This window comes from Ixodes scapularis, unplaced genomic scaffold, assembly GCF_016920785.2.
Source record: "Ixodes scapularis isolate PalLabHiFi unplaced genomic scaffold, ASM1692078v2 PGA_scaffold1__304_contigs__length_218370807, whole genome shotgun sequence".
Lineage (NCBI taxonomy): Eukaryota > Metazoa > Arthropoda > Arachnida > Ixodida > Ixodidae > Ixodes > Ixodes scapularis.
Window position 1 is genome coordinate 122323028 of NW_024609846.1, and position 144179 is coordinate 122467206.

Here is a 144179-nt window from a genome sequence, read left to right on the forward strand (position 1 = left end):
GGTATACTACACATATTTATAATACGTCGTGCGTAACATGTGCTGTCAAAGCTTCTTGCTGGTCATTCTGTAAATGATGATAGCAACAATGTTTATTTAGATATATCTGCTAGGACAAAGTCAGGACGAGCGGGTTGGTTATGGTTAGGTTAGGTTAGGAAACTCGGTCAGTCTGTCGGTCCGTTTATGTTCTCTCCATAAAAGTACGGATCCACAAAGGCGGCTGAAAAAATGCCTTACTTTTTTTTTGTAATCATAAAATAGATCAACTACATTGCCGAACTGCAGGTTTAAAGTCTAATGTTTTTGCGTACGTCTGTGTAATTTCGCGGTCGGTGAAAAAGTAGTCCGTGAAAAGGGCGAGTCACGCGTCACGAACAACCAGCTGTAATTGAGTTCTTAGTTGCCGAGAAAGAAGCCACGAAGAACATTGGCCAACATGTGTGTGCACTGTTTGTGGAAAACGCGCAGTAGATAGGACTAATGAATGCCATGGGCTGAAAGAGTTATAAGGCGTTAAAAAAAGTGGAGAAACGGCGCTCTGCGTGATTGACCGCGGTCAGGGCGTCCATGCCACCGTCACTCTAATTACCAACAGCTTAAAAAACGTATGCCATGGCGAGTTCCTGGCATCTCGATATGGCTCTGAAACCAATGAGAGAGCGGAACCAGCCAATAAGAACACATTGAAATCCAAAGTTACGCGGAAAAGTCCCTTTTCACGGGTACAGGCGCCGTGCTCCGACGAATACGGCGCTGGTTGTTGGCGCTTGTTCTTTCCGTTCTCATTTCGGCGACCACATTGCACTTGATTTATAAATTTCCAGGAAATATATCGTTCGAGGTATTTAGAAAAGGTGCCAGGCAACACGGCACACAAAAATACACTTTCGAGTATACTCTTGCCCCGATGAATTGCAGTTTCGTGAACAAGTGCGCACGTCCGTGCATCGTTTTGGGGTCCGCTGATGCAAATTATCACAAAGATTTTACTGCAGTACGCACACGAATTCCGCCTGCAGGCGTCACAAGTCGGGGTTATGGCATCGAGGCCCCAGTGTCCATTGAATGCTAGCTAATTTACAGTTTAACGCTTATAACGGACTGTGAACCTGATATGTATAAGAAGGTCGTCTACTTAAAAAAAGAAAGTTAATTGCCGGAAATTTAGTACTTATAAAAGAAATACTCTGGGTGCCTAGTTTATACTTCTGAAGAATCGGCGAAATTGTGAACGCTTAGAAACAAGCCCTCCTCCCCCCCTCCCCCCCTTCCCCCCCCCCCCCCCCCCCCAAAAAAAAAATAAAGTAGCTGGGATACCATGGTTCTATGATCTAATGGCAACGGAAGTGAAAACCAAACCAGTTCGTGTGAGCGGTATGAGTGCTTTTTTTCTTTATGTGGACATTGTTTTGCTCGTGTTTATGTTTGTTTGTGTTCATAAGCTAACTACATCAGGCGCTGGATTCAAAAGTGTTTTTGGGTCTTTATTGCACACATTTTGTGCATCCATGCGACGACGGACTTCAGAGAAATGGATTATATATGACCTAGCTCATGCAAAAGCAAAAAAACAAACAAAAAGAAAAAAAAAAAAACCAGAAAACCATGAGCACAGTTGGCTAGTGGCTGGTTAGTGCGGCTAACAACTTTAAGCTCAAGCATGCTACAGCGCGCCTGTCACTTGATTCGTGCAGATCGGCCGGTCAGAAGTGAATAGGAATGACACAAACTATTTCGACGCGCAAATCAAAACTGTACAGAAATCAAGCAGCGTTACCGGCGTGTGCGGCCGAACAGGAATTCAGGATACATTTGGATCCAATACGAGAATGTTCGCCCCCCCCCCTCCCCCCCCACACACACACGTTTCAAAACCCATGAGACAGTTAACAAGCTTGTTCGGACGATACTCCTCCACCCCCTCCCCCCCCCCCCCCCCTCCTCTTAGTCCTGATTAGGATTTTCAGTGTTTTGTTCCGCTGAAAGACGTACTGCGTTCAACAAGGTTTCAAAAATGACGAGAAGATGCTTTGCGAAGTAAGGACATAGATACGTTAACAGGAAACGAGGCAGTAGAAAAAACGGCATTCATGCATTCGTTTCGAACTGATGTCAAATAAAAGAATAAGTAGGTGGATAAGTAATAAAAGTCAGAGGTGTATACAACAAACATACTGCACTACTCTGTGTGAACTTCGTGCATTTTAAATAAACGCAGCTTCCGAAAGAAGAAGAATGTGGGACATCTTAGCCACGTTTATATATTAGAACTGTCGTCCGCTTATATATTCTCGGTCCGCCTCACCCGCATTCTTTGTCGGTCCTTCCGATTGTGGATCTCCTCTGTAGCTGCCCCACTAAATGAGTTTCGTCGACTTAAATCTTTCAACTAAACAAATAAAAAAGAAAGAAAAAAAAAAAAAACTCGGAGGAAAAACAAACGCAGCTAAGCGACCGGCTTTGAATATTTTGTGAAGGTATACCGGGGCGGGACGAACGAAGAGGGAGGAAAATCCAATTATCGCGGCATGGCCGAGCGACTGAGTTGAGAGTTGGGCAAGCAGAAGAACCGGGCGATCAATGAGTTCGCTAACAAGGACAGTGCCGGGTTCAGCGCATGTCTTCGCGCGCATGCGCCGGTGGAGCGCATCTGCTGCGTGTGATCATGCTCAGAAAAAAGCCGCTTTGAGGGAGAGCGCACTATAATGAAGTCCTTCGGGTTGCTTTGGAAGCAGGCCGCCTCCCTCGTTCATTTTTTTTTCTTCTCGTAGAAGACAATGAATGTCTGGAGGGTATCTCAACGGGAGGATAGAAATCCAGACCAATAACCTATGAGAGGTTATATACTCCGCTATGCGATGTGACAATGTACATACACGACACTTATTGCAAACCAGTTGTGACCTCGAGCGAAATTTTCGTAAATCGTACGAGGAGTGATCAGAAAGTGTTGCAACTCAGTTAGAAACAAAAGTCTGACAATGATCACTTTACACCCTTTGGCTAGCTCATGTCTCTAGCCAAACATATGTTCGATATCAAGCCTTCCGCTTTCTCCCCTCGTCGGCATCAGTCAGTTAAACATGGCGTTCTCCCACTGTTTGAAACTTCAGTACCGGAGCAAGATAAAGTTTTTATGCAAAGAAGGAAGCTATGCCAAAGAAATTTACGATATAATGATGAATGTGTATGGCAGTGAATTCCATTTATATTCAGAACTAACTCGTTGGTTCGACGAGTTTAAACGCGGCCGAGTGGATGTGCAAAACGACCAATGGTCAGGGCGGCCCAGCACTTCGATCGATTTGAATCGTTCAGCCCGAGTCCAGAACCTTATCATCCGAAGTCGACAGTCTAAGGTGTCCGAAGTTGCCACAGAATTGAATAGGTTGTATGGCAGTGCTTTGGCAATCAGCCATGACATTTTGACTATGTCAAAAGTCTCGGCACGATGGGTGCCAAGAAAACTCTCTCGTCCGCCGTTTGGTTGGGGATTAAGACGTGGCTTCACCAGTGGGACCTATAAAAAAAAAGTCTATGCAGTAAAGAAATTTGAGGCTCCCCCCCCCCCCCCCCCCCCCTTCGTCCCCCTAAAAAGAAAAGAACAAAAGAAAACATTCAAGACGCAACGTTTGGGGAGTAAAGTCATGGCGACAGTTATTTAGGACACAAAGAGAATGGATCCTGTTGATTGATTAGCTAAAAACAGCAGGACAATTGTAAAACAGGCGAATATTTTACCGACGTTCTCCGCAAACTGTGCAAGGCCATTGTATAAAAACGACGAAGATCGGTGACAAGAGGCGACCTCCTCCAGCACTACAACGCTCGCGTTCACGAGTCTCGTGTTGCCCAGGCTGTCATTCGAGTGTCTACTTTCGAAGAGCTACAATCCCGATCCTGTCCCTATTGACATTCTTTTAATTCCTTAATCTAAAAAACAAAACACCTCAAGGGAACAAGGTTCGATGACTTGAATGCACTAAAAACTACCGCAAAGCGGTGGCTTGACGAACAGGGCATAGTTTTTTTTTTCCTTTTTCTTGCGAGGAATTAGTAGCAGTTAACGCAAATGGCAGAAGTGCATTAGTTTACCGGGGGGATTACGTAGAAAAAGAAAACTTTGTTCAAGGCCCTGGTATAGTTTTCTTCATAAGCGAGTTGCAAAACATTCTGATCACCCCTCGTACTTGGACATGATGACTAGAATACTGCGTCTTCGTATTAAACACTCGGTGTACAGCTGCTCACATACTTGTTAAAAATTGCATTTTTCCGAAAATATGGAAGTTGATAATTCATTAAATTCAAGTTTTGTTTACAGGATTATCATCGACTTGTTCGACCTCTTTTAATGTCTATAATTATTGTTCCCTGTTTGCGGCGCGACAAAAATACAAGTCGTTACAGATACGCCTCGCTAATTGGAACACTTTCATTCCTCATCAAAAATTGTCCGTAAGTCCTTCATATTAACAAATCAGGGTCAAGATCACATATAGTCATCTCTTGTTTCTACGGTACCCGCTATAAACACTGACTTTCGGGACCGATCCGTTCCTGTACAATTCTGCCTTGTTAATTTCCCGCAGTCCATATAAATGATTCTTGACTGCCGCTTCCCCTATTAAAGAGGCATAATTGTATAAAAAAACTGGTTGGTATCCGAATTTTTGTATCTTTTATATATCGGGGTAAGCGCCCCAAATATTATGGCATTAATTTAAACAACCGATCTATTCGCTACAGAGCATGTTCGTTTTCACGGGCCTGGTGCGCACAATACACAAGAAAGTCCAATAAATCTAAACACATAGCACCTGGTTTGAGGAAGTTTTGGAATTTTCTTGCGTTATTTGTGAAAATATTTGTCTACCTGTTTTGGAGTTGTGCAAGAGGCACGAAAACCCCGTGTGCGTTGTGATATCCATTTGTCACGCCTGTTGAGTTAACTGCTGAAAGACGTGCAGTATGAGCGTGAAAAAATCTTTAGCAGTATTTCAATCGTGTATGCACTATCTGTGGCACAGTACTCCGAGACAGAGTGTCTCACAGTACTATGGACCATAGATAAAGGTACAAGAGGAAACTCATTGCCTTTGACAGTAGAAAGACTTAGAATAGGGGTCCCCTACGCTTTGGATAACCCAAGCAGCTGTGGGCGTCTCAGTGCGCATGCGTGGAAGGTCTGCGCTTGCGCGGTGTGTGACTCCACAAGCTGCTTGTGTGACTCCAAACATAAGGCCCCCCCCCCCCCCCCCCCCCCCATTCTAAAGCTCTCTATCCGGAGGACAAGTTCGTCTGCTTCTTTGCAGGGGTTGCGATGATGTCAGAACACCAAGCTCTTATTGGTTAATTGAAAAAAAATAGTGGGTAGATCTCAAAGCGTCTAGCATTGAAGTCTACCCTCTGTCCTTTCAATCAAAGCCAATCAGAGCTCCGCCTCGTTCGGACGTCGCCGAAGTTACTGCGCTAGAAGCAGACGACTTTCTCTCCGCATCATCTTGACTGCAGGAACACTTGAGCGCATGGAGCATTCGCTCCCTGCGCGGGCATGTGGATAAAGATATATGAAAGGAGGCAATTCTATGTGTGATATCGTTGGGTGAAATCAGCTTCGAAAGCTAAGAGTTTCAAGATATATAGATTGTTATTTTACAAAAACCAAAAAATGTAAGCGGCTTTTTTCTTTTTTTTTTCTCCGACTTTTTTGTTAGTAATACCAACCCTCGTTTAAAGAGCCCTAAAATCCCCTAAAAATATATATATTTTTTTTAATAATCTGGTTGGGACAGGCGCGTCAAAAAATTAATATTACCTGAAAAAAATTTTTTTAGAGCAATATTGACGGCGCGAGACACGGTTTAGTCGGCAGTCACCTCCTCTCCACTTTTTTTTTCTCTCGGCATTTCGGGGCGCGTGGAAGAGAGGTGGATCGGCTTGGCCTTCACGACCGAAATGGTCATTCCGGAATGACCCGTGACGTCATGGACTTCGCGCGCAGATTTTCAAATAAATCTCTCGCCGTCAATGTTGCTCTAAAAATGATTTCTTTCGCGTAAAAATTATTTCTCAAAAAGCGTGTCCCATCCAGACTGTTAAAGGAATTTTGTTTTTCCTTTTTTAAGAGAGTTCTTATTATGACATCCATATCACTAGTGTGGATGCATGGTTTTAGCCCATTGTATAATATCTGGAATTTTAGTTTTCCATCAACATTACGTCCAGTCCTGTTTGGGCTAAAATATTGGCCTGCAGTATCCTGTAAATAAGAATAAGTCGGCGCACAAGAAATTTACACTTCAACGCTTCGTTCTTTACAAAAAGAAATGAGTGATAAAAGAAAAAAAAGGTTCGTTTCCACATTTCTATGGATTGCAGGTGTCGTCATCACACGATGCAGGTGGCTTAGGTGACGTCATCACACGATGCTGGTGGTTTAGGTGACGTCATCACACGATGCTGGCGGTTTGGTCATTCGTACTTGTTTTTGCGAAGAAAACCTAATCCGGGGGTGTAAAACATATTCAGCAGAAGGTGCGCTCACAGCAGCGAGGCCATTCCTATGGCCGCTCATGTGACACCAGAGGCAAGCATGTATTGAGTGCGGCATTCGAGCTCGATAATAAGTGATCTGTCGTCGGATCAAGACCGCTTAGGCCAGCTAATAAAATATAAAATGCAATATATCTGGCTGCAGGTGCTGGAGGACTTCATCAACTCGACGTTCACGGAGCGCTTCGGCGAGCCGGCGTCCGAGGCCACCGTGACGCTGGTGTTCAGCGTGTTCGTGGCCGTGTTCTGTGTGGGCGGCATGATGGGCGGCCTGCTCACCGCCTGCGTGGCCGACCGCTTCGGGCGCCGGGGAGGCCTGCTTCTCAACAGCGGGCTCGTGTTCGCCGCCGCGCTTCTCATGACCCTCTCCAAGGGAGCCGCCTCCTACGAGCTCCTCGTTCTCGGAAGGCTCATCGCGGGCATCAACGCCGGTATGAGCGCGGCGCACGCCAATACCACCTCTACTCGGTGTCACACCAAAGGACGTTTCACTCATTATTCATGTGATGCGCGAAGTAGTTCTTGCAAGATTTGGTTGTTGAAGAAAAAGGCGATGGGTTTTGGCTTTTGAAACGAGTACGACTTGACAAAATAACACAAAGCTAATTTAATTCGACCCAGGAAGTGGGGAAATTGGTAGCGTTCCGTGAAAAGCCGAACGTTTGCTTTCTTTACTACGATTGTTGAAACGAATACGATCATAGATTCTGACAAAGCATGCTTTATACCTGCACCATGGCAAAAAATATAATGCCATTTTCATTGAACAAAAATGAGGGGTCGACGAATCAGCTTCCGATTCTGGCTACGAGCGTCGCGCACGCATCGCGCTACGCCGGAGGTGGCGCATGCTGAGTGGCCGATCAGACAATGTCGGTCGATAGAAATGACAATATATTTTATCATGGGGTAGGGGTATTACTGTACCCGATGATATCCCGCTAATGGTGGGATAACGGGTAGGATGAGTGTTGACTCGCTCCCCCACTAACATTTGTTGTTACAGTTGAGTGGTTGTCGCGGCCATGTATAGGCAGCGATATCCAGACAGCTTATGTGACGTTTGGTGGTGAGGACAAGAAATATCGTAAAGCCGAATTCACATGGTGTGATTCTGGCTACAAGTTTCATTTGCGACGTCTTACGTACGGCAAAACAATATGTGCGGACGTAAGCTCCGGTGGTCGACGTCGCAGCTGACAGTCGCAAGCAATAACGCATCATGTAAATCAGGCGCTACTGCGAATATATTAATATTTATAAAAAAAAGAAGAATGCCCGCAGTTACGCCCTCCTCGAAACTCAGACTGGCCACTCTAGGCACTATCATCATCTGAGTGTCTGTGTCGTACTATAATGGCAGCGGAAACTGATGAAAGCTGTTCCCAAGCGGAGGATGCAAGGCTTTCCAGATGTTAGTACGTACGAATTAGAAACAATTAGTTCTGCGTCAGCGTTCATTTTGGACTCGGGTCCAATTAATTTTTTTGGCAAACATCTAAAATCCCTGGATGACCGAAGTTTTATTAGGAGTCTATCGGTCGGCGCGTCGTACGTACGCATTACGTCTTTCGTTGACACATTTGAAACTGAAAGAAATCAGCATTGAAAAATGAGGCGAGAGAGCCCATTCTCGTCCGCCGTTGGCAGGTGAAAGTTACGATGACGGAGAAAATACAAAAAATACAAAACTAAACCATTCGTTAAGCCAGCAGATGGTCCTGAATTTTGAAAATAATTTAATATAAACATTTGGTAAGATGCCGGATTATCCTTTTGATATATCGACACTGCAGTGTGTTTAACGCGGTAGAGGGGCAATTAAGTGAGACAAACATGACTCTCCTAGTCTAGGGTTTGACCGCTTTTGTCGGGGAAATTACTATAGCCTTTTCCTACTTGTGCAAACAGGAACTTTCAGCATCACCAAAAAATTCATCTGTAATGGCTTTCTCAGGACAGAGCCCTTACTAATACCAATTATATGTCAATATCCTTGCTGTTCCTTGGTGTCCTTACGTCAAAACCCGAGAAAGCGAAGTATTATTATATATGGCATCTCACGCTCTAACCTGATGGAGCTGGTCTACTGAAGTCGAGGCTCTTCGTGCGTGCCTCGCACTCATCCTCAACATTTTGGCACATGCACGGCCAGAAATTTGCGACAGGCGCTCCTAGCTCACTCATCTGTCCCCACGTGGCGTATTCACCTTTAACTTTTACGCCGTGTGCAAATTCCAGCCATATCGGAGCGTGTGCCGAGTGCAAAAACAAACCAACAGTAACTCAAAATATAAAAATAAAATAGGATGAGGTAATCATTGTCTTGCGGTTGCCACGTACTGACAACTTTATCATTCTCCCTTAAAAAAAAATTGGGTTGTGTGTGTGTTTATACAGCCTAGAACTTGGTCTGCCTCACAGGGGCGACGAGTCTCCCAGCTGTAGATGAGAAATTTAGCCAGTGCGGTGCAACCGCTAGCCTGGGGACTTTAACGTGCATCACGCAGTAGTGATCACGACCGCACGCCGGTACGATGCTCATCCAGATCAAAACGGGCAGGGGTGGGGCTCGAACCCAGGATCCCTGGGTTCTGCAGCGCGAGCTTTCGCTCCACGTGCTCCGAGCTCGTGTGCGCTAGACCACTCGGCCACCGATCTTTTTTTTTTTTTTTTTTTATTTATTACATGGGATTTGGTCAGAAAACACAAGGCACTTGAAATCACGGTACACGAAGGTTGGCGTTAGGTGTCATGTACAGGCGTCGACATACATTTCGTTCATCTAAAGTCACACCATCGTGGGGGTTTAATTCCCCACATAGGTTCGAGTGCGGTTTCACAACTCGACAAAGTATTCTGTATTGAAGAATACGTCTACAAATCCGGAAGATGAATGCATCGATTTAAAGGGGCGATGCAACGATTTTTGTATTTTACGCAAATACCGCTTAGAACGGATCCCTGATGTTAATGACCTGTGAAATACCTTTCCGTTTTTCACCACACGCAATTGAAGTCGCAGAAAAAAATTAAGAAAAACGAGCTGAGTTCACCCCCTCAATTCGCAGCCAGAACAAGCGGCCACGTGATCGGGAGCCGATTATATGGCGCCAATGTTGATCATAGCCTCGCTCTGGGGTTGACAAGGCACAGGACACGCGCTGAGTTCTAGACATTGTTATTTTTCGGTTGTTGTCGTTATTGCAGCGATTCGACACAGGACACTACCCCAATGCTTCTCGAGCTGTCGATTATCACGAGCCCAAATCGAGTGTCCACGCCATGCTCGGGTCCAATCTACGAGCCGCATTCAAATATCGTCACTGGGCGGTACTGCTACCTTAAAGCTACGTCATCAGGTTTTGCGAAGGAGAGATTGAATGAAAACACTCGGTTTTGTCCTCGAAATTATAGCGCAACAAAGAAGTTTCTTGGCCAGTGGCGTTGCGTACGAGTATCTTTGAGTGCCACTACTGCCAGTAAGCTCGTGTAAAGTGAAAAATATTCCAGTTGAATATCGTTGCACCGCCCCTTTAAAAGAGCATACCAGTCTGGGCGTTCACCGAGATGGTCAAATGCATTTCGTACATGCGATACAGTTTCTATAAAATTCGACTTTGTTGTCCGGGGAACATCAGCGTTTCTGTCAATCATTCTCGTTTTCCAGAGACTATGCAAACCCATCAGTGTAAACATATCATAAGGGAAGCTGTCATTCGGGTTTAAAGGTAGAAAACGGATTGTGGTAGGCACTTATATTTAAATCTTTTTTCACAGTTCTTTGTAACACATCTCAGAAGAGGTAAGCATCAGTGCAGAAAATAAAACAATGTTCTATAGTTTCCGGTTGGTTACAGAGGCGGCAGTTCACTGACCACGGAACGAAAATGCTTTTTTCTTGAAGCCAAGGCCTGACAGGTAGCGTGGAAGTGTGAAGTTTAAAAAAAAAGGTTTTTGCAGAAGGTCACACTCGCATTTTCTTCACACGTTTAAAAACAAACAAAACAACAACAAAACATCTTGTTCCGAACCGTTACCAAGTACACTTCGATACAAAGGTACAGGAAAAATAACGTCTATCAGATCAGCATAAATTGTTTTTCGGGGAATTTTAAATAAATACTCCAGAGAAAACCGGGTTTTTAAAAACTCAATCGCGCTAACTACCTCTCCAAGGAAACCGAAAGGACGCAATGTGCGTACAGGCACAGATGAGACTACCAAGTATGGTAAAGCTTCTGAAAGTTCTGTCGGCACGTAAGTGCGCAGGAAATGATGGGATACAGTTCGGAAGAAAATAAAACGAGCAACCACCTGTTTTAAGAATAGGTGAATCAGCCCAAGACCCCCTGTATCAATGGAGCGAAAAAGGTTGTCTCGTTGCATGGGTTCCCAAGTGGAATCCCAGACAAAAGTCGCGAAAACTCTATGGAATTTTTTTAATTTGGCCTCTCGCACAACAAATCACCTGGAGCACGTACCAGAGTTTCGCTACAAGGAAAATGTTACAGGCTTTTGCGCGTACAAAGATTGACCACCGATTTGATTTCATTATATTGGCTTAGCGTTTGATCTTTGCCGCACGCTCAGACCAGTAATGGCCACTGTTTCGAATGCAGTTCAACGGTACTCCTAAATACTGAGGAGCTACACAGCTCCACGAAATACCAGCATACCTTGAAGGTGTTGTGGCCCACTGGCCGCACGAGAAGCCAACGCATTTTGAGTTATTTACCAACGCTCCCGATGCTTCACAAAATGTCTGGGTTAAGGTAAAGACATTATCGACACTTTTCTTATCAGCACATAAAAACGCGATATCGTCAGCGTAGGCCAACACTTTTACTTCCGCGGAATAAAAGTGATAACCGTCCACTGTAGGGTTGGAAAGTACACTCAAGCAAAGAGGTTCCAAGTAAAGAGCAAACAAAAGAAGGGATAAAGGACACCCTTGTTTAACAGACGATTCTAAATTTATAGGAGTCGAGAGTGAACCATTAACAATGAGACGGGTAGCACAGCTTCGGTAGCATAGTTCGATTCCTTTCAACAACGTTCGTCCCGGGTTTATGTGTCTAAGAATGGCGAAAAGGAAGTCATGAGATACGCGGTCGAAGGCTTTCGCCAAGTCTACTTGGACTATGCCGACCTGGTTGTTATGCCGAGTACAGCTCTCTATGACCGAACGTGCGACGTGTATATTGGTCTGTATGCTTCGCCCCTTAATTCCACATGTCTGATGGTCGCCAACAACACTAGAAGCGACGAACTGAAGCCGTTTTGTCAGAATCTTAGCGAATATCTCATAGTCCACATTGCAGAGAGTAATAGGGCGGTGTCCTTCTACGCGTATAAGTTTATCTGCACCCTTACTTTTGGGGATTAATACTGTATGGCTGCTATAAAAAGATGGTGGTAAGCGTTCACTATCGTAAGCTTCAAGAAATACCTTGTGTAAGAAAGGGCACAGTAGCTCCTTATACTCCTTGTAAAACTCAGCTGGGAGTCCATCCGGTCCTGGCGTTTTAGAGTTAGGCAACTCATCTATCGCACTCCGAATGTCCTCCAGCGTTACTGGTCCACTATGTAGTTCGCGTTGAATCTCACTTACTTTAGGCAACATAGAAACTAAAGTTTCTGCCATTTGACTGTTGGAAGATGGCGTTTTCTGGAATAGGTTTTTGTAGTGGGATTCGAATGTGCGCATTATATCAACATCGTTGGTTGAGAGGGTTCCGTTGCAGTCCAAAAGTTTGATTTTTTTGGAAAACCGATGGCGTCTTTCATCATCAATGGCACGCCGCGAGGGTGTCTCAGATGACAAGAAACGCCTACACCTAGAACGTACCAGTGCACCATTATAGCGATTTTGCTCATAGCGCTGCAGCTGACTTTTGATAAGAATGATTTCTTCCTGAAACTTACGAGATCTTTCACATTCCAATTCGTGAAGGCTATTTAGGTTTCGCAAAAGGGCAGTTTCGTCTTTCTTTGCGTGAAAGGACGCAATGCAAGCAAATTTAATCGCTTCATTTTTGACCTCTTGTTTAAATGAGTCCCATTGGGCGAAAATGCCGAATTTTTCATTCGTGGACATATTGTTAAAACATTCACGAACACGTTTTTAAAAATCATCACTGCCAAGAAGCCTTGTGTTCAATTTCCATATTTCCCATTTTGGACGTGACTTATTACATACGTGTGCCCCAATACGAACCTTTACAGAATCAGAAAAGGACATGGGTTTTACTTCATAAGTAGCCACATGCGAAAAAAGTTGGCTTGAAACATAAACTCGGTTAAGCCTCGCGTTACATGAAGCATCAATGTGAGTGAATCGACTAGCAGTAACCTGAGAAGCACCGACATCAAATAGGTGGAAGTCGTATGTGAGGTTGTTTAGTATGTCAGCACTGCTGTCAGGTCTTGTAGGAGGCACTGATCTATCACTGATATTACAGACACAATTGAAATCACCAAACAGAACAACTTGCCTGTCGGTGTCAAGAAAAGGGGCGAGATTTAAAAAAAAACATCTTTGTCGAACATCATTGTAGGCCTAAATGGAAATTAAACGCCAGAAAAAATCACAGCATATGAACCTGCCCTTATCATCCACAGCATGTGAAAATGACGAGTATTCTAGTCTCTTCTTTAACAATAAAAGGCACCCTCCTGACAAGCCATCCGCGTGGCTCACACATACCTCATAACTTGAGAGGAAAGGGTCCAATGCACGAGCTGTGTCCTCCTCGGACGATATCTTTGTCTCCTGGACGGCAACAAAGTCAATCTGTTCCTTTGAGAGGACCCTATACAATTGGGACTGACGTGCACGTGAACACAGTCCTCTTACGTTGATGGTAGCGAAGCTGAGGGGAGGAAATGCCAGGGAGGTGTTAGCTAAGGAGGTAGTTCATCACCGTCCTTCACTGCGTCAGCAGGCCGTGTGGCCTTACTGTAATGGTGCTCACACACCTCAGCTGGCCTGCGTTTTGCGTCGCCTCTCTTGTCGCGGTTGTGGCCGATAGCGACATCCGTGGTAGACGACACAGACAATTTTTCCGATGTTGGGGCGGGTCGTTTGACAGATGTTCCACTGGACGTGGTCGAGCGCTCACGTCGATGTAATGAATCCTGTTAAGCAACCGTTGACGTCGTACTTAAAGGAGGGAATTCGCTGTCTTGCAAAAACGGTTCAGGCTTTTCAGATTCAGGAGTGATCGTCGCCGACTCAGGGTTGACGTCAGATGGTGGGTGCAGTGGGGCCGTCAGCTGTACCCCTGAAGTGGTGCTGGAAGGGATGACTTCTCCTGTTGCATCGAGCACTTCGCTTATGTCCATTACGTGTTCTAAAACGACATCTTCAGCTGGGCTTCTTGCTTGTCGGAGCTTGTCCGCATAGGTGGTGACGCACTCACTTGTTGCATGACCATAACGTCGGCATTCACCGCATCTTGGGGTCCTACACTCGCGACGAATGTGACCGATTCGGTAGCATCGTAGACACAGTGGAAGGCGGCCAGGCACGAGCACCAAGCTTCGACAGCCGAACACTGAGCTGGTGCGGTATCTGGCTCGCGTTCATTCCCTCGTGAAGGGTCAACGTCACTTCTTTGTTTAGCGTCTCCATCTGCTCCATTCCGGCGCAGCGCCATTTTTCTCTAACAATCGAACGCACCTTGCCAAAAGGCGCCAGTGCTTCTTCGATATGCTGGTTGTCCATGTGAACTGGTAGCCAAAGAAGATTCAGTTTGACGTCTCTGGTGTCCGGGTCAATGATTAGGCATCGGCGCCCCTTTACACGGAGCTCTGCTTTGGTCACAAGTTTGGCCTTGGCCAAAGCGCTTGCACAGGTCACCATCCAGACGTGACTCATCTGGAATTGGCCGATTCCGATGATATCCTGGCTGTCAACCACGTCCCGCAAAGCGTCTCGGACGTCTGTTGCTCGGTATGGCCGCGCGGCGAGATCTCCGTCTAGAAAGACAGAATTAACACTCAAATTACCTGTCGGTAGACGGGGAGGCAGGGCCGTACCCAGAAAAAAATTTCGGGGGGTGTTTTCGGGGACAACGGCGGCCATTTTGAAAGTGTCTATTGTCTTATTTTCGCCTATGAATCATGTGCATTGGTGGCATATAATGGAGAGTTACAGCAAACCGGAGATCCGGTCCCGGTTTGGTACCCGGTAGCCGACCGGCGCCACTGCGCGTGCGCAGAGGTGGAGATTAAAATCGGCTGGCTGCCAGTGCACCGACCAGGGCCGTACACAGAAAAAAATTTGGGGGGGGGGGGGGTCAGAACCCCCTATCCCCCCCCCCCCCCCCCCCCCTGGTTACGGCCCTGCGGGGAGGTACGGTCCGGTACTCTTCAGTCGTCATTTCGGTGGTACTAGCCGAAGCCTCAGCAGTTCCCCGGCCTGTGGCCGGTGTGTTTTCGCTGGAGAGCATTGAAAACACGACCATTTCGAACGGCGTCTTCTTCTTTCTCCCGGCCACCGATCCCCCTTCTCCCTTACCATTTCGTGGCGATAGTGCGATCGAAGGAAGAACGTCGGAATTTTTAAACAAAAAGGATAAACAGCGCGAATTGAAACACGGACGAAATGAGAAATATACACGACAGGGATGGGCGCAATTTAAAAAGGAACTGAAGAGGTTTTGGACTTGAGAAAGACCAATTCAATCGTCTTCAATAGGCGTCCAGGATCACGAATATAAGTTATATTTCGGATTGATGCTCCAAGTAGCCACAACAGCGCTTGAAAAATAGTGCTAAGCCCCTTTTTCCTGGCGTTTCCAGTGGGAGGAGGGATTTGGGAAGTATTACAAAAAAGATCTCAGCATCTTCGCGCTTTCCGCAAGCCGCCCCCGAACAATCAAAAACGATGCACTCGTCCCTTCACAAGCGGCACTCTCAACTCAGATGAAACCTCTGGGCATGACGTCAGACCCAGCAATTGTTTTTTTCCGTTCTATCTCGCGTCTATTGATGTGCTCGGGTAAAATGTTTGTGATATTGAAATTTACGGGACAGAAATACGCTAGGATTCAGCTCTAACTCGTTTCTTTCAAGATGCTCTTCAGCTTCCCTTTAACCTTTTAAATGGAATAAACCAACTAGACCCAACCAAAGTTTAAAAAAAATATCGCAAAAGTCATCGCACGCATTTGTATAGTTCTTATCTTGGAGTGCGATATAGTTAGGTACCGTCAAAGATAAGTTTTACTATGTTACAATGTGAATTATTATAGGCCATAAAACGTATACTATTGGGGACTTTTAGCTAACCGCTACCGTGTTCCGCGTATCGTACTACCGGAGCCTTTGAAGCAGGCTTTCAAGCGTGCGCCCCGCGGTCACGGTATCAATCACCCAGGCGCGCGCTTAAAAGCATGCTTCAAAGGCTCCGGTCACGGTTTGCTCAAATTTCCTATTATTAGTAACTGATTCCGCACAGGACGTATCTCAGGATGGATTGTCAGCTTGCGTATTGTAGGCACATAATGTTTTACGCGTTGATTTATACCCCCATTCCTCCTTGTGCAATGTTGTCACCAGTAAAACAAGCAGATACACTTAGAAGGGAAAAGAAACGACAATGTGTTGAACTTCTGACTAAAAACTTAAAAGGAAGGGTGACACGCATCTTGCGCCGGCGACGGAAAGGTGATTGACCCGAAGCAGCGCGTCATCGCTACTTCCATACAGCGACGCCGGCACGTTCAGAAATGTTCTGAACAAGAACACCCGGTGACAGGCAAGAATGGGCTGGGATTTCTTAGAAGAGTACAACAAAATGAGAAGGGTACAAAATTAATAAAATAAGTGTCCGGGCCGAGCGGGACTCAAACCCCATTCCCCTGCGTGACAGCCGCTTGCGTTGCCAACTTCGCCACGCACGCGACAATATCGCTTGTACTCCTAGCATCCTCGATGCTCCGCACCGGTGTGCACCAAGGCACCGAGGTGCGCTCCTTCGTCTTCGATCAAGTGCACTGGTGCGCACCGGGCGCCCTCGCTTAACGGAGCGCACCCTGCCGGGTGCGGCTTTTCGTTGCCCCACCGCGCACCGAGAAAACTGACGGTGTACTGGGGTGCAGCCCCGTCAGGCATTGCGGCCAGGAGCGGGAATCGAGGAGATGGCGGGAATAGCAGACGCGCAGTCCGTCGAGACGGCGACCTTGCGAAAGTGGACCTGCCACGCAACAGCACTCAATAGGGAGTTTTCGTAGATCGTTTTCGCCGTAACGGAACGCTCTCCGCAACCCTCTACGATACCCGGAACTCTAGAGCCAAGGCTATCGGCGCGCAGGCGCAGTAGCGGCTTCTTCGTTTCGCAGGGCTTAGCGGAGAGGGGAAGCCGGTCTACGAAAACTCCCTAATGAATTTCCCAGCTCTTCCGACAGCGAAAACGACGAGCTTCTTACCATTGCCACGATTACCGGTGATTGCTGCGTTGGCAAGGAGCGCCCGAAAGTTATGAACTTGGTGGAAAGCGTTGTGAGGCGTTTCGACGACATCTAAGGTACGGCTATTATCTGGCAAAACTCTTCCTTGAACCAACAACGATGGGCAAAATATACATTTGGAAATGTCACCCGCTTCGGTGACCCCATCAACAATCGCGTCCACGATGATCGTTAGTGTGTGACCGCTAAACCTGTAAGTAAAAAAAAAAAAAAAAAAAAAAAAAAAAAACGGGAGAAATTGTTAGCAGACGGGCACCGCGCGCGGACGTATGCAAGAAAGACCGACCAAAACGTGAGGTGACACATGGTGGCGGTCGCCGCGGTGCCCCGGCGCGGCGCAGCTTGTCCTGGACGTTGCACTGACTTCGCACTGGACGACCGAGGAGCGCTGCGCACTCTCCTGGTTCCAGGGCGGTTCCGGTGCATCGAAGATGCTATTCCTTTCAGTTTAAGTTCAGACGCAGCCGACGACACGAGCTTATGGGACCAATCAGACAGGGTCAAAAGCGCGCCATCGTGGTGCTGGTAATGTTTTTGTATGTGTTCTATTATCTCTAAGTGATTCATAAACAGAAGAGGCCCAAATGACTCGAACTTTCGGGGCTGCTAGATCGGTCCTATTAGCTCATAAGAGTTTGCTGCGTCTGCTGGACTTAAACTGAAACGAAGTATAGAAACTACCGCTTATGCGGCGTTTATACTACGTTCAAATGTACTACAATATTAAATTCATTACACTTATATTATAAATGGGGGGTGCCTATTTTAGGCTTTACAGATCGATTTTAAAGTCTAATGAAGTATAATCACTTAAGTTATACAGCCAGGAGGAGTGGGATATTATATAAGTAAAAAGAAACATATGGTTGAAATTAGAAACTTGCTGAGTGTCATCGAAAACCGCTAGATCGGTAAATTTTAGAAAGAATTCCATAACATGGGAAACGCGGTGGTGCCCTAAAGTTACCATTTGAGAAAAAGGCTCAAGGCTGGCGGTGTGAGAACGCGGATGATAGTTTTATCACCCGCATCCATCATGCCAAATCATCACAAATCAACGCATGCCGAGTAGCATCGGCTGAAATTTGGAATTGTTTGGCTGTTTTTACGCATTCGTTCATCTTCTGAAATTCGGGCGCCCGCACCTTGATAGGGAATTTCTCGAGGACAACTCGGTCCCTAACTGAAGGCAGAATATAAAATTTAGGGCCCTCGAGCACATCCTGGTATTATGCGAAACACTTCAAAATGGGTCCTTTTGCAGAAATCCTGTCTCAAAGTGGGGATGGTTCGTCCGTCTTTACGCATTCGTTCATCTTTTGCAATTAGGGTATTCGCGACTCGCTATGGAACCTTTAAAGTACAATTCAGTCTCCAACTAAAGGCGGAATATAACATGGGTGACCTCGAGCACGTTCTGGTACTATGGCAAATACTTCAAAATATGGTAACCACATTTCAATTAGGAGAAATACACCTGCATTTTCAAAACGTAACGCACCTCAGGCTACACAGATCTCTTCTATAAACCTTATCGCCCATTTAATCATTTATGGTGTGGAACCACCGTCATATATCTGGACACAGTACTTATGTCTCGTGGATTATCTGGTACGCAGCTGTTAAAATTCAAACCTGAGATTTTTTATGGTTACATATAGATATGTTTGTATAATTTTTAAAGAAGTCAGATAAGAATTTACTTGAGTTACGGTTCGCAAAAACACTGCATTTGGCATACAGCCAATAAAACTCTTACTCATGTGATGGTAGGCGTTTTAAAGAATGCTAATTTACATTCGTTGTCTTCTAGAACCGAAAATGCATAAAATTTTGAGGCTCCTTTTGTGCATCTAGATTGGGCAACAAATCTGGTACCTGCCGATCCGTTTAAGCGCTTTGGTTGTCTTTTATCTACACTCCTCAAAGTCGTCATCGGGGGGAGCCTTTCTAGAAAGGAGTTGCGCAGACATCCTCTTGCCTTGAGGATGTGCCCGAGATTATGTCCGCTTCCCGACAGCCGGTGTCAAAATCTGGGCGTCGTTATCAGTCATATACTCAGGTCTGAGCGTTCTGCCGGATTCCTTCTAGGCGCTTTTTCGACCTCCGGCATGTTGTAAAAGAAGCTGATCGGAGTGCTTTTCAATAAGCGTAGGGTGCGCCTAACTGATTTAGATATCTTGCAAATGCTCGCTAATTAAAGAAACGATAATATTTGGTGACCCGAGGAAGCTCCATCAGCGCTGCCTTTTCCCAAAAGCGTTTTCTTTTTTTTTTCTTTGTCTGGCATCGGTGGTTGATTATTAAGCTTCTGTTTGTAAATAAGTAGATACACTAAACTTTTTTGCTGCGTTCTTTTACTTTGGGTTATACGCATAGCATCGCTAATGACGCTAATGACGTTTTGTTTCGCCTTAAGCTAGGACGCAGCCGATGGTACGAGCTGGTGGGGCCAATCAGACAGTGTCAAAAATTAACCATCATTGTGTTTGTGATGTTTCTGTGCGTGATATATCATGGGTGAACCAATCATGAACTAAGAAGGCCTAGCGACTTGCGCTTATGACGCTGCTTGATTAGTCTCTACCTCATAGCGTCGTCCGCGACTGGACTTAAGCTGAAACAAACTGTAAGCAGTCCATTATCTCGTTTTGTTTGCTTAATATTTTTTGTTACGATTGGTGGGAACCGGGATCTCGGGATAACGTCAAACAAGCGCGACTATTGCGCCTACATTATAAGAATGAGGAAAAACAAGTTTTAGTGTCTCTACTCCCTTAATGTTGCGAAAAAAAAGTGATAGGCATGTACTTTTGTTGAGCGCGATGGTGGTGAAGTTAAACATTAGAAATAATAAAACATGAACTACGGACAAAACAACACATCTAGAATAGGCATGCTTGAGGGCTTTTTTAAGTCAAGATTATTGAAAAACTTTAATGCGGGCGTACACTGAAATAAAGCGATTTTTGTAGCTATTCATGCACTCCTGTATCCCCTTTTTCGCTGTAAGTATTGGTGTCATGAAGCAGATTAGTAAAAGCACTGGATAGGAGCGGCTGCCAAATAGGTTCTAGACATTTCACTACAGCCATGTTAAAAATTATGTTGACGAAAATACAAAAATAGGTAGCTGTGACCTGTTTAATTCAAAGGCTACATGATCGGGAATTGATGCGTGATTACGCGGTTTTTATTTTTGAGCTTAAAAATACCACACATTTAATTTCTGATTCTCTTCAGTATAGATTTTCTACAACAAAATCCTGGCAGTATAGGTTTTATTATAGAGGGTATCCGCTGGACGCCATATTTGACGGCGATGTTAAGAGCGCATGATCAGAACGAGCTTACGTTAATAGGCTGCTAAGGCCGGCAATCTTAATGGTGCGGAATGCAAGCTGCAAAAAGAACTGTGAAAGCTAGCTGTCAATACGCGCTTTACAGTTGCGCACACAGTTGCGCACACAGTTGCGCATACACTGTGAACACAGTTGCGCATACACTGTGAACACTCACTATAGGATAGTCGCAGGTTGTAACCTGAAGCAGATAATTTCTCGCCAAGTTCTTAGAAATAATTACCGTACTTTCTTGGTAGTGTTGCACAACAGGGCTTAGGAAATTCCTCAAAATCCTCGGGTAATTACATTTTGCCAGATGATGAAAGTTAATACGTCTGTGAAACTTTTAGAAATGAGCCTTCCTCAATGCTGCTTGTATCAAAAACACGGTGAGCGCCGTAGTAGAGGTATTGAGCTACTTTTAACACCAAAATAGAATGTCCAAAAAATTACAAACCTACTAAACAGGCTCGACAAGTTCGGAACCGGGCCGATTTGCTCTAGAAGAACCACTAGATGAAACCTGCCGTACGCGGCATTGATTTCACGTATTGAGCATCAGAGGAAGACATGTCGTGGTTCTTGCCACAGGTCTGACGGCAGGTCTGGCCCCGCTCTACCTGTGCGAGATCTCGCCCATCCGATACCGGGGGGCCACGGGTACCATCTACCAGCTGGTCCTGACCGTGTCCATCCTGTTCGCCCAGCTGGTCGGCATCCCGCAGCTGCTGGGCAACGACGACAACTGGCCTTATCTCTTCGGTAAGTGGCAGTTGGAGTGCGGGTCAGGATATTTCTGCCAGATCTCACCAAAACTGGTAACTATTCCTTGACGACAGATCAAAAGACAAGCAGACTGGTTGATATTGCATAATGCATATTAAGATCCGAAAGAAACGACTGAAAACATAAACAAAACAAAGACACGCGTCACTTTCTATTTTAATATATTCCGTTCACTTTGACAATCTGGTGGAGGCTACGTGCTTGTTGTTCTAGTGATACGTCTATCCTTCGCCACGCGATCTCGCTCCCGCCTATACGCACGCGCAGAGAGCAAGGTGAGATGATGAAACGGATGTTGTTGATTGATCAGGCAAGCGCGTAGCACCAGTCCCGCTCTCAACATGGCGTAAATATATTCTGAGAACCACACAAATTGACCAGTACTCAATGCTCCGTCTTTTCATCTTATAGTCTTTCCGTCTTGCTCCGTCTCTCTAAACCATTTGTATTTCTCCCTCCGTAGTTTACACCGACCCGCTGACTTCGCTAGAAATGCTCGTATCACTGAAGCGTGCTCTCAATTCACTTTTCCTTGAACTGAAGAACCAAATTATCTTTGTCTCGACCAACGTTATTGCAATACTTTTATGCTGGTTTCCTAGCCACGTCGGCATTCTTGTAAATGAGGCTGCCAACCCGGCATCAAGTTCTGTTAGTGACAGAATGAGTGCACAAAATACCTTACAAAATCAACCGCACGTTCATGAGGTGTGGCATTTGAGCCAAGTAGTAACTCAAGTGGAACAAAAAAGATGCAAGAAAATACAAAGGATATTTTCTAAGCAAATGAGAGTGTTTCCGGTATCCGGAACGCTCCTGTAAGGCGGTACTGTGCTAATTACGAATCGGCCATACGTGCCTTACTCGTCGGCACCTTTTACAGGGGACCGTGCTGCAGTATATGCGAGCCCTTCAACATACTGTTAATCATCTTACACGACCAAGAATGTTACAAATATGTTTGACAATATTATACAGAGCATACATTATTATATTTAAATGTTTTGAGTAGTGTTTAACCGCTGATTTCATAGAACTCTGTTTTCAGATTTCTTGAGAATGTCAGACTTCTACACCAAATATGATTTTAATTATTACTCCGAAATTAATGTCCGCGACTTATAAATTGATGCACATTTGATGTTCATTGTTTCATCATATTATCAGCTACTATAACTCTCCTTCTCCTTAACCCTTATTCGCAATACTTGTGGTACTTGGTGAATGATAGCCTTAGTTTTTGTGAAATTAAACCCCAATGAAGCAATCGACCAATTATTGGACGAAAAAGTGAGTGGCGCTAAAGAAATATTATAAAAAATCACGGTTGCTTTCGGGGGAAAGAAAGAAGAAAAAACAGTGAAAAGAATGAAAATTGAAAAGGACCCCGGCGAAAGACTGAAGTTTGATTCGGACCGTGTAGGTTCGAATTGTGTACCTCTTTTAGAGAAAAGTTACACCACAGGCACAACAGACACTACTGGATCATTAGATTCCCGGAGCCTTGCACAAAACAAGAGATGCCCCGAGTAAAATAAAAAAAAAAAATATCGTTTTATTTTGTTACGATGTATAAACGGAGTTGTTAATAACAATGTGATTTAAAATATTGAATTATAAATTTGGTGACTCAAATTGTTTTATATCCGTTGTTTTATTTAGCTTAATATTAAAACGTTGTCCCAGCAGAAACATTAGAGGTCTCCGATCATTCTTCGTTTGAAAATGTGTGGCGAATAGTCCTGCAATTGTGTTACTACGTGAAACGTTCTTGGTTTAGCGCTAGTAACCTCCAGGCATTTCTTCTCGAGATGTACCTTTAGGTCTCTCCACTCCTCTCTACCCCAGTGACTCCACCCACCCCTCACCACACCATTGACACATTGACCCCTCTGATTTTCTTCGTCGAGTTGGTCTGTGTCCATGGCATAGGGTATGGGGAATGGCGGGTAGCGGGTAAACTGAATTTATGTGTAGGTCACGTGACGTCGATTTCCGTCAATCAATTTTTCCGCTAAATTTAGCGGGGAAACTGAATTTTTGTATAGGTGACGTGACACGAAGTCACGCGACATCATCTTCCCCGCTAAATTTAACGGACAAACTGAATTGGTGTTGAGGTGGGTGACGTAAATTTCCCGCTAAATCTGGCGGGGACACTTAATTTGCGTACAGGTCACGGGACCATGTCATGTGACGTTAAGATTTCCGATAATTTTAGCGGGGAAACTGCTCTTAAGTATATGCCACGTGACATGAAGCCATGTGACGTCATTTTCTCCGCTAAGTTCAGCGGGAAAATTCGCGGTTACGCTTTTTGGAGGCTTCGCATCCCCTGAAAACCTAGCCTATAAACGTTTCAAGTTAATAATGCAGCGGTTGGTATGCGTTGGTATATCATAAATAAAACGGGTAACCATATCGTTTCAAAGGACCCCAACCCCAAGCCTGCATAAAGTACTTATTTAATGCTACGCCCACAACTTTTACGACAGAGTTTAACACTCAATCTTGTGTCTGGAGTCATAAAATACTTCCGAACATCCCGCTATCTCACGGAGGCTTTTGCGGAGTCTGGGGCCGTAAAACTGCGACTCTGCCAAATCTCAGTGCTTTATTGGGACAGAGGTTATGGTCGAGCGTTAAGACGTCCAAGATGGTTTGAAATAATCCTTAGATTTTCCCTGGAACCTCCCAGATCTTTGTTACTTTGTTACGTAAACCCTACATTGTCTCAAACTACTAGGTACGTCGTAAACGAGTTCAGGCCAGGCCCCCGGACAAAATGCTGTATGAGGGGGAGGGGGGAAAGGAGGTCCCAACAAAATGGAAGATTTCGGGGGGGGGGGGGAGGGCCCCCCCCTCCCCCTGGCTATGTGCCTGGTTTAGGCACTATAATTTACGAGGAAAGATACACAAAAATAGTACGTGCCAAGTCAACACCACCTAAAAATATCAAAGCCAGTGCATTAGCTTTCTAACGCAATCCCAGTGAAATTGATCGCAGACCCAGAATGAACACCAGTACTCCGTGTGCACTCGGCTGGGTTCGTATCTAAACAATGCGCCGCAGCAAGCTCGGCGTCGGGCCCCAGGCCACAGAATTGCTGAGTTGGTTCCGCCGCTATTCCAGTGTGGTATCGTTACGTGGAGGTAGAGCAGGCTGAACACAGTCTGAGTTTTCTGGGTGGCGTTGGTCGAGCGCACGGAGCCTACGTTTTAGCACAATGGTTCATTATCTCCCATAGGGATTTTATCGTAACGCGAACATACTCCCTTGCGCAGGATTGGCGGGGTCTAGGATGTCCGGGCTCATTGTTCATTAAGCACTTCAGATTTTTTTTTTCTTCGTTGCAGACATAGGGTCTTTATCTTTAGGGGAGATAAAGGGCCACTTGACACTACGTGTGTGTGCCGCATGGTGGAAAGAACGTGAGCGAGTGCATGGCTTCAGGAAACGTGTCCAAGTGCTCACGCAAAAAAAAAAAAAAAAGAAAGAAAGAAAGAAGAAAGAAGAAGCTTGTTTTCGAGGAATACGTTTACGTACCTAGGTGATGTCTATGTCGTTTCATCGTACAGCCCAGCGTAGATTTGAAGTCCAGCACGTGTGTGCTTGTTGCATCGGAATGTAAGCAAGGCACACGCCATTCGCAAGGACTCTTTTAAGATGGAGCTTGCCAGTTCTTTAGTGTAACGGGTTATACACCAACAAGCGGCCATGACTTTATGCCGCTGTGGTGACGAGGAGATTTGCAGGGTGCAAGCGCGGGCGCTCCACTTCACGCAAATGTGGTTTCTGCGCTTGCGCAGTATTCACACCTCGTGTGTGAACTGTGCGCGTGCCCACACCTCTTGTGGGCTTGTTCGTGAAACAGCGCGTTCGTCCATGGATGTGGTGATATGGGAAAGTGTCCTGAACAAGTCCAGAGATCTATGAGAAATGGTAAAAAAAATAAATTCCCCGTATTTATTGGTGCATCGGTGGCTGTTTGTGCCCCTTCCCTGCAAAAAGTGCTCATGTTCGAACGAAAAATCCAACTCCAGAGCAGAGGCATGGCTCCCCTTCTCCCTGTCGTTCCTCAAATACCTTATACAATCTTGTGCGCAGCAAGGACGAGGACAAAAGAAGAAAACGGGACACAACTCATCCAAAGAATCACTCTTCCTCAAATACGGCAAGGCTCTCTCTCGCTTGCTCCTCCCTTCCCCTCTGTAAATTGCCGCTGTTCTTGCTCCGGTGATGCCCTCCCTTCCTCTCCCCGCCCCTTCCGGCAGCTGCCCTTGCGAATTACTCGAGTGCATGGTTGAGCTGTGCGGCCACGCTCCCTCGCCTCCCCACCGCCGTCGCCCAGTTTCCGTTTTCGCGTACTCTTCTCCCACCTCCAGACCAGCTGGCGTACGTACTTTCACTCCTTGCACCGCAGGCAAAATCACGGGCGTCCCCGTTCTAAAAAAAAACGTCTCAGCAAAAAAGGAGGAAAAAAAAAAGAAGAAAACATACTCAGGTTTTTTTCCCCAACACATGCAATATCTCGCCCAATCATTCCACCAGAGCACACATCTCCTCTCAAATGTCTGCTACATCAGCGCCACTGAAAGAAAAGAACCCTTCGCGAACATCGTACAGAAGACTTGCTGAAGGCAAATCTCTTTCAACATTCCTTTCCACAACGCAGCAGCTACCACTTTCAATCGCAGCACACTTCGTGTGGTTTAGCCTCAATGTCCTTTTTAGGGTGATGCCACCCTTTGTAGTACCCGATGCCGACAGCACGCGCTCACGGGCAAAATACAAAGAAATCGACGAAAACAAAATGTCGCCATAGCACAGTCAGCGCCACAAGCGCGTGCAGGGACACGCTCTTTCACGAGCTTCTCAACTAAAAATAAAAATAAACGTGTGTGACAAAATGGCGAGATGCCACCACCCTAAGCAAAGCGCGCATGAAGGCACCCTAGTGTGGTTGTTTGTAATTTTTTATTTAAGTAATGTCAAATTCCAAAATTTTAGCATTATCACCACAGCCAGCGGAGTCACATTCGATTCGCACCGAGTTTCAGCTTTTTGCGAGGCGCAGTTTATTTTTGCGGGCCAAAAAAGAGTTTCATTTCAGCAATCGGACTCTACATTATAGTTAAGGTAGCCTGTACAGGTATTAAAAGACAAAACAGAAATAAAGCTTCAGTTGGTACAGTGCGTTTTTGCAAAAGCAAATTTGTGCTTTTCAGTGCTGCGTGACCTACACTTTGGTCAATTTTCTAAATCGCGAAAATATAATAACGCGAATATTAAGAACGGTTTAAATTACCATCCCGGCTCCTGACTCTCGCTATTTAAATTATGTTTTTCATTTGCGCTTCATAGCTTCGGCAGTGCAAGCCTTGGAGCACCAAATGCTTCCCACCCGTACACCCGTAACACAGTTTGTAAACATGACAGACCAGCTATACGGCGAGCAAGCGCTCCAAATATGCGTCTCTGGCGCATTAAAACTCACTCAAAGGGCAGTCGAGAAAACGCGGAAGCAACGCACGATCCCGAGGTAGCCAAGCGCGCTCCGTCACTGGGGAATGTCGAGAAGGAAACAAAGGTACCTGACCTCTTTTGGCATGTAAGGAAACGCACGAGGTCCGCAAGAAGCAGACGAACTTGCGCGGCGTATTATACGCTAAGTCAACACCATCTGAAATAATCAAATCCCGTGTCGGTGCTTAGTCTTGCTGGGATGACGCCAAAGTGCGAGTCCAAGGGCCTTAATTTATTTGAGGTAGTGCTGGCTGAACACCATTATCAAAACTCTATCTTATAACGTCAAGCGTACCAAATCTCAGGCCCAAAGGTTTAAAGGGCGAGGCATGTCTGAAAGTGAACGGCGTCAATTTTACTTTCAGGTGGCCTTTCAGCTTGTTGCACTAAATAACTTGGAGTGTGCACCGGAAGCGTAATCTTGTGCCCCGCCCCTTCCAGAGCGCGAGCGAGCGGTTTTGAGGGTGGATCGTGGTATTTCTGAAAATGGCCGAGCGGCCGCTGAGCAGCTCCAGCGGCTCCATCAAGCATGGAGGAGCGTGGAGAACGTGCATGGGCTGAGTCTGGCACGCAGACGCCAGTAGACAACCACAGCGTTGGGAGCATTCCCATCTTGGCGTTCGAATCCTAGCAGCTGGGCGGAAACGTTTGTCCCGCCAAGGGGTAAAATAAGACTTCTCAATGTCTGTCTTACCTCGAAGTAAGACAGCATCACCGAGCACATTTCCGATGATGAACACTTCTTACTGCCGGACACTCCAAGCGCGTAGCGTAAAGGCCCGTTCACACACTTTCGACTCCTTAGGACCAAGTGCCTTGAAACCTCCTAAAATCTTTTGCAACGAAAAAACACACTGGCACGCGGGCGCCATCTATGCGGTGACCCTGGAAAGGTATTTTCACTAGAGCGAAGGTTCTGTGGTATTTTTGCGAGGTCAAATGCATGTACTACCTAAGATATACGTTTATAACATTTGCAAAAGTTCTTCAAACCAAAAAAAAAAAAAAGAAATGATGCGCGAAAAAACAAAAAAAAAAACAAAACAAGAACAACAAAATATATAAAAACTGCAAGTGTTCCAGGGCCACCCGATAGGTCGGACAGTGTCTTCTCTTGTCGTTAGATATTTTAAGAGGTTTCAACGCACACGGTCCTAAAAAGTCGCAAGCACTTGCCAGGCCTTAAGTGCCATAGTTTGGCACTTTCATGGACTTTCAGGGACTTAACGAATGGAATAGTCTTCAAAACCATGCGGGAAATGTCCTGGATCTTGGTATATATAACTTTAAAATCGACAGCCTAGTGTGTGTCCTTAACCCATTGGTATCACCCGATAATTGGCACGTCCCATTTCTTGTCTCCCTTAAGCTTTTCGTGGGGAACGTGAAGCAAAAAACAAATCCTGACTCGTTCTCCTTTTCAAGAGGCGATTACTTTGGTCTTTTTCAATATTTAGATAACGTAAACTGGGCACACATATACAACATGACTGATGTAAACTGTGCGGTAGCAGCGTTTACTAAACATATCGTATCTGCACTTGAGCGCTTCGTTCCTAAGAAACGTCCCCAAACAACTCGGTATCCTCCCTGGTATTCTTTCGAGCTGAGATCAGCTTTAAGATCGAAATTGCATTATCATAGGAAATATAAGGCTTGTGACTCAGCGTTCTGGTACGCCAAATTTTCCGAATCACGTGCGCGGGCAAAGTCGTTGTTGCAGAGCGATAAGAGAGTGCACCATGAGTCAGCAGAGCGCAGTTTATATCGTGACCCATTGCAGTTATGGAGGTATGTACGTCAAGAACCGTACAGCCACAACTTCATCGACGACAAACATCGCTGACTCATCTGGAATTCCGATTAGTGAACCCGAAGATGTAGCGAACGTTTTTGCGAGCTATTTTGCCTCTGTAAATTATTGCAGCCGGTATGGTTTATCTGCGCCTGACGTTGCATGGTGACAGTGGTAGCGATTGCCTATCGATTCCATTATTTGAAAACGATGACATTAAACTTGCAATTCAAAATCTAAAACCTAAGTTATCGGTCGCATTTGACGGTATCCCAAGTTTTATTGCCAAAGGGTGCTCTTCCATTTTCAGACCCATTCTAACCCACATTTTTAACCTTTCATTGTTGACTTACACTTTTCCTTTGATTTGGAAAAACGCGATAACCGTGCCGATACATAAGAAAGGAAGAACAGATGATCCAAAAAACAATAGACCCATTTCATTATTATGTCCATTTGCAAAGGTTTACCGAATGGTACTTTCGGAACATATTTCGAGCTTTTTTAAACATATGATCCTGCCCTCACAACATTGTTCTTAATTTCGTTTCGCCTATTGTGTGTCAGCGGGGTCAGGTTGACACTGTATATTTTGATATGTCTAAGGCATTTGATTTGGTTGACCACTCGCTACTTTTACAAAAGCTGAAATCGCACGGTATGAGTACTGCACTATGCACATTGCTTCACAGTTATTTGTCCGGTAGACAGAACTTTGTACGTATCCTTGGTCATCTCTCCCGGCCTTTTGTCACCCTGTCTGTTGTTCCCCAGGGGTCCATTCTTGGGCCGATTCTTTTTAATGTTTTCATAAACGACCTTCTCTCATGTGTTCTACATTCAGAAATCCTGCAATACGCCGATGACATAAAGTTATTTAGGCCGATAGTATGTGTAGAGGACTGTGTGAAACTAATGATGACGTAAAATCAGTGAGTAATTGGTGTAGTCTCAACAGGCTGACACTTAATCCCCTCTAAGACTGTTGTTATGTCATTTGCCAAGAAGCTAAGGCCTTTTCATTTCTTTTACCAACTATGCAATGCCCCATTGCAAAGGGTGGATTGCACTCGTGATCTTGGAGTTTATATAGACTCATCTCTGTCATTTAACACAGATGTCAATAACATTGTCAACGAGTCTTTTCGTACGTTAGGTGTCATATCCAGAATTACACGTGAGTTTTCCATGTCGGCCTGTATTATGCAGTTATAGTTTTCATTAATTAGGTCTAAGCTACAGTTTTTCTCAGTTGTGTGGAATTATATTGGGCGTACGCAGCAAGAGTCGATTGAAAATGTCCAGAAACGTTTTTTTTTCATTTTTTTTACGACCGCTATGTTGGTTGCACTGTTTACTTTGAATATAAAATACTTTTAGAGCGATACAATTGTTCTACTTTGAGTGCCAGACGACGCGACAGAGATCTTATATTTTTGTTCAAATGCCTTCACGGAGTCATTGATTGCCCTGACCTAACTTCATCATAAATATTCATGTTCCGAAAATATTTTTGCAAATTTCTCTTTCATTTTATGTTAATGAATTCTTCCGAAACTCCCACATGACACGTATTCACACCTTGTATAATACTTTTAATAATTCTTGCATTGACATTTTTAACCCATCTTTTGCAGCGTTCAAGTTTTCACTTACATATCTATAACCATATTTTGTAGCGTTAAAGTTTTCTATTGTCAATTTGCAGAGTTCTTCTTTTTGCTGTATGTTAATTGTGCATCACTAATAAAGCTTCAAGCTGTTCATTAGCACAAAAAATAAACAAATGAATGAATGAATGAATGAATAGTTAAAAAAAGGCACTGTACATTCGTCTTTTTTGAGAGATGCCCGCTCACATCGAAATTTAATCACAAACACTGCAGTTTACTTTGAAAAACGCCGATATTTTATTAAGTTTATTTTACGGGTATAAAATGCTCAAGGTATGATTTAAGATGATAAGTTTAAGCAAAATAAAACTATATCTTATACCCGGGTATAACTTTCGGTGCTGTTCTGGAAGCGAGCCTGTCGTGTTGCGGCGTAGATACACACATCGAAGTTCGGATGATCTCACTCTGAGGTGATCGGAAAAAAGAAAATCACGTAGATTGAGTAAGTATTCTAGTTAGGGGAGCAATCACATTGACGCAGAACGATGTCTCCGAAAAATATAATATAATCACTTGGAACGCCCGTTTCTTTAACAATGTTTGTTTAGTCGCTCGAATAGTGCGTCTATAGACTTTGAATCTTACTCGGAATGTGTATGGGTGGAAATTAAGGCAAGTGACGGTTTTAATTATCTTTTGGGTACGTATTATTTTCCGCCTCTTTCTGACCAGACAGTTTTTATTGAGCAGTTTGAGGCAATCAGAAAACAAATTAATTTCGATAAGTATCGTGTGCAAATATATGGAGACTTTAATTTACCAGGTGTTGACTGGGCACTTCAAAATGTGAATAGCAACAGCATCACAACTAACAAAGCATCTTCGTTATTATCTTTTATAAACTTCTGCGGGCTCGAACAGCACAATACGATAAAAAATAGCGTAGGAAATATTCTTGATCTTGCTCTTTCGAATATACCGATTTTAAACTTGAGTCCTGCCTTCGATCCCCTTGTACAGATCGATGTTTTTCATCCACCTTTTATTGTCCAGTTTTATCTTCCCTTCAGGTCACGAGTATCGTGTATGCCATCAAATTATTGCTTTTCGAAAGGTGATTATATGAGTGTTTATAGATCTATCGAGAATTTTGACTGGAGCAATGTTCTTGCTATGTCGGATGTCGATCGCGTTAGCGAGACGCTTACCTCAGTTACTAAAGATGCTATCGATAGCTTTGTGCCTAAAAACATAAACAAAATTTCCATCTATCCTAACTGGTTTTCGCAAGAACTTAAAGTATACCTGCGCAAAAAAGAACATTTTCACAGACTCTTCAAAAATACTGGTTATACACTTTGGTACACCAAATTTAGCATATATCGTGCTTTAGCAAAAAAATTGTTCAAGCGTGATAAACGTTTTCACCTCGATAGCGTTGAGAATAGCTTGATTCGTCGACCAAAAGAGTTCTGGCAGTTTGTAAAACACCACACGCGCGATGCAAGTCGAGGCATCTGTTTACGTGATGATGTAGTGCAAACACCGGCCTATCATTCGTCGCCTGATGACGTTGCAAATATTTTTGCCGATTATTTTAGCAAATGTTACACTAGCTGCCACGGGTCTTTCCAGCCTGGTGACGATAAGATAAGCTGTCATGACTTCTTGCATTCCGTACAAGTGGATCATGTCGAAATTGCGGAAGCGATAAGAAAATTAAAACCAAAGTTTTCAAGTGGTGTTGATGGTATACCGAGTTTTATAATCAAAGGATGCGGTGATTTGTTTATTCCCATTTTAAAGCACATATTTAATCTTTCGCTCAGTTCTGGGGTCTTTCCATCTCTTTGGAAGAAATCAGTTATTGTTCCGATTTTAAAGAGTGGTGATGCCTCGGTTGTTACGAATTATCGTCCTGTTTCTCTGCTCTGTGGGTTTTCTAAGGTTTTCGAGATTGTTGTACATACCCGGATGCTCTTTTATTTCCGTCAAAAATTAACACCTTTGCAGCATGGGTTCCTGAGTGGTAGGTCTGTCCAGACTAATTTGTGTACTTTTCTTGATTTTTGCGCTCCATTTGTTACAAATAGGGGGCAGGTAGACACAATATACTTTGATATGACTAAAGCTTTTGATAAGGTCAGTCACAAATTACTCTTGCATAAATTATTTTTATATGGTCTATCCCCAGAGTTATGTCAGTGGTTCCAGAGTTACCTGTCACTCCGCTCGAACTCTGTTCGCGTTGTTGATAGTCATTCCCATAGTTACTTTTCAACGTCAGGTGTTCCACAGGGGTCAATTCTGGGCCCTCTCTTGTTTTTAATATTTATAAATGATATAGTATCTTGTGTCCAGAGTTCCCAGTTGTTACTTTTTGCTGATGATATCAAGTTGTTTAGAATGATTCACTCTCCTGTGGACTGCGAGATCCTACAGCGTGATGTGTCCCTCATTTTTCAGTGGTGTGAACAAAATCTATTATTGCTTAATCCTGCAAAAACAAAGGTCCTATCCTTGTGCCGACGCCATGTGCCTTTCAGTTTTACTTATCATCTTGATATCATGCCAATTGAACGTGTACTGTGTGTGAAGGATCTTGGCGTGTACGTTGATAGTGCCTTGTCTTTTAGAAATCATGTATCTTTTGTGGTAGGAAGTTCTATGAGAGTTCTGGGAATCATATCACGTTTGTCGAAGAATTTCAGGAGGCCTCATTGTTTGTTACATCTTTACAAATCTTTAGTTAGGTCACGTTTGGAATTTGCCTCGGTAATATGGAACTCAATATCTAGGGCACAGGCCTTGACCATCGAAAATGTTCAAAAAAGATTGATTCGTATTGTTTACGATAGGTACTTTGAAAGGCGCTGTTATTATGACTATGAATACATACTTAGGTCATTTTCGCTTACACTCTTGTCTGAAAGGCGAACGATTCATGATTTTGTATTTTTGCATAAGGTTGTGAATAGTGTAATTGATTCGCCATCAATGCTCAGCAAAGTTAATTTTCATGTTAACTTACGCCATACTAGACATCCTGTATGCTTTGATGTACGTTCACCTTGTTGTACTTCACCGCTTTCTCGGATTCAGACATTATACAACAGCATTGCTCCTAAGCACCTCGATTTCTGTACATCCATTTCATTGTACCGCCATCAGTTGAATAACCTTGTAATTTACTGATAACATTTTGTTTGTTTATTTGTTTTTGGGTGATGGTAATATACCAACGTGTCTCTAGGATTGAACAGGTGCACCAAAGTGAAGACCGCTGTGGTTGTTTTTGGGCACTGAAAATAAAGTCATTATTATTATTATTATTATTATAGTCTCTCTGTGCTGAGGTCACCGAGAGCGTCATTTAGACACGCAGAACCTCAAGAGGCTGATGCGCGTGAAAAAGGAGATAGAGCCAGTCTGCTGTTTGGAGTGTCAACAAGACCTGAGAAGGGTTTTAGACCCAGATTACAGCTAAAAGCTCCTAGCAACTTTTATATCTGGAAGAGAAGGTGGGAGCAAAGTGCCAGGGCAATAATACACAGTAGAGCGCTTGTTGGGATGGACAGCTTGTTGTACCTTAACGAGGATACTTTAATGCAAACGAAACGTATGTAAAACAATGAATTGCAGCTGTGAATTTGACGGTAAACTGCTGATTTATTCGGTTGTACGTTTGCCAGGCAGCTGCGTTTGACATTTCATTCAGAATATACAGGGATTCCACAAAATGCAGGACAAAATTTGCCCCCGTAAACTAGGCGCTTGATAGGATTGATGTCGTATTGCTGACTGTCAAGAAGATAAAAAAGATTAAAAAGCGGTTTATCGTTTTGTATAATTAACTTCCTAATTAGTGAAGGTAAGGGTACAGGTTTCAATCATATATGCCGACGCATTGTTGGTAGACTATGGTGCGGTGACTTGATATCTTGGACAATTCATGTTCAGAGAACTAAATAAGAAAAAAGCACGGGCCGAATGCGCGCTGTTTGCTCGTTAAACGCCGGAAAAGCACTACCGCCACGGAGTGACATCAAATATATGAGTTTACTCAAATATGCTAAGAATAATCATTAAATGTTATTTACAGAAAGCGCACATTTTTTCAATTCTTTCCAAAAACGAAAACTGCGTATATGAACGAACGTCTATGTTTAGATATATTTGCTGATTCGAGAAAGATTCTCTAAAATGCGCTTCCGAGGTTTCAGTTTACTTTTGGACGTCGACCTTCTGAAGCAGCCCTAGAATGTCGGACCTTCGAGGGTGCGGTCAAATTAAGTTGGTTGATTTTGGAGTATGGTGAATCACTGCACTCGTCTATAGCTCAAAATAAGTAGTTTACATTCAGTGGTTATAGACACTATTTATGAAGCGTCTATTTTAAGCTATTCTTGTTCTTGCTAAATAAAATTTACTCTTTACTGCACAACCTTTAATTTTGAAATAATTTTATTCCAGCTCTAGACAAAGGTGGATATCCTCGTACTGGCAGAGAAAATTAGTTTCAATCTTTGATAAAAAGTTAAATCAGGAAAATATAGGTGTGTTGCATATTTGCGACAAGATTGAAATAATGCAGCATTTATAGTTAAATACTAGAAATGTGTCAACCAGATTACAATTGTTATTTACAAGGGTCTATGAAGGTTCCGTGTTCACTTGTTATTGCACAAGAGAAAGCGGTTGCTCCTGTTCGTTGTACCAAGATGAATATCGCACTTAGAACAATAGAAAATGCAAATGCCGTTGCATCCAGGAAACTTGCAACGCTGTCGCTTCTGACTCTAAAGCACTTTCTGATCAACCTGAACATAGGAATGAGAAATAGTGCGAATTGTAACATTCCTCGATCCCTCAAAAATAATACCTGATCTGTCCTGACATTCCGAGTTGGACACGATTCTGTAGGGCCTCTTGCTCTCTTCAGCTGGATGGATGCCTTGCACCACTGACTCATTGCTGGGTCTTCCCCTTCGGTGTATTTTTGCCTCATTTTCCCAAATTAACCACACGATTTTATCAACGTTATAACCTCTTTACAGTAGGTCTTTTTGTTTAAGGCAAAGGTTCCATCATCGACCGTTTTACTCTGCAGTGTGTAGCATTGACAGAAGTTTAGCTTTCACTTGCAAATTACAAATTAAATATTTTGAGTGGTACATATAAGCTGACAATTTCAAATAGTCAAATTTCGGGCATAATTCGTCCTTGGGAAAAAACCCCAAGAAAAAGAGACAGTTACAGAGACATTTCTACATTTTCAAAGTGAAAGCTAAAATGAATAAAAATAAAATTTGTCTCTCTACCTGCACCATTGAAACAGACAGACACGCAAGACAGAAACCGAGAGAAAGAGAGAGAAAGAAATAAGAAAATAGATTATGTTGCGGAGAGGTTTGAATGAGAGCGGGATCGTTGCACTTTTGACCGCCGAACGGTGGTTAGGTTAGCAATAGAATAAAAGTATACTAAGTTTGGGCTTCTATAGAACAGTTAAAAATATATTTGAAAGGTTATATTTCGTTTACTGATAGAATATTCAACACATAATAAAAGAACACTTCGCAAATTATATTTGAAGTTTATTGTCATTTCGTTAACTCCTAGGGTTAGCCTCGTTTTGCACATTTAGTTTCAGGAAGAAGTTACGCTACATCAAGTCTTTTTTCTTTTCTTGACTGGTGCCAACTGCGGCTCTATCGTCGATTGAAGCACCCCCAACCTGACTGCCTGCCTCACTTGGTTATGTGTGTAGCTGATTACAAATATTCAAGAGTATCGAGGTCATTACCTACGGTAAAATCACGAGGCAAAATAAACTACAAGATTACGACTTGTATGAATATTTCAGCGTGCTTCGCGCAGGCGCCAAAATATTTTGCAGTGTATCTCACTAATGTTTATGTCACCCTCTATTTTTCACTTATTATGAAGAAAAAGAAAAAAAGAAAAAGAAAAAAAGAAAAAAGAAAAAGCGAAATAGCATTGTACGTAAACGTGTACAATGCTATTTCGCTTTTTCTTTTTTGTGCCTGTAACCACCGTGTTGGTTACCGCGATGCCTGTAACCGCGGTTCTGGATTGTGCGCTAAAATTTCTATAAAAAAAACAAAAAAACAACAACACATTAGTTACTATAAAGATCAATTCCTCACTACGTCACTGCTACAATTCCCACCTATGCGACGAAAAAACTGAGAGGAAGGAGGAGACATGAGCGCGATCAGCGATGTTTGCAACCTCCCCCAAAGCTCGTACTGTTCGTACGCGGACCACGTGACCCTGATGGAGCAATTGCAAAACGTTTTGTAATATTGGCTCTCTAGCATGACACGCCGGATTCTATGACGTAATCTGTTGCTACTTGGGGATCAGTTTCGATGCGTGGGCGACTCGAACAGCCGAGTTAAGGACGCGTTCGAGGCCCCGTATCAGTATTATTAGTTCGTATAAGCACGTCCTTTTGTTTTAGGTTGATCACGCTCAAGTCTAAGAAAGGTTTCCAACGATCTGTTCACGAGTTTTTTCGTAATGCATCTCTTTAATATGGTTTTTAATGGAAATCAATAAGAAAACTTTCTTTATATATATATTTTTTGTTATTATATATACTTTTTTCTTTTTTGCTCGAGAAGAGGTTTACATTGTCACCATCTTGTTTTTGACGCCAGTGCAACACAGCAGGCAGCGAGGTTAAACAATTTTTTTTTTATGAACAGGGGAAAGAACAGTTATAAATTGGCAAAAAATCTGTGCAGGTTTCAGAAGGAGGACCTTATACTCATAAGGGAAATGAAGCAGATGTGGGTTGTTGGACAGCTTAGAAATTGCTTTCACGAGGACTATTGAAAATATGCTGCAAAGCGGTGGAGACTTCCCGCGTTCCAAGTAGTGCTGGGGGTTGATTCAAAGTTTGAACCCGAGTTATCACCAACATTTGATCGGCTAAGAATTCGATTAATCCGTCTCGTTTATTTCTATGCATAATATTAAAATTTTTTCCCTGTGTTGATTTTGTGATAAACGGCGAAATATACATCTTGGATTATGAATCAATCTCGATGCCTATTTAAGAACAGTTCAAAGACACTCACACTCACAAATTATTACCTCAACTGCATGAAGAAAAAGAGGTTCATTGATATTTTCCGGCAAGAGCCAGCTTCTCTGATTGTTCGCAATAGTCTCCGCTCCGCTAAACAGACACTCGAACGACGTTGAATTGGCCGGGACCCGTGTAACATTCTGCACTTGTCTGGGGTTACAAATGTCGCCCCTACAATTCCCTTTATTGCGAAATGTGATCTAAATTTTCCCTTCATACGGGTGTACTCGTCTTCGTCCGCGTGGTGAAAGCGTTTAATTTTTTCTTTTGGTTCGTCAAAATTTTACCAATTAACCGGTTAAAAAATTTAATCGCGTTCAAAGCATTAATATATTAGTTGGTGGGTTAATCGATCAATTGCCGTTTCCTAGTTCCAAGTAATCGAACTGTTGTGTATTTTTGGCTATGACGGAAAAATAGGGACCCGGGTAGGTTTTAAAACAATTCACCTCGTGATATGAAGTCGTAAGGGTACGATTGACGAGAAAGCGACAGATGTGCAATAAACAATTTTCCAAATGGAAGCGAATGTGCACAAAAATTAAGCCCGATCTGTTAAAAGAGAGAGGTTGCTAGACTGTTCGTATGACTGACGGCCCAGTAAACTTCAAAACATATAAAACCTAAATCGCAAGTAGAAAAATAAATATAATTTCTGTGTCTATCCGCAGCACTTGCGGTGATCCCATCGGTGCTGATGCTGATGTCCCTGCCCTTCTGCCCGGAGTCCCCCAAGTATCTGCTCATGGTGCGGTGCCAACCAAAACAAGCCGAAGCTGGTAAATCCTTCGACGACCTTTGGAGACCTCTCATACAACCAAAGGACACTAAATAAGATCCTCCTAAATAAAGTAGTTATATATGATTGTGAACTGTAATATGCCTCAGACGTAGTGAACGGTGTGAGTTTTTTTATTCGTAGAAAACATCGAAACAAGCTTGTTGTCTTTGTATTTGGACCGATTCAGGTTTTTTCGTTCAAGTCATTAGAAATCCGCTTGTTTTTTCAGTAAAATTACAAATAACATTCTAAGATTAGGCATAACTGTTTCAACAGTGTGGCACCTCATTTGTTAATTAACATTTTAGTTATTGTTTCAGTAAATTAGTTTGTTAGGTAACAGGTAATTGTTCTAATGACTTTAAACTAAATTATTTGTTCAATATTACATTTATTTGTTTGAGTGAAACCACATCTAATTGTTTCGGTAGTAATCCAATGCTTGTTTTAGTAACATTACAATTGAAATATTAGCAAAAAGCCGATAGCTGATTCAAAACGATATTTAAGGCTCAGACTCGACATTCTTATCCCAGAATAGTGGGGAAATAGAGGGACAGGACAACACGAATTTTCAGACTCGATCGGGGTTCATCACATTTTCAATTCAATTCAATTCAATTCAATTCAAGTCATTTTATTTACTCCCATAACACAGAATGGGCGATGGAGGCAGGAGAAAAAGCTGCAGAAACTCAGCTTCTGCACAAGACGTCCTATTTAAAATTGTTCGTTGGTCATTGCGTATGCCACTTCACGACGCGGATGCAGTCGTGACACAGAGAAAAGTTGCGCCTATCAGTGAGAAACAGTTAATAACTTGGGTTTCGTGTATAAAAAATGTACCCGACTGTTTGTGACGGATTTGTTTGCTTCCTCGCATGTTGTATAGCGTTGATACGTCTACGTGGCACGCGGGATGTGCTCTTCGAGATGGACGTCATGAAGAGCGAGGCCGAGGCAGCGGAGTTTGTTCCCAAGGTGAGGTTACGAGACCCTCTCCATATTGTATACATGATGCTCGTACACAACATCATTATAACGCGTGAAATAAAGTCCTTGCGTTGAACATTTTCTTAGCTGACCCAAGCTGAATCATATCATGCTCTACTGAGTATAGAGTTGAATTCTATGGGCATTTGAATTTAAATTATGTCAGGCAAAAAAAATTCTAGTAAATATAATTTACGAAATGGAAACTTATAATCATGGTTGCTTTTGAGAGGTTTCACTCTTTTTTGCATTTGGCAATACGGGACCAAGCAATATGTACATGTGCTAGGTTTAAAAAAAAAAGAAGAATCTTATTGAAAGTACACAAAATTAACGCTTACCTTTTTGTCAGATTTATTCAACAAATATAAAATTTAAATAAAAGTTTACTTATTATAGGTGTGTCTCCAGCTTTCTCTTAAACGTTGCAGAACCATTAAAAGCAGTTTCGATGCAATTAGGTGTGTAAAAAAAATGTATAGGAAAATTAATTTCTGCTACACTTACTTGTGCCCTAAAGTACAAGTAATCGCAACAGTTCTTGTGATATACTGCACTTCTCAGTACCTTTTTTTTTAAAAACTTGGGCAGCGTGATTTTTTTTTTTAAATATTAGTGAACACGTTAATTGGCTTAATTCATTGAGACACCAATACATAAGCCACGTAAGAAAAAGGCTGAATATCTTATAAAACAGCATCCACCTTACCTAAGCCTGGATATAAAAGGTGTCTCACAAACGTTTACAGTCAGTAGCGCACTCTCATGTTCGAATGCGGCCTCTCAAGGAAGCCAGAATAGGTCAATGCCCGATGCCGGCCAGTCAAAAGGATACTACCCTACATTGCGCGCCAATCGAACACTAGAATATAACAAACTAATGAGGTTACTGCTTTAAAGAGGCGGAGGTCGCCGGTGTATTTTACCTGTTTATAATACTGGAAAGTAGGTTAGAGTAACACACTGCTCTTTTATCAGCGTTTGAACTGCAGTACTGATGTCGCAGCTCTCGATGATGTTGAGCTACGCAGAGCAAAAAGCGAAGTGAAACAGGAAGCTCTCAAGTCCGATTTGCTTTTATCTTAGCCCTCCCCCCCCCCCCCCCCCCCCAAAACTAACTTTCTTACTTGAGTATTATTGTGCATTTCTTAAGTAAAGGTTTTAATCAAAGGTGTGTAACGATAATTAAGACGAACGCATCATTTACTTAAAGTATCTCAGTATGAAATCTGCTTCGTGATTTCTTTCTACACCAATGGTTTGATGTAAAACGGGAAGGAAAAATAAACATGATTTAAATCGTAATTTAAATAATGATTTATATTCTGGTTTAAGACGTCGGTTTTACTATGATAATTTAAATGCAATCTTTCCAGCAGAGTAAACCCGAAAATAAATTTGTATTTACCATTTGTCTATTATTTGATGCTCTCTATCGGGTTTTGTTTTCTATTTAAATCAAACAATCATCGATCAAGAAAGATCTACAGCATACTGAACGAGAACAAAAAAGTGTCGCTCTTCTGAACAAATCCCAGGGAGCTTCCTTTCTACCTTCCATTTGATTCGTCAGTTATGCAACGTTCCGATACAAGAAAGTCAGAATGTGGAAACAAAAATTAAAAGTAAGATCATTGCACAATCAAATTAGTACGCGAAAACAAAGTCAATAAAGCTTTTTCACTAACTAAAAAAAGTCAACGTGAGCTTTTATGTCGGGGTTTATAACGTACAGTAATGACACGTGAGGAAGTAAGCTGTATATAAAAAGTATAAATTTGCAATAATTCTTTCTTTCTCATTGTGTTCAATGGTGGGACAGATTTATCAACCAATCTTTCATGCTTTGAAATACATCTATTCTCGGGGACAAGTTTTCTTGGCATTTCCGAGGAGAGGAGGAGCGCGCGCGCACAGCCTTAGCCAGAGCTCGAATAGGGTGAGAGAACGGGTACCTTGCCCAAGAAAAGTTGTCCCCGAATATAGCAATAAATAATATTTTTTCTCTAGCTTCAGCGGTTTAAATCCTATTTATCTGATTTATATAAAATAAATCTGATTTGAATAAACTACACCTGATCTATTTTAGATTTTTTTTAAAAAAACGTACAGATTTTTTGAACCTTGCCATGTGATTTACGTCAAACGTTTAATCTTGGTATATATCGTGCTTAAGTTACCATGATTTATTTTTCCGCACTTCTATGTACGGCTTTCAGATCTACCTTAATTAATTTGTATAGTGATGAAAAATTCGAGTAAACAAACATGGCGAGTATTTTATGCTCTTTGAATAGGGGTGACGGCGCGATTCCATATCTGTTCATTAATAAAATTGGCCTTCACAAAAATTTAGAAGTTGAAGTTGTATCACAACGGGAACTCCAAATCTGTCTTATGTTTAACTGCTGGCTTGAATCGCAGTTGTGCGATTCAATCTTGGAACACTCTTATTCCTAGCAGTCGATCACCTGTTTTCTGTATTACTGCAAAACATTAATTAAAATTATTTAAACATGTCTGCACGCTCTTGATGGGGGCCAGACATAACCGACACGTGTAACGGGCTGGCACGTTGCAAAAAAAAAAAAAACCTCCTATGGGGTGGAAAAGGTTTAATAGGCAGTTATAGTCTAGTGTTACCTGTAGGGAGTGGCACTGTTGCCGGCGTTGGCGCTTCGAAGCATTCTCTTCAGCACGCTTCAGGAGCCGTAATATAGCTGCGGTAGCCAGGGGTACACCTTTGCTAAAATGCCCTAATAAAAGCCCCCTAAATGCATCACTTCCACCATTCTGTCCCGCTTTCTATCAGGTGACGCTTCAGGAGATGCTGCGCAACCTGGCTCTTCGTGCCCCGCTCATCATATCACTCATGGTGATGCTGGCGCAGCAGCTCTCAGGCATCAACGCGGTACGTAGAGCTGCAAAACACTAGGCAACGCGTGATATCTCTGACATGCGGCGCAATCGGTATGTGGCATGTGTCCGAAAGCCAAACTTGCGCGCAGTAGTTACCACCTCATTACATGGTTCATCGTTTGCATTCAAGCAACTGTGTTTATTTGTTTAAAATTATGACATCTTACTAAACGCCAAAACCGTTAAAGAAAATTGCGGCAGAACGATAATGAATCCGAACGAGAGACAGGATTCTCGTTTTGCTAAAATAGTAATGCCCATTTTTGTTCTGTGTAGCTGCTATGCCAAGTGTGTTAACTTTCTTTATTATGGCTGCCAAAATCAGGTTGGAGATTGTAGGCCCACTTTAATACTTAGTCAATACACCTGAATGTTAGACATCACTCGCCCAGCTGTTCAGTTAATTCGATTTCTTTTTACACGCTTCTCATTCGCGAGAAATAACTTCGATGCCTGTTATTAAAGACTTTGCAGAAATTCGCATTTAGTTAATAAGAAGAGGGTCGGCCCGTCTTACGTAAAATTGTTTTGGAGATTATGCCACAGTGAAGATATACGTCTCGGAGGAATTGATGTTTGTAGGACTAACTGGCAAAGCTTAGAGAAATATCCCAATGCAGAGATACCAATGTCACTAAGGGCTGTCTACGAATCAGAAATCTTTACAGTTCCACTAAACGCCTGGGAACCCAAACTTCTACTACACGTGTGGGTACGTCAAATATCACATAAGCCTTCCAAATAAACTAATTGTTGCCAACCGCAGAGGTAATGCGGTGGACCGCAGAAGGCGAAACTTGTGACCTGCGCAAAGTCCCACTCAATTTTCGTACTTTCCTTGTCCGTCAAGGTAATTCCGGAGGGATTTCTTCTCGAGAACTCGTGCACTCCATGTAATCTGTGAAAGTGAACTTTCTGAATCCAGTGCCGGGTCGCTCCCCCCAGAAAATCCCAACTAAAGACTTTTTGTCCGACAATTAAAGCGCCCACAAACCATGACGCCCCCCCTCAAAGAAAAAAAAAGAAGAAAAAAATCATTTAGTTGGTTGCGGGGGCGGCTCTGATCTTAAGTCGGCATCTGCTGCACTGGCGTTGACGACATGAACATTCGAAATAAACAAGGAACCAAAAGAAAAAAGAGGCTATTTTCACTGGCGCCTAAGGAAAGGTCCCATACAGTAAAGTACCGCAGACGATGCAGTTCGACCAGAGGCCTCTTGTGGCATTTTTATGCGAGAACGTATAGTGGTATGAACGAAGTGCTGTATGCAATTCTGGAGGAAATGTTTTCTAGTGCTTATGTGTTTGGGTTACATAAAATGAACAAATTTTGATGCAGTGCATTAAAATATATATACTAGAGTGAGCGCGTGGTTTCATTTAGGTTCTCATTTTTATTGCTAGATCAAGCACCGCGACCTCTCAAGCAGCTTCGACAGCGTTGCACGTGATGTCGTTATATAGAACACAGAGTGCACACGTTTTCAAAAATTATATACTGGAATGAGCATGTGGTTTCACTTAGCTTCTCATTTTAATTGCTAGATCAAACCCCGCGCTCTCGTAGGCAACTTTGACAGCATTGTACGTAGTTACATAGAACACCGAGCGCACACAGTTCCCAAAACAACTCGGTTTTATGGGATCACCTGATTGCACCTCTAAAAAGCCATCTTTTTAGAATATTTTCTTTATTAGGGAGTTTTCATATTCAGCTAAAAATGTTTCTTTCGTTGCGCTTAACAATACGCCGTGGAGATCCCGATAAGACTGTTTTCAATATTTAAGATCTATCAAAATTGCGAATAAATCATATATTGTATGCAGAATAGAGACGATATTTTTTTAGGTTCCAGCAGAAACTATTTGAAAAGGTTCTGATACCTCCGATCCTTTTGAGGATATATTGGTATTTGTCGTTCGTGCTTCAGAAATATGCTTCCAACGTTGTTCTATCCTTATCCAAGATTTCCATGCATCGTTTTCAGCGTTACGGACGCGAGCGCAACGCTTTGCCGAGTGTCCCCCCCCCCCCCCCGCTTTTTAACGTGTGAATTAAGCCTAGGATAGCTCTACAAGCAACTTGTTTGATGAGATTTTGCAGCGAAGAAATATTTGATTCGCCAATACATCAGCTGAGGTTTGCAAAAATCTTGACATTTTTTATATTTGCAGAATGCTTGACCTCTAAATACGGTTCGATGAAATATTCACTGTTTTTCTTGTCATTTTTTGTGACAAAACTCAGATGTCACAAGCATTGTCATATACCCCTTCAAAAATTACGCCCTCTTACTGCCGATTTAAAAATACCGCAAAGTGGCGTGCACAGAAAAAAAAAAAAAACACCCTGAAAATGACAAGTCTATTCATTGCATACAGTCTCTTGGAAATGAATATTGTATCGGTTATTAGTTTTCCATCTTGGTGTTCTTTGCTCACGCCACTTCGCAGTATTTTTAGATCGACCTTAAGAGTACGTCATTTTTTAAGGGCTCTATTGTGTATGACAAATGAAACATCAGAGCTTGTGGCTGAAGAGCCACTTTGACAATCGTAAAACTAAAATAGCACGTGTAATTCTTAATTTATTGGCACCGGCACAAGCTGGGAGGAGAATCGCAGGGTTCTCTCTCTTTAATATTCATACTCCAACACGCGCTCGTTGTTTTCTGTCGTGCATCGGTTGCACTCTCGAAGTTCACAAAACGCAAAAGTATTAAAGAACTTCTGGCGCTAGAGGCAAACCTAACTGAAAGGCATCCCTGACGTTCTTTTCCTTTGACTAAAAACATTTCCTCTTTAATAGAAATACTGCGGAGGCCGTGAAAATAATGAACTCGACGATTGGTCGGAGGTTAGTTGCGTATTTTTTCTTAAGAGAAAAAAAAAACGATCAATGTCTGTAACATATATATATATTGTGTTCGCGCAGCTTCAGTATGGGCCATTCCTGCCAATACAACCTAGAAGACAAATCTTGCGCCTTCCGCCGTCAAACGTCATCACTAGTGGATCCACCCAGTGCCGCCTAGATGGCGTCAGCGTTGCCGTTAGCGCATCTTGCAGTGCTTCACAACAGGCTCGGCGCTAACAAGCGGCGACGTCAGGCGAACGCGTCTGCTGCATTGTGGCGTCTCTAGTGCAGCTTCGGCGTTTTTGCCGCTTGAGGCGGGTCGGGGATTCATTGAGGAAAACGTCATACGCAAGTGTCGTGTTAAATTAATAGTAAAATAATGATCTTTATTTCCAGTTAAAGAAATGGTGGAGCAAAAGGGAAAAAGCTCCAACAAGTGGTATTGCTTAGACTAGGTGGCATTCTTTATACTCTGTTTCATACTTAGCGTGCAACGCTGTCAAACCTACTGGCGCGAGCGTGGAGCTTGATCTCGTTGATCATTTGCACGCGTTTTCGCGCAAATAAAACCATAGATGAAGCCACACGCTCGCACCAGTAGCTTTGACAGCGTTGCACGCTAAGTATGAAACAGAGTATAGACTCGAGCAAGCTCTTAGAAAATCGAGGTAGGACTATCTGATACGACCCTAATAACTTCTTTTTTTTGTCGTGTTTTTTTCGGCAGGCCATCTTTTTCTCGACAGACATCTTCATGACGGCCGGCTTGGACGCCGAGGGCGCCATGCAGGCAACCCTGGGCATGGGCGTTGTCAACGTCCTCATGACACTTGTTTCCATGGTGGTGGTCGAGCGCGCGGGAAGGCGAACGCTGCTGCTCGCCGGCATGGCCGGCATGGCGCTGTCCACCGTCGTGCTAACGGTCACCCTCGCCTTCAAGGTAAGCCACAACCAAAGGTTTCCGCAAGTAACGCCGGAAGAACAACCATAGATTTGGCAATTTCTTCGTGAGTGAGCTGTTTTTTTTATCAGCCGATGCCTGGTAAAAGTGGTGAGCCCTACGCCTGAAATGGTCCTCTATCCTATGAATGCCATCTTCCTTGGGCCAGTTAAGGACCAGGCAGATGCCGCGTGCCCGCTTGGCGGCCGACATAAAAAACAGCTCAATGGGCGTCGTTTCGACGGACGAGTAAAAACATTGTTTTTACTCGTCCGTCGAAAAAGTTCCAATGTTCGAGTTGCCAGAACGTTTGCCAAACAATGACCGGGCATTGTGCGATGTAGTAACCAACGTGTGGACTGTTCTAGAGCTACCAAATTAGATATTCGTTGGTTGGATTGGCTTGTGTTAGGAGAAAATCCTCATGGTAAAGGATGGAGGCGGACTGGGTCCAATAACATAAGCCTGTTCTTCTATTCTCTTTTACACGACCGTATGTTTTATTCTACGATCCCATAGGCTGTATTGCAATCGTAATGTAAAGATGTCGCGATTTTCGTCGCACCTCAAGTTTGGCGTCGAAATGCAGAAATCGACTGGTTTCTCAGTCGTTTTATTTTTCGAAAACTGGGAAGCAGTTTGAGTTCATTGGCAGTTTGCACGACAGAATACAACGTAGTTCAAATGCTATAAATTGATTCTGTATTAGGTTTGATTTTAAATGCAATAGCATTTCACCTACACTGATGGCGATCGTCGGAACATTTAGGCATCAATGAACGCCTAAGCAAAACTTACTAAGTTTGCAACAATACTTAAAAAACAAGCGAGCTGGCGGTGATTCATGGTAATAAAAACCCGAAGCTCAGGAACACAAAAGGGGACGAACGTGTTGTGTTCGTCCCCTTCTGTGTTCCTGAGTCTCGAGTTTTTATTACCATAAATTTCTAAGGTTCTTTTCTTTCGGTTGCTAAACATGATACTTACAGAAAAAAAAAGACAGCCTACGGGTTCATTCCCTGACCGTTCTTTACGAACGTTTAATCCGTCTATCATTTGTTTTGCCGTGCCCCAGCTCTGTCGTGCCCGAGCTCGCATTACATGAATCTCGTCATGCATTACTTGACTCATCATGCATTTATTTAACCTTTTCATTCACCTATTTTGTGTATGTGTGTGTGTGTGTGTGTGTGCTGCACTTTTCAACAAACGAGTCTTTCTCACTGCTGTTACAAATTATAGTGAAGTTGTTTCATTGGATGGCACATCAGCAAGTTAGGCGTGCATGTTGGTAAGAGTTGTTAATTGATAAGAAAGGTTTTCCTGACTTCGCAAATTTTGAGCTGTTTTTTTTTTCATTTTTAGCTTGCAATCTGCATTACAACAACAGTAACGTTGTTGAAAGGTTCTTGGACACCCAGGACCTCATTCAGCTCGTGAAAAACGATTTCACCTCAAGCATTATCGCCCCCTGGCGCATTAGGAAAATAGCTGGATGATGAAGAACTCTTTCGCATAAAGAAAGGAGCTTAGGAGTACCCCTAATAGGTTTTTCACGAAGAACCCTTTTAGAGTATGCTTAAAATAACTTTTAGACTGCAAAATATGGATAAACCGAAGAACGCTTAAGAGTTCTTTTACGACCAGATTTTTTAGAGTGCGAGTGCTGTGCACCCTGATTTTATTTTGCAAATTTGGGTATCTTCTCTCTCATCACAAGAAAGACATAAACAAAGGCATCTAATCATGCGAAAAAGTTGGTTATAACTTGCTTGCCTAGTAAAACATACCAATCACGTAAACAGATTCAATTGTGTGCTCTCTGGCCTCCCTCATAAATATACTTATTTACATGATTGCAATATATTACATGACTACGTGGTCGCCCCCTTTTTTATGATTACCAGTACGTGAAAACCCCGAATCTACAAAACCCGGTCGTTTTGTATGCATACTCGAATAATCTTATGGCTCCAACGTTTTTTTCATCGTTTTATGTATCAAAGACAAAGATTACAGTACAGCTTTGCATAGATTAAGATTTTCGTATTTTCACGAAGCATCACATGATAATCAAAAGCGTATGCATGGCAGGCGCCACCATGTTGTAATTATATTTACCAGTTCAGTTTATTCAACTGCAGACACCTAGTTTATATTAATTGATGGCAGAAAGATTCCAGCAGTGTTAACATTAATCAAAGTATGGAACACGCATTTGGAGAACTAAAAAGGTGGAGAATGTATGGGTTTTTATTGTCAACTCTTAACACGTTAGAAACCTTCGGACTTTATCGCTCCGTAGTACGTGCCTGCATCATTAAAAAAATAATGTAAAATAATACGTTTGAGACCAGAGATGTTTCCTAAATTGCAAATGGAATATTCATATGAAATTAATAATTAAATGTTTAGTTTAGAGTAATCATGATTTTTGTTGAACCCAGAAGCCATATTTGTTTCGCTTGGAGTTCGGAGCTGATCATTGCTACAGAAGTAAAGGTTTAATTAATTTGCGCCTTCGCTTAACGTTAAAAGGACCACAAAATGATTTTTCAACTTCTTCCTCCTAGGATTTATTTCTCAACTCAAAGATGAAATAAAAAATTACGTGGTCGTGACGACCAGAGGTGATGACTCCAAGCTTCCACCGTGCTTTTTATGCACACGATGAAACTTGCCAATTTCAAGTGATGATGATTGTCGTCACGGCTCTCATTGTCTACAAATGGGAATTGAAATATTCGTCGACGGATTGATTGCTGACTAGCGCATACGCCCGAGTGACGCAGTGCTCGTGTGAAATGCGTGAGCTGTGTTCGGCTTATGTGCTTGGGCACTGCGGATGCATCACAGTGAAAAGGCGGAGAGCTTTTAAAGGAAAAGAGGTATAAAATAGTCGGCTATATTTTCGAATTTTCCTAGCGAAAAGCAGGCTTTAGGCTTTCTACGTTCGTGTACTAGCTTTATCTTGGAGCTTTAAATGAAATTCAATTAGTAAAATACCGATTTATCCTAGCCGAAAATTCATTTCATGGCCCTTTTAATGAAGCGATAACGTCTTCAGAGCATCTTGGCTTCTCGTACTTTTTTCTTGAGCATAACAGGCGTAGCTCTAAATCCCGTTGCTTTATTCCCGACAGAAGTATAGTGGGACGAAACTTTTACTACCAGCCAGGAAAGTGTAAACGATCCCGGTCCCGGACGCCATAAAAACCAGGGACAAAGCGAACAGGACAAACATTTCCATACGGTCTGCGATCCTTTTTTTTTTATAGTTTCCGGGGTGCTTTTTTTATGGCGTTAGATATTTTGGGGTCCCCAGTATATATATAAGCTTCGGAGGCCAAGTTACACGCACCATCCCAAAAATTTGAGTTTATTTACGCTACCGCGTAACGTGATTCACGGCGACAGCAATTCGGCGCTCTCGTATTAGTTAACATTGTGGTGCCCTTGTTATCTCCGCGCCGGCTCTTCAACAGGACTCTGAGAATTTTCAGCCCATTTACGCTTCCGCTCTTGATTTCGCTCCCGTGTCTCATCCGTATTTTTACGGCGAGCCTCCTCGGCGCGCCGTAACTGAAATTCGCGTTCTTCGAACCCGCAACGGACTTTCTGAGGTCCAGTCATAGAGGATGCAAGTTCGTCTGCTAGGATGGTCGTGTGCTTGGGCCGGCACAACGATGTGTCGCCTGCAGCCTTTCCTTCGAACGCCTCGCCTCCGGCACGCACTTGCTGGCTTTCGCCGTGCTCCTGCGTCGCGTTCACTCTCGAGTCCCACAAGTCGCCCAAGCGTTATCGAAGGTAAAAGGAAATGGAATGAACACCCCATTTAATTCACAGAAATTTGTCCTGGCGATAGCTCTTTCTCGAACTACTAAATGAGCTACGTTAGAGCATCAGCACTCTGTTCCCTGATATTGTTGTGGGTGCCGCCGTCTTGATGCTTGTGCAGAGCGAACGCAACTGCCGATTGTCATGATTCAAAAGTGCGACTTCCTAAGCATTATATTCGATGTCCAGAGGCCCATATATTATTGCTTTTCTATGTCGCGAACGGTTTAAACTATTGTGCAGGATTTAAAAAAAAAAAACACTTCCTGTGATTTCAGATAAAGCTTTAGATAACTGGCAACTACGATTTAAAGCTAAAACATGGGTAAGTGTCGTTACTCTGAAGCGTAGCTTATTTAGTGGCACTAGCTCATTCCATGAATAGGTGGACTATTTATCGATAGGGTTGCTGGTCTGAACCCGGCTCGACAAACATAACTTTTTGTTTTCTTATAAACTCTGTGGCGGCGGCGGCGCGCGCTCAGCAGGGAATCCAAACTGCGGTTTCAAATCAGTTTTTCACAAAATTCATATCAATTGCAACTTTTGTCACATCCAAGAATTACCTTGAGCTCAGGGAGTTTCTGGACCTCCTAACTTTTTATCGTTTTTTCATATCCAACTGCGCATCAAAGCATGTGACCTCTGACTGATGTGTCAAAGGTGTTAATTTCTTGGAATGTGTACCGGCCAGTCACTCTTTCAGCAGCTTATAGGTGCATCTCATCTACACTACTCTGCTCGTTCATCTCCACCATAATCTGCCTGTCAGCGTCATGGTAGACGCCTCTAACGTGGCTGTTGGCGCATCCCTGCAGCGACTGCCTCCCAACATGTGGCAGCTCATCACCCTCTACTCCTGTGCGCTGACACAAGCCAAGTTCCGCCACAGCACGTTCGGTAGAGTGCCCTTAGCGACCAACCAGGTCGTCGAACATTTTCGTAATTTTCGGTATGGTCAGAGTTTCTTGTACTTATCGGTCCTAAGACTCTAATTTACGGTTTCAAGTCAGGTGACAAATTCGCTTCTCCCGAAGTCCGTCAGATGTCATACATATCTGAGTTTGCCGCAGATATCGGAAACATCAAAGGCAAAGACAACGCGGCTGCTGATGCGCTCTCGCGGGACGTCATCCCGCCCTGATACAACATTATACACAAGGCAGTTGATTTCAAGGTCATAGGCCCTGCTCAACGAGAAGGCACTGAATTTCAACAACTTCGTTCCACGTAGTGCAGCCTGAATGTATGCGTGGTCAATTTGTCGATTTTCAATACGTCTCTCATCCGTGACAACACCATAAAAGCGTCGCGCTGTTTCATCGCTGTTTTCTTTGTTTTTTACGCCAAGCTTTCGACTCTGTACTCTTCCTGACGAACACCTCATACTTTAATAGCAGCCATCGATGCAAACATGGATACGCATAATAGTATACTTGTTTTTAATGAAGATTACCACCTTCCGAAAATGATTAGAGATGTTCTTTTTATTTGTAATTTTTATTGCGATATTTGATTGAGCTTGTTTCGAGAAACGTGTGAAATCGTCTGTGAGAAATGTAAACAAGTGCTTTAAGGGGTTATTTTTTTTCACCTCTGAAGACTTCTTCTTGCCCGCTGGACGAGAGCTTGCTGACCTTCCATTTTAACGTTGAATTAACAGTGTAGTACTTTTCGGTCCAAATGGTTTACATGGAATTAACGAAACGTAAACTTAATTCAAGGTATGAAGTTATGAACCTGCGAAAATTATAAAAAAATAATCAGCGTCATTTTTTTTTTAAGCTTGTCGCCTGGAGCGGCGTTATTGTTCACATAAATATAATTGAAAGTTTTTTTTTTTTTTTCTTGCGATGTTACGCGTGTAAGTGCACGAATACCTCAATTCCCATTGGCTGCGACGCGTCATGTGGCTTCATAGCAACGGCGTCATCGTTGCTAAGAAGCCTGCCGAACTGATGGCAGCGCAGCGCAAAGAATAAAAACATGTCAAAATACTCGTATTGACGTCAAATTTCTCAGGGAGGTTCCTGTAAACAAATTATATGAATGAAATTGAAAATGAAATTTCGCACATTTCGGTCTGGGGGGCAACCGAACCTGTGCCTCCTGGGTGCAAGACGAGCACTCTTCCCCGACGCCACGGCGGCTCCGCGGTTCCGGCTGACTAAAGCTGTGCCTAGTGCGTGCTTTATGCTTTCGCATTCCAACACGTAAACAGTCTTAAGTGTCTCTGCCGAATTTTTCACTCAGGGTATTGGGTATTACTTTTACAAGAGACAAACTAAACCTAGTTACTGGTAAGTGTATCAAATGAAGCATAAAGAGCGTCACACAGTGAGGAACAAAACGGTAATTTTATGGCTGTTTTTTTTACCAAGGGCTCTCTATTTACGCCAGCCTTTTCTAATCTTGCAGGACCACGCGGTGTGGGTGTCCTACGTCAGCATCGGTGGACTCTTAGCCTTTGTCATCACGTTTGCCATAGGACCGGGTAAGTGATCCTTGGTATAAGCTATATATATATATGCGTGTCTTACCATAGGCGTAGACTACGGGCGGGGGGGGGGGGGGGGGGCATCGGGGCTCGTGCCCCCCCCCCCCCCCTTGGTGAGATCCGGGGCGGGGGGTTGGGCCCCCCTCCCCCCCACGTCGGGCTATAATCGTTACTGAGACGCTGTTTCCGTGCCATGTAACGAGCTTTTAGTAGCGGCATGTACACAAAATAACGCACACAGCGACGGACACATGGCGATATTCATACGCTGTAAAATGTACCCCTAAATAAACTACTGTTAATTACCGGTGTAAGAAACATTGCGCGGAAAAGCACCCCCGCCCGGAGAACCTCTCAGCCTACCCCCACCGGGAAAATGGAAAGTCTACGCCGCTCCGTTTTACAAATAAGCACCAGCTCGACTGGTGAACACGCAGTAGCTTAATTGATTAAAAAAAAGTCCGTTGCATGGTTCGAATATCTAGCTTCTTGCCACTTGTTCGTAAATGATAGGGACGCGGGAATCTGTAAAGCTTGTAATGTTTCCAAAATATCTGTAAAGCCTGTTTCACATGCAGCGATTTTGGCCCTAAAGCGGCGCGATTTCTGCCGTCGCGGCGCTCGTGCCGCAGAATTGCTGGTGCTGGCCAGAGCGCCGCGACGGCAGAAATCGCGCCGCTCTAGGGCCAAAACCGCTGCATGTGAACTAGGCTTAAGGCGTGAAAAATCTTCCACACATGCAGGCACGAAATGGGAACATTCAGGATGGCGACAGTCAGACTCCTGATTAGAACTGAGCTGAAATTAATGGGTTGTGCGCATTGTTGTGAGAGGCACGGGCGCATGTGTTTATTTATGAAGTACTTTCGCTGAACGCATGTTACACCAAGCAAAGCATTTTGATACGGCATGCTTACGCGCGTGGGTCTTGAGTAGCGTATCACTCCACGTTTTTGATGGGGAATACACACTAAATATCGGGCCCTCTGTGATGTCGCTTACAGGCAAGAAAAATTTAATCGAAGTTCGGGTTATAAGCAGCCCTCAATTCGGCTCCATTTTAACTGTGTAATGATCCTACACTCTGTATACGCTATACCAAGTATGCTAGAAATAGTACATTGTTAATGTCTGAATTACTAACTGGCTGCTTATGGCCAGAACGGATATATTGCTATTTATCCTTACCATAAGCGAGCTTCTCACACCTTAGGTCGCAACGCACACTTTTATGTTATTAGATTGCTTTGTCAAGGTCAGATCAAAACTCCCGGAGCTTGTAATATTATTCGAAGAAAAAGCAGAGATATAAAATATGTCACAAAAGTTTTAATTATACGTCATTCGCCAGTCTGAAAGGTTAGTGGCAAGAATCAATGATGTCAAACTTTTTGCGTTGTTGGGACCATAGAGTTATTATAATGTACGCTAGAGGTTCAAGTGGCGCTAGTGTGCTGACGTCAATTGAAGCAGACAGCAACCAGTCGAAAATTGACTTCCGGTGATGCATTTCTATGGGAAAATGTGAGTGCATCATCTCCGTGTGCTCGATCATAAGAGCAATTATCCCGAATAATTCGTACGTACTAGCTAGCTTGGAACATTTCTCAGTAAGGCTGACAAAGTAATTGGTCAGTTACGGCGTTTTTCTTTGAAATTCATTGCAATAAAAACGGTGCAAACACGTTTCGTACGTGTATTTATGTGCACTGTCGGACACTGTAAGCGTGAACACGACGTTGGTGCTTTTCAGCATGAGGGATATACGTCCCAAACGAACGAAGGACATCTGGAAATTAAGGGAGACGGCAAGAACTACGCAGTTACACTGAATCAGTAACTACCCGTGCATGTACAATCAAAATGAACTGAAGGCGACGTAATATATTCCGATTTTAAATAAGTACCGTTTTATTCTTTCTGCTCTGTGCGAAGATACTTGTCAGTGGCGTCAGAACTATTTTTCCCCTGGGGGAGCAAAAAAAAAAAAATACTACCATAAAGATCATCATCATTTATTTTCTTTGAGGGCTCATTCAGGCACTATACTGGGGTCGTGCATATGATTACATGAATTAATAAACACAGTTGACACACCGTCATAAGACCATGATATAAACACGCTACAAGTGAGCGCACTAACTGTGACAGATAATTAAAAAGCTAGAACCAAAAATGTATCCTTTGTGTGACGTTTTCTCAAGTTTTTGTTACCGATATTCTATTTGACCACACTGACTGTTTATGTACATGCATTATTTGACACGACAACGTTTCTCCCGTGTTCATAAATGATTAACGTAATTATGGAGAAACCAAATACCAGAGAGGAGTCTTTATTTAGAAGGAATAGGGCAATACATGCGATATATGAAAGATACATGCGTATTGACGGCGCAAGTTAACTCTAATTCAAAGCAGTCCCAGTTGCTTTGAAAACCTAGGAAAGGAATTTCAGGAAGAACTAGTGGTCGAGTTAAACGTAACAGAGGTAACATTGAGAAATCTATAAATCGATGACACGGTAGCCCTGTCGCTGAGGCAGCCTTGGAAGCCACACCAAAATTATAAAAGCTACACACGTACACACAAGCCAGCCCACGTGTCCCGGTATATATGTAGATAGAAAAAAGGAAGGTTGGTCAGCAGTACCACAGATTTTCACTAATCACATAATATGAACTCCAGACATACAATAGGATATTATGAAACATAAAAAAAGATTCGGCGTGAGATACCGTCAGCTGAGAGGAACAAACAAGCAAATGTTGTAAACGTGCTCCAGGAAAAATTACAACATGCGCATATTTGTATCGTATACCTAAAGTAACATTGCAATAGTAATGTGCCTTTACATCGTCAGCGAGAAAATGATGTCAACGCAATTATAAACATAATTTACATATCTTGTGCATACTTTATAAACAAAGAAAAATAAACGAACAATATTGGCCGTAAAAACGAACAGAAGCGTCGCTACAGTTTCCACCGTGACGTCATGAGGAGAACAGAGATTTTTCTCGTGAGATTATGATCGCACGAATCAAAATACAATCACGCTATCGAAAAATAAAGCAAAAAGGATCTTTTCAGTTATCAGCAGCCGATACCCAACTGTTCGCAAGTTCACTCGGCTGAAATATTGTCTCCTTGACTCACTCTGGCAGGCCGCCAAAAGAAGCCACTGAAACTTCTCGGTGCTAATAACAATAACTTGTAATAAATATAGAGTTTAAATATACCCTCCTGAGTGATGTTAGAACTGGTCAAAATTCGCACAAACACACTTAGGCATTTTTACATTTCACAGTCATGCTGTGCCAAACGTGGACTTCTTTTCCGCGGTTCGTGCGACAAAGGTTTGAATTACGGAATCTAAGCTCAAAGTGGCCGTCAGCGCCCCGTGCACGTGCAATAGGAGTAGATGAGGCAACCTTTCCTACTATGACATTGTGCTTCGAAAGCAAGTTTTCATACGTCGCAGGGCACTGAAGGAGCGTTCGGATGATGCCGACGACGCGGGGACCGTGAGAATGAGAAGCACAAGTTTGAAAACGTTCTCAAAAATTAGTTTCACGTTTGGAGCTTGATCCTTCAGCAATGCACGAACATCTTGGATGGTGTCGCACTTGTTGCTTCCAAGTGACGGCGCAAGCCGGGAGACGTCGAAATCAAAAGTGCAGAGCCCCAGTTCCTCTTCCAAGACTGCGGCAGAGGGAGGCTTCCTCTTGGCGGCATCAGTCACAATTCCTTCTAGACGAACAAGCTCGTCGAGTCCAGGCTGCGTGAATCTCCTGTGAATTTCCGTCGTCAGATTATCGACCAGCTCAAAAAAAAAAAAAAATCTATTCTCAGGGCATCGTGGCAAACTTTCGAGGAGGCCGAGGGCTGGTCAAGCCGTTTAAACACGGCTTTTTTTTCTCGGCCTCCGCCATTTTTTTTAAATGGAAAATAAAGTATTATTATTATTATTATCATATTGTGCATGGGGACTCTAGTTCTTATAAAATTACAGTAATGATTGCTACTGTGGTGTAAAAAGCTGACGTTGTGACCAGTACTACTGTTTTGCATCCAGAAATTGTCGGGAAAATCAAGAAAATTGCTAATAATATAAATACATCAAACAATAAAACTGAGGGCTTACCAGTAGGGGTGTCGAGAACGCTGAGACTGCTGCTCGTGGATCGTCGCAGAACGAGGAGCTTGTTGACCATGAGGGCTTTGCTCAAAAACTTTGAAAAATTGAGGCCATATGGAGGCGAGAGTTCAGCTGGGGCAGGGGATTAAATAGTTGAAAAAGACTCCAGAAATATTCGAGACAGGCGAAGCTCTATATGTTTACTTCTCCACAGTCGCGTCATGACAGAGAGGACAGACTCCCCAGCAGCAGTATGCTGTTTATAAAGGATGTTGGCAGTAGCATTTTAGTTTTTCCTCTGCTCCGCCCCCTCTTCCTCTACCGCACCAGCCAACAAAAGGACGTCGCTGCTTCGAACCCGTCTAAGCCAAGCAAGGCTGCCTGACCTTGTCAGGATCCTTAAAGTAATCCCCCGTCGCACAGACCTTTCGGCTTATCCCCAAGCTTCCGAAGAATCATCTACCGGCCAAAGGAAAGCTAGTCGCCTTCTTCTTGCTTCCTAGTCTCAGCTCTTCCATTCGCCGACACCGCGGCACTGGACCTTTTTGAAGTAGCACTTCCAGGAGAGAGGGGATTGGCAGGTCGAGAGATGCTTCCGGCTAGTTCAGAAAGTCACTCACAGGAATAGTGCGGCTAACGCTAGAAGCCCCCAAGGGCGCTAGACTGGCTCCCGAAACTCTTTGGAGGCGAAACAAACAGAAGACGCGCTCTTCACAAATTATCTTGGCACTTCCCCTAGGCATTGAGATTTTTTAAGCTTCTGAAGGTCGCGCACTTGTGGCAGGCGGCCAGGTCGAGTGGTGTCTATTTTTTTTTTTTTTATCTATGTACAGTCTGAAGGTCATTCACGGAAATAGTAAGTTTACCGACAATCGCAAGCTCTGGACCCAACTGCCCCCCCCCCCCTCCCCCCTCACTTAGTGAATTGGAAGGGCATTTTAAGTTAATTCAAGCTCCCGAAGACTTCTTTTGACAGTGAAACGGCTTCCAGCTTTTTGAAGATCCCGAAGGCCGCGTACTTGCGACGGGAGGCCAGCTTGACGAATTCTTCCTACGAGGGTCATTTACAACAATTTATCTGTTGAAGACGGCGAACGTCAAAATCGCTATTTTTCCAGGGTCTTTTTCTCCACGGCCAGGTTTACGCCGGAGGCTTATCCTTCGGGCTAGGCCCCAAATGATCGGCTTTTGTGGCGATAGCTCGAAAATCTGACTGAACAAAAACGGAGAGGCAGCCACAAAACAGCAGGCGCGAAATGCTCTGTAAAAACCAAAATCAATAAGCGGGAAAAAAAAATAACTTTGACCGAGGTAGATTGGGGGAGCCGTGCTACCTCATTTGTAAATAAGGGGCAGCCGTTGCTCCCCCTGCACCCCCTGTTCCGGCGCCCCTGATACTTGTTCTACATTTAAAATATCTCCCGCACGCTCAAAATCTTTGAGAACAAGTGCCCGATAATAGCTGCACGGCAAAGAAAACAATAGAAAGGGACACCTTTTATAGCCCATGTGTTTTATCCTTTGCGTTTTGAATGCTTTTATCCGCTCATGCACGACGGGGTCATTTTCACATAGTGATAGGCTGGCATATTATCAATGTTTAAGCGTCACCGGAATGCTGGCGAGCCTTGAACCCACTCTATATTCCTTTCGATTGTAATTTTGCTTTAAATCGTCGCTTGTTCTTACACACCTGCAGCGGAACACACGTTTGGGACTGAAAAGTGCCGAAGTTAAACATTGTTCACCGATGAAGAATAATGCACTAACTAAAGCAATTATATTTTTGCAATGTTAATCAAGGTACATACTGTTCGGTACGACCAAAATAACCAAAGTGCCCCGTGTTATTTTCCGGCGAAGAGACAAAATTCACGCACGTTTTTCCATAGGAATGCACAGGAGCATTGCAAGAGTAGACTGGTTGCTGTCCGCTTCGATTTGCGTCACAGAAGTCGCATAGACACTGGCGCCAGTTGAACCTCTGGCGTACAGTACATTATAATAACTGCATGGCTGGGACAGCCCTACGTCCGATTTTGTTATTTGTGCTTTATTTGGGTTAAACAGGGACACTAAGAATTCATTTTTTGCGTGTTTCATCGTGATGTGGATATTTTGGTATTGAATGAGCAAAGTGGGTCTGTTTTTTTTTTTTGTTTCCCATGTGAAAAACAACGAAAATTTAAATGCGCGAATTATTGTTTATATGATCTTAGCTTGGGGGGGGGGGGGGGGGGGGGGCACTCGTGTATGAGGTGACTAAGAATAATCATGAACCGGGTTTCTTCATTTTACCAATGCAGTTTCAATCTAGAATGAGGCTAGTGGCCTTCCTTGTGACCTGATGCTTGTTATATGGGGCCTACATGGGCTAGACACAGGAAAAGCTGGCTTAAATTACCTTGAATTTCTTAAAGTAAGCATGGCTATAGGGTCCATAGGAACGTCCAAGAAGAATTTGCTCGTGTCTTACCAAATGGAACCGGAACAATAAGCCCGGGCAGCTCAAGCACCCTTTATACATTCACATGGGGCCTGCGCTGTGCACTTCTGCGGCTTAAAAGTATTCGTAACCAGCGTTGTCTAGAAGTACCAGACATTCCGATAAATACGATGCTTTGAAGAGGTTGTCGATAAACATTATAGACAAATCAGACTGATATGTTAGTGTAGACCTCCTTGAACATATCTCCTTAATTCTGGAAACATAAAATATAGCAGTAAATTAGCATGGAACTGGAGGATATATAATCTGGAGTTGAATTCAGTCACTCTTGCTTATGAGTTTGTTAGATTTTAGCGCCCCTAAAAAGTGAGCTTCTTTACTTTCTCGCCGTGCACACGTAGGGAGAGACAATTTCTTTGTTTGCTTGTACGTCACTAAGCGAGCTTTTCCCACGGTGACTGCGTGCAGGTTCCATCCCGTGGTTCCTGGTGACGGAGCTGTTCGGCCAGGGGGCCAGGCCCATCGCCAGCAGCCTCGCAGTTGGCGTCAACTGGGCGGCAAACTTCGTCGTCGGCATCGCCTTCCTGCCGCTCATGGTAGGCCTAGCCCTGTTCACTCCTGGACAACGGTACTAGAACAACCCTGTTGGGGAACTGCCATATGAACCTGCTTTGAAGAAGTGGCTCCAACCCATACTTTAGAAACGAACTAGGTTTGTTCACACCGCCGCCGTTTCCATTGCAGAGCCCACTCAGGGAATTATATATATACCAGAACGGAGAACAATAAAATCTTACCTGTGTCTGCAAAGTGAGCTTTTGCGAACCGCCTAGTCTCAAAACGGATTATTTACCACCATCTAACCATTAAACGAATGAAACTAACTGACTGCCATGAAGCGGCGTTGTAATCGAATCTGGGTTCCGGTGTCTCATTTCGGCTGGGCGCAAGGGGTCTGCGATCCTCGGATGGGTTTTCTAACTGAGTTGTTCTAGTAATGTTGTATTTGGCTCAGCAAAAAATGATAACGAATAACATAGTCCTATTCATTGCAGATTATTTTTATGAATGTGCGAGTTGAGCAGAGGCAGTCACTTATTCTGAAGACATACCTGCCTTACACTCCAAATAAAAGGCCGGTTTTTCGCGTTAACTTTCCCCCGTCTACAAGTGACCTAACATCGAAAATGCTCAACCGTCTCTATCTGGCCTTTTTCTACCGGGGGCAAAGGTGCCGACAAGGTAGCTTAAAGCCGGGAGGAGAAAGTTAAGGCCAGATAACCGTCATTTTATTTGCAGTGTAGAAAAGTTCATTATTGTTGGCGCAGTTTTCTTTGGAATTAAAAAACAAGTTTCACTGCGGTAGAAAGTAAAAAAAGAAGCATGCTTTTGCAAGTTGATTTCTTTCTATTTTAGGCATACTAACATATTAGTGTATTGTAGAAATTCGAACAGCTGCATTGTGCTAGATACATCCGAGTACAAATAAACATAGGATACTTACATATATAGGCATAGACAAAATAATCAACAGATTCTATAAGAGCTTCGTGCTGCACTAGCATGCTAATTTCAAGTATTGGTTAAGTTTATTAAATTGGCTGGGGTGCCAGAACCGCAGAGGCATATCACACAAGCATAACACCTGCTAAAACTGACTCTTTATATTTAAAGACGTAATTTAGTGCAAACATTGTATGCCTTGCAAAAATAGGAGGACCGTTAGCATACTAACACTTATCTTCCAGTTGTATTATTTTTGAGTATAGATAAAAAATAAAACGTAAAGTTTATTATAAAAATATATTCTCGAGCACCTCAACCAAAAATTCTCGCAACCTTTATTCTGTCTAGTCTTGAAAAATACTCAATTTTAAAGCGCAGACTGGGATATAACAGTGTTACATAATAAATACTCAAACATATCCTTTTCTTTTATTTCGCAGGAGGTGGTTCAGCATTACACCTTCCTCATTTTCACCCTGGTGCTGGTGTTCTTCTGGGTGTTCATCTATAAGAAACTTCCAGAAACAAAGAACAAGAGCATCGAAGAGATCACAAATATGTTCCGCGTTCGTGCCTACAAGGATGACACGCCCATGACAAAACTGAATGCCAACAGCAAGGCATGACTCCAATCAGCGTAAATTGAACGTTCGTCGGTATGGAACTCTAGAAAATCAGGAAGCACGCCGTTCCCTTTTCTCCAAGACTAGACGAATGCTGAAGCAATCGTCGCGAAGAGTGGAGGAGTGCTGTGTTCATCGTTTTGCGTTCCGCTTTGTGACACCATCGCCAAGTATCGCCGGGAATTGTTTGTAGTAACGTGAGAGAGCCATGGAGGTAGACAGATCAATTTCCTTGATATGCAAATTATGAAGAGACACCCAGGCAGGTAAGATATGACGTGTGGCAAAGATTCCTGCCTTTACACATTCCGATAAGCGTTGTAAATATTCATATCAAACGAGAACGCAAAATCTTTTCTACGATGTGCATCGAAGTGACATCAATCAGGCTAAAAAAATCTACTACTTTCGCTCTAAAATTGAAAGAGGTTGGGGAAATATGGGGTAGACGTGGTGGTTTGGTGCTTGTTATACCCACCCCTAGAATACGCTTCTCAAATCAAAGCGAAGATTGCAGTATTGAGGTGTACATATCATCGGGATGATTTTACAAGGTGAGAAATGTCTGGTGCATTTGTATATATTGGTGGTACCAAGTGTGATGATTTCAATGGAATGCAAGTTGTGGTGCGTTTGTAATTGAATGCTGCTCGCTAGTGGTGGTTCATTGTGACCGAGGCGTTTTGCCGGCGATAGTTTACTCTTGAAGAACACAGACAGCCCTACTACGCAGGCATAAGAATTTGTGCTAGATTTTTCTTGACTTCCTAAAATAACCCTAGTTCTTTACTAGGCGTGCCAAAAGGTATTTGGGTTGGTCTGGGGCTGTGTAATTGGGGACGAAACGGAGGCCAAATTTAACTGTTTAACTCTTTAACTCTCTCGAAGTTTGACGACATTTTTAGGGAACCAGTTCTGCATAGGCTTGCTACCTCCTTATATATACCTGATTCGTTTGGAATCTAGACCTATAAAATTTATGTTTCTAGCGGTTATGAAAATTGTGTTTAAACACATGTCTGAATATTTTTGTCGCAATCATATTGAGAAAAGTTAAATAAGGTCAACTGGGACTCTATCCCCATGCCATTAACTGAAAGACGGACGGTGCTTTTAATCAAATAGGATATTTTAATAAAAGAAATGCAAGAGAACTTTTTTAGTAACACATGCACACTTTGCATTCCCTAGTGTTTTTTTTTTTTGAGTGCGGTGAAAAACACAATACGACGCACTTGGCTGTAAAATGTAACAACATGTGTAATATCGAAAATTTACCTCACCGATCCAAATTACGTTTGCTAGCCAATATATAACTTTGCGGTAATATGACATGATTGCACTATCAGTTGAGCGCTTTTATTGATAAGACTAGGGCGTAAGATTGAGACTACAAGTGAGTGTCGGCGTGGCTTCGTGGACAGGCGTGAAAACTTTTCATTTCGGATAATATTTACTGAAGGGTTTACTGTATATTTCTTACTTAGCTTCACAGTGTATTGCAATTTATGGCTCAAAAACGAAAATTCTGTGTTGCGCAGTTCATGTCGAAGTTACAAAACACGAAAACACGCAAGAAGATTTTATAACGTTAAGGTCAATCAAAGACGTCACATTTAATGGCTGTACTTGAACTCTTAGTAACAACCAAACAAATTGGAAGTCCTGCCAGGATAGTAAGTCCGTTTTTGCTTGACGTTAATTGGCTTAATTCTATGCAGTATATTTCTAGGTAGTCAACGCTACTGTTTGGTAGCATGTCAACTGGGTTAATCTCTTTTAAGGACGTAGGCATGAGCCAGAAATTCTCCCTATCAGCCAAACAACCCGCAGTGAAACCTAATTCCTGCACTTGTTTCGAAATTTAGACCCAAAGTTGCCAGGTGAAAACCGAGCAACCAGAAATGAAGCCTTGATTTAGCATTTCCTAAGAAACTGAGGCCCGAAGAAGCCAGTTGACAACCGAATAACTAGGCAGTGAAGCCTAACTCTCGCTCTTGTTTGGCGATTTAGAGCCAAAATAGTCCGACTCAGTCAAAATAATACCGAGTTCGGTTATACCTTGGTTTCTTCGGGTCTTCTGTGTCCTGAACTGCCAGAAAAAAAAAATTGTGGCTTAAACAACAGTGCTACCTGGAAATTTCGCCAAGAGACCTTCATGGTCGGCGGCAAACCAGTTCGCAGTCCTCCGGGCGTGGTATGTGCTCGCGACCCAAGAGTGAGGGCTGATTCAACCCTCGGCAAGGAACGTATGTTAAAGGAAATGAAAATGCTAACCGTGTGAATGGCGTTTTATAAAAAGAAAGCAACACGTTTACTACTCATTCGTTGTCATTGCAATACACTAAATGCTGCTGATGAGCTACGTACTCTCTCAGATTAATATTTTTTATTTAATTGTGGGGGTCAAACTTGACAGTCTTTTAATATCTGGGCGTTCGCAAAGGCGAAACTTAGTCTCGTCGAAATTCTAATATTTTATGTCCCTGCTCTAGAGAAGCACCTTGTCCAGAGGGAGTTCAAGGTCGCCCAAGGCTGCGCTGCATCAACTAGCACTCCTTCTTTTAAAGTTACTTTTCCCCCATTTTTGCATCCGCCATGCAACCGACTATACTTTGCGTCGATAAACCTGACGAGTCCTCAGTGACCTCAGACTTCGTCTCACAATCTTGTCTTACACGTGACGTTGTTTATGTTCGCACACAGGCAGCTTCCCAGTCTTTCTCTTGCGAACCTTTTTCCGGTCGAATCATTCTGTATCACGAAGCGAGATCAACGAATCAAAATTTTTGGTTGGAGTGCACAAATCGTATAAAGTTTTTTTTTTTTGATAGCGGATATGTTTTCGTCTCTCAAGAGAACGTTTAAACTTCCTAAGCTTTCCATCAGCCGTGAAACAGAAACGGACCACACGCGCACCAAGCGTTCGCTATTGAAAGATTGTGGCTCCATAGCGAGGAAACAGGATATTCACTCATCCGGATTGCTCGCGAGGCGTTGGATGAAATACGATCTACCTCTACTATGAAGTCACGTGACCCTACAACTGTTCACGTGCTGAGTGCCCCTGCGTTTCTGCTCCGCAGTTGAGGACGATGTTTTCGGGCTGCGTATCCACGGGCACCGCGGCGTCGCATAGCATTCGCCCTCTAAACCGAAAGTACAAAGAACCAGTCTGGTATTTTTACAGAGTGTCAATATTTTTATACAAAAATAAAATAAATAATCCTCTCTTACGTTGGTTCGACTAAGTTATTTATACTGAGTACTAGATTACACCTTTTGATACAGCTGGATGGCCAACGAGAGTTAGTACCGTCACATTGAAGCATGCCTTAAGTCAACTCCACCTTTATGCAAGTCCTTCGTATTTCTTCCCCTCCTCAGCAGCAAATGTCACACTCTAGGGACTGGCATTTTACTCTCAGTTACTATAGTGTCCTACATGGCATGCCATTGCCAAGACCGTACCTGTAACCCGCTCCTAAAGGAGGCTGTCGTGTTGTATAAAAACAGGGACAAACAAGCTTCACAAACAAGCAAAAAAGTCGAGGCACACATAATAAAAAATAGATGGACAAAGTCAGGTCTGTTTTAATAATGGGAGAGCGAGGTCGAATTCCTAATTTAGGGGGATGACGGATTGGTCGTGTATAACTGATGGCTTCGAGTAATTTGTTGCGCAGGCACAATCCCATCTGAGTAGAGAGTCGTGTATGTATGTATGTTTTTGTTTGTTCTAGAAAAATAATACCATAAGCCACTCTCGGCGTTTCTTAAGCTATCATTGATTATTGCTGTTCGGTCACCTCAGTCTACTCGTCCCGCCAACAGAATCGCGCGAATATGGAAATATATTATAAGGTGTAATACGCCAAAACAACACGGACGAAAATGAAGGGAGAACCGGACAGGACGCGGTGTAACATTCAACCGAACTGTTTATTCGATGACATACTTTTAAAAATATTCAAACAGGCCACACTTGGCAGGACACAAAAATATAGTTAGGGTTCGGAGTTTTCGGTTTCAACCGATAAAAACCGATAAAAGTACGCCGAATTCATTTTTGGAAATTCGGTTTTAACCGAAAAAGGTCAGTTTTTAGGTTCGGCATTTTCGATTTAAACCGATAAAAACCGATAAACATTCGTCGAGTCCATTTTCTAAAATTCAGTTTTAATGGGAAAAGATCACTTTGACCTTCCAGTCGTACAACAGAGCCTTGGCGAAAAAGTGGAACGACAGAGTCTATCGAAACGTGCCCGAATGTATGGGATACACGAATGCAATTACGACGTTTTGGTTTAGTGTGCGCATCATCGATCGGAACGTGAAGTCCGAAGTGCGCCATGACTTTGCCATGTACGAGCGTGCTTTCAAGCTCGTTGTAAGGAAGACTGACGTGATGCAAGCTCTGCATGTTGTGTTGTGCTTTAAAACGTCGCACCGTGCCTTTTTCGGCGGTCACAATTGGTTGATTGGCCGGTGTTTGCTCAGGCAGCGCTTCATCTCCTTAGCTTGCAGTGTCCAGTGTTGTTAGCGTTGAGAGGGCATTCTCGAAGCTCAGGGTCATATTAACAGAAAAGAAAGAGTGCGCATTAAGGAGAACCTTGGCAAGTACATGTGTGTGTACTATAATGGAGATCGCGTAATCCTGATGTACAGAAAGTGAAGTTCCATGTTTATTGGGCAGAGGCTTCATATCTGACTTGTTCGGACTTCTATGTTGTTTTTTTCTTGTTTCTTTTACAGTTGCACACATTTGCCAAATGAAGTGTCCATTTCTTTTTCAATGTATCTGCGCCGTTATTCTTTGAGTGATCACAAATATCAGAGCTACGTACAAGGATCATCTGATCCGGTGTCCGTTGGTGTTTATTTTATATTCACCGAAAAAAGCCGATAAACTTTTGTGGGCATAAATATCCGCCGAAAAAAACCGTAAATTGTATTTTAAATTAAACACCGGTAAAAGTTCGCCGAATTTTGAAAAAATAGAAACCGAAAACGCGGAACCCTCAATATAGTCTCACCCCCCCCCCCCCCCTTTTACTGAAATGCCATGATAGGGTCAAAGAGCATGCGTTGGCGATGAGGCAGTCCCCGTCTGACAGCCTAGCGGTCCACTGTGACCATTGCGAATACGGGCCCAACTCGGGGAAGTCCAGCACCATCTTTGGTGAGACCTGTGTCATGAGCCATTACAAAACAAAAACGGCCGGAGAAATTCACGAAGCTGTCCTGATTAAGTCCCAGCAGGAGAACTCTTGTGTAAGGCGCCCTATTTGTCCTTGTCCAATAAGGAATTCTACTATCTGAAGAACCAATGACGCTGGTATTTGAGTGTTTTTAGACCATATCTTTGTGTTCTGCCAAGTGTGCCTGTTTTTATATTTTTAAAAGTATGTAATTGAAATGAACCACTTAGTTGAAAGTTACGCCGCGTCCTGTTCAGTTCTCCCTTCGTTTTCGTCCGGGTTATTTTGGCGAATTACACCATGATGCAAGAGCAACTAGCCCAACTAGCCATCCTTATGAAAATATATGTGAAATAGGAAGCATATCAACTGCTGTCGTACCTGTCAATGTACGATTAGCGTGGTCTCATGGATGAGAACAGTGTTAACTTTAATGCGTTAAAATCAAAGGCATTGCCGGTATTGCGCTACTTTTTCGTTAACGTAGTAACGTATACTCGTTACTTTTTTTAGAACAGTAACAGGTAACATAGTAGTTACATTACTCGTTACCTCTTCCCGGGACCTAAAAATGACACTTTACTTTTTTCGTGTTTTTAGGATCAAAGCCATGTAAATTGTTTAGTTTTTTGCGTTTTTCTTTGGGTTTTTCTTTCGTTAGTATTTAGGTAAAACCATAAAAAAATTAAGTAATTATGTTCAGTTTCTGTATGAACATAATGTTTCTTGAAATAATGCGCTTATGCATACCTGTGCCATCAAAAGAGTATTCCGACATAATTCATCATTAAAAAAGTAACGCAAAAGTAACCTGCGGTACGTTTTATCGGTAACGGTGATGGTAACACTTTTATTTTATTTTGAGGTAACGTAGGTTGGTAGCGCGTTCCTTTTGTTTGCAAGTAACGAGTAGCGTATTTCATTACTTGTTTTCGGTAACGCCTACAACACTAGATAAGAGTGAGCAAGGTCTGTCAGTATATGGAGTATTCACTGGCGAACATAGCTTTGTGCGCGACTGCCGAGCGCGTGCTGACAGCGAACTTCCACAGTTATTTTGCAACGTGCTTTCCACACCATCAAGATTGCCGGCCTTATAGCAACCTATTAATGTGAGCTCGTTCTGAGCATGCGCTCTAAAAAGCGCCCTCAAACATGGCGTCCATTGAATACCTCCTTTTGGCGGCGAGATGTTTTGGTGGCGCGCTCCTATGGCTCCCTCTCCTGACGTCACAACTTGCGAATAACAAGATGAATGGTGTTTGTAATGAGCGTAGTGGAAACTTGAAATCATTGCGCTTTCAAAGCAACACTGCCACCACCGTCTAAGTTGAAGTTCTTACATTACTCTTATTTCCATCAATGAGAAATCCTTTACTGACGTCAAAATCATCATTCCCCAATCCTGGCAGGCCGACCACTGCGACGCTTTCGATCACCCATGTCGCCAATAGGCGGTGCTCATTAAGTTCACGTCCACAAGGCCGCACTTGTTACTCTGTTCTTATACGCTGTTTTTAAAAACCTAGCTATGGAGCTTGCATAAGGTAGGTATTATAATGTGCTACGTTCTTTTGTTTCAGTACGTAAGAACGAGAGCGTTTGATTATACTTCGTCTCACCCACGGTGGAAGGAACACATTTTGGTGATGACTCTGGCCGCTTTTCCCGCGGGGAACGAGCGACCAGATCGTGTTCGGAGCTTGCCTCGCACTAGGAGTAGTAAGTTCCGCGCCGCCGCGGTGGGCGCTGAGGTATGAGGTCCCTCCTCGGCGGCCACGGTGTCGGTGGCGTAGTGTGCTCGCCTTTTTCGTCGTATGGTGGTGTGGTGGTGGTGTGCGGCCAGTGGCTAGACTTGTGTTTTGCTTTGGTGCTGTGTCAATCACAGCTTACAGGTGCCACCATCGTGCACGAAGGTGAGTCTTAACAGCAACAACCACTACCACAAGAAGAAGAAGAAGATAGAGAAGCTGGAGAAGGAGGAGGAAAAGCCGGAAGGGAACACAGATTTGCGGACTCTGGCGACTACGTGGCGGCGTGGCGGCGGTGAGGTACAACAAGGAGCGGTGAGGGAGGGAAGGCGGAACCACCGCTGTCAAAACAACCGAAGCGGTCGTTTGGAAGGGTTCCTATACTTGCGCGCCATCTAAAGGGCTCGGTGCGCCGAACATAATGTGGTCGCCGTGTCGGACAGAGAGTCATCACCTAAATGTTTCTTCAACCGTGGTTTCACCTTAGCATAAACTAATGTTAGCCACGCATGCTAAAAACGCGAGATATTTTGCTTTGGATAAAGCCTTGGCGGCTGCTCGAGCGCTCTTGCAGCGAGTGCTCCCGTCAAGGCAGTCAAGGCTAGCAGCTGGCGCTTGCACAGCCTTTGCAGTTAGTCCATGCTAAGGAGAGATGAAGTATAGTTAATTATCTGAGCAACGAAAGAATGAACAAAGCAAAATGTTCAAAAGCTGTATCAGTAAAGGAAGCACAAATGGTTGACATATAGCGAAATAGCGCTCGTTAAGGCTGCGGTCCCACGGCAGCCATCTTGAACAAGGCGTTAGTTCAACCAATAGATGGCGACACGCACCCGAGGGGTGACCGAAATATTGGTTCATACTGTCTATGTTCTATAGAAATAGACATAGATATAGACATAATGTTCTATGGACATAATAATGCCCATAGAACCCGGAGCAGGAATCCGTTTCTGTTTTATTGCCTCCAGTTTTGCGCATAAAAAACGATAAAAACTCCAATTTGCTTTTTTCCTCTGCTCAACCGAACTCGGCCACCAACTTATGAAACCACTTGTTCGTGACTAAAGTAGGCCTTTCTACCGGAAACGGAAGTTCTCCCAGCCAAGCGAGGAAGCCGCGTTGGACACGAGCGCTGCGTCACAGGGACGTATGCGGTCGACAACAATCGATCCGTCGACGAATATTTGAATTCGAGCTCGTGGCCAATGAGTGCCGTGACGGCACTTATCATAAAGCGGGAATGACAAGTTCCATGGTGTGCTTAAAGAGATACTATCAACCCCCCCCCCCCCCAAATCTTTTTTTTTCCTTTTTTGTCAGGCGATTCATTATGGGGTGGGAATACTACCCAATTAATATCTTGCTACAGAGTCACGTATTTTTTTTAATTAAAAAAAAAAAAAAGCGCAACTGCTTGAAACCGAAACCGAAACTCCCTCAGCCCACGGAGAAGTGGAGAGGATAGAGTGAAGTGGCGGAGGTCACGTGGCTAAACCCAACCAACCCAACCGTGCGAGTTTTTTTTTTTCTCCGGACGTAGCAGACGAACTGCGTTCGTTCGCCGTGCGGTTCCTTTGCAATTACGTTTGTTCCGCTCGCTGTTCTGTACTTCAATATTAGTTGTTTTGTACATTTAAGTGTTGGCAATTAGTAGTGAGTGCCCGTGGTGAATTCCCGTGATCGGCACCAAAAAGAATACTCCCAAGATGTTACGTGAAGAACTGCTTCACATGTCCTGCATCTGAAAGTGGCATTGTGCGGCGGAGTGCACCATGCCACTTGCTGCATTTCCTGTACAACAGTTACGCGAAGCTCGGAAAGTGGACGTTACCCGAATTATATGCTCCTTGCATTTTGTGGAAAGCAGGGGGGGGGGAGGGGGGGGGTGAAAGTGCCGCCGCTTCCCACGCAACCTCCTCAGAATTTACGGCGCTCCGTGGGGGCCGCCATATTAAAACTTGATACCAGTGTCGCTGCATCTGTAGGTCATCTTTAACTTAGAGCTGACGGAGAAAATCTGGCCACGGCGCAACGCCGATGTACGCTGGAAGCTAGAGCCGGTGTGCTGCCGTTGTTTTTGTTTGGTCGGAGAAAATCTAGCAACAACGCACGTTCAACATGGCGGCGGTATTATTCTGGTTTGACGCGGTTTTCGAGCACATGTGGCGAAGACGTAACTTTAGAAGTGCCCCTGTGGTGTTCTCGGAAGACGGAAAGTATTATTCGTAATCGTCGTGTGTGCTTCGAAAGCGAAGGGAGTTACAGGGTCCACGAGTGCGCAACCACAAGCCAAGGTTCACGACAGCGCTGCGTTGACTTCGGCGATCTCGTTCTGTTTGGTGCAACGTGACGATGCGACAAAGAGCTGAAGTGTTCGTGGTGTGTGGTACGGTGCTTGGAGGTAGAAGCCCATACTAACACAAAGCGCAAATTGCTTATTGTGGGGTTGAAGTTCAACGGGTTCAGTCCCGTCGTCGTCAGCTGATCCGATCCTGCTGGTCCGGGAGGACGCAGCGAACGTCTTTAAAAGTAAATCTTCCTTTGTTCCGTTTCAAAATGTGGCAGATTCTCGACGCATACCGTGAGTAAAAAGCTGCGGGCGTTTTCACCGAAATTACGTCGTTTTAATTGAACAATAGACTCTTGATTGTTGTCCTAGATCTGCCGTTTTTTATGCTTTGAGTTGTTGGACTGCGTTTGCACAGCGACGCACACCGCCCGAGTAGATGATTCGGTCCTGCAAACGACCGGTTATACAGAATTTCAGGGAAATTTAAGTTACCACCGATATTTTCCTGTAAATCTCTTGTGAGTTTGTTGCGCTCATCATGCGTACAGATGCATGATGCTGATCATGCCTACAGATGCATGAACTGAGACCATTTTTTACGTAGTGAACATAGTGATTCTTTATTTTGGGAAGAGGTGTTGGTGAATTTATTATGGTACAATCACTTGAGAGTTGAGAAATTGGGGAGAGCTAGCAAACTTTCCCAACTTTGTCTCTTTTCTCTTTGGCACTGCCCCTAGTTTCAAGTCGCAGTTCCAGCACACATACCTACTAGCAGGTACAAACGGCTCTAAAGCAAGTAAAAGACTGGTAAGTCAGGACGGTGTGGACTCCGTGTTTCGCGCTTTTCGCAAGGTGACTGGGTAAGTGCTTTTGCGAGGTATGCGGAATATGCAAACGATTTTGTTATGCCCGTCGTTTGGGTCTCTCCAGCAATACGAATAAGATTATCTACAAAGGCGCAATCACGAGCCAAGATTTACGATAACAGGGCGTTTGATTCGGTGGTCCGTGCAGTTGTATTTTACCCTGCTCTCTGCAACACCGTGTCACGAAGAGCTGGAACGTTCACGGTTTGTGCTGGGCTACCGGTTGACAGAAGCCCGCATCGCCCGCATCGGCACTCAGTGCACTTGGGCTGTTGTACTAGGCCAGTATCTCAAACTCATTCAAGTGTGGGGCCAAAGAGCCCACACCGGAAAGGTCGCGATCCAATGTATGACGGGGGAGGGGGGGGGGGGGGGGGGGGGGGGCGGGGGAAGAAACTTTTATAGAGAAGAGACCTCGCTCTCCATGCTTTTTGTAAAATCATAGTTTTGCCAGTGAGGTTTTTCGCTTTCATGTGTTTTATGACTACTCTGGGCCCTGCCGTGATGTGACAACAAGAATTAAAATGACACCGTCCGCCACCCTGCTGCAATTTTTAATAGAAAAGGGGAAGTACACTGTCATTCCCGAGCTTAAACATATTTCCGAAAAAAAAAAAAGCAATCGTTTACGTTGGCAGTTCTTGCATTCCTTACAATTTTCATTACAACACTCTGAGCAAATACTTGTCTTTTAATTGTGACATTTCTTGAGGGCGAGGATCCCGAGCTCGTAGCTTTATTTTTGGCTGTTCCTCCGGCTGATCGAAAGTTCGCGCAGCCGAGATGCACCCTTCAACGAAACGCTCGCGCTTCCGACCTGGTAGCGGAACAGTTGTACATTACAAAAAAGCCGGGAAGCAAGAAATAAAGCGAAACATAGGGCAAATAAACACAGATAAGTATAAGCTATGTGAATGCATTAAAAGAGCAGAGCTATACTCTTCGAGGGAAAATGAATCGGCGAGAAGAGATCACGAGGCCGCATGCTTTTTCTAGCGCTCAAGACATGGGAACCGCGACTCGTAGCGGGTTGCCTGCGGGCCGCGTCCCAGCGAATCACGGGCCACATGTAGCCCGCGGGCCGCGTCTTTGAGACCCCTGCTCCAGGCTGTTGATGATCAAGCCTTTCATTCGCGGCTTGCCGCCAGCTAATCCGGCTGCTCGACGGTGAGGATGCGGCGAAAGTGACCTCTGAAGTAAATGTAAATCCTTGTTCATCCAGTTATCCAGTGTCAAAGTGTGGAAGGTGTCCAACGTGTACTGAGGGCGGGAACTACGAGCGATTTGCCTTGGTTTTGTAACCGAAACCAGAGCAGCGAGATTACTGCCTTGCGTACTCCAAAATGAAGGAAGCAATAAGTCGTCAAAAACCCGTTTTTAGCGTTTCAAACCAAGTAAACAAGACAAATATAATTAAACTTGGTTGTCTCTATGCAGGAGGACTTAAGTAACACAACATTACATTCTCTTACCAAAATTAAAAAGAAAGTAAAACTCAGTCCGCCGTATATGGCAGCAACTTCTTCGCTGCAAAACCTATGCTGGCAACGTAAGCGGTCTTAATATGGCCGCCCCACTTTGCGCCGCAAAGTGAAGTAGAGAGGGGTAGTGAGTCCAGTTGCTGGCCGGAGAGGTTACTCTTTGTGTGGATGCTAGAGTGCCTTCATACACACGCGCGCTTTTGCTTGAGTGGTGACATCTCAGCCATTTTCCCGCCCAATCGTTTTTTCATGCATCTTGAAGTGCGCGCAATCCGGTGTCATTGAGCTCGAGCGCGTAGCTTTGGCTAATGCATAGACGCCATTTTACCGCCCAAGTCACGCACCGAGTACGCGAGAGCGTCACGCGCTGGCACATCAAGAGCAACAATGGATGTCTTCACCCTGGGACAGACAGACATGTAGGCACCCTAGTGGATGCTAGTAAAGGGCGCCACCGCCGCCTTCGCTTGAAGTTCTCTGGCTCCTCCGCCTCTGCTCCGTTGACTCATGCAAAGCTCTGTGCGATAACCGCCGTTTTAGTTATATTTTATAAAAATAATATTTCAGAAATCATGTTTGAAGAGTATCATAAAACTGCCTATTATTCCCGTCTTTTACTGCTACTTGTCGTTCTCTAATTGGACAAGTAGTGCGGTAGCACCTTCGGCCCTTACAAGCGCACTCACTCAGTCGATCCAAAGCAGCGCGTTTAGGCCGATCCGCTGTACTTCGGTGCTTTGGTGAGCAAGTGGCTCTCAACACACGAATTGCGCTAAGCCCGTGCTGACGGGAGCGTTCACCAGCTTTGTATTGCACCGTCAAAACTGGTGCTCATGGCAGACGATAAATAGCTAATGCCACGTGAACAGCGCAGCAACAGCGCTTAGCTGTTGCATCGCTGTTGTAGCAGCGCTGTGTGTTTGGTAAGGTTTGGTATGTGAGAACCGACCTTTGAGCTGAGACTTGAAGCTCCGCCTTCAGTGCGAGCTTCCCGCCCTTGCTAACACAAGTGTAAACGCGCTGGCACGCGCAACCAAAGCACTGCGGAAGCCAGGGACCTCGCGCTGTTTCGCTAAATCAGACTTGCTATTAATATTTATTGCAGTTCACCTTGAAGACAGTTCAAGGGTTTTAGCAACCAGATACCAGCCCGAACTTCGAAAATGACCAAATTAAGTTCCAGAATGTTCCTCACTCTGTTAAATAAGGACATTTCCGAGAAAGGGCTCCTGGTGGTTGGTTCCATTTTTAATTTTCCCGTCTACCCATATCAAGCAGAATACTGGTAATGCGAGTACACGCGCGCGCTCTCATCTGAATAAAATATTTGAAGTACGCAGATAACCAAAATAAGGCGTTAAAAAACCTGCGTGCAAAGTTTTCCTTCTTTTTGTTTTGCTCTGAAAAGTTATTTTGCAAACGCTAGCACGCGCACACTTCTTGGCACTTGGGTAATTTAGGAAACGGTCTATAGTATGTCACTGTCTATACAGTAATAGAGTTCCTTTACGTCTATATACCCATGATGCAAGCGTTTTTATGAAGAGGAAAAAGACCAGTCTCGAGTAGCTTCTACGAGATTCAAAAGGCACGATTCTATTCCACAAAAACATACCCCCCAGACAATTACATATAAAAACTGCAAGAATTAACCTTATACTATGAGCTATTTTATTCAATTACCACTAGGATAGAAAGTACGGAGTGTGGCCTTGGACTTCTGTTTTACAAAATCTTCGCGGTGAAGGAAGACCTGTATTAATTTCTAAGCGGAAGTTATTTCATGGTGGCCAAGATCATACACACTTCCCGTTTTGCTACCAGAATATCTCCCTGCCCCTTTTTAAAAAAAAACTATTTTAAACAGCAATTAATTAGTTTTTTTTATTAAGTTTTGTACCCTTCGGGACCGCTAACAATAACCCAGTCTAGTCGGTCTGGAGCACGGAAAGACAATGGCTTGTCTTTCCGTTTCCCTTTCAACGATGACACCGATATGATATATCCCCTCTGGAGAGACGAATCCCTCAGATCACTCAGTCTGTCTAAATAATCATGAAGAAAAGGGGCTCGAGCTTCTGGTTGATCAAAACAGACGCGTTTGCGTTGCGGAAAATGCCTTGACAAACATATTGAACCGTGTATTTATCTGTACGTCCCGCTTTACGGGAGGCATACTCGTTGGTATTAATGGGTAGAGGAGTTTATTTTACGTTTATCCGTTCCTCTTCATTGCCCTAACTTCTCTTCATTGCCGTAACTTCTGGTTTGTTGTTAAGCGGATTGTTTTAAGTAGAACGTTACGGGGGTTCTGTCAAAAGTAGGAATATAGCTGTTATTCTTGGGGGGTGGTTCCTTGTCGTGAGTTTGCGTGCCTTTTTTCTGTCTCAGTGGGGTGGTGAACCTTGAAGAAGCTTAGCCAGCCGGACTATAGTGCCCGTAAACGCACTAAGCTTAGGCACGTGTTCTTTTCCCCCTATTTCTTGCTTGAATCGTATCAAATCGCGTTTTCTGGTCAATAAACCCTCAGCTGCGTTCGCGATTCGTTGCCTCGTCTATTTTTATTTTGCTTGAACATCTCAGGCTTCATAATTGTGTATATGCAAAATGTTCGCTGCTTCATAAAGCGGATGTTCCTTAGATTAAATGAAAGGCCGCGAACTCGGAGCGACCGCAACACGCTGAACGTTCACGGCCGGTGAGATTTTTCAGGGAAAGTCGACTACAGCGCCACCGCTATCCTCTGCTTTTTTCCACGTTTTCGTGTCCCTCGCCAAGACCGTCTTTGCAGCCGAGTTGACCAGCTACCGCTCTCTAGGCAACTGTAGCGCCGCGTTCCCTTTCCCTCCTTCCCGCCCCCTGGTAGAAAGCGATTACATTGAGTTCGCAGGTGTCAAAAATGGAATCCCATACCATTTAGTTCAGGAACGTATCGTCCACAACAATTGAATATTTTTTTCAGTGATAATTGTAAAAAAAAAGAAGAACTGTAAACATCGCAAAATGCTTGACAAAAAAAGAAAATAAATAAAAAGATACACCCAAACCAGGGATCGAACCCGTGTCCACTGCGTGCAAAGCAAATGTCGTTCCACTGAGCTACTGAAGGAACTCGTTCACACGCAGTAATGAAGCAGGTCAAGTGTTCCAAGCTAACACCCTTGCCGGATAGAGGACGGATCAGAAATACGCTTAGTTACTTGTTTGTTAATTACAAGACCAGTCATGCTGTCACTATAGGCCATCTTCACCCCATCAAAAGTAATTTCGCCCAGGTCAATATGGTTTAGAATGCAAAAACGGAACATGATGGGACACTCGATCAAGAGCTTTTTCATGATCGACTTGCAACAAAGCAACTTTCCGGAAATCCTCAGCACATAGTTTCAATACGCTACGCGCTACATTATTCTTACTCATAAAAGTACGCCCCTTGTTACCGCACGTTTTTTGTTCTACAACCACATCCCCAATTACTGATTGCATTCTGCTCGCAAGGATTTTCATTAGAATCTTATAATCCATATTAGCTAGTGTGAGTGGCCAGTAATTTGCCACATTACGAAGCTTATAAGGGTTTCACTTTTGGAGATAAGGGCCGTGTCGGTAAACAAAAACGAAGGCGGCAAAGCTAAAACTTTTTATATTTTTTATAAAAAAACATTACCCAAACCATCAGGGCCCTGTGATTTTCCGCTTTTCAAATCATGGATCTTCCTACTTCGGACATACCTTTCGGCTGTTTTAACGCTTCTTTTATTTCACTACTTAATGTTGGCAGAAGGGGAAAAAACTATCTGTGAAACCATCTTCGTTTTGGGCTTTGTTACTCAGTAAGTTTTCGCAGAATTTGAAAAATGTACGCTCAAACATGCTAGGGTCACGCGTCGTGGTATCCTCATAATCAGTTTCAGTCATTTTGTTGGCGCGTGCGTATTTCCTTTCTGTGGCTAACGCACGTTTTGTTGGAGCTTCACCCGCGGGAAACTTTTCTCCCCGGGCACGTATAACCCTAACTCTGCAGTGCGCAGTATCTATAAGCTGTAGCTTGTTTTTTTTTATTAATATCATCTATAATCACCCTGGGGATTAGCACTCTTCCAAAACAAGCTGCTTCAAATCGAGCGTAGCTGCTTTTCCTCTCTTCCTTTTTCGTACTTTGGAGTAATCGATCTTTCTATGGTGTCCATTTTAACTGCCCCTTTAAATCTTCTCATTCTCCGGTCATCTCACTCCCGCAGAGGTTCCCTAAATTTTCAATTCGCGTATTTATTTTGTCGTTAAACACCTTGTCGTCAAGTAGCTTGTGGTTCATTTTCCAGTTGTGCCAATTAAATCGGTGTCGGTCTTTTTTTTTTAATCCTTACCCGAATGTCACCAGGCAGTGGTCTCTAAAGCACACCTGCTCGACATTGTTGTTTTCACAGAGCGGAAAAAGCTCAACTGATACATATGCTCTGTCTAGCCATGCGTGGCTGCTTTCTTGAAAATGGGTGAACGGCACGCCCTTCGGGCCCCATCCCCAGCCTTCCTGGACACGGTCTCCTTGAGCCCTCTCTTGGCTATTCTCAGCAAAACGCAGTAAAATGATAATTTAAGCCAAACTACTGCAGAAATCCTTAAGTTCTCCCGGATATCTATAGAGGGCACTAATATACTCTTATTTAATACCTACTTGAACCTCAGGATGGTATACTTTTTATTTCTGGACCCGATATAACATTGTTGCATTGGGTCCTATCGGCCAGTTTGACAAAATTTTAAATTTTTTCTCACTGAAACGAATAATCGTAAAGTTCCCGAGGAATATAATAGCTGCCAATTCATAGCACACACTGCAGCTAAAATTTCGGTATTTTAATTAATGCTTTTTATTCCTCGAGACTTTCAAATTCGGCCGGCCTTTTTTCCCTGTAAAGTTAGCACTCCGCCGTGCACCATGAAGCTTGCGGCAAAGCTACCTTTACATTGGGGGTTGTGTGTGTGTTTATACAGCCTAGAACTTGGTCTGCCTTACAGGGGCGACGAGTCTCCCAGCTGTAGATGAGAAATTTAGCCAGTGCGGTACAACCGCTAGCCTGGGGTCTTTAACGTGCACCACGCAGTAGTGATACACGACCGCACGCCGGTACGATGCTCATTCAGATCGAAACGGGCAGGGGTGGGGCTCGAACCCAGGATCCCTGGGTTCTTCAGCGCGAGCGTTCGCTCCACGTGCTCCGAGCTGGTGTGCGTTTGTGACGTGCATTCCGCACCCTCAAGATTGCCGGTCTTAGCAGCCTATTAATGTGGGCTCGTTCAGAGCATGCGCTCTAGACATCACCCACAAATATGGCGCCCAGTGAATACTCCTTATAATAAGAGGCTATGGCCGAAGCTTTTGGCGTCTGTGCAGTCGCGCAGCTTGAGCACGACTCAAATCGGTACACGTGCACTCTTCATTTTTCTGAAATGACGTAGAAAGCAAGCTGGATTGGAGCACTATAGCCACTCTGCTTTGATAGCTCGCTGCCGTTGTTCGCTGCATTGGGTTTGAAGGCGAAATGGAGGTGCGCGGCGTTAAGACATTGCGCGTTGTCACGTCATCACTACTATCACTACGTCGCCTCCTTATCTCAGACAAGCCTGTGAACACCTTCTTCTTCTTCAACGGTACGCCATCACACTAACGCCAGAGGCACAGGCGCCTGGGCACATTGATACTTTATACCCATGTTGTTGTAAAAAAAAACTATCTCCAAACTCCGGCCTAAAAACATGCTTTTCGTGCATGGCTCGTCAAATTATGAGGCGCTGGAGAAATGCAGCATTCTGCGTTAAGTCCTTATTTCGAACTCTTTTTGTTCGCCTTCCGCCCATTGAAAAGCATGCGGGAAGGGCCTTAGAACGCACCTGGTATCGCTGCACCGCAGCGTTCTTCCGCAACATAAAGTTCGTCTGCTTTCCTATTATCACCATGGCAACGAACGCCGAATGAATAGAAGCACACACGGTACCGCCGCGTGAAGCTACCAACAGCTGACGCCATTTTACGGACGCCGTCTGCTAGCTAAAGCCGAACGCGGTGTGTCAGATCAACTGCCTCCGCCGGTGCGTCGCTAGCAAAGACGTGTAAGCTGAGACACACCGACGGCGATCGAGCAAGACACAACACCGCGGGACGACTGCAACGGCGGCATTTATTCGGATCAAAGGCCGCCTTCGCCGGTGCGGTGCTAGCAAAGACGACGAAGCTGAGGCACGCCGACGGCGAATGGGCGAGCAACAGCACCGCGGGACGACTGCAAGTGCGGCATTTATTCGGATCAAAGGCGGGAAATAAGCAAGAGATAGAGGAAATATTAAAAAACTGTAGAAAACTAAAAGGAACTAAGCTCTGTATCAGTAGTGACTACGCAAAAGAAACAGTGCAAGTAAGAAAACTGTTATGGGGAAGCGCGGCATCGAACAGAGCAAAGGGCGATAAGGTATCACTTGTACATGACAAGCTGAAGATTAAAGGGATACGGAATCGAAACTTGAAACATAGAGAAAACATCAAGAAATGAGCTCAATATCATCAGCTAAGCCTGTAATGAATAATCGCACGGTCGTATTTTGAGCAGATGGCTATATTTTATGCTCTAAATGCCGCGATTTTGGCGAGCGCTTCAAAATCAGCCATGGAGGAGCGCGATGCATCTCGGGAGATTCGGCAGACGTCTTGACGTCATCATGCCTCGGACGACCAAGCGTACTGTAGTGACGAGTTTTGCCACTTGGAGGCGTCAACGCGTTACAATCTCGCTTTGTCGAAGTACCCAAGGGCTGTAGAGATCGCGGGGCCAGCACGCGCACCAAACCTGAGAACAACCGAAGCACGCGTTTGCACGTCGCGCGAGAGCTGAAACCAAGGTGGCTCACTTCGTTTTGGCTCTCTCCACCAAGACGCCTCGGTATTGCGTTCAGGCCTAGGCAATCTATACCAGTGAGCGGACATACCGCTGCGGCGCTGCTTTCATAGGTATGTTGTCGTCACGACATTCCATTGAAGCTTCATAACCAACTACCAGGTGGTTTTTGATTATCGTTTAATTCACTTTAAAATATGTTTTCTTGCGTTTTCTAGCGCAATATTTATGTTTCTGTGGTTGTGCTGCTACCTGCGTCGTGTTGAAACAAAGAAATGAGCTCCAGAATTTGGTTTCCGTACCCCTTTAATGGTGAAACATTTGTGTGGGATCTTAATCCAAACCAGCGACGTCGTGTTCAACCCAGTGGGGCAGCGTACAACTGACGCGATGCAAGGGCAGCTGAAAACGATCTACCTGAATTGAGAGTTATTAGCCTAAACGCCCGAAGTGTGGTTAATAAAATTGAAGCTCTAGAAATTTTGTTTCTTGCCCACAGTCCCCATGTGGTAGCTATTACAGAAACATGGCTAAACTCCAATATAGAAAGCGATTGTATTGTTCCCCCCAATTATAAATTAGTTAGGTGTGATAGAACTACCAGAGGCGGCGGTGTGGCAATTTGTTTAAGAAATGACATTGATTGTGTGGTGCTTGAATGCGACTGTGATGAAACTGTTTGGTGCCGAATTTCTTATTACAGTCGAACGTTCCTTTTCGGAGTGGTTTATAGAACGCCAAACGCACCAGTAGAATTTTTGGAGGGCTTGAATGAGTTTTTGTGCAAATATGTAAATGATACAACCAAGGTAATCATGACTGGAGATTTTAATTTGCCCCATGTAAATTGGGCTCTTTTGACAGCTGGTGGCATTGATATCCTTAACGAAGAAAAAATAATTGACATAACGTTTAATCACAACCTTACCCAAATAGTCAAGGAATACACTAGAATCACCGACCAGTCTCAGTCAACATTAGACCTTGTCTTTATTACAGAAAACATATCGGATTACGAGATTTCAATTGTAGAAGGAATTTCAGACCATAAAATGATTTTGTTTACGATTCCACTACCACGACAGGGTCATTGCAGGGTTGCTAGGCCCCTAATTGTTAAAGACTTTACTCGCGCAGACGATACAAGTATTATAGATTACTTAGAGACATCCTTAGAAACATTAGACCAACTAAGCATTACAAGTACAGTAGATGATCTGTGGAATTTTTTAAAACTACTACTTCCTTTTGCATTAATTCCTTTGTTCCCAATAAAACTAAAAAGACATATCGCAGAAATCCCTGGATAACGCGTGAAGTTATCCACCTAAAACGTCAAATCAAAAGGCACAGAAAAGGTTTTAAAGAACATATCAATGCTCTAAAAATTAAATTAAAAACATCACTCAAACAAGCCAAAGAGAGATTCTTTTCAGTGACTCTTCACAACTTTTTCTGCCCCTCAGAAATTTTGGCGTTTCTTAGGAGGAAAGAGGGAAATGATCGAGCAGATTGTTGAAAACGATGTGGTCATTACTGACAGTGCAGAAATGGCAGATCGGTTTAACGTGTTTTTCAAATCAGTCTTTTCAGCCCACGAGGTACAAAATCACGATGAGGCCTTTAATTCTGATATTGAAACGAGTACGCCAGAAATAGAGATAAGCCAGTCCGGAATATTTGCTCAGCTATGGTCACTGGATACAAAAAAATCAACAGGCCCGGATAAAATACCGAATGAATTCTTAAAGCGATATGCAGAGTGGCTATCTTTTTATTTAAAAATTATCTTTGACAAATCATAACAAACGGAGTCACTCCCGCAAGATTGGTTATCCGCACGTGTCGTCCCTGTGTTTAAAGGAGGAAGCCGTTTTACGATAGAAAACTACCGGCCTATTTCATTGACCAGCGTTTGCTGTAAAGTGATGGAGCACGTCATTTCAAAATATATATTTACTTTTTTAGAGGAGCGAAAGACGTTATACTCTCATCAGCATGGCTTTCGAAATGGTTTGTCAACCGTAACGCGCTTGTTGAAACGTTTCATGATTTTTCTTTATCTGTAAATAATAAGGAACAGATCGATGTAATTTGTATAGACTTTTCAAAAGCATTCGACCGCATACCTCACAAAAAATTATTATTCAAATTAAAAAAGATAGGGTTGTGTGATAAAATCGTTAACTGGATAGAAGCATACCTGTCAAATCGGAGTCAAAAAGTTGAGATGAATGGAAACATATCTCCACCTCTATCTGTAACCTCAGGAGTCCCGCAGGGCTCAGTCTTAGGACCATTATTGTTTTTGATATATATAAATGATATAGCTACGCATATTGCAGAACCAGTAAAATTAAAACTTTTTGCAGATGATTGCCTTCTTTACTCTATCATAAACAACACTAATGATCAATTAGCTCTTAATAGGAACCTGGAAAATCTAAGGCAATGGTGTGAGGACTGGCAAATGCAAATAAATTTTCGTAAGTCGACATATATCCATATAACGAACAAAAAAAGCGTTTTGAAATTTTGTTATAATATAGGCAATGTTAATTTGAGTGTTGTAAACAGTTTTAAGTACCTTGGTGTGGTGATCTCACACGATTTGCAATGGCGCACCCATATAGATAATGTCTACTCCTCCGCCTATCGAAGTTTGTGCTTTCTTAAACGAAAGTTAAAACCTGCAACTAGTAATGCCAAAATCACAGCTTATAAGACAATGATCCGTCCTATTTTAGAGTACGCCAGCATTGTATGGAGTCCAAACAAAAAAGTAGACATCAATAGACTAGAAAAAATTCAAAGGCAGGCTGCACGTTTCATTCTTAATAAATACAAACGAACAGACTCTGTGACTGAAATGCTTAGCCAGTGTGGACTTCAATCATTAGAAATTAGACGGAGAATAGCGCGGCTAAACTTCTTATTTGCGTTGTATAACAATTACTTAAACATTGAACCTGAACTATATTGAAATGAAACACATAAACGATCGCGCAGATTAAATCACAATAAAACAATCCAACCGTATAATAGTAGTATAGACGTTTTTAAATATTCATTCTTTGTGCAAACAATTGAAGACTGGAACCAACTTCCAGATTATGTCATTAATTCTGCAAATATGTCCCAATTCGAGTCTTCTTTAGAAAAGATATTTACCCAGCAATAAATAAAAAGGGCGTTTGTCTTTTTTTTATTTCACTTCTTTTTACAAAGTGTGGCGATATGGTTCACGTTGTCTTCAATTAAAAATTGTATAACAGTCTTCTTCTATTACGTACATATGTATAGAGTTCAAATTTTTGATATGACTGTATATATATTGTTGTTACCTCTTCTGTAATAGCCTTCAAGTGAAGGCTGACAGTATTCTTAAATAAAATAATAAAAAATGACAATTTTTATTTGAATCATAACACCCGATATCCAAGTTGGGGACCACATACCTTTGCTGGGTCTTTCCTGTGAACTTTTTTACAGAGACACGGGGTGCCGCATTCAAAACATAGCTCCGTTTGCAAAATATGGGGGCCCTGAAAAGGCCCCCGATAAGGGTTGTGGCACCCTGTAGAGTAAAAAAAAAAGAATAAAAAAGGAATATTCCGAGCAGCCAGACCAGCACGGCTGCTCTGGCCGCTCTGGCCAGAGCAGCTCCTCTCATCAAAGAAGACGCCGTCCGAAACTCCAGCTGCTCCCTCCTTATTTTTTTTTTCTTTTTATTCACTTTGTTACTTCATTTTGTTATTGGGTTCGACTGCTCCCTTCTCTGTGACGATGCCGTCTGTGGACATACGTTTGGCAAGGGTTTGGCGTTTGTTTTGTCACGCGATGGTGTGGTCCGACCGATCAACCAATGAGTTTGTTAGAATTGTGTCACGAGGTATAAAATGGCGGATGAAATAAAAATAATAAATGCAAAGAAGTGCGCAGTTACCCCTCGGCGCTTTATTCTTCCAGAGGCGAGCATCGCAGTGCCATGGCGTTCAACTTGTGCCGTCTTCATGGCGCCATGAAAGACCCTCTTGAAGCAATTAATTTGCTTTAGCGCGTTGGCCTGCTCCTGGCTCCTGGGTTTTCGTGCGTGTCCAGCGCTGTGTATGTGGCTCTTTCTTTTGTGTGCATGAAAGCTTACCGCCGAATTCATAGATGTCACTCCGAGTCATGCCAAGAGAAGGGCGACCCTTCACTTACAGAAGGGCGGTTGAAGGGGCACTTCCACTTGAAGTGAGGTTTACCATTCTGAAATGGCACTTCGCTTTCACTCGAGCAAGTGAAGGGAGCCCTTCTACGGGATGCGTCCGGGAGCGAGAGTAGAAAAGAAATTTATATTTATACTTTGCGTAAGACCACAAAAGTAAGTTAATTCTTAGTGTGTTTACATAATTTGTGTTTATAAAGAAATATTAGCACATAACAAACATGTTGCGATTTCAGAAACGAACGTAGCTCGTGCATCTTCTTTCAAACTAAATTGGCCAGCAATATAGCCATCAATATCCATGCTGAATACATTCCAAGTCCTTCCGATATCCTTGTTCCAACGCCACCACCGCCGTTGCCTTTTCGTGTTTACTTGCCCTGCTGGTTTGTTCTTTTAAAGTTTTCATTTCCGTAGCGTGTAATGGATAAGGCCAAGGCACCCGCTGCGCGGTTCACAGAGATCGAAAAGGCAATACTGATGGAACTTGTAATGACGTACAAAAAAATCATCGAATGTAAAAAGACCGACGAATCGTCGTTAAACAAAAAAAAGGCAACTTGGATTCGACTCTGCAACGAGTATAACTGCAACCACGGTGTATATCGACGGGACGTGAAACAGCTAAAAAAATGGTGGGAAAATGTGAAGGCCAAAGCGAAGAAGGACCATTCCAAAGAAAAAAACAAGGTCCACAAAACAGGCAAGTCTCTCGTTCAGGTTTCTCATCGCGCTGAAAGTGCCTCGGAATGAGCGATGGGTCACATTTGTAGCCCGAACTGTCGGTCACAAATTCGCCCTTGTTTCGAACTGTTGTTTCTGGAATACCTGTCATGGGGGATGGAGCGTGAACGTGCGCAGACAAGTCGGTTATGCAACCTAATGCTGTCAGTTGAATACCGTAGTAACCTGACAATGGAGCAGCATGAACGGAACCGCAGCACGATATAATACTACCGTTAAATCAGTAATTCTACTTGCAGTTTTTGCGGCGGACATGTACAGTAGATCACAACTGACAACACCCAGATGCTCAATATTTCATTTCATTACGCATGGGGCAGAGGGGATGAACATTCCCTATCAGCAAATGCATGCCTATAAATCGGGGTATATTTAAAAAGGAAAACAGATCTTAGATAACATTAGAACTTGGAGTGCCTAGATTGACTACTGTTTGCTCCTTTAGGAGGGGGGCCACCTGGCAAGCCAATGAGCGCCACCTCCGTGCTGGTTGGGGCGGTGGCCTCACACGTGTTCAACAGACAGGAAAATATGGAGGACAGCGATGGGGCACCCTATCTGCCCCCGGTCTGCAGCCTCCCAGTTCTCCGACTACTGCAGCCGATGCTGGACGGCGAGGAGGACCCTCTTGATGCCGACTTGGGTAGAATGCTTGAACCGTTTCCATGTCTTGACCTGTACACTCTAAGCCCGGTCCCACTTAGTAAGAGGGACATTTCTTCGATTTTTTCCCACTTAACTTTAAGAGGGGCGACAGACCTCTTAATATTACATGGAGATGCTCCCTCTTACTTAAGTGAGACACCACCCCTCTTAAAGTAAGCGAGGCGGCGTCTCCCTTAAATTTGAGGTCAGAGTCCCTTAATTAAGAGGGACAGTTTTTAGATATTTTCTTTCTTAAATTCGGAGGGACGGTGGCCCGCTTAAAATGCAGGGGCATAGTCCCCCTTAAGTCGGGGTCACGCTGCTTATACTTCATACAAAATACATTCTGCAGACATGTTCCGAAACGAGTCGCCTCGACATCCGCGCTTCGTACGCCACGAGGTAACCAATCAAAAGGTTACTTTGTCACGTGGCATACAAAGCACGGATGTCGCGGTGACTCGCATTGGAACATGTCTGCAGAATGTATTTTGTATAATGTATAAGCAGCGTGACCCCGGCTTTAAGTTACCTCTGTTATTGTATCGTACAATTTCTGCTCCTTCGTGTTTTGAGTGTCAGGTGACATGCTGCACTGCACTTCTCGCACTTTTGCTGATATGGTTTAACTAAAGTTATTTTGTGCTGCGTAGCAGAATTGAAATTTGATCTGTATATCTTGTTTGATAAACGGAATCAATGTGTTAAAGGAAACAGTAACAATCTTTAAGAGTAAACACTGTTTTATTTGCCATGACCCAAGAAAATATTTTGATATGTCTTCATCAAAATAATAATTCTATAACGATGTTCTGGTAGCTTTTACGAATAAAAAAAGACTTAGAACAGCGCCAGAAATCGGCGTTTCTTGGAAGCTATCACACAAAAAATTTCGTGCTGCAGAGTGACTCATTTTGCCTATCATAAACAACAACAATACAATCGTGCTGGAAAAAAAAAAAAAAAACCTTTTTTTAGCGGATAACACAAAAAGAAAAGTACATTCTAAAAAAAAAGCCCGTGCGTCTACTTTCCCGCACAACACTTGGAAAGACAATCACCATAACTCTCGGAGGCAGCTCAGCGAATGTAGATGCCGAAACATATGATTATACCAAAAAAAATGAGTTGCGACATTAAGCACAACAAGCGTGATGTTTTGCATTGGTTAATGTCACAACTCGGACTGACTTTTTTGGTCTAATCTTATGTTTCGGCATCGTGATCCGCTGAGCTGCTTCCGTGAGTTACGGTGATTGACTTTCCAAGTGCTGGCTCGGGAAAGTAGATTCCTGTGCTTTTTTTTAGAGCGTAGTTACCTACTTCATAGCATTAAAAACTAATTATTCGGCGTCTCTTGCCATCAGCAGAACCTCAGAATTTCTGTTGTTTTTGAACGGCCATAAGCGATTTTATGAGCTTCTCCGACATAAACTAAATCGAAACACTTTATTTTCAACGAGCAGACCCTAGAGGAGTCCAAGGGTTTGTCCACATGCCACGGGGTAGGAGAGTCCCGTTATGTAATACACCCATAAGCACATGACTAGTGCCCCCTCCATAGTCGTGCTAGCGGTGAGTTTCACTGACCAGTTCCAAGAAACGACCCCTTTCTCCGAACCGAAGAAAGTCTTGGGTCTTGGAACTTTTTCGTCAGGGGTAAAATCGTCCTGCAAGCAGCAATTCTTAAAAAAAAAAAAAAAAACTTGCGTCAGCGTCAAACTTAGATTTCTATTTTTGCATTCGCTTTTTCACATACCATAGGTGATGAAAGAACTGGCCAATCGAGACCGGAGGATGGTCTTAATGTTCAAGGATGTTGTTGGGTTGTCTCCGCAGAAGGCCCCTTTTACCTCCTCCAGGTTTCCCAGCATGGTGACAATCGTGTTATGGAACCGAAGTTGTGCATCCACCTTTAGCTGAATGAAAGACCATATTGTTTTCCTTTAGATACAGAGGGTGGGAATTAGAATAAAGGTAATCAAGCGCTTTCACCTGTTATCAAGCAGGCGATAGGAAACAAATGCGAAAATAAAGTGCAAACAGTTCAAAGATTCGGAACCCAATCTGTATGCGATGAAATAGCGAGTGACATTAGCTTATGACGCAACTTATGCCACTATTAATTTTTGGTACGAGAATAGACTGCAGTTTTAATTAATTTACGAGAATCAATTGTTTCTGTATTACCAAGACAAAACGAAAACGCATTTAGTAGTAGATGAACTTTAGAAGCCCCATGTGCTTTGGTAAGCATGGATTGCATTTGCGGCTCGAAGCTGCAGAAGTGATCTAGCGCATGTTTTAGAAAGCAACATAATCAAATAAAAAATTACATTTCTGTAAATATTTCGCCGCCAGCCATTCATTTTTTTTTTTTTTTTTCAGTAGCAGTGCATTTGCCAACAGAACGTAAATAGAGCCTACCTACATACCGGAATACAAAAAGTTAATAATTACCGAGTTCGTTGTGAACCGTGTGCGGGTGGCCGCAGTAGGCTCACCACTCAGGGTGGTGCGTTCCACCGTGCAGAGGGTCCCGGTAGAGCTCTTTACACGAGCAATCCGAGCGGAACCCCCGCCTGATTCCCTTCATGTCAACGTTCGTTGCCATTGCCTCACTCTGAAAACAAGATTGTTAATAACGGTCAGTCATTTAACGCCCACAGTCAACGCACTAGCCCTAAAGCGCATAAGAAAGAAAAGAAAAAAAAAAAAAGCAAACTTCTGTTTACATATTTTTCGCGGATGCACGACACAGAAAAAAAAAAAAAATATTCAGCCAGCTACAGAAAACAAAGAGCATAATAAACATCATAAATAAGATCTCCAAAAACAAAAACATAGTCGGCGCCAAAAAAAAAAAAAAAAAAAAAAGCCGGTAGCTGTGCCTGCACGACCGTCAAAATATAACGAACAAAACAGTACGCCAAAGAAATACAAAAGAAAAAAAATGTACTCCCTGGCCGCCGCTACACCCTTCCCCCAGACGCCGCGACGCCGACGCAACGCGAACACGCGAAGAAAAAAAAACCTTTATTTCTTCTTTTTGTTTCTGCTCGTCCAATCCCCCTGCCCTTTTCACAAACATACACACACATTATGGGTTTTTACTCGTCGCCCACTTGAGAAAAATATGTTCATAATCACTGCAACGCTAACGATGTCTACAACATAACGTTGCAGTGTAAATTGCTGTAATGAATTGTGAAGGCAAACAAACGCAAAATCGCCAACATTGTTTCTGTCAATCAACGCTCTCGGGCGGTCAACCTCAAGCATTTAGAGTGCACACCGAGAAAGAAATCGGCGAGCCAAGCTTACAAACACTGACTGCCCCAGCTAGGGTGCCTTTATGCTGGCTTTGCCTTAGGGAGGGTGATGCCATCCTTTGTAGTACTCGATGCCGACAGTGTACGCTCACGGATAAAATACCAGGAAATTGCCGGTAATAAAATGCCGGCGTAGCACTGCCAAAGTTAGCAGCTCGAGCTGGGAGAAGAACGATCGCGCGTTCGAAATTGAAAAGTAGACAAAAGCGTCGGACAGAAAATGGTCTGATATCACCAGCTTAAGACAGACGCGTACACGTTGGGACACCCTAACCCGCTAAAAGTGTTTTGTGCGAAAGACAGCCCTGCGGCTCACGGCAGGGCAAACGATTAGCGACGCTTTGTCCTAACTGAACGAGCAGATCCAGGAAGCGACCGCGTCCGCGGACTACAGCTGAACACTCTCACTCTACATGCAAAGCTCGTGCATCTCACAGCCAGCGTGAAAATATTGATGGCTCGTTATTCCCACCCGCAATGCACCCAAAACAAAAGCGTCAATATGGCAGGATTACTCACCCGAAGGAAATCAAACGAGCAGCATGACGCTTGCGACTCTCCGGCAACGACCGTTTCCAGCTCTCCGTGAATTGGCGTGAAGCCTTAGCACCGTGGATTAGTGCGCCTGCCCCCCTCCTCCTGACCGAACTACATTGGTCCAGTTAAGAGGGACCGGTTCCCTCTTAATATGAAGGGACACGCGTGAATCTTTTTGTCTGTCTTTCCTGTTCAGAGGGACTAACGAAACGGTTTCCTTGGTCTCTCTTAATATGTTGGTGTCCCTCTAGATGTTGCTATTTTATTTTTCAATTTCCCTCTTAAAAAGGGCTGTCCCCCTGAAAGCATTGTTGTCCCCTCTAAAATCAGAGGGACAGCGTTTTTTATGAGGGACCGGTTTTAGAGTGTACTTTCTAAACTGGTACCTTTTCGTCTTTACCCACTGATCTTCTCATGGATATGCATGGATACGGTTATAGATCATAATGAGTCTGCCTTCAGAAATGTTTCACCTGGTGTTCCTCAGTAGTACATACTGGCACCCCTACGTTTTTTAATAATCATGAATGACCTTGCAGCAACCATCTCATCTAATATTAATCTTGTTGCAGATGACTGTGTCGTCAATAACAAAGTAAAAAGTGTGCATGACAACATTCAATTTCAAGATAATTTAGTAAAAATGAACAAATGGTGCGAACAGCATGTACATTACTTATGTACAAGGTAACATATATCATTGCAGGGCTGGGTTCCATACAGCTTCAAAACAGTACATGGCAACTACTGCAGACTAACAATGACCATACTCCCCTGACAAAGAAACAAACAGCACAGGGTATTAAAATAATCATAGCATGATTTCTGCCAAGAAATATCTATACCAAGCACTCCAAAAGGTGGAAACGGTTAAGTAATCTAGTGGCCTAGTTTATGGCACAGGTTCAAAATGGATGAAAACATTGTTACACATTAGATCAGCAGCAGAAAAAAAATCAAATACTTCAAATTGCAACTGCATGAAAAACAAAAATACAATCTCAAACTTATAAAAACCCTTTCTACTCTTCATGTATGTCCCATTGTTCACTTCATAACTTCTACGTGTTCTTTCAATTGCAGAGGAGCCCGGTTCACCAGCTGGGCCTGCCTCAGACGTCGATGCACCACTGTCACCAGCGGCTGCCTGCATCGCTGATAGACCTGCAGCAGCCCCAGCAGCTTGCCTGATTAGCCAGACATCTACTGCAGGGTCACCAGCTCCTACACCTGCGGCTGCTGCAGCGTGCAACAGTGGTAGTGCGGCAGCAGCTGTGGGCAGTGGTGCCCGCCAGGTCGGAGGACGTATGGCGCTGCTGGAAAGGAGCCTCGCAGAGGAAAACGATATGAGGATGGCCTTTGTCCAGCAGGAGCATGCCCTGCGCTGCAACTTCCTTGAACAGGACCACCGCGACGCACTCAGCAAGAGAGCTGCGCTGCATGAAATGGAAATTAAATTGCGCGAGGACGAGCTGAAAAAAAGAAATGCCATTCACGAAATGGAGATGAAGCTCCTGTGTATCAAGGAAAACATACTGCTGCAGGAACTGAGCCAGAAGGCTGCACAATAAATCATGTTCAAACTGCTATGCCTGCTTTACTGATGGTTCACTTTTAAAGTCAAACTGAAGTATCACACACTTGGAAGTACGACTCCTCACCTTCATGGCCTGTGTGATGGGCCTCTTGAGCCTACGTGCAGCTCACGTAAAGCTCAGCAGAATGATGTTCTGCCGGATACGCAGACCCGAAGGAGAGTCCTCCGGGAGAATCGGTGGCAGGTGTGGCTGCCGCCGCCTTCTGGCATTCCGTGCCCTGGGACTTGGTGGCGGGGGTGGAGGAGGAGGTAGGGGCTCATTTCTTGCACGTCCCAGATTATGCAAAGCCGCACACGCGGTGATGATGCTGCATGAGTGGCGAGTCTTGTGCTGGAGCCGCATATCCAAACAGAAAAATCGTCTCTTCCAGACCCCAAAGGCCCTCTCGACGGAGTTCCTCGTTCGGATCTGGGCCTTGTTGTACCTAAATCAAATTATAAGGCATGTGATCGATTTTTAGGCATCTGGGAACATACTTGCAATCACTGTATTTTCTTTTTCAGTATGGAAATAACAGGTTGACATTCTTTTGTCGAGGTTAGATATGTTTTATTGACAACTTTTCGTGCACGCACGGCTTCATGATACTGTTGACATCTCATGGAAACTTTTTCGTTCTTGCGACATTTCGTCGACAAACGTTTTCTTCTGCTAGGTGGATTGAATTTAGTGGTCGCGGTCGTCAAATCTTATGATTTTTTTTTCATTTGCCTAATGCTGAAAAAGAAAAATTAGACTGAATTTACTTTTTAGTGAATGAACCACCGACGGCGGGGCAAGCTATGTCTTAAACAGACCACACGATCACACCTCACTTTGCTCCGCTCTGCTAGGGGAAATGGTTCATTAGCGATGTGCGCGACCAAAAGCGCCGCTGCGGTCAGCTTTCGACGATTGGCCAAACCGTGGGCATATGAGCATTGTCAGATTGTCAGCTTTGACGGTGTTACTTTCGGATTGCAATGACTCCTAGCTTCCACTGTGCTTTTTAAACACACCACCGAAGTCGTCGTCGCACCTGATGGTAAGTAGACAGGATAACAACTGGTGACGTCACGTCGAGGCAAATCCCACTCGTGACGTCACGGATGGAAACCATAACAGGGCGCCATTGAAACATCTCGGTGCTAAAATAATCTCAAGTTCGAGCTTGCACCAAGCCTTGTCGAAACCGCCAAGGGTTCGGCAAGGTAGGAAAGAACATTGGATATCGGCGAAGTGATCTGTCCATGAAACGCTTGAAGAACTGTTTGTCATCGGCAATGACTGCCTGCTATTACAGACATTAGTGATGTTGTCAGTGCAGTACCAAAACAAATCTTATACTTCTGCCGATGATTTGGCTTACCTCTCTCCGGGACTATTTGCCGCTCCAGGGTTTGCGAGCGGCGTCATCAGGAAAGGGAGACAGGCATAGCCCATATCCCCCAGCAGGACGCCGGGCACTCTGCTCTCCTCGTAAAGGGCACGCGCACGACTGCCATCAAAGATGCGGCTGTCGTGCACAGATCCTGGCCAACTTGCCACAACATCAAAGAACTGTAGCTGTGGGCCGGTGATGGCCTGCAGGTATATAACATTGCATTAATACGGCAATTTGGGCCAGTTGGCTCATGCTCGAAAACAAGTGAAACAACTGCCCCCCCCCCCCCCCCCCCCCCCCCCCGGGGCTGGCTACGTGCCTGTTGCCCGTAGATAACGTCGCATATGCAAGCTAGGTATAGGCTGTGCAATGGCTATTTCGAGCGGGCCCAGAGGTGTACAATAAGCAGCAACAACACAGCTGATGAAAGGGTTTCCCAATGTTTTACAATGATCGGGTTGAACAGCTGAAATCGTTTTGCGTGAGCATTACCCATGCTTCCCAGCCTGGCAGTTTAGTAGGCAAGCTACGTCAATAAAGGGGGTATAAGAAATATGAGCTCACCTGGACGTTCAGGGAGAAGACTCCTTTCCTATTGCGATAAACTTCCGCATCATCTCCGCCGGGGCTTCTGATGCGCACGTGGGTGCAGTCGATGCAACCCGTGACGCCAGGAAACTGCCCCATTGCGTAGAAGTCGCGCATAACGCCGTGGTACTCCGACGCAGCCGGGAAGTGCACCAGCCTTCGGAAGAGCACCCTCGCGATGAGCGTCGTCACCGTCCTCACTGTGCGGCAGACAGTCGGCTGGGAGACATGCACCAGGATAGCTAGGTTCGACATTGTACATGTACCTTTTTTTAGTACACGGAAGTGACGTCATCACGTCTGATTGGTTGGAAACAAAAGTGACGTAATTTCCCTAGAAAAATGTGGGCGGAGTCGGCAAAACTGGGCGGAGTCGGCTACCGGACGTGACGACAAAATGACGTTTCGTTTTGTACCGAGTACGTTTCAAAAGGTACTTGCTCGGAACTAGGTGTCATTGGCAGCATGTTTTCGGCGGCGAGGCGTCGCCGTCTCGTCAATTCGACTTTTTCTTTAATAGAGCTTTTTTTTTTCGCCCGAAAGGCTGTATCGGGAACACCGCGATGCATTCGAGCTCCCGGAGGAGAGCTTTCGGAAGCAATACCGCCTGCCCAAGATCGTGGTGCGGTGGTTGTGCGACGAACTTCGCGAGGAACCGGAGGTGAGGAGAGTGCGTACCTCGTGGACGGTCATGACTGTGGAGCTTCAAGTGTTGTGTGCACTGCGCTTCTACGGCACGGGGAGCTTCCAAGGGATGGTGGCGAGCGACGAACACGTAGCGCGGGACCAAAAGACAGTCAGCGTTGCGGTCCGCGCCGTGTCCGTCGCTATCGTGCGTCGTCTCGGGGTCCAGCGTGGCTTGATCCACTTCCCCGAGACGCCGAGCGAGAGGTTCGACGCGGAGAAGGGCTTCAGGCTGCTCGGCAGGATACCCGGCGTCATCGGTTGCGTGGACGGGACCATGGTCTCCATCGTCGGCCCGTCCAAGAACGACCCCACCGTCACGAAGGCGGCGTACTGGTGCCGCAAGTACTTCTACGCCCTCAACGTGATGGTGGTAAGTACACTCATGTTACGTTGTCAAAACGCGCCCCAAATCTGTAGAAAAAAAAAAAAAAAACGTATTGCCGATACGGTTTAAGTATGCCGTTTTATGACTGCGGGCTCTCGGGTCTCACGACTGCGCGAGCGTGTGCTCTACATAGCATGTGAGCCGTGAGACGCTTCTCCCAAAAATAATACTTGTCTGTTCAAGCTTCCGTAAAAAACAAAAACAAAAAAAAACGTTATTTTTGTTTCAAGGTAGTTAGTTGTACCTTGCATCCAGGAAGGTGTGTTGACATGCATGTGTCAGACAAAATAACTTAAAAGGTTCTGAAATTACGACTGCTTTGTGAACCATAAGTACAATCTACTACTTGTGGATTCAGGTAATTACATGTCAATATCTCTCTCACTTTCAGGTGTGTGACGCCGACTGCCGGATAATGTGTATCGACACACGGTATCCCGGGTCGGTGCACGACTCCTTCGTGTGGCAATTTTCCTGGCTCCGAAACCAACTCGAGCAAGGGCAGGTGCCACGCGACGGCCGGTTCCTGCTTGGTGAGCATACTAAATTCATTCCTTACGCACACGGTGGCTCCCACTGCTTGAAAGCCACAGTACCACACGTACTGTGCTTGTTGTGAGGCACACAGACACAGTTGCTGGAACTCCTTGAAGTGAGACAACACCTAAAGTTTGGCCATTAATCTCTGTTTATGTCCACATAACTCTCACACTCTGCAGGCTACGAAAGCCACACTACACCTATCTCACGACAGTGATAGACTATGCAAGGCATGCGACCGCAGTGCGAGTCGCTGTCCGGTTCGGCCCACTCACTGTTACTGTCTGCCTGTACCCGCTTGCTGGTTGGTTTTTGCATGAAGTTGGAGCTCTTTCGCTGATACGTGGGGGCTCGCCTGGTCGCTTTGACGGTCGTCAGTTTGTACGGAATGGGATCAATTCCTCCTTGGCCACTTGGGGCTCGCCAAATCTGTCCTCGGGTCGTCTCTGTCCCACACACTGGATTCTTTTCCCTGACCCTTCTTCTTCGGTCTGCCTATATAGCTCCTCCTATTAGACCCTCCGTGTCCCAACAGGACCTGACTCCTTTCTAATCTAACCACCCCCTCTCTTTTCCCCATGTCCAACTCCACCGAGGATTAGGAAAGAGGTTCGTCGAACTGGCGCCTTATCCCCTTGCTTGCCAAACACAAGGCCAGCGTGTTCTGCTCTGCCCGCGCCTAAGGTCACGGCCACACTCCCAAAAGCAACAGAGCTTTTATCTGTCGGATGCAAGGGCCTAATAATGCACATGCATACAACACAGCACCCCTAAGGAATCGTGCGCACATCCCATACAACTCACCAGGAAAACACATAGTTACATGAAATAACAGGGAGTTTGCAGGCAAGCTGGTGCTAATTAATCATAATGTAAACTGATACTGTAGTGCAGAAATATTAACACACTTTTAAGTCACACTTAAGTTACATTATAATTGACATAGTTGCACACAGCTGTTTTCTTGCCTTTTATTTTAAAAAGTAAAGAATGTAATATGTTCCATCCTCTACATGTGCAGGTGACAGCGGCTACACCTTGGAGCCTTGGCTCATCACCCCTGTCCCCGGGAACCACGCGACCTCCACCGCTTGCGGCCGGTTTAATAAGGCGCATTCCTCGATCAGGTCTGTTGTGGAGCGCTGCATCGGGCTGTTTAAAAACAGATTCCGGTGTCTGCAAAGGCACCGGGCTCTGTATTACCACCCTTCAACAGCCACCGCCATTATTTCGGCATGTGCAGTGCTCCACAACATCTGCCTTGCATCGAGCGAGCCAGAACCGGAGTCAGACTCCGACCCTGAAGAGTCAGAGTTGGAGTCTGAGCCGAGCTCGGACGGTTCTGAGCCGAGCTCGGAGAGGTCAGCGTCGGCTCCCGAGAGGCTGGCTCCTGCCGGCCTTCCGGTCGGCCTTCCGGTCGGCCTCTCGGACAGGGGGAAGGCTCTGAGGCAGCGCCTTGTCACCCGGTTCGGAACCCGCCGCAGACGTGCCCGTGCGGAGCGCCACACGCAAGGAGTCCGCCGCCACGACGGTAGTCCCGACCACCAGGGACACCGTCGGGAAGCCCCTCAGCGCCCTCACTGCGGTGGTGCCCAGCATGGACGCCGCCAGCGACAGGGAACCTTTCGCCACCACGACTGAGGTCCTGACCACCAAGGACCCCGTCCCATCCTTGCACTCAGTGAAGCCCTCCCCGTGGAAGCCGTAAAGTGCACACTTCGCTTCCTGCTCCACAGCCATGGCCGTCCACAAGCTACATACTCTCTTCAGCTCTTACACCTTGTGAAGTTCGTCGCACAGCCAGCGTGCTGCCTCCGGATACGTGTCGAGTGCATCGCGGTGAAATCGATACAGCCTTTTTTTTTATTTTTATGAGCAGAAGGCACGAGACGCAGTCTACAGTGACAGAAAAGGTTCGGAGGTTTAGTTGCCAGACCAACAGGTCATCTGGATTGCCCCTGCAAAGAACTCAGAAGTAATTTAGACTACCTCTAGAAAGAAATGCTCGCTTTTGCAGAGATTGCTTTCTTAGTTGCTGATTGAACCAGGGATATTGTTGTCATGGACATTGTTTCATTTTACAAATGCTTCAAAGCGTCTTGCCTTCTGCTCTATTTTATTATCTCTTTTATGGTACTTCATCAAAGTTAGGTGATTGTGTTATCTCAAGACAGTGCACATGTAGTTTGTCTTGAAAATTGCTTTATTTCTTAAAGCAAAACCTGTGACTTCATGAATAAAAGTGTGATAACATGGAATGTAATATTTCATTCTTGGAAGTAAAACTGAGCATCGACTGGAACCATGTAAGCTATTGGGCAATCTTAAGTATATATCACAGATATCTTGTTGAACACTCTGGTCTTATTTGAGCACAATAGTTAAATTTCGAAAGGAAAAAAAAAATATATATATATTCTCTGACTAGCATACCACCATATAAACACTGGACCACTTTGAAAGAATTATCACAGATGTTGCGCCAAACATTCTTATTTGAGCACAGCAATAGCAAGTTCTCGGAAGATAAAAAAATTGTTTCTGACTAAAGCAGCCGTCACTCGCGCGCTCCCCGTTGGTTCCGCCGACCCCTCCGCTGCCCCCGGCACACCCGGCTCCTCGTGGTTCGACATTTTGGTTTGAAGATGGCGCGTAGCGCACATCCCGCATAATATTGGAACAACTTTCTCTCCAATTAATTCTTAAATGTATTGCAAAAGGGTACAAAAAAGCGGTTTGTTTTAACAACGCCCAAAAGGTTTTGATTGTTTTTCAATACTTTTACCTGTACTAGAACAGATGCGACGGCCAGCGACGCACAGGATTGGTTGCCGTTCCTTCGCTAAACGCAGGAACTGCTCCCCGCGTCGTAGTAAATCCTACCCCGTATCCCGCGCGTAGGGACGCCTCAGGGAATGCGTAGCTACTTCCGCTCGTCGGTGGTTGGCTCCGGACGTCGCTGAAACGGGTGACGGGTGTCAAGTTTGCGATGACGTAGCGGCGTCAAAGTGGGCAGAGCCGCCACGTGAGTGTTGCTAGGATACGCTCCTCCTTTGCATTACGTCACTTCCATGTACCTTTTCTCAAATGTCCAACCTAGCGATCCAGGATCGCTAGGTTGGACATTTGAGAAAAGGTACATGGAAGTGACGTAATGCAAAGGAGGAGCGTATCCTAGCAACACTCACGTGGCGGCTCTGCCCACTTTGACGCCGCTACGTCATCGCAAACTTGACACCCGTCACCCGTTTCAGCGACGTCCGGAGCCAACCACCGACGAGCGGAAGTAGCTACGCATTCCCTGAGGCGTCCCTACGCGCGGGATACGGGGTAGGATTTACTACGACGCGGGGAGCAGTTCCTGCGTTTAGCGAAGGAACGGCAACCAATCCTGTGCGTCGCTGGCCGTCGCATCTGTTCTAGTACAGGTAAAAGTATTGAAAAACAATCAAAACCTTTTGGGCGTTGTTAAAACAAACCGCTTTTTTGTACCCTTTTGCAATACATTTAAGAATTAATTGGAGAGAAAGTTGTTCCAATATTATGCGGGATGTGCGCTACGCGCCATCTTCAAACCAAAATGTCGAACCACGAGGAGCCGGGTGTGCCGGGGGCAGCGGAGGGGTCGGCGGAACCAACGGGGAGCGCGCGAGTGACGGCTGCTTTAGTCAGAAACAATTTTTTTATCTTCCGAGAACTTGCTATTGCTGTGCTCAAATAAGAATGTTTGGCGCAACATCTGTGATAATTCTTTCAAAGTGGTCCAGTGTTTATATGGTGGTATGCTAGTCAGAGAATATATATATATTTTTTTTTTCCTTTCGAAATTTAACTATTGTGCTCAAATAAGACCAGAGTGTTCAACAAGATATCTGTGATATATACTTAAGATTGCCCAATAGCTTACATGGTTCCAGTCGATGCTCAGTTTTACTTCCAAGAATGAAATATTACATTCCATAATATCACACTTTTATTCATGAAGTCACAGGTTTTGCTTTAAGAAATAAAGCAATTTTCAAGACAAACTACATGTGCACTGTCTTGAGATAACACAATCACCTAACTTTGATGAAGTACCATAAAAGAGATAATAAAATAGAGCAGAAGGCAAGACGCTTTGAAGCATTTGTAAAATGAAACAATGTCCATGACAACAATATCCCTGGTTCAATCAGCAACTAAGAAAGCAATCTCTGCGAAAGCGAGCATTTCTTTCTAGAGGTAGTCTAAATTACTTCTGAGTTCTTTGCAGGGGCAATCCAGATGACCTGTTGGTCTGGCAACTAAACCTCCGAACCTTTTCTGTCACTGTAGACTGCGTCTCGTGCCTTCTGCTCATAAAAATAAAAAAAAAGGCTGTATCGATTTCACCGCGATGCACTCGACACGTATCCGGAGGCAGCACGCTGGCTGTGCACGAACTTCACAAGGTGTAAGAGCTGAAGAGAGTATGTAGCTTGTGGACGGCCATGGCTGTGGAGCAGGAAGCGAAGTGTGCACTTTACGGCTTCCACGGGGAGGGCTTCACTGAGTGCAAGGATGTGACGGGGTCCTTGGTGGTCAGGACCTCAGTCGTGGTGGCGAGAGGTTCCCTGTCGCTGGCGGCGTCCATGCTGGGCACCACCGCAGTGAGGGCGCTGAGGGGCTTCCCGACGGTGTCCCTGGTGGTCGGGACTACCGTCGTGGCGGCGGACTCCTTGCGTGTGGCGCTCCGCACGGGCACGTCTGCGGCGGGTTCCGAACCGGGTGACAAGGCGCTGCCTCAGAGCCTTCCCCCTGTCCGAGAGGCCGACCGGAAGGCCGACCGGAAGGCCGGCAGGAGCCAGCCTCTCGGGAGCCGACGCTGACCTCTCCGAGCTCGGCTCAGAACCGTCCGAGCTCGGCTCAGACTCCAACTCTGACTCTTCAGGGTCGGAGTCTGACTCCGGTTCTGGCTCGCTCGATGCAAGGCAGATGTTGTGGAGCACTGCACATGCCGAAATAATGGCGGTGGCTGTTGAAGGGTGGTAATACAGAGCCCGGTGCCTTTGCAGACACCGGAATCTGTTTTTAAACAGCCCGATGCAGCGCTCCACAACAGACCTGATCGAGGAATGCGCCTTATTAAACCGGCCGCAAGCGGTGGAGGTCGCGTGGTTCCCGGGGACAGGGGTGATGAGCCAAGGCTCCAAGGTGTAGCCGCTGTCACCTGCACATGTAGAGGATGGAACATATTACATTCTTTACTTTTTAAAATAAAAGGCAAGAAAACAGCTGTGTGCAACTATGTCAATTATAATGTAACTTAAGTGTGACTTAAAAGTGTGTTAATATTTCTGCACTACAGTATCAGTTTACATTATGATTAATTAGCACCAGCTTGCCTGCAAACTCCCTGTTATTTCATGTAACTATGTGTTTTCCTGGTGAGTTGTATGGGATGTGCGCACGATTCCTTAGGGGTGCTGTGTTGTATGCATGTGCATTATTAGGCCCTTGCATCCGACAGATAAAAGCTCTGTTGCTTTTGGGAGTGTGGCCGTGACCTTAGGCGCGGGCAGAGCAGAACACGCTGGCCTTGTGTTTGGCAAGCAAGGGGATAAGGCGCCAGTTCGACGAACCTCTTTCCTAATCCTCGGTGGAGTTGGACATGGGGAAAAGAGAGGGCGTGGTTAGATTAGAAAGGAGTCAGGTCCTGTTGGGACACGGAGGGTCTAATAGGAGGAGCTATATAGGCAGACCGAAGAAGAAGGGTCAGGGAAAAGAATCCAGTGTGTGGGACAGAGACGACCCGAGGACAGATTTGGCGAGCCCCAAGTGGCCAAGGAGGAATTGATCCCATTCCGTACAAACTGACGACCGTCAAAGCGACCAGGCGAGCCCCCACGTATCAGCGAAAGAGCTCCAACTTCATGCAAAAACCAACCAGCAAGCGGGTACAGGCAGACAGTAACAGTGAGTGGGCCGAACCGGACAGCGACTCGCACTGCGGTCGCATGCCTTGCTTAGTCTATCACTGTCGTGAGATAGGTGTAGTGTGGCTTTCGTAGCCTGCAGAGTGTGAGAGTTATGTGGACATAAACAGAGATTAATGGCCAAACTTTAGGTGTTGTCTCACTTCAAGGAGTTCCAGCAACTGTGTCTGTGTGCCTCACAACAAGCACAGTACGTGTGGTACTGTGGCTTTCAAGCAGTGGGAGCCACCGTGTGCGTAAGGAATGAATTTAGTATGCTCACCAAGCAGGAACCGGCCGTCGCGTGGCACCTGCCCTTGCTCGAGTTGGTTTCGGAGCCAGGAAAATTGCCACACGAAGGAGTCGTGCACCGACCCGGGATACCGTGTGTCGATGCACATTATCCGGCAGTCGGCGTCACACACCTGAAAGTGAGAGAGATATTGACATGTAATTACCTGAATCCACAAGTAGTAGATTGTACTTATGGTTCACAAAGCAGTCGTAATTTCAGAACCTTTTAAGTTATTTTGTCTGACACATGCATGTCAACACACCTTCCTGGATGCAAGGTACAACTAACTACCTTGAAACAAAAATAACGTTTTTTTTGTTTTTGTTTTTTACGGAAGCTTGAACAGACAAGTATTATTTTTGGGAGAAGCGTCTCACGGCTCACATGCTATGTAGAGCACACGCTCGCGCAGTCGTGAGACCCGAGAGCCCGCAGTCATAAAACGGCATACTTAAACCGTATCGGCAATACGTTTTTTTTTTTTTTCTACAGATTTGGGGCGCGTTTTGACAACGTAACATGAGTGTACTTACCACCATCACGTTGAGGGCGTAGAAGTACTTGCGGTACCGGTACGCCGCCTTCGTGACGGTGGGGTCGTTCTTGGACGGGCCGACGATGGAGACCATGGTCCCGTCCACGCAACCGATGACGCCGGGTATCCTGCCGAGCAGCCTGAAGCCCTTCTCCGCGTCGAACCTCTCGCTCGGCGTCTCGGGGAAGTGGATCCAGCCACGCTGGACCCCGAGACGACGCACGATAGCGACGGACACGGCGCGGACCGCAACGCTGACTGTCTTTTGGTCCCGCGCTACGTGTTCGTCGCTCGCCACCATGCCTTGGAAGCTCCCCGTGCCGTATATAGAAGCGCAGTGCACACAACACTTGAAGCTCCACAGTCATGACCGTCCACGAGGTACGCACTCTCCTCACCTCCGGTTCCTCGCGAAGTTCGTCGCACAACCACCGCACCACGATCTTGGGCAGGCGGTATTGCTTCCAAAAGATCTCCTCCGGGAGCTCGAATGCATCGCGGTGCTCCCGATACAGCCTTTCTGGCGAAAAAAAAAAAGCTCTATTAAAGAAAAAGACGAATTGACGAGACGGCGACGCCTCGCCGCCGAACATATGCTGCCAATGACACCTAGTTCCGAGCAAGTACCTTTTGAAACGTACTCGGTACAAAATGAAACGTCATTTTGTTGTCACGTCCGGTAGCCGACTCCGCCCAGTTTTGCCGACTCCGCCCACATTTTTCTAGGGAAATTACGTCACTTTTGTTTCCAACCAATCAGACGTGATGACGTCACTTCCGTGTACTAAAAAAAGGTACATGTACAATGTCGAACCTAGCTATCCAGGTCTCCCGCTACCATCTGGAAGGTCCCGGCGCCGTAAAAGCGAAGGGTGACCAGCAACTGGAGCAGGGGGGTGAGCGGCAGTCCTCGGTTGTCGCCGGTTTGCTGGAGAGGCAGCAGCGTCAGGAGTTCCCTCACCGTCGTCTTCGTAAAGCGATATCTCGCGAGGAACTGGCGGTCACTGTACAGCTCCATCGGGTTCAGGCGGTCCGATAGATTACGCCGCGGCACCGACGGACCGAGCGGGTACATAACGCCGAACACAAGGTCGCACGCACGAGTAGCGAACTCAAAAGACGCGATCCTGCGAGCGGCATCACTCCGATAACCCGGGTAACCCGCCATCTTTTGCGATGAAGGGAGGCTCGAGTGTAGTTGAAGGGCGGTGCCACCGCTCACTTGAATTTTTTCGAGAAAAGTCCGAGTGAAGTGCGAGGCGAGGGAGCGTTTCGAGTGAAGGGGGATTTATGAAACGTAATGACACCCACTCAAGGGCGTTGGAAGTTAAGTTCGAGTGAAGTGGGATCTATGAATTCGGCGGTTAGAGTGCTTGTTTTGAGGGTGCGCTGTTTCCTAGTCAGTCAGAGTGCGAAGCTGCGATGACAAGCTGCAAGTCCGCGCTAGACCTGCGGATGGCTAAACGGGGGGGGGGGGGGGGGGGGGGGGGCTGCGGTGTGTAGATGATTTGTGAGGTGCCCAAGAGGAAGCCGGTCAAAGTTCAGTGCCGGGGCGAGGTCTCGGTATGGAGCGGTTCCTTTTTCGAAGGATCGCACCTGACGCTTCTCCAACTCATGAAAATCATCCTCCGGATGCCAGAACTTACCGTGCGCCGTCATTCAGCGGGAGGCTGATATCGCAAGTAAGACAATAACTGATTGGGCGAGCCTTTGTCGGGAGGTTGTGGTAAATGCCGTCTTTAAGCATTCAGACATGATTGGTGGCGAAGGCGTGACTGTAGAACTAGACGAGAGTATGTTCGGTCGGCACAAGTACCATCGCGGGTATTTAAGGACCGGCCAGTGGGTTTTCGGCGGTGTGGCGCGTTGCAGCGGGTGCGGCTTTCTTGTTCCCGTGGAGACCCGTGACGCTAAAACCCTGCAAGGGCTAATAGCCGAGTGGGTCCGCCCTGAAACAAGAATAAACACTGATTGTTGGGCTGGCTATCGCAAGCTTGCAGATGACGCTCGCTTCACGCACCTCACCGTCAACCACAAGCTCCACTTTGTCGACGCGAACACTGGTGCGCACACCAATACGGTGGATTGCACCTGGGCCCACGTCAAAATCTTTCTTCCATCTGGATGCCGCGAAAGCCACCATTTCACTGGTCACCTTGCAAAGTTTATGTTTTGGAGGAGAGACAAGGCGCGCGGAAACACTGTTAGATTCCAGTCGTTCGTCGCCGCGGCCGCCAAAATCTAGAGCCCCGACGCGGACAGGGCGAGGATTCTGATGGCCCCGGTGACTTCGAGGGATCCGCTGCGCTGAGCCCGTCACCCGCCTGCATGCATAAAGACGACTTATGCGCCAACCGCTCGTCAAGTGCTCGTTACGTCAGTTATAGGTTCTGGTAGCGGTCTAAACGGTCCTTTCAGGGCCCCCATATTCTGCAAACGGAACTGTGTTTTGAATGCGGCACCCCGTGTCTCTGTAAAAAGTTCACAGGAAAGACCCAGCAAAGGTATATGGTCCCCAACTTGGATATCGGGTGTTATGATTCAAATAGAAATTGTTCTTGCTTATTTCCCGCCTTTGATCCGAATAAAAGCCGCACTTGCAGTCGTCCCGCGGTGCTGCTGCTCGCCCATTCGCTGTCGGCGTGCCTCAGCTTCGTCGTCTTTGCTAGCACCGGACCGGCGAAGGCGGCCTTTGATCCGAATAAATGCCGCCGTTGCAGTTGTCCCGCGGTGTCGTGTCTTGCTCGATCGCCGTCGGTGTGTCTCAGCTTCGTCGTCTTTGCTAGCGGCGCACCGGCGGAGGCGGTTGATCTGACACAACGCGTTCGGCTTTGGCTAGCAGACGGCGTCCGTAAAATGGCGTCAGCTGTTGGTAGCTTCACGCGGCGGTACCGTGTGTGCTTCTATTCATTTGGCGTTTGTTGCCATGGTGACGGCGAGGAAAGCAGACGAACTTTATGTTGCGGAAGAACGCTGCGGCGCAGCGATACCAGGTGCGTTCTAAGGCCCTTCTGGCATGCTTTTCAATGGGCGGAAGGCGAACAAAAAGAGTTCGAAATAAGGACTTAACGCAGAATGCTGCATTTCTCCAGCGCCTCTTAATTTGACGAGCCTTGCACGAAAAGCATGTTTTTTTGGCCATCCCGCGTCCTGTTTTTTTTATCCGTAACATGGGTCTGAAGTATCAAACTGCCGGCGCCTGAGCCTAGCCAGAGCCGTTTATACTGAGAGAGTTTGGCCGATGGGCGGAGCTTGTTGGCCGCTAGAACAAGCGGATTTCGCGATAACACAATATGGCGTCACTTCTTTGTCTTGTTCATTCCTGAGAAATCGCGTAGAGTTCCTATGAGTCAGAGCCACAATATGGCGGACGGAAGTAGTCATCCCCCGGTTGTCAGACTACGCTGCTTTGGTTGTCAGACTGTCAAAATCTCCTTAAGAAGGCCAAACTCTCTCAGTATAAACGGCTCTGAGCCTAGCACAGCAGAATGCTTTTTGTCTTTACGAGAACTCGTGCAGAGGAGGCGCTTTCCAAGGCCACGCGCTCGTGCCCATGCTGTTGCTTGTACTGCAGATGTTCGTGAGATGTATTATGGAGTTGTTGTTGTTGTTGTTGATATTTTATTTGCATCAAATACAGAGTACATGATACTGGAGGCTTGTGGAAAAAGCGGTCACAAGACCAGCTTGACAAAGCCACAGGCCCCCACATTGGCATTTGCAGCACTATAAAAAGAAAATTATCAACATACCGTACAGATTACAGCATTAACAGAAAAAGCAAGATAAACAGAATAGAGAGAAGCAACAATGGACACACTCAAATTACGTAACAACCACGCAATTGTAGGATATCTTGAAAGGCACTATCAAGAAAAAAAAAAATAAAAAGATTACTTACATGCACAACTAGTTTCACGTCTAATAATATTACACAACATTTTTTACATAAGGAAAGTCGACTGGGGGCTGAAATAACGACGCAATGCTTTAAACGTAATATCTAAAAGCTCAACATTTCCGGCAGCTAATCTATTTAGTAACCTTGGCAGTCTGTTTTTCAACGTATCTTGCCCGTAGATTGTTCTGTAAGTGCTAACCTTCCAAGGCTCACCATGGCGCGTAGTGTAGGCGGTAGTATTGCTTTGTAAGTTAGCTAGTCCTTTTAAAAACGATGATTTAGTTTTTACCTCTTGTTTAAAAGTTTTAGAAAGCCGATAATCGTACATTTTATGAATTGGCAATACATTATATTTTACGAACAACTCATGCGTGTGAAAGTAAGACGGAATATTTTCAACAACTCTTAGAAACAGTTTTTGTAAGACATGTAGTTTATGTAGATTTGCTTGAGTTGTGGATGCCCAGACTAAGTGGCAGTAGTTAAGCCTAGATGAAAACAAACTATTATAAATTAAAATCATAATATTTCGTGGCAGAATGTGCCTGAGGGTTTATAGCCCTTTTCTAATTTGATTCGCGTTCGCTCTACCTGGTGCGTGTGACTGTATCAACCCATTAAAAATAATATAAAAAAATGAAATATGTTTACAATTCTCTGTAATCCCGAATTAGAGCTCAGCTCTTGAAGAGGGGGAGGAGAGGGGAGGGTAGGCTCGTGCGGCGTCACGAGGGTGACTTCACTCATGACCCTCGTGACGTCACTCGTGGCACTCGTGACGTAACACGTGACCCTTGTGGCGTCAGTCATGACGTCACTGGTGACCTTTGTGACGTCACTCGTGACCCTCGTGACGTCTCTGGTGACCATCGTGACGTCATTTCTGGCCCTCGTGACGTCCCTGGTGACCCTCGTGACATCACTCGTCGCCCTTGTGGCGTCACTGGTGACCTTCGTGGAGTCACTCGTGACGCTTGTGATGTCACACGTGATCCTCGTGATGTTACTGGTGACTCTCGTGACGTAATTCGTGGCCCTCGTGACGTCACTGGTGACCCTTGTGACGTCACTGGTCGCCCTCGTGCTACGTTATTAGATTACCTCAGTTGTGGAACTCCCGCGGAAGGTGGTACCCCCCCTGAATCACTTCAATCCGCCTGCCGTCGTTCGAAGCGCCATCTAGATTTTCGTTTTATAACTGTGCGTTCCATAGAGCCTGCATAGAGCAGAGCTAAAACGTCATCTAGACGCCGTGCTTCGAAACATACGTATCCCGAATCGATTACCATAGAACACACTGCAGTTACCAAAGCAGCGACGCGCCGCCAGGCGAGTCGTGGTGAGTGAGGGGGTACTGTTCGTGAATGCAGCGTCTATGAGCAGTTCCGTAACTGAGCTAATCTAATAAAGTTACCCTCGTGACGTCACTGGTGACTTTCGTGACGTGACTGGTGACCCTCATGACGTCACTCGTGATCCTCGTGACGTCACTCGTGACGTCACGCGGTTATACTGACGCCGACCGCGACGCCGCTCAACCCGGAAACGGGCGCCTAAGAGCTGAGCTCTAAAATGAATCTGATGTACCTTGAAAAGGATAGGTGAAAGAAACTCAATATTTTGAGCACATTTCCTATTGTTGTTGACGTCATTGGTCTCAACCAATAGAAAACCGAAACGACAAGAGCGTGCAACAATCATGAGCGCTCTTCCTAATTTGTTGGAATAGACCGATCTCATTAAGCGTTCGGCGCATGCGTAACCCCGCCATAACTTTAGTTCATAGGAGGCAGACGGCCTGCATGCGCGAGCTCGTGCCGTATCGTGCCCCACACGCGCAGAGCTCCAGCGGGGTTTTCGCACGTGCAGAAAGACTAAAGTTCCCTCGATGCACTGCGGCAGCGGTGGCGTAGTCAAACTGGCTGGTGAGATCGGTCTATTAACGTCCAGTTACGAAGTTGTGAACGCCCCCCCCCCCCCCCCCCTCTATAGGGAGTATTCACTGGCGGCCATAGCCGTGTGCGCGACTGCTGAGCGCGTGCTCATGGCGAGCTTCCACAGTTATTTTGCCACGTGCATTCCACACCATCAAGAGTGCCGGTCTTAGCAGGCTATTGATGTGAGTTCGTTCTGGGCATGCGCTCTAAATAGCACCCACAAATATGGCGTCCAGTGAATACTCCTTATAGGGGTGTTCCAAGGAAATATATGAGTGACAATCGCGCGCTTGAAAGGATCAGGAGGGGTCACGTGCACCTATTCAGGCAGTCCAATTCAATAACGTTCAGGCAGTTCTACCCCTAAATTCGATGTTGTTATTATCCGAGGCTCTAGATTAATGTCGTCTCTAAACGCTTGTGTTTGACACTGCTGGGCACGCCCTTCGAAGCAGCATTCGGTTCTTTTCGTCCCTTTTAAATGCCCCTTCAAGCAGAGACTAGAAGCTCCATCTTCAGCGCGAGCTTTCTGCCCTTACTAACGCAAGTGTGAACGCGCAGGTAGGAGCAACCAAAGCACTGCGGAAGCGAGCAAGCTCGCGTCGAAGGCGGAGCTTCTAGACTCAATTTAAAGGGGAACGGAATGTAATCATACTCCGTTTCACCTTATGTTGTACCCCAGCGAAGGCTAGAAGCGCGAGCTCATAGCGTTGGCAACTGCCATTGGTGCACGAGAGCTTGTGCCGCCGAGGTGTGCCATAGAGCAAGGAGCTCGCGCTTGTGGCCTTTCCTGCGGTACAACACAAGGTGAAACAGAGTATAGTCCCTAGCCCGACGCTGAGCTTCCTTCGACGCGCTCGGTGGACATGACTTCCAGCCAATCAGTGACTGCACATATCCAATAAATTTTAACCATTTTAACCTGTATTACTGTGACTATTGATTTTACATCAATTTTTTGTTTGTTCTATATTTTATGTTTATATGTTTTGTATTACCCCACAAGCTTCCCCCCCTTATGTAATGCCCCACAGGGCCCTTAAGGAGAAATAAATGAAATGAAACGTTGACGCTGCGCTCGTGTCCAATTTGTGTCTGCGCTTGATCTGACTGTTATGACATCAAAATTCTAATCCAGCCCATTCTCTAGACGACAGCCCATTCTCTATTCCAGCCCATTCTCTAGACCACTCTAGACGACAAAAAAAAAAATCTCATAGTTATCCGGCTAAAACAATCTCGGCCACGCCCGGTGTCAGCTACGGCGCGTGCCGTGCAGAATTCGCTTAGCACAAATATAGACCCGTTGCTTTGGGACAGGGGGTGCGAGCGTGTCCGGAAGACTTACGCAAGACGCGACCACGTTATGCTGGCTGTACACCATCCGTGTGGCGCTGTAACGTGCGATTTTGCACGTGCCACGTTTGAATACAAGCATCTGTCAGCACCTGTTATGCGCGGTAACAAGACGTCTAAAAAAAAAGAATTATGCCACCAGCGGCCGCAGTATTAAATTAAACATTTCTTTCTAAGGCCCCTTTATGTTTCAAAAGTAGCGCAAGGTGCGTCGATGCACGAGGCACGTGCAGCGTGCAGCCCTTGGGAAGATAATGGCGGCACAGCGTAGCACTGAGCTAGATTTCAGACGTCACGTTCTTCCTAGAAGCGGCGCGCGGCAGGTGTCTCGAGTAAAGCCCCTTCATGTTTCAAAAATAGCGCAAGGTGTCTCGATACACGAGGCACGTGCAACGTGCAGCTCTTGGGAAGATCACGGCGGCACAGCGCAGCACTGAGCTAGATTTCAGACACCATGAATTTCCCAGAAGTGGAGCGCGGCACTTGTCTCGAACATTTCCACAGCAATGAATGGCGCCACTTTTGCCAGAATAGAGGGACTTTATTTTGTTCATATATGCTTTCTTTCATAGCTTCCGCGAGCACGCATGTTTCACTTTACGTGATAGCGGAGCCGAAGCTACTCGCAAAAGCACGTCTTCCTGAACAATGCTCGCACTGCATGACCGCGCGTGCTTGGCAGGGACGCTGAAAGCTCGCAGCTCGCTCTTGTAACCTCTGCTACGCTGGCACTTAGGATAAAACGGAGTATATAAAAAAAAAGTCGGAAGACACCTAAGCACTTGTTATGAGTTGTGAACGCGAAAGCATGAATGCCCAACGGAACGCCACGGAGTGATCCGCGGAGTTTTGTGGCGCGACTTAAGTAATGTTTTCAAGTTGTGGCAGTAGCACCGGCGACGATGTAGATGCTAGAGGCGGCGCCATGTTCGTCAGCGGCGAGACGAGCAGAAGCCTCCGAGCGCGCGCCAACGTGTCCGTTTTAACCGGCGCGGAGCCCGTAATGGCATGGGCAACCTCCGGACACAGAGCGAGTTGCGCGGCTCGAACACGGATGGCGCCACCAGGTGTACAGCAGCGCTCGCGTGGTCGGAGGCGCTCATTACTAAAAACTAAACAAAACAATAATGAATCAAACCTCATTCAACTTTAGTTATGACTGCATATTATTTTACTAAATACAAATTACGTGTTCCTAAAAATATAATATATTTTTTTAAAAGTTAATGTAAACATCACACTCTCGAAATTTTGCTTTTTTCTGTTTTTTGCGTTTCTAAAACGAAACCGCTGCCTGTGCGCATGCGCGCTTGCGCTCTGCGCGTTCTGAAACCGGTGGACCGTTGTGGAGGCGTCCATGGGCCTGCTCGTTGCTTCCGTGCTTTGTCTCGCCTTCGGAGCGTCAAGCTTCGGCGCCTCGATCATCGCATTGTGCGAGCCTGGCACTTTCGGGCAAGTGGAAAGCTTCTCGTGTCTTTGAGCCACCTCATTTGTGCGGTTACGCAAAGTCGTGCTCAAGCAGCGTCGGGGACAAGAAGCACCCGGTCGTTCGGATCCCAACTGACGACGGTGAGTTTGAAAGTTTTCACCCCAATTGAAACTTTTCCTAAGCTGATCTTCCAGCCACAAATTGCACCATTTGACAGTTTTGTACTCTTTTAGGGAATTGAATATATCGTTTCATTTTTGAAATTTACAAAATGTCACCGTGATTTCATTGCGATGCACCCATTTCGGCGAGCGTTCTTTGCACGGTTTAGTGGATGAAGACCGTCCTGCAAATATTTTATGATCTGTAGACTGTTGGCGAAATATCACCTCCTCTACCTCTCGTCGATCTCGTTCACAGCAGTGTCGATCCCCGTCGAGTAAATTGTAGTCTCTATATAAGTATTCTTCTCCCAGTTTTATAATATTTCGGAGTTCGCATCTTATATCTGCCAGTTTTTATTAATGTATCTCGTGTAGATTATTTTACAGCCCTGCGACTAGTTTTGCCACGTTTTATTTCTTTCAGAAATAAATAGAAAGCTGGATAGTAAAATAATTTAACTTTTAAAGACACTTTTAGAATCTTGAAAGATTTACGCATAGAATGCAGACAGCAGAGCTTGATCGCGAGATGTGCTATCCGTCCTTCCATGTGTAATTCTTTCAAAAGTTTTTACACCTCTTAACGCACTCCCCTCAAAACAATTAAAACTCGCGTTAGGCATTTTTTTTTTCGTTTGTTTCACATAAAATGGCATCATTTGCATTTTTTTTTTGTTTTTTTTTTGGTGTATTTCATACAGATTTTCAGGGCATGAAAATCACTCCAACAAGCCTCAGGGACAGGGAACCCCAATAGACTAAAGGTATGTCCGTGGTAACTTTTTTGTGAAGTGCACTTGATTGTTGGCCAACCTATCAAGCTGAATATGTAACCATCAGCATGCTAGTTTCCGCCGTAGTGATTTATGCAGTCTAATCTACGATCAACTGTAATGTAAAACGAGAGTGGCTGGGGCAAAGAGAATTACAACAAAAACAAAAGGATAGTAGGAGCAGCCCTGTTTCTCTTCTGCAAGTGTATGTGTTGTGACGAGACAAACTAATGTGTTCTTACATTGTGCTGTGCAGATCCTGAGAGGATAGAGAACACACATACAGCAAAAATGAGAAAGAGCAATGAAGTGGCTGGTCCATCCCATGGGCATCATAGGATCTCGGTGGCCACGCCAAGAAAACCTGGTTCAACTCTTGGTTCAACTTGACGGTGCAAGCGACAGGTATCGGAAGCTCATCAAGAGGCCAAGAGAAATGAGAAATACCAAAGTGCTCTACAGAGAGCTAGGTCTACACATTATTAAGTCTCTAAAGATTTTGGTTCAGGTCTGTAAGTAAGCAACGAATAACTTTGCCCGAATTACAATTCATTGTGTTAACTGTTTATTTGCATGGACCAGTCAGAATGACACGAGCTTTTAACTAGGCATGAAATCTTGTGGCTGTGCTTCTTGAGACCCTCGAGAGACAATGTTTTGTCCACTGCGTCAGCAGGTTGCTCCTTGCACGATTTTTATGGAGTAAGATCATAGACCAGGGTGGGCCAAACCACGGCTCTTCGCTGGTTCAAGTGCGGCTCACAGATCCCTTCTAAGGAACCAAACCCCCCCCCCCCCCCCCCACCACCCCTTTCCTTTCGCGCTTTCCTCGTTTCCCAAGGATTTCAGAATGAAGAACAGCTTGCGGTTTGGCATCCTTGTGCCCCCCTACGTACAGTCTAACCGCTTTTCACTCATATGCTTCCACAGATCCTGTTTCTTTCATTGTTCACGAGAGTTTGCCGGACCCTAGGGGAAATGCATAAAGGACAGCGACTGTCAAAACACGCATGCACTTTGGCTTGGGGTCGAGGAAATGTTCTGTCTTGCGGCCTTTGTCACTCGCCGGTGATACATGTCCCCTTTAGATAAAGGATGTTCCCTATCAGGGAACATCCGCGACCTTCAAGAAAGAACTTCTTGAAGGTCGCGGAAGCCCGAGTTGTCATCATTCATAGCCCCCCCCCCCCCCCCCCCCTCCCCCACGGCTCTTACAAGTTTCTTGGTTTTGTTGGCGGCTCATAGACCGGGTCAAGCTGGCCACCCCTGTCATAGACTAACAGAAGCCTCTGAGCATCCACTTTGTTTAGACACGTTGTTAGCCTGCCGGTGGCCAACAACCTCTAGGCATTTTTTTTTTTTTAGGGTGGGAGGGTGAGGGGGGAAAATATCTGTTGCTTCGAACCGGGGATTCCAGGACATTTGGCAGCTAGGATTCAAACTACGTACTTGGAGAGTTTCACTCTTTAAGATCTCAAGTTTTGGTGGACAATATCTGACCTACTAAAATTTTACATTATTGTCTTATTACACAGGTTGAAGAATTGATGTTTTATCGTAATATACGTTCAGGTTGGTATTTGAGATTCCACAACCAATAATCATTTAAATATCTTCTTAGATATACCTCACCGATAGGGCTGTTTGCATACAATTCTCTTGCAAGGCTGCATATTTACTTCACACTGGGTTTGCTTCTATGTGACACATATCAGAAATTATGAGTATTGTGTTTTCATGTCACGGAAACAGACATTTCTGTTTGCTGTTACAGTATTTTCTCTTTAATACGGACATCTCCAGTTTCCAAAACAATTCTCCATCTTGTTGGTCGTCCATAATCTTGAATCACTGCCAAGATCACAAAGAATAAACAATGAAGGTAGTATGTTGTTTATTTTTGTCATCTGGAACTGGGAAAGGGAAAGAACTGCAAGTGATTTAGGCTGGAAACCCCTGAAAACTGTAACCATTGAGTCACCATTGACATATCTGACAATGGTGCAGCTCTGGGTAAATTCCGTAACCGAAGAGCTTTACTATCCTTTTTTGCCTCACTAATATGTCCCCCCCCCCCCCCCCCCTCGTTTTGCGTTTGTCTTTACATAGATCACAATAAAAAGTTAAAACATGTATTTATCCATTTCGTTCCCAAGCTAGCTGTCCATAGTACGTACTTCGGGTTTCTTTATTTAACGTGACGAGTTTGAACTGTATGGGGACACATATCACTCCCCGAAAATATGACATTTATAGCGGCGTGACCAAAACGATCGACCATGTTAGCGAGACATGACTATTGTGTTTTTCAATCGCGAAGACATATTCTCGCGCAATAGTTGCATCTGAGGCTTACGAAACTTTAAACTGTCACTTAAATAGTTAGTGCGCGCCGATAGCCTTTCAAAGTGAAAAGCTGTCATGTTCGCGCTAACAGTGTCGCACATGGTATATTCACTGTAGCACCTCTTGCTAACGTAGATACTGCGCGCACTATTAATTTTTTCCCGTATGGCAACGTTTGTTTAAAGTTGACAGTGTGAATGGTTTTTCCTTGCCATGCAAATGACTGAATAAATGCGTCAACGAGTACGAAAAATGCTGCATCTGTTTCGATTCCCTGGAAGACGCCGACGACAAGTAACGGACTGTCAACTGCTGGACACAAGGTAGGCAAGCAGAACTTACTATTCTTTGCCATAACACGTGGCATGGCACGCGGGAACCGTAAATTTCCAAACAAAACCTACCGCGGTACCGGCGGTACCGCGGTGGAGCAGCGGCAGGGCACGGAGGAGGGGTTGCGCCATGTTGGATTTTGAGCGACTTCGTCTTCGCAAACGGCTAGAAAGCCGCTAAAGCTAGCTCGACGGCGTCAAAAGTAATTATTAAAACCTTAGCGCTTCATTTTATGAATATAATTCTCGCTGCTTATTTTAGTTTCGCAATCTATTAATAGAGCAATGAGGCTTCGATTCGTTGCAGTAATGAGCGCCTCCTACCACGGAAGCGCTGCTGAGCGCCCAGTTTGCCCAGAAATCGACTCCATTGGGTCTATGGCAGTGACCGGGCACTGGCATGGGGTTGCGGCGGTTAGTTTTATCGGCGCGCTGGCGGCACGGACACGCAGCGGCACCTGGTGGCGGTCGTTGAAACTGACGCGCGCAGCGGTCATTGGGAGCCTCGCCGCCGCACGCCAGCCAATGGGACCTTTGGGATCAGGGAAACTAGGTGCCGTTTTCACGCTTCAAGCTCATGACATCGACTCGCTCCATGGGACAGTTAATGCTTTCGTATTAAAATTGTAGTGGGGAAGCGTATTGAAGCATGTTGGAAACGAGAGCCAAATATTCTATTTTGCTCGCCAGGAGCGCTGCTCCAAACTTGGGAGCTACGGGCCCATTGGCGACATGCGCGACCGAAAGCGTCGCTGTGGTCGGTCTTCCACGGTTGGCCGAATGCTGACTATGACGTCAGCAAAGGCTTTTTTATGGACGTGAATAAGAGTAATATAAGAACTTGAATGTTGACGGTGTGTGCAGTGTTGGTTTCAAAGCGCAATGATTCAAAGCTTCCACCATGCTATTTACAAACACCATCGAACTTGTTGTTCGCAAGGTAATGACGTCATGAAAGGGAACCATAGGGAGTATTCACTGGCGGCCATAGCTGTGTGCACGAATGCTGAGCGCGTGCTGACGGCGAGCTTCCACGGTTCTTCTGAAACGTGCATTTCGCACCATCAAGAGTGCCGGTCTTAGCAGCCTATTGATGTGAGCTCGTTCTGAGCATGCGCTCTAAACAGCACCCACAAATATGGCGTACCGTGAATACTCTCTATAGAAGGGCGCCACCAAAACTTCTCACCGCTAATAGCAACTTTCCCTGGCTATGGTGCCAACGCTACAGGTGCCCGTGCAGTCGCGTAGCTTTGAGCGGCGCTGAAGCCTGTGAACGTGCGCTCTTCACTTCTTCCGAAATGCCCGAGCACGCTCACTCACGTGGCGCGCGAACAGTATACGTGAAATAAAAATATCAATAACAAAAAAGTAGAAAAAAAACAACATTGCCAGCGTTTTGATGAAATACTTAAATGTGGTGCACTATGGTTATTTTTTACACTTTATTAGCGCTGGTGAGCAGATGCTGAAAGATGATTATATACCGTTTCTATGTTTACAAAATCACGGCCCCAACAGCTATGATTTTTATCGTTTCGAAAAGTGAGTAGAGCACATGCAATAGTCACAAACGCTGAGAATCATGTGGCCACAAGCTTCTTGTTTACAAAATGCTGCGCTGTGAAGATCGCACCGCTCAGCATGCGATCTTCACAGCTCGGCACGAACCTGTTCGTCGATTCTGAAAGCGAGCAAAGCACGCGCCGTACGCCGAAGCGCTGAAAATGGAACCTCGGACAGAAGCTATTTTCTGCCTACAACTGTGACTCGTGCATAATCTCACACTTCTGATTACAAGCTCACATCTAAAATCGAGCAAAAACTAACAGCAAAGTTAGTGCTCAAAAAAAAAAATTGTGAAACCACACCGCTGCGTATTTTTCAGAAACCGAATTCCATTAACGCCGAGAAAGCCAATACATGATGGCAAGGCGTGAGTTGCGTGAGAGACTTCGTCTGCACACAAATGGCGCACTTGCAAACGCTGAAAACACGACTGTACTGTCAACGCACAACATTGCCAAATAAGGTGTTCACAGAATACGCTTGAATGGTCTGAATGGCGTGGATACTTCGGAACCACTCGACAATCAGAGCCATTTTTTTTTACTATATTGCAAGTACCCCCGCGCCGGCCGTCGACCCCTGCCGTTAGTGGCGGACGCCGGGCGAACAAAATCTAGCTCGCCTAGATCGGCGGCGAATAGCCCCTGGCCCGAGCCCACCTCGAGGGCCCGACCTGCGTGCACAGCTGCGTGCATGCAACTCGCTTGTTCCGGAAAACTTCTGCGCCGTCTGTGAGGTAAAGGCTACAAATAAATTGCGGGTGCGATTTATTAAGGCGAAAGCACTATATGTCCCATTCTGAGAAAAGGTGTCGGCGTTGTGCCCGAAAGATGGCCATAAAAATTTGGGGCTCCAATCCACGCTGTGAAGGTGGTTGGACAGCGAAGCTGTGGTATCACTATGAAAGAGAGCCGTTTACAACTCCCTGTAACGCCGAATTAGAGCGCAGCTCTTGAGGAGGAGGAGGGAAGGGTATTGAGGTTCACGTATTATCGGGGGGAGGGGTGGTCACGTGACCTTGGAGGGGTCACATGACCCCCTCGCCAAGGTCACGTGGGGGTCACGTGACCTGGGGGTGTCACGTGAGCACGGGGTAACGTGACCTCGGGGGGTCACCTGACCTCAAGAGAAAGTTTTCCGCTAGATTTAGCGGGGAAATTTTTCCGCTAGATTTAGCGGGGAAATTATTCCGATAGATTTAGCGAGGAAAGTTTTCCGCTAGATTTAGCGGGGACGTTTTTCCGCTAGATTTAGCGGGAGAAGTTTTCCGCTAGATTTAGCGGGGAAATTTTTCCGCTAGATTTAGCGGGGAAATTTTCCACTGGATTTAGCGGGGAAATTTTTCCGCTAGATTTAGCGGGAAAATTATTCCGCGAGATTTAGCGGGGAAATATTTCCGCTAGATTTAGCGGGGACGTTTTTCCGCTAGAATTAGCGGGAAACTTTTTCCGCTAGATTTAGCGGGGAAATTTCCGCAAGATTTATGTGGGGAAATTTTTCCGCTAGATTTAGCGGGGAAGTTTTTCCGCTAGACAGGGGGGAAATTTTTCCGCTAGATTTAGCGGGGAAAGTATTCCGCTAGATTTAGTGGGGAAATTATTCCGCTAGATTTAGCGAGGAAATTTTTCGGCTAGATTTAGCGGGGAAATTTTTCCGCTAGATTTAGCGGGGAAATTTACCCATAATGCACCGCGCGGTTACGCCGACGGCGACGGCGACGCCGACGCCGCTCAAGCCGGAAACGGGCGCCTAAGAGCTGCGCTCTAAAATACGTCATTAAGCACGCGCCGCTCAAGGTCAAGGCGGAAGCGCCAGAGAAATAAAACACAAAGAAAAGCACAGCAATGCAGGTGGCCGTGGCCGGCAGAGGCGCCTCGCCTGCCGGCCGCGCATTGTGGCCGGCAGAGGCGCCTCGCCTGCAAAGTGGGGAAACGTGATGTCACCGCCGGAGTGCCGTGTGCAAAAGGAAGACGTGGCGCGCTGCTTGTAGGAATGCGCTGCATGTAGGAATGCTTTCGCATTCCTACACGTAAGCAGTCTTAAGTATCTTCGGCGTGTTTTTTTTTTTTGTAGCCTTTATAATAAAGCCCTTAATTTGTAGTCACAATGCAGCCCTTAATTTTCATTACTTTGTGTCTTTTGCTATCTTCGAGCCGACTGCATTGGCGATCATAACAAGTACTGCTACCCTAAGAACACTTCGGAGGCATCTCAGTACAGGAGAGCCAAGGGAATGCTAACTGTTGCACTCTGTACTTAGTCAGGTCACCTAAGGTTCAAGATACCACCAGCCCTTCCCGAACTAGAATGTAAAACTGTTTAGCATATGACTTCTAAGCTCAGTAAGTGTAATCTTGAAGTAGTCGGAAAAATAGTTGATTTACGATGACAAGCTCGACGGAAGCTTACCCGAATTCAACCGTCACTCAGATTGACGAACTGCTCAACGTTAGCGATGAGGCCAATACCGCAAAACTGCTGCTGGAGGCAGCAGTTTTGCCGCCTCCAGCAGCAGTTTTGCTGGTGGAGGAAAAGAAAAAAGATATAAAACAAGAAACATTAACTGTAGTATATTCGTATACAAGTTTGCAATGGCCTGGCCTCGAGGTTGTTGCTTAACTTAGATGCCAGGCTTATTTCTCCTTTCAGACAGAACAGAACGAAACGAAGATTGTTTAGTAGCGTAGCTAGTCACAAGCCACAGAAAGAGCTGTTTCAGAAACAGAGGAACAGTTCTCGTACGCCAAAACACATTACTTGGATTGTAATTCATTTAGAGTAATTTGAATTACTGCAGTCAAATTCACTTTCTGGGGTACTTTGTATTGTAAATTATCGCTTTTGTAGAAAAAGTAATTAATTACAATTAAATAACTATGAAAACTATAGTACTTATAGAGGAAAACGAAGATGCTCCGCATACAGCTGCCTTACATGTCAACCCCCCCCCCCCCCTTTCCCCACACACACACACCAAAGAAAAAATCAAAATGAAGTGATTTCGGGTTGTTTACTGAATATCTTATCATTGCTAATGTCCTGATAACCTTCCTACGATACGTAAAAATAAAACATTCATTTGAATTTTTATTTGTCTATTAATTCAACTACTTTTTAGATATTTTTAGGTTGAACGGCATAAATTAAAGTAATAATAATAATAATAATAATAATAATAGTAATAATAATAATAATAATAAAAATCATAATAATAAACTAACCAAATGGCACTGCTACAAAAAATAAGGTAACTGGCTCGCATAATAGTCAGAACTCCTTTTCATAACAAGAATAAAGGAAGTGAAACAAAAACAAAACAAAAATGTTTCGAATTTTAAATTTAATACACTGAATCCTTCACGTCACACTAGAAATGAACGAATAAATTTCAATACTGAAAAATGATTTCAGTTGAACGTCGTTGACGACGGGTAACTCTCAAAGAAAAGTAATGTCAATCCTTTTTAAGTTAATTTATAAGTGTAATTATTTTTTGTGATAGTAGTTCTAATTTTAATTGACTACTTGTAGAACAAAGCGATTATAATTTCGTTTTACATTTCCGAAGTGATTTACTTAGTGCGCCCCGAAACAGTCAATATCGGGTGTGACTTTGCCACCGAAATTCTTATTATGAGGGAAAGTATCATTGCAGGATATTCCAACTTCCAACGAGTACTGCATGATCCGAAGAGGGGAAGCAAACTTAGCTTGAAACAGATACTGAGGTGGAATGCGTTGAAACTTTCAAAAACATGTTTATGTATAATAGAAGGGAGGCGTGTGGTCAGGAGTTTTTTCTGTAATAAGTGATGACTTGGCTATTGCTACTACAACTTCCCAAAATTGCTTCAAAGTGTCAAAAATTGATCAAACCTATTACGTTTTGGCAACCACCCACGGCTTCCAAAGGCGATTTCGCAGTTGAGGTCGATTAGCCATCTCTGCGTGCTTGCTCGAAGTTAAAATGAAAGACTCGTGGTTCCGAAAACATCCTGCATGACAGTCAACTCTAACTTAAATGGAATTGAAAGTGTCTCCGTGTGCGATTCCATCTTGTGTCTTTTTAATAATACCTAAAAAAAGAGAACATAGTTAACATCTTTACTTGTTAGCAAGTTTTTAATTTGGAGAAATATATTTAGAACTACGGTATTTTATAAACATTTTAGACGAATCTTTGTTTTTAGGTTTTTGTCAAATACTAAAATACAGAAAGTAACACCAGGTTTGCATCGTTATATGTTATAATTTTGAACATAATTACTTAAAATTCTAAGTATTAATTAGCCCCACCCCGCATTCTTCATGTGGGGCCCACGCCGGCCCCACGTGATCTGCCAAGCTCGCGTTATTGACATTGCTACAAGACAGAATTAGGCTCAGATTCGCCGTTTGGAAGGTGATCCATCTTTTGTTGCATCGGTTCCGGTTCCCACGCTCGTGCCTGGCGTCAATATTGGGAATGGGTGAAGAGATGAACTCTTACGGAAAATAAAACGAAAAAGCAGCCTCTCTACTGCCTATGCTTCTTGCTTGAACGGATTCATACGAGGCAGCTGGGAAAAGGGGCAGCAGCTGGGAAAAGGGGCAGCGCTTCGCCAGGAAGGCGAAGATTTCCAGCGTCTACATTGGAGAGAATCCGGCAAGTTAGAACAAAGCCAAAAAAAATTACGATTGCAATTTTTATTTTAGATTTAATTATAGATTATTCAGAGCTTACTTTATAAAAAGTTCGACTAGGTCATGTTTTTTTTTGGGGGGGGGGGGACTCTATTGTCCCTGCTCCTTCAGCTTACTGGTAACATGGGACAAATCTTGTGCTTTTTCTGTCATTACTGACATCGTTGTAAGAGTAATTTTTGTTCGTTGCCTGTTTGCCTAACTTGGTTTAGACAAAAAAAACATTTGGTGACTTTAATTCACAGCTGCCGAGTACTGACCAGGTGCACTTACGTTCTTTCATGGTGAATCGTTTCACATCAATTGCATGGGGTCCGCTTTGTTCAGTGTATGTAGGATTATGCTGTTCTATATTTCTGAGAAAGAGTAGTACAAACAGATATTTATAGTGCGAGCGAGTGGCATATTACATTTTACATTATAACATACTGACCAAATTCTTAAAATCATAGCTTAAAACCGCAGAGTAAAATATTTGTGTAATGGTCGGAGCCAGGATCTCTTTTGTTTAAATTTCCCATTCATGTTTTAAATATGCGACGATTTCCAATGCAAAATGGGCAGTTTTTCAACACTGCTGCTTATTTCCGTTTGCGTTTTGATTATTCGCGATGTGCCTTTGTCATAAAATATGGCTCTGTCAGGCGAGTCATAAATTGGCGGTGTAACGATTTTTCTACTTTGCGCAAATACCCCTTATTACAAATTCCCGACGTTGATAACCTATTCCCCTCGTTGAATGGTAGTCGCAAAAATAGGTAGAGTCGTAAAAGAACACATTTCCACAACTTGGCATTCAACTTGCGATAAAGATAAGAATCTCTGGAGAAGGGGAACAAAGGCCAAACAAAAATCTCCAAGCAAAGTCAGATGACTGGTGCTGGACTGAAAAATTCCGCCTGGTCCTGGTATCAAACCAGGGACTTTTCATTTCTAATAGAGCGCTCTACCAACTAAGCTAACCCTGAGTAATACCCCTGTCAGACGGCAGCTAAAATGGCATTTACGCCAAATGACATTCAGTGTAAATGTCATTTAGGCACTGCCACACGGCAACTCGAATGGCATTTAACTTAAATGCCATTTCGGGTAAACAGAGTTCCCCAAACTCATTTAAGGCTCACAAAGCGTACTCTCGATGGCAGCGCTCGACACATATTACGGGATTGTTTTAAAAAAAGAAGGCATATATTGCGGAAACAATTTTTACATCGTTTTAATTACGAAAATAATTTTTTAACGCGTATTTCGCACGCACTTTACGTTCCCAATTGTTTAACCTACTCACGACTCCAGTTATCCAGTAGGCCTAATGGCTCTGAACCGCTTAACCTGTCGCGCGCTCGCCTCGGTCGGCTCTCGGTTCGTTGGTTCCACTTGCGATGCGCTCCTCATTTACGCGTATTTACGATGTCGAAAGGAGCGCCTGCCGACAAAAAAAAAGGCGACCTGTCCCGCGAGACGTCGGTACTCAAACTATGTGAGACGAGCACCTCGAATGTCTTCGGTAGCAGAAGCGGAACGGCGGGTTCTGCACCGGCCTACGGGCGATTTGAGAAGCCCTCCGTTTCCTCAAGATATACGTCGCACTCCATCACAATACCGAAACCTCAAGGAACATTTTTGGGTAAGATATAACTTTCACGGTGGGCATAACCAACAGGAGCACGCGAAACAATTAGCGGAGCGGACGGCCGTCTAGTATTCGTTTTGTGTGTGTGGGTCGTCGCAGCACTGCGTACTTCGAACGAGTACTGCGTACCTCGAACGAGTTCATTGCACGACCGGCTTGGTCGTGGATATACTAGCTGACTTCGCCTAGCAGCGCTTTAAATTTCGCGTTTGTTGCTCTGGCAACAGCTCGCGAAGTTAGCTGAATGTTTACTTGGCTGCCGCGAAGTAGAGATTCTGGGAAGAATGCAAGACGACAAAAAGTGGTTACTTTTCTTTAAATGGTACAAATCTTGTAAATGCCCTGTTGTTGTAATAAACGTAGTGTAGGTATTCGCCACCATGACTTCTTACCGGCTTTTACATTCCCATTGACATTCTTCAAAAAGAAATAAAAAGAAATGCTGCGTGAAGTCAGACTCTCAATGCTTATATTTCTAGCTTTCTTTGATGTTGGATAATCCCATACTGTTTCAAAGCGAAATATGCTACGTGTGTTTACATGATACGTGCACAATTTTATTCCAAAACATCCTAAAAATTGTTTAATAAGGTATTGCATCTATACATTGAATACAGTTGCTGCACAGTTGCTACTTGAGATATTTACGTGTTCCAGAAAACATCTGCTGCTGGGGGCCACCATAGAAGTAGGCAAAGTGAGCTGGCTACATTACAGAGGAATCTACAAGTTCCCGGGATCACTGTCTCTAAATAAGTGGCAGTTTCTTGCAGCCATGGCCACTTTTGTGACATTCTCCTCACTTGTTTTCAGACGTGCAGTGTGAAAGCATCGCAGAAAGCAACCTGTGTGAGGTACCTTCTAGAAGAGCAGCAATAAAATAATTGTGTGAGGCTGACGATGACAGTGCAATAGCCAGCATCAAGGCTGCCACTGGTATTGACCCCAATATGCCCGAGACTAGTGGCAATGTCAGTGATGATGCCATGAGTTCCAGAACAGGCCGACGAAGCAGTGGTATAGACCGACACGCGGCCCTGACGTCACGCAGCTGCGGTGGCGCTGTCGACGGCACTGCGCATGCGCAGACGCTTCGCTTAACGCGAATTCGGTTTCTGCGCACGCGCAGTGCCCACACCTGGTGTGGGCAAAAGCGGATTTGTTTGTAAACAGCGTGTTGGTCTATAAGGGCCAGCACAAGCCGTAATGTGCAGCTGAGCTGACAAGAGTGAAGAGGAAAAGGCCACATAGCCATAGAAGCTGCTTCGGCTTGTTGTTGAAGCAGCCCGATATGCCCCACTAGAGCACTCGGAAGATGCGAGTCGCAGTAGCAGTGCCATGAAATGTTGGAGAAGCAACTACTCGCATTGCGCAGAAGGTTGAGTGGCTAATTACGTTCAATAAAGAAGGTGGTCATCGTCTTAAAGACGAAAATCGATTTCGTCGCTGCAAATCTTATGGAGGCGAAGGAATTGTGAGAAGGGAATAGAGTTGATTTGGGACCTAGGATGCATCAAGGAGTAAAGAAGGTAGTTCTGGCTGTCAGTGGGTTTATAGTGCACAGAGGTGTGTCACCAGTGACTTTTAAGTCTAGGAAGCTGACAGCGCATTTCGATATCAGTGAGGTAAACTTGAGGGAGGGGTAGGCGTTACAGAGTGCAGACCACCACGTTTCCACCCTTATCGGCTGGCTTGGTTACGAGGTTAGTGCGGTTTCGAAGGGATTTTAGAGCGGTAACTTCTTGTGGGGTTGCGTTCAGGTATTTAGAGATTAGCTTGCTAGAGGAGTTGGCAATGATGCTACGACATGCTTTGATTGAACTGTCAGTTTCAGGGTGTTTGGCGGGAAGCGGGGTACGGATACTTGTCTTTGGGTTAATGGTGTCGAACATGGTGCGATTAAAGTTAGACGGATGCTGGGTGAAGTAGGCATCGGAAGAATTGTTCGCTGTCCACATGTAAAAACAAAAGAAGGTTAAGGTCGGCTTTGAAGTGCAGGGACGAAGGACAGGCCCTTCGATAAGATAACGTGTTCAGGGGCAGTGTGGGGTAAATCGTCTCGTATGGTGACATTATCATTGCGTTGGACGGCAGCCTCATCATTTAGGGGCAAGAGAGTGTCTAGTTTCCTTGATTTACAGGTGAGACCATAGGCATAGAGATACGAGTTGACTTCCAGAATTTTGTCAACAAGTTTGCATGAGTGTGAATGGAAAGATGAGTCAAGGGACTTGAGGAGTCTTAGCGACGCTGAGCGTTTGGCGTAACTGGGCACAGTGGTCATTATCATATCTCAGATGTGCCTTCACTAGGTGGGGAGCAGCATTATCTAATATTTGTGACACTTTTGAAGGGCCGGAGGAATTCTCACTGGCAGTTGGAAGGAGGGCCGGTGTGTTTGCACGCAAGACATGTCGGAGTGCCGCACGGCGTGGTACCAGGGAGCAAAGTCTGAGGCTTTGTGGACTGGTTGCTGCATACTGGGAGGGATCGTAAGTTGGGCTGTCGATAGGAAGTTGGGGTGGGTGCTTTAGAAGTAACTGTAGAGTCTATGAGGTGGGAAGTGGTCTCCATGATTAGTTTGCCGAGCCTGGGTACGGAGGGATGGAACGTAAAGATGAGGGGGTTTCGGAGTGGTTGCTGCATACTGGAAGGGATCGTAAGTTGGGCTTCGATAGGAAGTTAGGGTGGGTGCTTTAGAAATAACTGTAGAGTTTATGAGGTGGGAAGTGGTCTCCATGATTAGTTTGCCGAGCCTGGGTACGGAGGGATGGAACGTAAAGATGAGGGGGTTTTGGAGTGGTTGCTGCATACTGGAAGGGATCGTAAGTTGGGCTTCTATAGGAAGTTAGGGTGGGTGCTTTAGAAATAACTGTAGAGTCTATGAGGTGGGAAGTGGTCTCCATGATTAGTTTGCCGAGCCTGGGTACGGAGAGATGGAACGTAGAGATGAGGGGGTTTCGGAGTGGTTGCTGCATACTGGAAGGGATCGTAAGTTGGGCTGTCAATAGGAAGTTAGGGTGGGTGCTTTAGAAATAACTGTAGAGTCAACGAGGTGGAAAGTGGTTTTCATGATTAGTATGCCGAGCCTGGGTACGGAGGGATGGAACGTAAAGATGAGGGGGTTTCGGAGTGGTTGCTGCATACTGGAAGGGATCGTAAGTTGGGCTTTGATAGGAAGTTAGGGTGGGTGCTTTAGAGATAACTGTAGAGTCAACGAGGTGGAAAGTGGTTTTCATGATTAGTTTGCCGAGCCTGGGTACGGAGGGATGGAACCTAAAGATGAGGGGGTTTCGGAGTGGTTGCTGCATACTGGAAGGGATCGTAAGTTGGGCTTTGATAGGAAGTTAGGGTGGGTGCTTTAGAAATAACTGTAGAGTCAACGAGGTGGAAAGTGGTTTTCATGATCAGTTTGCCGAGCCTGGGTACGGAGGGATGGAACGTAAAGATTAGGGGGTTTCGGAGTGGTTGCTGCATACTGGAAGGGATCGTAAGTTGGGCTGACGATAGAAAGTTAGGGTGGGTGCTTTAGAAATAACTGTAGAGTCAACGAGGTGGAAAGTGGTTTTCATGATCAGTTTGCCGAGCCTGGGTACGGAGGGATGGAACCTAAAGATGAGGGGGTTTCGGAGTGGTTGCTGCATACTGGAAGGGATCGTAAGTTGGGCTGTCGATAGGAAGTTAGGGTGGGTGCTTTAGAAATAACTGTAGAGTCAACGAGGTGGAAAGTGGTTTTCATGATTAGTTTGCCGAGCCTGGGTACGGAGGGATGGAACATAAAGATGAGGGGGTTTCGGAGTGGTTGCTGCATACTGGAAGGGATCGTAAGTTGGGCTGTCGATAGGAACTTAGGGTGGGTGCTTTAGAAATAACTGTAGAGTCAACGAGGTGGGAAGTGGTTTTCATGATTAGTTTGCCGAGCCTGGGTATGGAGGGATGGAACGTAAAGATGAGGGGGTTTCGAAGTGGTTGCTGCATACTGGAAGGGATCGTAAGTTGTGCTTTAATAGGACGTTAGGGCGGGTGCTTTAGAGATAACTGTAGAGTCTACCAGGTGGAAAGTCGTCTCCATGATTAATCTGCTGAGCCTGGGTGTGGAGGGATGGAATGTGATGATGAGGGTGTTGCATGGTGGTTTAGATCTTGGTTGAGGAAATAGAGCGTCGTGTTGCGAAACATTAGAGACGCGACTGCTCGCATTGCGCAGAACGCTGAGTGGGTAGCTACTTTCAATAAAGAAGGCAGTCATCGTCTTAAAGGGGCACTCAGGTGGATTCTGAGATCGTCTATTTTTTGTCATAACTCAATCTATGGACTCTAAGCATCCTAAGAAACCCGAAATTACATACAAGGGCAGTCAATCTCGCTATTTAAAATTCTATTAAAAATTGTGGCATGCCCTCCTTTCTGCGCCGTGTCGCAGAACGCCAGAGGGTGCCATCGGACGGGAAGGCAACAGGGGAGGGCACATGACAGCCAATTACGAATAATGGCTTCCCGGCACACTAAATTTTCAAACATGTGCGCCTTTGAAAAATCAGTCCGCCGAGAAGCCGTCACTCGTGACTGGCTGTCGCGTGCCCTCCCATGCTGCCTTCCCGTCCGGTGGCACCCCCCCGGTGTTCTGCGCTACGGCACAGAAAGGGTGGCGTGCCACAATCTTTAATTGGATTTTTACTATGAAAATCGGCTGCCCTTGGACGCTATCTTGGGTTTTTTAGGATGCTTAAAGCCCATAGATTGAGTTATGCCAATAAATAGACGATCTTAGAATCCACTTGAGTGCCCCTTTAAGCTGTTGACGGAAATCAATGTCGTTGCTGCAAATCCTGCAAAGGCAAAGGATCTGCAGCCTCAAACGCCTTTTTGAGCTCCAGCACTGGTTTGCCCAGGGGACGACGCTGCACCCTTTTGTCCAGGACACCACACACCAGACGGTCCCATAGCATGGCTGACAAGGTCTCACCAGAGTTGCAGTGTTCGGAGAAGCGGCGCGGGGCGGGGACGAAATTCGAGATGCTTTCTCCAGGCTGTTGGCTGCACTTATGAAACGCAAAGCACTGAACAATCACTGACAGGCACGGTGTGTAGTGGGCGGTGAGCTCCAACACAGTGTCCGCATAGGGAGTCCACTGGCACACACAACGAGCATAAGACGGAGTATATTGTCGGTCCACAAACGCTACATAGGACTGCGCATATTGGGGACTCCTCGAGGATGTTGAGCACAATGAAGAAAAAGTTTAGTCGCTCCTGGTACAGGGGCCACGTTTCAATCTTTTTGGGTCGAACTCTTCGAGATGTCTCAGCCGCCCCATGATAACAACGTTAGGCTCGTCCTTTTTCGCCATATGCTCTCGTCGTTGCCAAGTTGCCACGAAGCTGTCGTTGCTCAAAAAAGTGTGGTTGCGTGCCTCGGAGTTTGAATTTCTTAATTCTCGTTGTTGCCCAAAGCTTTATTCAGGCGGCCGACTTGGCCGTGCAGAAAAGAGGAGTTAGACAAGAGACACGTGGTTTACGAAGAGTCCCCAGAATGACAAACGGTTCGGTAAAACCAGCTTGACTCGCCTTGGCTTGACTTCTGCCGACTCGCCGATGTTGCCAGACGCACACACACAACACTCACGATGCAAGATTCCGTTTCATTTTAAGTGCAAGATCCAGGCTTTCAATGTCGCTACCAAGCATGCACGATCATGTAGTGGTAGCATTGTTCAGGGCAACATGCTCATGCTCATAGCTTCAGCTTCACTCGCGCATGAAGTAAATGAAACCATAGCCCCTGTATCCACTCCAATTCTCCAAGTCAGTAGTAGGCTGAAATTTATCCATCACTACAAGAAGTTGGGAGTGATGCTGAGAAGTCTGGGAGGGTCGTCGCATGTACGGAATTGACTGAACGACGTGCCGTTCCCTGCAAGATGATGTCCTGGGTTGGGCAAGGTTCGAGCATGTTGGATGTTATCAGGAACACGTGGTTACACAGGATCCGTGGGGACACGGCGGTCCCATTGACTGTGGCCATATGTGCCTGGGGCGTCACTGCTTCCCGAGTGCTAGCCAGTGCCAACCTCTGGAAGATGGTCACGAAACTGCCTCAGCATCCCAACATTGAGATACTGGAACTGGTAGCAGTGGCCTAGGAGAGCCAGAGGAATCACTGTAGTTGGATAGAAACATTGCAACAGATGCATCAGTCCTCTAGGCATAAAATATCTTACACCTTAGACATATTATTCTCAAAATTGAAGATTCAATGGGGAAGCAGAGCAGTCAAAATTTCACCACACAGCTAGCTTGGAACATTTCTTGGAAACTTCACAGAATGGCAAAGATTCTATAGCTTCTAAACATAGTATTTACAGTGCTAGAAGCTGGCACTCTTGTCTCGTACTTAGAAACAGTTATTCAGTCATTTTCACCTCATCAAGGATGCACAATTGGGAAGATGATCAATCCAGTTGTTTTATTCACATTAAAACGAGTTAACGAATAACTTTAGAATGCTGACAGGAGCTATATCAGTTAGTTTTGAGTGACATTCAGTAAAAGGAAGACAAGTGAGTTTTTTTTTTTTCTTTTTGATTTTGTGAGTTTGAAACAAGATTGCCTGCATTTTCTAAGGGCTAAAAAAACATGTAGGGATATTATTTGTACTAGTTCAAACATTTTTTTCTTGTTTTTTTGCAAAAAAGGGTACTTACTATTTTTATTGTGCTTTGGTAGCCGCTGGTGCTGAAACTTGATGTCCCAGGTGGCATTCCTACAGCGATTCCCTATGACCTGAGGGAGTCCTGGGGCAGTTCGGTTATCCCGTGTGTGTTTAACCGTTCAGCGGTCGCGGCGGCGCTCACGATCTCCGGCCAGTCGCGTCGGAGGGATGCGATCACTAGGCAGTGGTTTGCCTCACGACGAGCAAGTTGGCGATGGTTCTGTCCTCCGCAGGAGAGTATGGCTTTGCAGCGCCGACTCACTTTGTCACTGGGGTGGTTAGGTGCACGCAAGTCACCTGGCGAACCAAGCACTCTATGTAACACCGATACAGATTCACAAGGTGCCTGATCACGTCGCCGGCATCAGCCAAACGCCTGCTTGAAGACGCAGTACGTTAGTAGGTACGGTAGCCTGTCTTCCAACAGAAGCTCGCGGAATGCGTCTACGACGAAGATGATGGACGGCCTTCTCAACAGCCGGAGAAGCTCGAACCAAGATCAATCCATACCGCCGTGATAGTGACGGCGGAAGCGCAATACGGCATCCAGGATCCCTCGCAGACGTAGAAGTGAACACGGCAGCCGAAGATCGAGCGTGAGGGACAACCAGAGCAAGCAAGCACTACCGAAATTAACGAAAGAACTGTACGAGCAAGCTGTCAGCTGTAGTCGCGGAGCGCGGGAGGCTCGGCTTACGGATCGGCTTATGACAACGTTAGGTTGGCTAATGGCTTTCGCCCCACGCTTCGCTTTATTTTTTTGTCAGAAACTAGTGAGCGCAACTTTCTATCCCAGTTTTTTGTTATATTTTCTTGTCCCAGCAGACAACACAGACAAAAAGAAGTGTTTTGCCGTGTCAAAATTGTTTATTGACGAAAACGTGTTCTATGTGCACGAGACGAATTTGCGATCGCAATCGTTATAGACATCACCTAAATGCCATTTTAGTTGTCGTCTGGCAGGTCCCATCATGAATGTCATTTGAAAACCTGAATGTCATTTGGCGTAAATGCCATTTTAGCTGCCGTCTGACAGGGGTATTAAACGTCAGTAGAGTAGAGGGTTTAAACAGCTGCCACCAGTCTAAAACCACCAAGGGTGAACGGCTTGAAGGTTATGATGATAATGCAATTAATGTAAAGGTGCAAGCGAGCTGGGCAAGAATAACGATAATAATCCCTGGAGAAAGCCAAAAGAGTCACCAAGATTCCATCCACGCTCTGAGTTGGTGGCAGGCCAGACTTCTACAAAACTCTCTGAAGGTATGGTGCTAAGCCGTTTCTGAGGAAAAAAGTGCGGCGGTCCGGTTACTGGGGAGTCCCTGGAAGACCTGGAAAAAAAAGTGAAAGCCGTTTACAACTCCCTGTAACACCGAATTAGAGCGCAGCTCTTGAGGAGGAGGAGGGAAGGGTACTGGGGGGGTGAAGTGACCTGGGGGGGGGGGTCACGTGACGATGCCGATCATGTCATCAGTGACGTCACTGATGACGTCATCCGTGATGATGACAATGACGATGCGGATGCCGTGACGTCATCAGTGACGTCACTGATGACGTCATCAGTGATGATGATGCTGACGATGCGGATGCCGGTGAGGTCATCAGTGACGTCACTGATGACGTCATAAGTGACGATGACGATGCGGGCTCCGATGACGTCATCAGCGATGATGACGATGACGATGCGGATGTCGGTGACGTCATCAGTTACGTCACTGATGACGTAATCCGTGATGATGGCGATGACGATGTGGATGCCGGTGACGTCATCAGTGACGTAACTGATGACGTCATCAGTGATGATGACGATGACGATGCGGATGCCGGTGAGGTCATCAGTGACGTCACTGATGACGTCAGCAGTGATGATGACGATGCGGATGCCGGTGACGTCATCAGTGACGATGACGTCATCGAGGAGGTCACGTGACCTTGGCGGGGGGTCACGTGACCCTGGGGGTGGTCACGTGACCTCGGGGGGGGGGGGGGGGGTCACGCGACCTCGGGGGTCACGTGACCTCGGGGGTCACGTGACTTTGGGTGTCACGTGACCTTGGGGGTCACGTGACCCTGGGGGAGGGGTCACGTGACCTTGAGGTGACCTTGGGGGCCACGTGACCTTGGGATGACCTTGGGGGTCGCGTGACCTTGGGATGACCTTGGCTACGCCGACGCCGACGCCGCTCAAGCCGGGAACGGGCCCCTAAGAGCTGCGCTCTAAAACAAGTGAACGGTCGCAGGGACGTGGTGCTGTTGGGGGATGCTCCGGCGCCGGCAGGATTGCTGCAAGTCCCGGAAAAGGGGTTCAAGTTTGCCAGAAGTGACGGTGAAACCTCACGAGTTCTCACTTTAGTTAGGAATGTGGCTGCCAGGGCTGACGAAGCTGACAGAGATAGATGTATTCCAGAGGGTGTAGAGTCCTTGCCGGGCGTGTTGGGATGTCGCAAACCTAGGCCCAAGATTGGTAGAATTTTTAGGGCGCAGCTCTTAGGGGCCCTTTCCCGGCTTGAGCGGCGTCGCCGTCGCCGTCGGCGTCGGCGTCGCCGTCGGCGTAACCAAGGTCATCCCAAGGTCACTTGACCCCCAAGGTCATCCCAAGGTCACGTGACCCCAAGGGTCGCGTGACCCCTCCCCAAGGGTCGCGTGACCCCAAGGTCACGTGACACCCAAGGTCACGTGACTCCCCAAGGTCACCCCAAGGTTACGTGACCCCTCCCCCACGGTCACGTGACCCCCAAGGTCACGTGACACCCAAAGTCACGTGGCTCCCCAAGTCACGTGACCCCCGGGGTTACGTGACTCCCGATGACGTCATCAGTGACGTCACTGATGACGTCACCGGCATCCGCATCGTCATCGTCATCGTCACTGATGATGTCTCCGGCATCCGCATCGTCATCGTCATCATCGCTGATGACGTCACCGGCATCCGCATCGTCATCGTCATCATCACTGATGACGTCACCGGCATCCGCATCGTCATCGTCATCATCACTGATGACGTCACCGGCATCCGCATCGTCATTGTCATCATCACTGATGACGTCATCAGTGACGTCACTGATGACGTCATCGGTATCCGGATCGTCATCGTTACTGATGACGTCATCGGCATCGGCATCGTCACGTGACCCCCCTAGGTCAGGTGACCCCCACCCAAGGTCACTTGACCCCCCCCCCCCCCCAGTCATATTTCGGCAAACCGCACTCATAAGGGCCCTCACTCACCCTCACTCACCCTCATCTTCACAGGTGAGGTGAGGGTGAGTGAGTTTCTGAACCAGGAAAATTCATGAGTGTGAGGGCCGTTAGGGCGGTGAGGGCCGTGAGGGCCGTGAGAGTGGTGAGGGCCGTGAGGGCCGTGAGGGCCATGAGGGCCATGAGGGCGGTGAGGGCGGTGAGGGCGGTGAGGGGTATGAGTGCGTGAGGGGCGTGAGGGCGGTGAGTGGCGTGAGGGCCATGAGTGCGTGAGTGGTGTGAGGATGGTGAGTGCGTGAGGGGTGTGAGGGCCATGAGTGCGTGAGGGCAATGAGTGGCATGAGTGGCGTGAGGGCCGTGAGGGCCGTGAGGGCGGTGAGTACATGAGGTGGTGTGAGGGCCATGAGTGCGTGAAGGCGGTGAGTGCGTGAGGCCCCCTTCAGATCGAGCATCTTTCTCAGCAATTTTGGTGGTAATGGCGGGTTGTTCTCTAGCTTTCCCTAGATCGACACGAATTGCTGAGATCGGGTTCGGCTCGAAATAAGCAAGCAACTCGAAGCAATTCGAATGCGTTTGAAGCGGTTGCATCCAATCTGGGACGCAAAATTTTCACGTGATACCTCGTGCCGGCGATGATGACACCGAAAGACTTGGTTCTGGTTTGAAATCGATCGTTTTTTTTTGGAAATAAACTGTTTCAGAAAGGTGCATTAGTATTCTTAACGAGATTTAAATGCATAAAAACACGTTTATGACGCGTAATTGTGTCTAAATAGTGCAAGAAAAATAAAATTTTGTGATGACGATGGCTGCGTGTGATCGCGGGCGGCCCGTGTTGCTGGTGTTGCGACGTAAAGTTTCTGGGCGCAACTGCCCCATGTGAAGCTGGCCTGAGTGGCGTGAGGGTCATCAGTGCGTGAGGGGCGTGAGGGGTGTGAGGGCCGCAGGGGCGGTGAGGCGCGTGAGGGCGGTGAGTGGCGTGAGGGCGGTGAGTGGCGTGAGGGCGGTGAGTGGCGTGAGGGCGGTGAGCGGCGTGATTGCGGTGAGTGGCGTGAGGGCCGTGAGGGCGGTGAGGGCCGTGAGGGCGGTGAGGGCCGTGAGGGCGGTGAGGGCTATGAGTGCGTGAGGGCCGTGAGGGCGGTGAGGGCCGTGAGGGCGGTGAGTGGCGTGAGGGCCATGAGTGAGTGAGGGGCGTGAGGGCCGTGAGGGCGGTGAGGGCCGTGAGGGCCGTGAGGGGCGTGAGGGCCGTGAGGGCAATGAGTGCGTGAGGGCCGTGAGGTTCAGTGAGGGTGAGTGAAGGGCTGACGGTGAGTGTTAGTGTGAGGGTGAGGGTGAGTGAGGGGCTGAATATGAGTGTAGCTGTGAGGGTGAGGGTGAGTGAGGGGCTTAGATGAGTGTGGCTGTGAGGGTGAGGGTGAGTGAGGGCGACCTAAAATGCCGACCTCTGCCCCCAGTACCCTTCCCTCCCCCTCCTCAAGAGCTGCGCTCTAATTCGGGGTTACAGGGAGTTGTAAACGGCTTTCACTTTTTAGAGCGCAACTCTTAGGCACCCGTTCCCGGCTTGAGTGGCGTCGGCGTCGCCGTCGGCGTCGCCGTCGCCGTTGGCGTCGCCGTCGGCGTAACTGCGAGTAACCGTCGTAACCCTCGTGAGGGTTACGAGGGTTACGAGGGTTAATCTCACGAGGGTTACCCTCACGAGGGCTACGAGGGTTACTAACCCTCGGAACCCTCACGAGGGTTACGAGGGTTATGAGAGTTACCCTCACGAGGGTCACGAGGGTTATGAGAGTTACCCTCAGGAGGGTCACGAGTTACCCTCACGAGGGTTATGAGAGTTACCCTCACAAGGGTCACGAGGGTTATGACAGTCACCCTCATGAGGGTCACGAGAGTTACCCTCACGAGGGTCACGAGAGTTGCCCTCACAAGGGGTACTAGGGTTACCCTCACGAGGGTCACGAGGGTTATGACAGTCACCCTCATGAGGGTCACGAGAGTTACCCTCACGAGGGTCACGATAGTTGCCCTCACAAGGGGTACTAGGGTTACCCTCACGAGGGTCACGATGGTTACCCTGGGGATACCCCCGAGGTCACGTGACCCCCCGTTGACGTCATCGCCACTGATGACGTCACCGGCATCCGGATCGTCATCGGCATCATCACTGATTACGTCATCAGCGGCGTCACTGATGACGTCACCGGCCTCCGCATCGTCATCGTCATCATCACTGATGACGTCATCTGTGACGTCACTGGCATCCGCATCATCATCATCATCATCACTGATGACGTCATCACCGGATGACGTCACTGATCACGTCATCGGTATCCGCATCGTGATCGTCACTGATGGGGTCATCAGTGACGTCATTGATGGCGTCATCGGCATCGTCACCTGACCCCCTGATGTCACGTGACACCCTAAGGTCACTTGATTCCCACAAGGCCACGTGACCCCCCCCCAAGGTCACGTGACCCCCCCCCCCCCACCCCGCCCCCTGAGGTCACTTGACCCACCCCCCCAGTACCCTTCTCTCCTCCTCCTCAAGAGCTGCGCTCTAATTCGGCGTTACAGGGAGTTTCAAACGGCTTTCATTTTTTTCCTTTTACGTAGACGAAGCTTTTAAGTTAATACTAACTTATAAGGAAGGTGGGTTCCCCTCGTGCCCGTAGGAGTGTTTTGGATAAGGCTGTTCAAGCCATTAGTAAAAATTAAGAAAAACAAACAGATTGAAAAAGTGATCGTGAGTAAATTAAAGCAAAGGGCTGTGAAGTTGTGTCAGGATTTGTGTCTTCAGAGGCTAACCGCCGAATTAACATGCTCACTCCAATTGGGGCGCCCCTCCACTTCCTCAAGGAAGGCGCGAGGGCCGGCACTGACCAATCACGACGACGGATAGGCGGCCGCGATTGGCCAGCACGGCCCTCGCGCCTTCTTCAGGGAAGTGGAGAGGCGCCTTAATTGAAGTCAGGTTTGTGAATTCGGAGGTTAGGGTGTCAATACAAAAAGAAAAAGGTCTCCACCTCAAAGTTTTTTTTACTCTTAAGCCTCTCAAGGACTGCATGCCGTTTCGGGCGATTGTTCCCCAGAAAGGTTTTAGGCACGTGCACATGGCGTCCTTTCTGATAGCATCCTCGATCATCCGCACCGGTGCGCACCGGGGCACTGAGGTGCGCCCCTTCATCTTCGATCAAGTGCACCGGTGCGCACCCTACGTCCTCGATCAACGAAGCGCACCCTCCCGGTGCGGCTTTTCGTTGCCCCAACGTGCACCAAGAAAATCGGCGGTGCGCCGGGGGGCAGTCCCATCAGGCATTGCGGCGTTGCGGCCAGGAGCGGGAATCGAGAAGATGGCGGGAGTAGCAGACGCGCAGACTATCGAGATGGCGATCTTGCAAAAACGAACACGCCTTGCAGTTGCACTAGATGATTTCCTCGGGTCTTCTGACGGCGAGACGACGAGCTTCTCACCATCGCCGCGATTACTGGCGATTGCTGCGGTGGCAAGGAGCGCCCGAAAAGCACGAACTTCGTGGAAAGCGGCGCGAATAATAATTGGGGTTGTGGGGATATTTATACAGCGTGTAGTTGGTCTGCCATTGAAGTTGCGACGAGTCACACGCTGTAGATGAGCAATTTAGCCAGTGCAGTACAACCGCTAGCCTGGGGTCTTTAACGTGCACCACGCAGTAGTGATACACGACCGCACGCCGGTACGATGCTCATCCAGATCGAGACGGGCAGGGGTGGGGCTCGAACCCAGGATCCCTGGGTTCTGCAGCGCGAGCTTTCGCTCCACGCGCGTCGAGCTGGGTGTGCGCTTCAGCCCACTCGGCCACCGATCCCCCCAAGCGGCGCGAGGCGTTTTGATGACAGCGAGGTACGGCTATTATCTGGTGTTTCGTTTTCTTGAACTAATAATGATGGCCAACATATACATGTGGAATTGTCACCCGCTTCGTGACCCCATCGACAATCACGTCCACGATGTTTATTTCTGTGGGACCGTCAAATTCGCGAGTAAAAAAATAAAAGAAATTGATAGCAGACGGGCACCGTGCGCTGACCTACGCAAAATAAACGAACAAAACGCGAAGTGACGCAAGGTGGAGCTCGCCGCGGTGCACCGGCGCGGCGCAGTTTGTCCAGTTTGTCCTCGATGTTGCACCGACATCGCGCTGCACGACCGAGGAGCGCTGTGCACTGTGCTGGTTTCAGGGCGATTCCGGTGCGAGTTGATCGAAGATGCTATGAATAAGAACCTTTTGCTCCTCCTTTCCGGGTTCGCAGTTCAGTGAGCGTTGTTGATTTCCTGAGGGAGGGCCAGCCGGGCACGTGAGTTTTGACTCCGAGGGTTTGTTATATTCTACACGTCAACGAGAGATGATCGTCGCGGTAAAGGGGTGCATTGAAGCTTACGGGACAGTTTCGTTTCAAAATGCCTGTGGAGTGAGCGTTGATAATTTTTAGAGGTGCTGTGTTTTTATTTCAAGTCAACGTACGTTGTCTACGATGGTTCCCAGTTTTTTCAGAAGCAGAGAGTTTGTATTGGGTCTAGCGTTACCCCTGTGCTGAGCGACATTTTTCCTTCAAGTTGCAATAGAGGCATTGTAAGTGGTATTGGAGGTGCTGTGATCCGGGTGTTTAGGTACGCCGATGATTACCTGGTGCTTCTCTGGAACAAAGGTTCTGTTCAAAGTAGAGGATTTTTTTTGTTTACAGTGCTTAGACGTCAAACTTCACTTTTTGGCTAGACATGTCTGTTGGGGCTTTAATCGTAGGTGCAAAAAAACTGTTTTCCCTTTTGACTCCAGCCATTCTAAATTGATGAAGTGGGGGATTGCAGTGGGTTGCCTTCGGGAGGCACTGGTTAAGTCGTGCCCACACCGTATGCCTCCTAGTTTTGCTAATCAGGCTACTAAGCTTCAGCAGGGTGGCTACCGAGTTGGCCTGTCGACTGGTGTGGCGGAAGGCCTGATAAGAGGGCTTCGTGACCCGTGTAAGGTTGACAGGGAAAGGCCTAAAATGAGGCCTATGGTTTTATCTTATGTGCATAAGGTCTCACACAACCCCAAAAAAAGTTGCGCAACGTCGTAGAGCGCCAGTGGTTTTTTCGGCGCTTTCGAAGTTAGGGCGTCTTTGCGCTAAAGTCGACAGGGGTAGGGTTATTAGTGCTGTATGTGGCAAGAACCACAAGCCGATGTACGTGCCGTGTGTCGTGTTACCGAGTGCTATGTAAAGAAGAGCTAAGGCAAGAGGAACTAGAACACCGCCGAATTTATCCCTGGCTCCTGCACACCACTCGTCTTCTTTTTCTCCCCACACGCATCCCAGACCGCGAGGCGCTTTATATGACACCTCCCCCTTTCGAAGCGTTATTGTCCGTAGCGGTCTGGTGGGCGTGATAGCCTGCCGCTCCTTGTTACAGTTGCGGAGGTTTCGGTGCTTTGTTGTGCGACCGTCCGGTTGTGTACATCCAAAGTCGCGGGCTGCTGTTGCTCGACCGTCTGGTCGTCCACTTCCGAAAACGCGGGCTGCAGATGACGGCTTGTGCGTCTCGCTGTGCCTTCACTTGTTTCCACCACGTATGACCGCGGCGTTCTTGCCTGGCGGTGTATCCTTCCTTGAGAAGCTGCGCCCGCGCGTATCCACACCTCTGAGTGAGAAGGTATCGTACTGCGACCTCTTGTACGATGGCGTTGATTGTAGTACGAGGCTTCTCTTGTTTTTCGTTTGCCGTACTGTCGCCTATACTTGCGTACGTGGCGCCACCGAGGCGTCAGTGTATTTGGCGCAGTTGGAACAGTTGAACGTTACTTCCTCCCCATGCGGAGTTCCACTGGAGAGAGACCTTCTGGGCCTGGAGTTGTTCTGTGGGCTAGAAGAGCCTGTGCTACATTGGGTGATTTCCTCAGAAGATTTTTGGCTGTTTGTACAGCTCGCTCAGCCTCTCCATTACTGTGAGCGTAGTAAGGGCTTGAAGTCACCAATTTGACTCCCCATTTGTTCGCAAACCGCCGAAAGTTGTTCGATCGAAACGGAGGGCCATTATCTGTGTGTAGTACTCCTGGGCATCCATGTCTCGCGAATATGTGACTGAACACTTTTGTTATGTGTTCTGTGTTTGTTCGTGAAAGCTCTTTGAGCTCTATGAACTTCGAGTAGTAGTCGATGACTACTATGTACTTCTTTCCACTGAGCACGAAAATGTATGTTCCGAGTTCCTGCCACGGGCGATTGGGTAAAGAAGTCTGAAGCAGTGGCTCTGTGGGTGGTCGTCGATGCTGAATGCAAGTTTTACACCGGCTGACGTAGTCCTCTATCTGTTTGCTGATTCCGGGCCACCACGCAAAATCTCTTGCTCGTGCTCTGCACCGAACAACCCCCTGATGTCCACAGTGAAGTCGCTCTAGTACTTCTTTTTGGAGGCTCCGTGGGACAACAAGCCTATCATTGCGCATTAGTAGGCCTTGTGTAGTGCTCAGCTCATCAGAAAGGCTAGCAAATCCCTTCATATCCGTAGAAGCGTTTCTCTCGCGGGCCACTCTTTTTCGCAGTACGTCATTACCCTTGCCGTGCATGGGTCTTTCTTTAGTTCGGGCCTCAATCTGTCCAAAAATGAGACAGACACCGGCAGTAGGTCGACCGTGAGCATTTCATACTCTTGCACTAGCGCTTCCGTAGAGTCTATTGGGTGTTCCATCATTCGTAGAGGTTTCCTGGACAGCACATCTGCTGTGTACATATGCTTGCCCGGGACGTGTGATATCGTAAAGTCGTATTCAAAATGTGTATTCGCGAACGCCGTAATCTTGGCGTCATCTCGTCTAGACGTTTCGTTGACAACAACGGTACCAATGGCTTGTGATCCGTCTCGACATGAAACCCTTGACCTACCAAGTAGGTGCGGAAATGTTCGCAAGCCCAAACGACCGCCAATGCCTCTTTTTCGACTTGCGCGTACTTCTGCTCCGTCGGAGTCAGTGCTCTTGAAGCGTACGCTACTGGACGCCTAATGCCGTCCTCATGCTCCTGGAGTAGCACCGCTCCAAGTCCATACGAAGAAGCATCAGCTGATAGTGTGCGGTGCGCGTTTGGGTCGTAGAACGTGAGGATTGGAGTCTTACCCAACAAGTATTTGATCCTTTGAAATGCTTGTTCTTGGGCTTCACTCCAGAGCCAACTTGCATCTCCTTTCAGAAGATCTCGGAGTCGCTTGGTTTCCTCCGCTATGTTCGGTAGAAATTTGCAGAGTGGTTCACCATCCCCAGGAATGACCGTAGCTCAACCAAGTTTGCGGGAGCTTCTATTTTGCCCATGGCTTCAGTTTTCTTGGGGTCAGGCGCAATACCTTTTATCCATGTGACACACTCGGCCCTGGATTCCTTCGAGGATCCGCATCATTTTGCGCTGAAAGAATTCTGGCGCTGTTGCTATCCCGAACGGGAGTTGCTTGAACTGGAACCGTCCCACTGGTGTAATAAATGTCGACAGCTCTCTTGACTCTGGAGCCAGTGGTGCCTGCCAATATCTTGCATTCGCATCCAGCTTGCTGAAGACAGTCGCTCCTGCGAGTTCGGCTAGGTTTTTCTCCACCGTCGGCATGATGATTCGTTCCCGTACAATCTGTTGATTTAACTGCGTATAGTCCACACAGATCCGGAGAGCTCCATCTTGCTTCTTGGCCACCACCATGGGTGAGCACCAGACTGTGGCATGTTCCACATTCTCGATGACGTCTATCTCTTGCATTCTTTTCAATTCCAGCTCTACACTGGGCAGAAGTGCGATGGGCACTCGTCGTGGGTACGTGATGGCGAAAGGCCTCGCATCTCGGTGAAGGGAGATCGTATAAAGTACCTTCACCTTCCCCAGTCCCTGAAACAGAGTCGGGTATTTGGTAAGTACGCGATCATGCTCCAGATGGTTGTCAGCCTTGATTTCATTGAGGCTTGGCAGCACTTGCAGAGCGTGAATCGCCGGGAGACCGAGTAAAGGATGTCGGAGTCTTTCCGATACGTAGACAGTTTCTCTCGTTGTTCTGCCGTTCCAAGTTATCGTCGCCTGCATCTTCCCGAGTGTTGTCAACGGCGAGTCTCCTGCCCCCCGAAGATCTTCTCCGGCTGGCTGTAGCTTTGCCATCTCTCCGACTCGGTATGAGGAATGGCGGTAACGTCAGCCCCAGGGTCCACCTTGAATGTGATCTCCTGGTTGTTGACTTTCGCCTTGATGTACCAGGAATCTCCGCTATCTGCGTGTACCAGTGCACCCAGGAACACTTCGTTGAGACCTGGTTTGTGCACTTGTGACCTGTGAGACCCTGATGCAAGCTTGGAGAAGCATACGCTCTCAAAGTGTCCTAACTTCTTGCAAGCGTTGCTTTTCTTGTCTCTTGCGGCGCATTGTGTTTTTTCATGTTTGCACAAACCGCCACACTATCGGCATTTCCACGCCGCACTGTTAGAATCTCCTTGCCAATTAGATGTACCCCGAGCGCGTGTGTCTTTTTTCTTGCCGTTATCTTTTGGGGATCTGTTTCGGAGCTCTTCGATTTTCCTGGACTCGTCTGCCAAAATTGTGCCGCCCCGCCCCGTACGCTAATATCGGAGACTTCGTTAGGTCTGCTAGAATACACTAGTGAAGCATATCTATGAACAAAACAAATGGTGCTAATCGGCCACTGGGGAATCACACTTACCAGTTGCGAAATGCTTGCTGCATATCTTGGTGTCGTTGTTTGGCTGGAAGTTGGCGCATTGAACAGCGATCGCCAAAGCTCGGCGGCGTCCCTCATCTCGAGGAAATCGAAAGATCATATTCGAGACATTTCGTTTGAGCCGGTGCGCATCGTACGCCCAAAATCGCAACACTGAGGCATTTCTAGCGTTCGGATCCAACGCGAAAGCTCATGGATGAAGCAAGAGTCGTCAAGCGTCCACACACACGCATGGTGAACAAACAAGATCCGGAAGTATTCTCTGCCCCCTGTCATGGCGGCCGGAATTTCCCCGAATGCCCTTATAATACATTATAAGCAGCATTTAAAGGAGTTGTGCAACAATTTCAGGGCTTTGCTTAAATAATTGTGGAAGTTGATGCCTGACACTTCTGAAGTGAACTACCGAAAACAGATTTTGCCTGGATGCCCTAGTTTTTATTTTTTTTTTTTAAATGAAAAAGATACATGTTTTTGCCACCTCTCAACTCGTACATCGTCTTCCGGGTCACGAGCGCAGTGACGTTGATGGGATAGGCGTGGGGTTCCGGTAAAGTTCTCTCTCTAGAGCCATTAGTAAGCCGCGAGAACTCATTCGCTCGCGTCCGCGTAACCACGTGCTGGCGGGCGCAGCGCGAACAATATGGTGAAAGGAGGAAAGTCTCTACCCAATCCGGCCAACACCTCCTAGAAATAAGGCCGTAGCGCTCTTCTCGTGACGTCGCAAAAGACCTTCGGGGGCGCGCGTCGAAGCGAAGGCAACGCGCGTGGATCGACCGTCCTAACGCGCTTCTCGTCATATACGCGTGTCTTATTAGCTAAAATTAAAGCCGAACATAGCAACGGGTCTAGAAAACATTTTATTACACGAGCAAAATATTACACCGCTAAATAATCGGTACGAAATGGCACGAGGTATGCGTAGAAGACATCTATAGGAAAATGCAATTGTTTTAAACAGAAAATATTGAGTCACGCAATTATTGCTGTAGGAATGCATATTCATACAGAAATATTTCGAAAAAATGGCGAGACACGCAGTGATTGGACACAGCAATACAGATCAGTTAAGAATCAGGTAGACGTACCCAACGCGGACACGGCACGACAAGTGTCACTTATGATCGTATAAGCGAGGTTATCGCGTGCAGTCATCGAACTAAAATCAATGTAATTTCGATCGAATGACAATATGGGGTCGACAAATCAGCTTGCGACGCTCGCATAATCACTCAAAAGAGCGAGCTGATTAAATCTCGTATTATTTAATCAAAATATATTATCTTTTCCGTGTGGCAGGGGTACTAAACTTACAATTTTCAGTTAACTAACTTACTTCTCCCTACGGGCTCGAGCTGCCTAAGACCAAAATATAACCTATTATGTATACAATAATACTATTACCTTAATACAGTTAAGATTCTAGTATAAACGCGGTAAAGGCAACCAAATAACATTAGTATAAATAAACAAATAAGCACAAACCACGCACTTTCAATAATCACACAAACTTATTATTTACCTTCCTGTAAAAAACTATATTATTACCACGCATATTTACAAATGCCGACGCAATGGAAAACGAATAACGACGAACAAAGTTCCATTCTATCACGAGATTTAAAAACAAATCGACTGCAGCACTTTACTTGCATCTTACATGACCAAGAAAGCCCGTAAATAAGTTGTTTCTCACCTGTCGATCGTATCCATACGTCCGACAAGATCCGCCACGAGAACATTTGAACACAAGCTTCAAGAAGTCTCTCTCTCTCTCTAGAGAGAGGTCATCGGCCAATGTCATCGTTGACTACTTGCTACACACGTCATTCAAACCGTAGCAGGACTTGTTTCGCGAATCCACGTAAATGCCGTAGTATCCAGCGAAAAAAAAGAAAAAAATACCCGAGACTGCGGTGACGACAAAAAAACGGCGGATAGAAGGATAAAAAAAACCACACTCACACACACACACACACGCACACACACACACACACACTCACACACACGCACGCACGCACGCACACACACACACACAAACACACACACACACACACATACATACACATACATACGCACACGCGCACGCACGCACGCACGCACGCACACACACACACACGCACGCACGCACACACACACACAAACACACACAAACACACACACACACACATACACATACATACACACACGCGCACGCACGCACGCACGCACGCACGCACGCACGCACGCACGAGAGAGCAGCAGCAGCAGTGTGGGACGAGAGGATTAACATTGTCGATCCATCTCTTGCTCGTGTGCGCCCGCTCCCTGCGGCGATGACTGGATTTTTTTTCGGTTCCTTTCCCTTCCGAAATGTCTCAGCGTTCCTTTGCAGACAGTCAGCAGCTCACACACGACGTAAATTTACCAGCACCAGAATCGGAGCCTGTACGAGGGAAGAAGATGTCGCATCGGAAATTCGGAGCCGGTTCATTCGAAAAGTGTGAGGAGCGGCGGGACTGCGCGTAGTCCCACGGTTACGGGGATAATCATAAATATAAATTTGGTACTTTCAACCTTGGTAACACGTATATTGCGTTTACATTACACACACACATATATATATATATGGGGCGTGGAGCCGGCACGATCATGGCCGTGCCGCTCACGCAATTTCTGCTGTTTGTCCAGGTCATGGGGCGTTGTGCTCCATCTCCGCTGCATCGAGTGAACAACGGAAGCGCCATGCATCCGCCATCATCCACCGGCCCGGATTTCGACTTCGACGACTCTGCTCATGGAACATGTCCACCGGCTGAATTTGGCCAATGCCTAGTATCAAGCTACGAACATTGGGACGACAGCCGGCATGCATACGGTGTACAAAAGGCGCAGTGATTCAGTGACGACTTGGGGCGTGGAGCCGGCACGATCATGGCCGTGCCGCTCACGCAATTTTTTCTGTTTGTCCAGGTCATGGGGCGTTGTGCTCCATCTCCGCTGCATCGAGTGAACAACGGAAGCGCCATGCATCCGCCATCATCCACCGGCCCGGATTTCGACTTCGACGACTCTGCTCATGGAACATGTCCACCGGCTGAATTTGGTCAATGCCTAGTGTCAAGCTACGAACATTGGGACAACAGCCGGCATGCATACGGTGTACAAAAGGCGCAGCGATTCAGTGACGACTTGGGGCGTGGAGCCGGCACGATCATGGCCGTACCGCTCACGCAATTTCTGCTGTTTGTCCAGGTCATGGGGCGTTGTGCTCCATCCCCGCTGCATCGAGTGAACAACGGAAGCGCCATGCATCCGCCATCATCCACCGGCCCGGATTTCGACTTCGACGACTCTGCTCATAGAACATGTCCACCGGCTGAATTTGGCCAATGCCTAGTGTCAAGCTACGAACATTGGGACGACAGCCGGCATGCATACGGTGTACAAAAGGCGCAGCGATTCAGTGACGACTTGGGGCGTGGAGCCGGCACGATCATGGCCGTGCCGCTCACGCAATTTCTGCTGTTTGTCCAGGTCATGGGGCGTTGTGCTCCATCTCCGCTGCATCGAGTGAACAACGGAAGCGCCATGCATCCGCCATCATCCACCGGCCCGGATTTCGACTTCGACGACTCTGCTTTGGAACATGTCCACCGGCTGAATTTGGCCAATGCCTAGTGTCAAGCTACGAACATTGGGACAACAGCCGGCATGCATACGGTGTACAAAAGGCGCAGCGATTCAGTGACGACTTGGGGCGTGGAGCCGGCACGATCATGGCCGTGCCGCTCACGCAATTTTTGCTGTTTGTCCAGGTCATGGGGCGTTGTGCTCCATCTCCGCTGCATCGAGTGAACAACGGAAGCGCCATGCATCCGCCATCATCCACCGGCCCGGATTTCGACTTCGACGACTCTGCTCATGGAACATGTCCACCGGCTGAATTTGGCCAATGCCTAGTGTCAAGCTACGAACATTGGGACAACAGCCGGCATGCATACGGTGTACAAAAGGCGCAGCGATTCAGTGACGACTTGGGGCGTGGAGCCGGCACGATCATGGCCGTGCCGCTCACGCAATTTCTGCTGTTTGTCCAGGTCATGGGGCGTTGTGCTCCATCCCCGCTGCATCGAGTGAACAACGGAAGCGCCATGCATCCGCCATCATCCACCGGCCCGGATTTCGACTTCGACGACTCTGCTTTGGAACATGTCCACCGGCTGAATTTGGCCAATGCCTAGTGTCAAGCTACGAACATTGGGACAACAGCCGGCATGCATACGGTGTACAAGAGGCGCAGCGATTCAGTGACGACTTGGGGCGTGGAGCCGGCACGATCATGGCCGTGCCGCTCACGCAATTTCTGCTGTTTGTCCAGGTCATGGGGCGTTGTGCTCCATCTCCGCTGCATCGATTGAACAACGGAAGCGCCATGCATCCGCCATCATCCACCGGCCCGGATTTCGACTTCGACGACTCTGCTTTGGAACATGTCCACCGGCTGAATTTGGCCAATGCCTAGTGTCAAGCTACGAACATTGGGACAACAGCCGGCATGCATACGGTGTACAAAAGGCGCAGCGATTCAGTGACGACTTGGGGCGTGGAGCCGGCACGATCATGGCCGTGCCGCTCACGCAATTTCTGCTGTTTGTCCAGGTCATGGGGCGTTGTGCTCCATCTCCGCTGCATCGAGTGAACAACGGAAGCGCCATGCATCCGCCATCATCCACCGGCCCGGATTTCGACTTCGACGACTCTGCTTTGGAACATGTCCACCGGCTGAATTTGGCCAATG

At 45.8% G+C, this 144179-nt stretch overlaps 2 protein-coding genes across 2 annotated transcripts; one reads left to right on the forward strand and one right to left on the reverse strand.

Moving 5' to 3' along the window:
- The first annotated feature begins 6705 nt into the window (after positions 1 to 6705).
- On the forward strand, positions 6706 to 64003 carry LOC121836142 (facilitated glucose transporter protein 1-like). The gene is made up of 9 exons (XM_042290928.1): positions 6706 to 6989; positions 20972 to 21142; positions 37896 to 38003; positions 38898 to 38986; positions 41811 to 41909; positions 45502 to 45714; positions 51970 to 52045; positions 59107 to 59234; positions 60585 to 64003. Exons 1-9 carry the CDS (start codon positions 6818 to 6820, stop codon positions 60768 to 60770), a joined length of 1242 nt encoding a protein of 413 aa, XP_042146862.1. The 5' UTR covers positions 6706 to 6817; the 3' UTR covers positions 60771 to 64003.
- Positions 64004 to 91662: 27659 nt separating this feature from the next.
- On the reverse strand, positions 91663 to 92495 carry LOC121835807 (putative nuclease HARBI1). Its single transcript, XM_042290313.1, has 2 exons — positions 92246 to 92495; positions 91663 to 91881 (listed from the first exon to the last, which is right to left on the reverse strand). The coding sequence occupies exons 1-2, from the start codon at positions 92384 to 92386 to the stop codon at positions 91663 to 91665; spliced, it is 360 nt and encodes a 119-aa protein (XP_042146247.1). The 5' UTR covers positions 92387 to 92495.
- Positions 92496 to 144179: the final 51684 nt, after the last annotated feature.

What these genes read in the sequence shown, in the direction of transcription:
- LOC121836142 (XM_042290928.1), top strand. Translation starts at nt 6,818, where the DNA reads ATGATGGGCGGCCTGCTCACCGCCTGCGTGGCCGACCGCTTCGGGCGC. An exon ending in ACCAAAACAAGCCGAAGCTG is followed by an intron (nt 38,004 to 38,897) that starts GTAAATCCTTCG and finishes CATGTTGTATAG; the next exon opens with CGTTGATACGTCTACGTGGC. An exon ending in TCGCCTTCCTGCCGCTCATG is followed by an intron (nt 59,235 to 60,584) that starts GTAGGCCTAGCC and finishes TTTATTTCGCAG; the next exon opens with GAGGTGGTTCAGCATTACAC.
- LOC121835807 (XM_042290313.1), bottom strand. Translation starts at nt 92,386, where the DNA reads ATGCGCGACTTCTACGCAATGGGGCAGTTTCCTGGCGTCACGGGTTGC. An exon ending in TCTTCTCCCTGAACGTCCAG is followed by an intron (nt 91,882 to 92,245) that starts GTGAGCTCATAT and finishes ATATACCTGCAG; the next exon opens with GCCATCACCGGCCCACAGCT.